At 33.8% G+C, this 144,179-nt stretch overlaps 6 protein-coding genes and 3 pseudogenes across 6 annotated transcripts; 5 read left to right on the top strand and 4 right to left on the bottom strand.

Annotated features, from left to right (window-relative positions):
- The first annotated feature begins 8,582 nt into the window (after window positions 1-8,582).
- On the top strand, window positions 8,583-11,773 carry LOC124848479 (uncharacterized). The gene is made up of 5 exons (XM_047326160.2): window positions 8,583-9,414; window positions 9,504-9,561; window positions 9,866-9,949; window positions 10,068-10,203; window positions 10,855-11,773. Exons 1-5 carry the CDS (start codon window positions 8,784-8,786, stop codon window positions 11,116-11,118), a joined length of 1,173 nt encoding a protein of 390 aa, XP_047182116.1. The 5' UTR covers window positions 8,583-8,783; the 3' UTR covers window positions 11,119-11,773.
- An 11,839-nt stretch (window positions 11,774-23,612) lies between these two features.
- On the top strand, window positions 23,613-26,021 carry LOC124848477 (serine/threonine-protein kinase AGC1-7-like). The gene is made up of 2 exons (XM_047326158.2): window positions 23,613-24,187; window positions 25,154-26,021. The coding sequence occupies exons 1-2, from the start codon at window positions 23,640-23,642 to the stop codon at window positions 26,019-26,021; spliced, it is 1,416 nt and encodes a 471-aa protein (XP_047182114.2). The 5' UTR covers window positions 23,613-23,639.
- Window positions 26,022-37,844: 11,823 nt separating this feature from the next.
- Window positions 37,845-41,660, top strand: LOC148192339 (uncharacterized). Its single transcript, XM_088099168.1, has 7 exons — window positions 37,845-38,871; window positions 39,013-39,128; window positions 39,507-39,575; window positions 39,660-39,734; window positions 39,840-40,036; window positions 40,250-40,394; window positions 40,491-41,660. The coding sequence occupies exons 1-7, from the start codon at window positions 37,845-37,847 to the stop codon at window positions 41,658-41,660; spliced, it is 2,799 nt and encodes a 932-aa protein (XP_087955294.1).
- Window positions 41,661-53,363: 11,703 nt separating this feature from the next.
- On the top strand, window positions 53,364-66,599 carry HUA1 (floral homeotic protein (HUA1)). The gene is made up of 11 exons (XM_047326157.2): window positions 53,364-53,770; window positions 54,906-55,144; window positions 60,363-60,422; window positions 60,504-60,629; window positions 60,708-60,914; window positions 63,552-63,589; window positions 63,764-63,810; window positions 63,886-64,016; window positions 64,728-64,787; window positions 65,693-65,824; window positions 66,205-66,599. The coding sequence occupies exons 1-11, from the start codon at window positions 53,512-53,514 to the stop codon at window positions 66,349-66,351; spliced, it is 1,446 nt and encodes a 481-aa protein (XP_047182113.1). The 5' UTR covers window positions 53,364-53,511; the 3' UTR covers window positions 66,352-66,599.
- An 810-nt stretch (window positions 66,600-67,409) lies between these two features.
- Window positions 67,410-69,171, bottom strand: LOC148192340 (uncharacterized; annotated as a pseudogene).
- Window positions 69,172-87,686: 18,515 nt separating this feature from the next.
- LOC124846835 (uncharacterized) lies at window positions 87,687-94,238 on the bottom strand. Its single transcript, XM_088098685.1, has 22 exons — window positions 94,221-94,238; window positions 93,856-94,012; window positions 93,181-93,260; window positions 92,929-93,015; window positions 92,767-92,817; window positions 92,560-92,677; window positions 92,261-92,317; window positions 92,085-92,149; window positions 91,866-91,949; window positions 91,735-91,785; window positions 91,590-91,652; window positions 91,359-91,405; window positions 91,170-91,239; window positions 91,015-91,077; window positions 90,096-90,185; window positions 89,967-90,005; window positions 89,622-89,849; window positions 89,430-89,515; window positions 89,188-89,236; window positions 89,022-89,102; window positions 88,814-88,907; window positions 87,687-88,298 (listed from the first exon to the last, which is right to left on the bottom strand). The coding sequence occupies exons 2-22, from the start codon at window positions 93,971-93,973 to the stop codon at window positions 88,096-88,098; spliced, it is 1,824 nt and encodes a 607-aa protein (XP_087954811.1). The 5' UTR covers window positions 93,974-94,012; window positions 94,221-94,238; the 3' UTR covers window positions 87,687-88,095.
- An 8,777-nt stretch (window positions 94,239-103,015) lies between these two features.
- On the bottom strand, window positions 103,016-105,399 carry LOC148192341 (C-terminal binding protein AN pseudogene; annotated as a pseudogene).
- Window positions 105,400-109,700: 4,301 nt separating this feature from the next.
- LOC148192342 (uncharacterized) lies at window positions 109,701-113,211 on the bottom strand (annotated as a pseudogene).
- Window positions 112,899-115,472, top strand: LOC148192343 (3-oxoacyl-[acyl-carrier-protein] reductase, chloroplastic-like). Its single transcript, XM_088099169.1, has 6 exons — window positions 112,899-112,919; window positions 114,301-114,399; window positions 114,549-114,683; window positions 114,768-114,861; window positions 114,968-115,050; window positions 115,300-115,472. The coding sequence occupies exons 1-6, from the start codon at window positions 112,899-112,901 to the stop codon at window positions 115,330-115,332; spliced, it is 465 nt and encodes a 154-aa protein (XP_087955295.1). The 3' UTR covers window positions 115,333-115,472.
- The last annotated feature ends 28,707 nt before the right edge of the window (window positions 115,473-144,179 follow it).

Here is a 144,179-nt window from a genome sequence, read left to right on the forward strand (position 1 = left end):
GATTTGGGATTTTTGTTAGGGTTTCAGCCATTCATCTCATTTCAGTTTTGTTATCTGAGTGTGTTATCTGAGTTTGTGAAACAATTTGTTATCTGAGTTTGTTTGTGAAACAATGTTATCTGAGTTTATGAAACAGCTTGGTTATGTCTTCGGATTGTAGAGGGGTCTTGTTCATCTTTTAAGGTTTTTCAGTTTTGGGTATTTGAAATTAGAATCTGGGATTGAAATCAAAATAAAAAAATAGATCTTACTGCCTCGGTTCAAGTTCTACCCGAGGCAGTAGAGACAGACAAAATAACTCGGTCCATAACCGAAACAAAAAGTCTACAATTTTTTGTCTCGTCTGAATACGCTCCGGTTCAAGAACCGGTGCAAATGATTAAAATTAACCGGTGCGAATGCCCTTCCTTGTATTAGTGTGATTAAGACAACATTAAAAACGATAGTTCATTATACACTATTTTAAAAAATATATTTCATTTAATACATTTATAGTAAAAAATAATAATTAATTAAATAAAGTAACATTTTGATTTCAAGCAATTTGTTTTTGTTTTAGAAAGTTGAGAATGATTGAAGAATTAAATTTAAAAGAAAAGTATAATGTTGGAAGTTTAGGTTTTGGAAGAGTGAAGGAAAGGAGCATGATGTGTTATTCAAACGGAAGCAGAGCGTGTTATTGAAATTCAAGCATTTGAATTTTAAATTTTGTCATATTTATATTCGTTAGTTATCCATAAACAATTATTGAATTAAAGGATGTCTCATCATCACATGCAATGTCTCCATCGTGCCCAAACCAATCAATTTAAGTCAACCTCTCATAATAACAAAAATAACTTAAAATGCCCTTTGGATTACACAATTTCACTAAATATCTTCTCAGTAGCAATACACTAAAACATCACTAAAATTATTACTATCATTGACAATCTAAAATTTTAAAATAATTAATATTATTTTATTTTCTCAGTTTTATTCAATACCAAACTTAGATTTTCTTTTTTCTTTTTATGAAACATAATTTAAAAATAACCTAGTCAAATTTATACAAAAAATCAATATCACTTTCAATTCAAAATTTTAACATCATAAATTTATGAATATTTTTATATATTATTTTATTTTCTTATTTTTACTTAACATAAAACTTAGATCTACATTTAAATTTTCAAAGATCATCTTATAAGATTAAATTTAAACTTAAATTTCAAAAATATTATTTGAGATTTGATCTTAATTAAATTTATTGTGTCTATTGTATTATCTGCAAAAAAGTTTATCATAGTTTTGTACTAAAAAAAACTTCAATGCATAACTTGAGAAATATATTATCTTACTAAGAAATTTTATAAAAGTGTATTATATTTAAATGTATTTTCTTAAAAGCGGATACAAAAATTGTATCCCATATCCGTTTTCGTTAACTTTAAATATACTCATGTCTACAATTTTATCCACCAAAATATTTATTAAATGTAATTTTATAAAAAGAAGTAAAAGCAAAAAAAAAATGATATCATAAAAAATTCAACCTAAGAATGATTATTTTTCTTTTATTCAAGACCAAATTACAATTATATAAATTTCAAAACAAAATATATAACCTAATTATATTTCGCGATTTAAAACAGGATAATATAACTCCGAATATATATATACATACCTCCACTCGTACACCCAATTTAAAACGATTAATATTATTTATATTTATATAAATAATTAATGAATATGAATATTTTTCATTAAATTTGGGACAGATTGAAATAGTAATTACTCAAAACTATGAGTTTATTTTTCATCACAGTTTAAATAACCTAATATATGTTCAAAATTTTAGAGTTTTTGTTTCAGGACTTTACTTTCTGTTTTTAAAATATTAACGGTCGAATCATCAATACGTATGTGTACATCTTATTTCAGTACACTTGAATTGTATAAGTAACACAAATACGATAAAAAAAAATAACATATTTAATTAATTGTAGAATTGTCACGCATAATTTTGAACTCGCGGAATTTTAATTGAAATGCATGTCTGATTGCCTTATTTAAATATTTGGAACAACTTTCCTAGTTGAAAACTCCTTTTTTTTTTCTTTTAAAGATAAAAACGGTTGCAATATATAAGAAAAGAATGTTACGAGGTATTAAAAAGCAAGGGAATAAAAATTACTAATGAAGCATAGTAATCAGGAATTTCGAATGTCAGTACAATTCAATTATTAATCACACCAAAAGAATCACAAAAATGATTGCCAAAAAGGTTACAAATAAAAAGGAGAGGCAACGGGAATCTTAGGGTACAAATGAAAATTATGATAATAAGACAAGGATAATTTTAGTATTTTTAGACCAAGTTTTTCTAAGAAAATTTAAAATATAAAATGAACATTTTAAATGCTTAAAACTAACTTATATATACAATAATTTATAAAAATGTTATTATATTTTTAAATTGTCTTTTAATTCATATATAATTGCTCTAAATCCTTTTTTTTATGATTGGCATTTATTTTGATTTTATCAGTTGACTAATGTGAACTTTTCACCTAGTTTAGTCATATAAAGATTTAGTTGTGTTTATTTATGTAATTTAGATCTTTATAATTTTGAAAATTTTACGATTTTATATGTTTTTATATAGTTTGAATAATTCTAGATAAGGAAACCATATGTGCATTTTGTAAGTTAGAAATTAACTTTAGGAATAGAGAACATGATTGAAATTAGTTTGAAAATATAGAATAATTAAGTGTGTATTGTTTGTTTGTGGAATTTGACATAAATGGCATATTGACTATGAACATGAATTTTGAAATAGTTGAATTTAAATATAAAAGTAAGTATTTGAAGTTGGTTTGAATTGTAAGTTTTGTATAACTCATGAACTTTTGAAAAATTAACTTTTGCACTAACTCATAAGTGAGTGAGGTATGATTATGACATTGTAAAGAATTCATGTATAGATCCTTACTATACGTAAGTATAAACGGATGAATATATATATATATATATATATATATATATATATATATGGCATAAAAATATAAAAAAATTCATTTTTTAAAAGATTATGCAAGCAAAATATAAAAATATTTTAGTGACACGTGTCATACATAAAATCCACAACCTATATATCGTCGGAAAAAAAAATATTGAGTACAAGGTACTGCGAAAGGTAAGTTGGCAGCACAATAAATAATTGATTACAGCATAAAATAGAAAAGGAGAGACTAAAGCAAGAAGCCTTTATTTATTTCAGCTATCTTTTCTGTCTATAAAATTCATTGGATTCAAAGACATCATAGGTTAAACATTTGAGTGCTAACTTGTGTTTTTTAAGCTCATACTATACTTTTCCTTTTCTTTGGAGTGTCAAAGGTTGAGTTGAAAAGAAATATCGATTAAATTTTATTGATTTAGAAAATTTCTAATTTGTTTTACTTATATATCATCAATATGTAGATTGAATAGACGGACTCATTTAAGTTTTTGTTTTGTTCTATATGTATTGATATATAATAATATTATAATGACTAACGAAGAGAGAAAATAAAAATTAAAGTGTCAATCTTTATATATAATAAGTTGAAATATAAATCATTTAAATATTATTGAATAAATTTTAATAAAAAATAATAAAGAGTTGTTGTTAATGAATTACGAATTAATTTATTTTTAATTTGTTGAACTTAATAATTTAATTTAGTTTAATCTAGTTGAATAAAATTATATTTTTTTACACAACCTAACTTAGCCATGTGATAAGTGAGATTGCATTAGAGATATACTTTTATCTTTGGAAAAATAATAAAGATATGTTTGGGACCATTTTCCCTTATATGCTACTTTAAGTACATTAGAATGATTAAAAAAATTGTTTTGAATAGGTGAATGATTGATTTTAGTATTTTAGGGTTACGTGTGAAAATATGGTTTGTTTAAATGTTGATTAGGAAGTATTCTTATTTGTTTCTCAAAATCCGGGACTAAGTCATTATAACTCGCCGAGGTTCTAAATCCTAAGCAGTCAAAGATTCCTCTAAGTTATTATATTTTAAGAATTTGTACATAAACTATATTCAATTTTTTAATATAAGTATATTATTTGGTAGGTTCTATGCATGTGGATCAACCTCATTAGACCATTTTTAGTAAAATATTGGTTTAATGTCTCCTTATTTTGGTCCGGAATCTTATTTAAGATTCCTTTCTTTTTGCCGTCTTAATTGGGTTCTTATTTTTGTAAAATTAGAGCAATTAAAGGTCTACCGTTAAATTGGACAAACAACTGTTTAATTGTGCGTTACGTGGCATGAACAGTGTTTTCACTAATCACACGTGGAATTAAAAAAGAGTTTTGTATTAAAAATTTGGATTGAATCAGATTTAGGGAAGGGTAAAGTGAAAAAACTCATTCGTTAAAGTTCTAGTTTTTATATTGTTAATTAATCTCTGGAACATTTATCTTCCTCATCCAAGCTTTTCTGATGTTCCATCATCATGCTGTGAGTGAAAGGTGTGTTACATTGAACTTAAACAAAACCTCGTTTCTGTCCACGAATATCAAGTAATAAGTCTTACCATCTCAGGACACTTGAAATCAAGTTATCGGATAAGAAATTTGCATGAAATCAAGTCTTACCATTTAAGTCTAAAGCCACAAATGTTGCAATGATGTGGAAGATCATCAAATAATCCACTAATTACAGATGAATGGAATTCTCGTAACACTGCTTCAAGACACCGGTACAAGAACATACAGACGATGGCATGGTTGACTCATCATAAGCCACTTGGTTCAATCCCAAGTCCTGACCTTTCCTAGATGAATCAAATCCCTAATTTCCAAATGAATCAATCTGCAGAGAAAACAGATGAATCAAATCCCTAATTTCAATTTAAAAAAAAAACCTTAATCTGAAACTCAACCAAGAACGTGATCCGCACCACCCACGAGAACGACCATTGAGATGCCGAAACGAACCCTCCCTCCTTGCACCACGAAGCGGACCGACCAACGTCCTCGTGCACGCCGCGACCTTACTGCTCCATCGATTTGTTATCGTCGCGCCTCCGCTACCCCTCCACAAGGTCTCTGCCTGTGCTCGAAAACGCAGAATATTCTCTCCCCCAACGTTGAGTCTGTTTGCGTCAAAGGAGAAAGGGAAGAAGCTTCAAGCTTCTGGAGTTTTGCTTTTAACTGGAACAGAGAAGAGATGGGAAAGAGTTTTCCCTTACGCGACCCTAGGGCTGCAATTAATTTTTTTTTACATTTTCTCCACTTTGCCCTTCCCTAAATCTGATTCAATCCAAATTTTTAATACAAAACTCTTTTTTAATTCCACATGTGATTAGTGAAAACACTGTCCATGCCACGTAACGCACAATTAAACGGCCGTTTGTCCAATTTGACGGCAGACCTTTAATTGTTCCAATTTTACAAAAATGAGGATCCAATTGAGACGACAAAAAAAAAAGAAACTTAAATGAGATTCCGAACAAAAATAAGGATCTACAGAGACATTAAACATAAAATATTTATTCTTATATATTATTTAAATTTGAGAACTTACTTAAAGAAAACAATTCTAGGGATAGAGATGACAATATTGGACAACATTAGCTTGCACAGTAAAAAAAAAAGTGGGATTGATTAGATGTATAATATACTTAAAATAAATTCTATAATTTTGAATATATATATTTCAATCAAAATAAGAAATGTTTACCTCATGTAAAAAAGTAAAAATTAAAAAGTCATGTCGAATTTGTGAATGAAGAGAATGCTTGTGTAAAATAAAGTAGAAAGCAAGTTTAATAAATATTTAAGAGGAAAAAGGAATAAATATAAAAAAGTTGGAAATTACTACTTTTAAGAAAGCTTGTTTAGGAAATGCTAATACAGGGTTGATAGTTGAAGTTAAGTTAATTTATTAAATTATAAGTGTTTGAAAAAAAAATCAGTTAAAGTAGTTTACAAGTTCAAATGACAGAATTAGATAGGTTTATGGGATATTTTAAATAAATTGTAATTTTTTATTTCCATAATATATTTTGAGAGTATTTTGATTAAAAATATTTATCAATAATAAAAATTGTAAAATCTAATGATAAAATTTATTTTACCAAAAAGTTTTTTCAGTAAAATTTAGTCAACAATTATGCAATTTCGTGTAATGTTGAGTCTTAAATTTTGTGTTCTTTCAATATAATAATTTTGAAATGAACGTGCAATAAATTGTCCGGTTGTTTTCAAAATATTACGATTGAAGATCAACAAGACACGATACGAACAGGCACTAAAATTCCTTTCATGATGAAGTGTTGTATGCAAAACTTTAACAGAATAATTTACAAGAGAAAAAGAAAGACCCTATATATGCCTAGGAAAGGTTGAAAGTGTAATAAAAAATAATAAGAGATTTTCTTGAAATCTGTGAGAAGATTACAGTGTTATGTGAGATCAATGATATTATTTCCTTCAACCATAAAATCACTTTGCATAAACCAGACAATTTTGAGGCATCTAGGAGCTACCTCATCACTAAACTTACATGTTTCTTGCATGTAGCAGACAGCTAGAATATGAAATGTTTTGAGAGATTAACTCTTCCATTAAATATAGTGGGTGTGTAGATGGTGCCATAGGATACTTCCCAAATAAAGGGTCATCTAATATATCTATTGGATGATGCAAAATTTGTCTTTTAAGGGGAATCAAATTTTTACCCTTTCTTTATTTTCCTTTTCATTTATTCACTTTACTTTTTCACATCCCTTTTCAATATGTCTCCAGGTTTTAATATCAAACCTTCCAATAAGGTGAGCTATAAAGGTAAGATGATATTGATACCATATGTTCGCGAGACAATGGTATTTATACTTGTTTATTCTTGATAAGAAATAAGTGAATTTATAGTTGTTTTGGGCATAGGGTCGATGGTTATCACAAAATATTCTTCACACTTTTTCTTGTTCATCTTAGATTATTTTAAATATTTTCTATAGTTATTTTTTTTTTACTTTTTTTGATGTTCTAACTTTTTCATGTTGTACGGGTACATATCTATCAAGAGCATTTCGACGCTTAAGTAAGTAATCTAACCAATCGGAAGTTACACTAAAATCTTAATTTTATAATAAATGTAATCACCTGCCCTCTTACCTTTGACCTGTATTTATGTGTTGAGTTGGACTTATGATTAGCAAGATCGTAATCACGATCCATTATCTTAATCAACAGAACTTATCGGTAAATTTGATTAGGAACTATCCTTAAAGTTGTTTAAGACTACAACCATTTGATTCCACTATTTTTTTGACCGACTATCCATTGATGTAGAGACCGTAGAATCCTATGGAACAATAGTAAATTAAATCTTGTTTTATAATTTAATTTCGTAAAATTAAGTTAAACTTAAAATTTAATATTTAAGATGATATTAACGTAATTTGAAATTTATTCTAAAATTTATTAATTATCATTTATCTTATTAATAAGTAATTTTATGTTCGATATATATATATATGGATAGTAAGAGATGTAAGTATCAATTTTAGGTGGAATAACAAAGAAAGAATAAAGTGGAAGAATTTGAGTAGGTTTACAGTTTTGGAGCATAACATGGTTTAAGTGAACAAGTCATTCCTCCAAGCTGTAAGGATATCAAGAGTACCGAAACTCTGCTCAGCTGAAGAGATATCTTCCATAATTATCAAGATTGGCAGTTAATACACAGTGAGGACCACTGATGATAACATATGCAACTCAGTTTACCTGTAAAGTCCCACAAACTGGAAGCTAGACAGAAATATAAGAACAAAAAAATAGAAAAGATCTCAGTGAATGTCACCAAAAGTCTCACATGATCTCAACTTCTCTTATTTTATTTGTTACAACTTACAACTTACAACACCATTCAAACCAATACCAGAACAAACTTACTTTATGTCGAGAGCAAACTTTGTGATGCACATAAAGTGTCTCATGTGCTTTTTCTTCCCCCAAACCCTTCACTCTTTCTCTCACACATACAGCTAGAAAGAGAAAGGGACTGAGATTCCATACAGCTAAAAAGACTAGACCAATCATTGGTTCTTTTCTTGCCTTTTTTTTTACCTTCCTTCTCCATCAGTTCATACCTAAAAAATCCTTCGGAAGAGAAACATATTATCACAACAAAGTGGAAATTCTTCATCACTCCAACACATAGCACAATATCTCACCCAACCAATCCCCTTCTAAGCTTCCTTGATTCCCTCCTAATACAACCCTTATAATTCTAACTCCAATACTCATCATATCAACAAGAATCTTGTTAACAGTTAGACTTATCCTGTCTTATAATATTATCATATGAAAACACAGTAGTATCTGTTACACATTCCAATACAAAAAGTATCCACTTGCTAGAATTGGTTAGCATTTACTTAAGAGCAATAACAAGCATTAGGTTCAAGACATTATCAAATGGTCACTTTAGAAGTCTATGTCGTATTCACCCCCTCGTGGTTTAGTTTGGCTAAAGTAACACCCTTCACAAGAGTTTGTATGGCAGATTCCCACCTCCCCATGTTACAACTTCCCCTTTAACTATCCCCACCATCCTCACATTTTATAAAACCCCACATCGCTCCCTTCACTCTCCTTCAATCTCACATCACATCCTTCCTTTTCTTCCCTTCTTCCTTTGCCATTGTTTCATTGCATCTCCTGATTCATTACGACCTCTTCCTTTTCAACACTCCCCTCACAAACTACACAAGCACACAACAAAATGTGCAGCTCCAAGACCAAAGTGACTGTAGGCATAGAAGCCACAGCCACATACCCTTTGGCCAGAATCAATGGCAGGCCAGTTCTTCAACCTACTTGTAACAGAGTTCCTAATCTTGAGAGGAGAAATTCAATCAAGAAAGTGTCACCAAAATCACCTTCTCCACCTTCTCCACCACTTCCAACCAAGACCTCACTCACACCTCCTGTTTCTCCAAAGTCTAAGTCCCCTAGGCCTCCAGCTATAAAGAGAGGCAGTGATAGTAATGGACTGAACTCAAGTTCTGAGAAGATTGTTACCCCAAGACACACCATCAAAACTCCAACTCTAGAGAGGAAAAAGTCTAAGAGTTTTAAGGAAGGATCCTGTGCCACTTCAGCTTCTTCTGCCTCCATAGAGGCATCGTTGAGCTACTCTTCCACTCTGATCACTGAATCCCCAGGAAGCATAGCTGCAGTGAGGAGGGAACAGATGGCACTGCAGCATGCACAGAGAAAAATGAAGATTGCCCATTATGGAAGATCAAAGTCTGCAAAGTTTGAAAGAGTTGTTCCTCTTGACCCTTCAACCAATCTTACTTCAAAGACAACTGAGGAGGAGAAGAGATGCAGCTTTATCACAGCTAATTCAGGTAACTGAATTCAAATTTCAATGCAAATTGATTCCTTACCTTTTATACTTCTGCAATGTGCTAATCTCAATGCCTCTTCTGCTACGTAGATCCCATCTATATTGCTTATCATGATGAAGAATGGGGAGTTCCGGTTCATGATGACAAGTAAGTTACCATCTTAGTTGGATAATTTTTTCAATGAATAAAAGAAGAAAATCATAAAGCAAAACGAATTAAGTTTTTCTGTAAACTAAAGTTCATACACAAATTCGAGTTAACTTTTGAAAACGTTAAATAAGAAAGCTTCTGTGAATTAAATTATGTATAAGAAACTTAACTCCTTCTACCTTCATATTTTGTTCTCCTGTAAACATTTATTTAGACATTTATACAAGGAGCAGAACCTTTGACCAAACCAAAGATATTTAGAGACAAGTGATGATTAACAAAAACATTATTGTGCCCACAGGATGTTGTTTGAACTTCTAGTTTTAAGTGGTGCTCAGGTTGGATCAGATTGGACCTCAATCTTGAAGAAACGCCAAGATTTCAGGTTGGATTCTGCAGAAAGAAACATATAAATGCTTCATTGCACAACACACCAACATGGAACTTTCTTTTGATGGGGTCCCCTTAAATGAACCAACTAAAGAATTTTAAACTTTGTGCAGGACTGCATTTTCAGAATTTGATGCAGCAACCTTGGCCAACATGACTGATAAGCAAATGGTATCTATTAGTTTGGAATATGGCATTGATATCAGCAGAGTTCGAGGTGTTGTTGACAATGCTAACAGAATTTTAGAGGTAAGAAAGAATCAAGCCTCAGAAAAGGCATCCTTTTACTCTCTCTTTGCTAACTGGTCTCTCTTCTTTACACACATTATGGCCCTCCAAGACCACTAGTCTCATGAATTGAGTGAATGTTCTCTTGACAAAAAAACAGATTAGTTAAGAGTATGAATGATGAGAAGTACAATAATGACTTTTTCATTCCACTGCATTTTGTTAACTTCTCTTCAGTTTCCAACCGTATCAACCTCTTGAGACATGTCTTTTAATGTAGTTATTATTTATGACAATGTGTAATTGGATAAAAATGAAAACAAAAGGGTATACCATAATGTATCTAATTAAATTCTGAAACAGATGTGTACTGTACCCACAAAAAATTCCTTTTGACAGGTAGTAAAGGAGTGTTGGGTTTGGACTTAAAATATTTGTCTCTTTTCCTGTCTGTCAAACATAAAAAAACAACTTGCAACTACAATTTCTCTCTCTCTCAGTTGCTAATTTCTTTTGCTCAAGTGTTATATTTTAATTGAGGAGACATAGAAAGAGACATGTAGAGAAAATGCACAACTCTATTGGACTATAATTTATGTGATAACACGTTCTGTGGTGAATATATGAAGATATAGATTTTTAACAATCTCTTTCTAAACTGGGTCATTGCAGATTAACAAGGAGTTTGGTTCATTTGACAAGTACATTTGGGGTTTTGTGAATCACAAGCCCATCTCCACACAATACAAGTTTGGCCACAAGATTCCAGTGAAGACATCAAAATCAGAGAGCATAAGCAAAGACATGATCAGGAGAGGCTTTAGGTTTGTAGGTCCAACAGTGCTTCACTCATTTATGCAAGTAGCTGGACTCACCAATGATCACTTAATCACTTGCCATAGACACTTGAAATGCACCACAGAGTCCTCCCTATAGTCCCAACTTCAACTCAGAAAAATGAATTGACCCAGAAGAGATCAAGACCAAGATTATGTGTGCTGAAGAGCATATATGTGTAATGTGCATGCTAACTATAGTTGTAATGTTACTTTGTGTATAATATTAGAGTAGATTAGATAGGGAGAAAGAGAGAGTTAAAAAGGGTTTTCTTATTTCATGAGGTGTGTGGAGTTGAATGAAAGTTTGGGTGTGATGAATTAATTTCCAATTGATTATTTAAGTTAAAGATTATGAGAGAAGAAGGTTTAGGATGGTGTTATTAAGGAGTGAGACTTAGGGGACAGTGACCATGTGCATGTGCAATTGTGAGGCAAGGCAAGGGCATGTGTGGTGTCAGTTTACTTTTTGGTTTTAGTCCATGTGAGCAATCAGGCTTTGCATTATTTATTATTCTCCCTTTAACAGCCTGTGTGGGATACTTGCATAGGGGAGTGTAGGACCACATTCCTCTTCTTTTTCCTCTTTGTATGGGGCTGTTATCTTTGCTGTATTCTCCAACTTTTTGGCTTTGGTGAATGTCATCCCACAATGTGTTTTGGAGTTGGTGAGGAGTTTAGATTGTCAGTTCAGCTTTTGGTATTGTTTATATGTATCTTCAAAATATATATTGATCATGCTGATTTGATTTTTATTTTAAAATTAAATATATTTTTATTCTTTAAATTTAAATTTAAATTTTAAACTGAAATTTTTTCTTTATTCAAATTTAATATATTTTGGTTTCCAAGTGAATTGATATAATTTTCTTAATCTAACTACGTTTAATTTAAGATAATGTTTGAATCGTTTACACTGTTTTGACACGATGAGTTTAAATGTCAATATACAACACCATTTAACATATCTAACAAAATTTACGTTTTTAGATTAAAAATATTATAATTCATTTTTTAAATATGAAAACCAAAATATATTAAATTTTAACAAAAAGATAAATTCAAATTTTTTATATAAGTTCAGAAACTAAAAATATACTTAATTTTTTGTTTTAATATACTAACATTAATGTATTTTAAAAGTTCACATAGGAAGAACACAAAAAGGGATTCATGAGAAAATTTAGACTTATTGGTATGGAGTTGGTTTGGAGTTCGTTTGAGTGGTTTTCAGTGCACTGAAATGTGCTGGTGTAATATTTGATTGTTAATATGAATATATTTCAATATGTTAATAAAGGTATCCCATGTGACACACTTTCTCAAACAAACTTTTTCCTCTCCTTGTTACTTTCATTATCTTCTGCTACTTTTTGTAAAGGAAATGTGACATGCAGCAAGACTTGTAATTGAATAAGAGATTAGTGTAGAACTCTGAAGAGAGTAGCTTCTAGACAAGGGTGTTTGAAGAATAAATGCAAATTAATTGAGAGGTAGTTGACAACACCTAGAATTGGTGAAAAATGAGAAATTGCCAAGGTTTTGATTGAAGAAGACTTTGTCTTTTGCAAGGTATACCCAATTTTGGGATACAAAGTCATTTAGTGTTTGAACCACTTTATCTGCAAAAGCTGGTTGAATTAATATCACTATCACATAAAAGATAAAAGATTAGGTTTTAATTATAGACATCCAAAACCCCAAAATTGAAAAACAAAAAAAATGAGAAAATTCTTAGATTACATCATTCATAGTTGATATGAGAGATATATATAAATGCCGATTTTTTTTAAGGAGTTTCTTGATTTTAAGAAACCAACTTTTTAAGAAATTTATTATGAAAATAGATTTCTTTAAGAAGTTTAGGTGAGGTATTTTGGGAGAGATAATGAGAGATTCAATACTAATGAGTTGTGAACAAGTCTATATAAGAGATTGAGACACACTTCCAATCCAAAACCTTAAAATAATGAGTTTGTGAGTTCCTTTTACTTATATATTATGTTGATGTTTATAAGAAAACAAAGTCTTTTAATAGGAAACAAAAATGAACAAAAACGAACGAGAAAATATATTGAAGGATAATATATATGAAAGGAGAACAATGAAAATTTCTTTTATTGAATTAGAAAACATTACAATTTATAAAATTTAAAAAATAACTACCCACTAACAATATGTTCCTAGAATTAAGTCATTAAATAAAATGCATGAATAAGAAATAAGAAACCTAAAATGATTCCTTAAAACTAGGAAAATAGTAAAAAAAATAAAACAGAATTAAAAGGTGGACATGTTTCAGTCCTGAAGCAATTTTCTAACACTCCTCCTTGTTTTAGGAGCTGCAAACACCAATTTTTTTCCTTAGAAGCTCGAACCTGATTATATTAATATTTTCAGCTTGTTGCTGGAAAATTTTATAGGCTTTATTGACAGAACTATAACTTATAAAGATGCTTGGTGAATCTCTCCTATCAAGCTTGTCACGCTTACTCTGTGGCACATGAGTGAAACATAAACAACCACATACTTTAAGAAATTTAAAGATGGTTTATAACCATACCATGCCTCAAATAGTGTCATTTCTCTCACAGCCTTTGTTAAAAGCCTGTTTTGAAGAAACACAACTGTATTTGCTGCCTCTGCCCAAAACGTTCTTGGCATATTCTTCTCATGCAACATGCATCTTGACATCTCCATGATGTATCTGTTTCTCCACTCACTAACTCCATTTTGTTGAGGTGTGTAAGGGGATGTAAGCTAATGCTCTATGCTTGAATCTTCACAAAACCTGTCCAGTTCTACTAAAGTATACTCCTTCCCATTATCAGATCTTACAATTTGAATTTTGCAGCTGCTTTCATTCTCAGCTCTTCTCTTAAACTTCCAAAAAACTTGTTCTACTTCTGATTTAAACTTCAAGAAAAAAATCCAGCACATTTTGGTGAAGTCATCAATAAAGGTAATAAAATAGAGACTACCTTTTAAGGAAGGTGTTCTATGAGGGCTTGTGACATCCGTGTGGATGAGCTGCAATTTGTGAGTGGCTCTCCATGTTGAATTTGGGAATGAATTTCTTTTTTGCTTTCCAAATTGACATGTCTTGCATGTTGGTATTTGATCATCAAGTTCTGGAAAATGAACTGCCATTTTCTTAGACTGCATTTTCAGCAGCCCTTGGTGATGATAATGCCCAAGCCTCTTACGCCAAACTTCTGTGATGTTCTCCTTGACAGGAAAGGCAACTTTCTCTTCCTCCAATGGATTTAGAGCAAAACTTTTTCCTTTTATTTTGATTTTGAAATTTTTTTGACTAGCTGTGATCAAACAAAAGTTGTCTTCAAAAGTGACTTTGAAGCCTCCTTCAATCAATTGGCCAACACTCAATGGGTTTTGTTGAATTTCTGGTACAAAAAGGACATTAGAAATTAACTTTGTACCTGACCAACTTGTTATTGCAACAATTCCCTTTCCTTTGGATGAAATATAATCACCATTGCCTATTTTGACTTTGGTGATGTTGGTTGGCTTTAAATCTTTGAAAATATCCTTGTCATAGGTCATATGGTTTGTGCAACCACTATCAATCAACCAAATTCCATTTTCTTCACTGCTTGCAAAACATGTGGCCACAAATAATTGATCTTCCTCCTCCTCTTGATCAACAACTTTAGCTTCTTCCTCTTGCGATTGATTTTTGCTCATGCATATGATTGCTTCATGTGCCACTTGATTGCACTTTATGGATTTGGCATCTAGTCTCCTCCAACATCTGAATGGAGGGTGACCCATTTTGCCATAGTGTTGACAAGGAGGGTAATTTTTCTTTTCACCCTTTCCTTTGTTGTAATTATTTGCACTACTTTGACTGTTGGCTGGATGATTCTTCTTGTAGTTTTTTGCTTGTTGACTCTTAGCTAGAAGAACACCTTTAGTAGAATAATCTTCCCTCATCAATCTTCGTTGCTCTTGGGCTTGGAAGGCATGTATCACTTCAACAAGAGTGATTTTAGAAATATCCTTTGTATTTTCCAAAGAAGCAATAGATGCTTCATACCTTTCTGGTACGGTCACCAAAATTTTCTCAACAATTCTAGAATATGCAAAATTACTTTCCAATAATTTTATCTTGTTGGCAATACCCAACAATTTGTTTGAATACTGCTTGATTGTGTCACACTCTTTCATCCTTTGAAGTTCAAATTCTCTCATCCAGTTAAGTACTTGCATGCTTCAAATTTTTTCATCTCCAATATATTCTCTCTTCAGATAATCCCAAATTGCTTTTGTTGATTTGAGAGTCATGATCCTAGTAAAGATGAGAGATGCCAACATAAAGACATGACTTTACTTTTGCTTTTCGGGTTTTCTTCTCCTTATGATTTTTTATCTGGGCCATAGTGGGATTGTCAGGCAGCGGAAGGATTTCATAATCTTATTCTATGGCTTCCCAAAGATCTAAAGCTTCTAGGCAAGCCTCCATTTTAACCGTCCAAAAATCGTTGTTTTCCTCATTGAAAATTGGAAGAGATGCTTGGGGAAAGCTTGTTTCAAAATCCATTCTAAGGTCCCGTAAGAAAAAAAAAGCTCTAAATACCAATTGTTGGTGTTTATAAGAAAGCAAAGTTTTTAATAGGGAACAAAAATGAACAGAAACGAACGAGAAAATATATTGAAAGAGAATATATGGAAGGAGAACAATGAAAATTTCTTTTATCCTATGTGAAACTATAGACTTACCTTGAATTCCTAACATTTTCTTCACTTTAAGAAACAAAATCTTCATAAAGAGCCTGTTCTTTCTTAATTCAACTTAAGAAAAGTCTTTTCCTTTTTCTATATAAAAGAAACTCCCTTGACATCTAAAACACATATTCTCATTAAAGTTAAACAAATTTTCAAATAGAATTTATTTAAAACGTAGATTGATCATCATTGTATGAATCTTAGCATAAAATACCCTTTAAACATACTAATATACAAATGTTTACAATACATATGAAATTTTTCCAAAAAGAACTTATCATGTTCAAGAAGTTCTACATCCTAATTTAAAATACACATTCTATTTACATTTTTTAAAAGATCATCTGCCTGGTCTTTTGCTCACATATAATATATATATATATAATCATCATAGATGAATATAAAACATCACAAAAAAAATAAAAAATAAAGAGTAAGCTAGCGAAGATTGACTATTCTCCATGTAATAATATCAACACTAGGTTACAATCATAAAAGCTGAAGTACAAACAATTCAAATTATCCATCACCTTACACAACTCCCATGGCACATGCATAAATTTAAATATTTGACTCTACTTCTAGAAGACATATGTATTAAGTGACTCAGAGACTATACACTTGTCATAACTTACTCTTTGCCTCTCATGAGCTATAATTATAGATTCACATTAGGACACCAATCCCTTTTGACACAATATCTTATTTCATACCTAAACTCCAAACGATAAGAATCTCCTTCAACTTCCACCACTAGATATCATCCTTTACATGAGTTTGATATTAGTAGAATTAGGATAGTATGTATGGAATCCCTCTTAATACACCATCCAAAAAATCACATCTCAACAGTGTAATACTCCCTCCCTAAGAGTCAATACATTCACAACACACGTACAAAACTCATATTTTTCTCCTAATGATTCTAACTAATTTAAAACACTCTAAAACCTCATTATTTTTCTCAAACTTTTACCTTACGAGACCCTAACTCGCATAGAAAAAGCAAAAAGAAAACAGGGACTACTTAGAACTAGAGTTCCAATTGGGCCTAGCACCACTAAGTTGCACCCAACACCACCTATGGCACCCTTGTTTGTCACCTAACTTCACAACCTCTAAATATCTTTATAATTAAAGATGACAAATGAACTCGTCGATATAGGTATGGTTCGAACCTATTTTCGTTTTAACGGGGAATCCCCAAATTCAGCAGGTACGAATAGTATAGGTAATAATAGATTTTTTTTAATTGGATATGGGGATGAGTATGTACATACCCACTCCGTCTTTGTTCTCATACTCATGCCAATATATATCCCATTCTTATCTCATTCCCATTTAAATTTCTAAACTATAACCTTATTTATTAAGTAACCCACTTTGGTCGTGTTCTCATACTCGTGCCAATATTTATCCCATTCTTATCTCATTCCCATTTTAATTTCTAAACTATAACCTTAATTTAGCATATATGTCTGTTCTTCCTCTCTTCTAACTTTGTTTAATTAATGTTTACAAAATTTATAGATGTTTTTGCTATAAAATTTTATTTATATTAATTGTAAAATATTTCATGTTATTCTTCTCTACTTTCATCCAATTCTTATTTGGTATTCTAATTTGAAATTTATACTATTATAATTTTTTTCTAGATATTTGACATTGAAAATATGAGAATATATCTTTTTTATGTTGAATATTGGATAATATTACGTTTCCTTTGAGTGAGATTTTTGCTTTTTATAAAAAAACAACTAAATTAATATTGAAACAATAATAAAGAAGGTATTGGGATATACGCGTTAATTGATGAGAATGAGGATGAGGTAAAAATCTTGTACTCGTTGGATATCAAGATGTGAACATGGAATTGAAGATGGATTTTCACCTTGGTGATGGGTTATGGGATAATAAAACTCATCTTTACCGCTGTCTCATTGTCATCCCTGTCTATAATCCATTTTTCGGATAGTGCTCAGCGGTATATAGCTGGCGCCTAACACTCCAAACCCATCAAGCTCTCTAGAATTCATTTTTCATGTGATGCTCGATAATTCTAGGGTTTCGCCCAACACTATTATAGAAATTTCAAAAGTTTAGTATGTATAAATATGGTCAATTGGGTTTATCTAAATTATTTTACAACTTTCTATTATCATATAGACCTATTTCATCTCAAAATGATCTCAAATACACCAATATACCAATTTGAACACACCATACACAATCCACATATTTTACCCAATTACATTTCTTCAAAAAAGTTGCATCTATAGGCTTAAATTAACACAAGAAATCACCTCAACAAAACAACACAAAATAGTCATACAAAAAAAAGTTCAATACCTCACCCATTTTTCACACTCTACTTGTTATCATCACAAATAGAACATATCAATTCGCTCGTACTAACATGGATAAGCAAAAAGACAAAGTTAAAAGCAAAAACCAAATAATTCAATGAGTCTCCATAAAACTAAATTATTCCACAACAACATTCAATATCACAAGTTATTTTCACAATAATTTCATTATTACTTAAATTTAAAACAACAGTATTTTAAAATCCTCGTTTTCCTTACCTTATATAACTTTCATCTAGGCTATAACTTTACAACAAGCCACCCCAACCAAATACCTATAGCAAAGTGTCCAAATAAGACAAAAATTCAGTGTAAGATAAAATGAGTTTATATGATCATTCTTTTCAACTATTCCTACTAAGATTGATTAACACACCATAAAAATCATATAAGAAGGAGTAAATAAAATAAATAGAAACTTAATTTTTCAATCGGTAGAAAATGATCTTTAGCCCCTAAGCTAAAGCGGGGTAAGATTAAAATCTAAAATGATTGAGAAAAGGAGATGAAATCAAAAGATAATGAAGGAGAATGAAATCTCATGAGTGAAAGAGGCGACGAACGTGTGTGACGAACCCCAGTGTGGGTGGTCTGATAATGAACAACCGCGACTAAGGGTGGTTCGACAATGAACAACCGATGGAAAAATGTGTGGGTGTAGTGGTTCTTTGATTGCAGGAATGGAGAAGAAGGAACTGTGTGTGCACATGGGGAAGTGAAAAGGTTTCACCTTTTTTAAGTTTGGACAACTTTTTTACAATGGTTCTTGCATGCAACTTTTGTCATTTTATCCTTCACAGATTTTTAATGATAGATCATATCATCGTCCTTTTCCTCTTTGCAACTCTATAATGACGAATCTTTGCTTAAGCATCATTCAAACTTTTCCTTTAATTACAAAACTGTCACTATGTTTTTTTAGTGCACTAGCTTGTAAAACATCATCAATGAATGACGTTGAAAAGTCTTTTTGTATTAGTGGATATAACGTACCTTAAAATAGAAAATTCTAAATAATATATTCCAATGTGAAAATTTATGGAACCATAAATGGCATTTTCACAACTAACAAGAGAAAAAAATTAAATGGAAAATAAAAATAAAATAAAAAAATAAACTAAAAATATTATTTTTAATTTTAAGAAGCATACTATTAAATTAATAACATAAGTTTTATAATTAAAATTACTATTAAAAACAACAATACAATATAAGAAGGAAGGAAAAATATATAGGTTTAAACCTTTATTTGGTCCTCGTATTTGTGTGTCAATCTCAAGTGGGTCATCTTTTTTTTTCGGTCTCAATCGGGTCCATAAACTTGTAAAAATGAACCAATTAAGCCCTCTCGGTTAAGTTTTCATTAACACCGTGTGCAGATGCCGAGGTGTAATTTTTTTTAGTTGACGTGACAATGTGTATTAAATTGAATGAGTGTTCTATTGTATAATTAACCATTCCACATGGAGAACTATATTTTTTATGTTGGTAGCCCTAACATTTAAAGGGACCTCTGACATCCAAAGATTGTTGCCAATCGCGGTCCAAGGCGTCGCTAGCACCACTGTTCACCGTCGAGGGCATCGTCGACATGGCGTCGGGTCCTCCCTTTTTCTTCTTCTCTTCACGCGTGAGAGAGGAGCTCTCTCATTCCTCCATTAATTGCCTCTTGAGCGGGGCCGACCGCTACGAGCCGTGAGCCACGAGCCAAAGCGCCACCGGTCGCCGCCAAGCTCGCCGTCGGTCACAACAGAACTGTATCGTTTTGAAGCAGTGGAAGAAGAGGTTCGAAAGGAAAGACGAAGCGAGATTTTGGGGATTTTCCCTTTCCTTTTTTTTGCTTGGTGTATTTGCTTGGTCTCCCAACAAGGAATCAACACTTGAGAATCCTGAACTGACCTCATCTTTGCTTCTTCCTAGTTGATCAATTCAATCATACATTCTAATCAAAATTGAGCTGATGGGTACAACCAGCCATTGATAGAAGCTGCAAAACAGAAATACTGCAAGTGCAAAAAGCATATGTACATGGAGATTTCAGAAGCCAAAACTAGTCAAAATTCCCAAAGACCAGCATTAAGTTGCACTCTAAAAAAATCTTGTATTTGTTGTGTTAATTGCAAGTACAATTAATTTGAATTCACAGTTTGTTGTGTTAATTGAAATTATGTTGGGCATATACTGGTTTCTCTAAGTTGTAATTTGAAGAGTTCTGATAATCGACCAATTAGAAACATGGTTTCCAAAACCGGTCTATAGCCTAAGGTTTTTGGATTCACCGGGAACACATTGCTTCTGCAATTTAAAACCTTGATAAGAAGAATATGAGATTAAAGAGGATAAGAAGCTTGCTGATTTCTTATATATAGCTGAGTGTGTTAATGGAACTGATTTGAGAGAGTACCTATTGTCTATAAGCATTTTTGTTGAGAGCAATGAGACCAGCTAAGACCCTTGTGTTCTTCTTGCTATTTCTGCCACTCTTTTCATCATACAAGGCTTCTCCCACTGCATAGACTTAAAAGAGTAATAATCATCACACACTAAAGCTGCAGAAACATAGCACAAACAAAAAAGGTTAAAACATTACTCCGCTGCCACAAGCTACACTGATGCAACAGTACTTACGAGAATTGCTTCCAAGCTGAGAATCGAGAAACGTCACCAGAAAAAAAGACTAATCATGATGCAAATTAAAGAAGGTGAAATAAACTAGAAAATTATCAAATTAGATAATTCACTTCAAACAATTCTAAAGTAGTCGGAACTGATCCTAAATTATACAAAACCATCAAATAATGAAAAAAAAAAACTAAACTTGAAGCATCAACTAAACTGCTACGATGATGATGATTTTACCATGCGTCTTCTCTCTATTGGAAAAAATGCAAAAACAATTGGATAATGTTTAGAACCGCTTGTACCTATAGAAGTTGGAATTTGGGCCAAGACAAGGCATGATTAACAAACCCTTTTTTGTCGTTGAAAGTTGAAATTGTGATGCTCTGTGCAAATTAAATTCCATCAACATGCTAACGCTCACTGCCTCAACCATGGCCGGTGTTGCAGGCATGACTACTGGTGAAGGGGCACCACTTTTGGCTCTTAAACTATCATCTGCTCTTTTGTTTTCTGCAGCCCCCGGGATGCTACTTGCTACCAACAAAATCCAACCCTCACAACTTGCCGAGGAACAAAGAAATGCTTCAAGGCTTTTTACACAGCTTCAAGCATAGATCCAAACCACAATCGCTGTTGGAAATCCTAATGAAAGTGACGTGAGGGGTGTTACAGAGAGGGTTTTGGCGTTGGACAAAGCTTATCGAATGCATGGATTGAGGAAAATTATATTTTACTTAATTGTTATATGCCTCATTTTTATTTCAGAAACTTATATTACAATTAAGTATTGACAGTAAGGTATGAACTAGGTTGATAAATTGATAATAAAATATTACAATCATGGATTGACAAAAGTTTAACTGTCAAATTAAACTTGTGGTTTAGATATTAGACTTGTGTTTATATACAAACAGGAAAAAAAATTGAAACTTGCCTCGTTTCTTGAAGTGGGGGTGGGAAATGTGCGAGCTTTGGTTGGTGGGAAGGATTTGAGGTTGCTTTCGAGGTGGGAAGGGAGGACGGAGTTGGTGATCCTGACACAGTTGATGGTAGAGAGTTGGTCAACACGCATGCATCTTGGGCCAGTGAAGGTGATCCCACCGACAATGCTGCTGAAGGTAGCCGTACCGAGAAGCCTCTCCCCGTGCAGGTGCTGATGACGCCGGAATCCACCGTCGGCGACCGAAATCTACCGTCGTGACCTCATAGAGACGACGATAGTACTTGAAGGAAAGATGAAGACGTTGTAGGATGATGAAGCGATGGACACTGGTCACCCCTCTAGGCTTTTGCAAAGAACGTTCAGAAGAACGCTCCAAATCTCTAATTCCCTTTTCAATTTTGCCATGTCATACTTCTTTAATTTAAATAAAAATTCTACATATTGCAACAATGCATATCAGCATAAACACGTCATCACAGTTAGACGTCGTTAGTGAAAACTTAACGGAGAAGACTTAATTGACTCATTTTTACAAGTTTATGGATCCGATTGAGACCGAAAAAAAAACGATGACCCATTTAAGATTGACACACAAATATGAAGACAAAACTAGGGTTTAAACCAAATATATATGAATAAATAAGTATATATGAAAAAATATATTTTCGCAAGGGAATTACATAAACCATTATTTCATAAGAGAATTAGACGCTACTCCATTTATCTTGATGGCAATTACATAATGCATAAACACATTTTAATTATTTATGTATATACACATATTATGGTTCTATTATTATCTTCCCTCTTTTGTTCCACAAATTCCTCTCATGAACTCCAAGTGTTTATGATGGTGGATGTTGATCCAATCAAGAACAAGCTATTTTCAATATCAATTTGTTAGTTCTTTCCTAAAACCAAAGAAAATTCTCGTTTCTTCTCTTTGTTTCTTTCTTTCTCAAAATTTGAAAATTCAAAGATTTCTCTTCATGGATATACATGGCCAGGGAAACATATTGTTTATCTTGTTCAATCTCAGAGAGCCTATGAAGTTATAAGGTGTTATTGATATTTTTTAACTTTTAGTTTCATATGCATTTCTAGCATCTCTTTTAAAGGACACCTTCTTTCTTTTTCTCACCATGTTTATCCACAGTCATATACCATTACTTGTGTCAATCCTTATACAAGATGAAATGGTTTTGATTTCTAATAATTGTAAAAAGGATCACACATGTATTTGACTTTTATATCTCACTTAATTCGTTTGTTTTTTATATTCCATTATGAAATGAGTATTGTTTCTTCACCAATTTGATGCTTATATACAACTACGTTTTATATAATTTCCTTTTGCTGTATGTGAACAAAAAATTATAACACATTTTTAATTAATTCATAATGTTTTTTTTATAATTATGTATTTTGTTCAATTTATTTTGAAAAAATAGCTACTTATTTCTAAAACTTTCTATTAGAACTTTTGGTTAAAAATATTAAAATAATTTTTCATTCAAAATAATTTGTCATGAAATATAGCCGATAATGAGAGAAAATAAACCTGAAATTATATTTAATATGACATGAAATAAACCTATCATAACTAATTTAATTTTTAGCATTTGTGTTTGTAGAAATTCCTCTTAAAGGGTGTCATTGCATTTGTTCCTCAATCGCCTACCCAAAGGCCTCATTTACCTAATTAATGTAAGAGTTATATATCTTGTTCTTTAATTTAGGCATTATTTTTTAACCAAAAAATTATTAATGGAAATTAAATTATATCTTGAATTCCAAATGCAGATTCTCGAGATGAATCAGGCTTATGCAAATTCATCAAATAATTTAGAAAGTCATGTCCACAAAGCAAATCAATATACTACTAATCATGCTTTCATGAGTGACTACAAAACCACTACTAAGCACACCACTCCAAGTGCAAGAATGTCTTCAAACGACAACCCTTCAACAAGATCACCAAGAGCAATAGCAGAAGCTGCAAGAAATTTTAATGTACCTACAAAAAAAAGCATTCTAGGTGACCATAGAAGTGGCAGTAGTTCTCGTAGTGATAGTTTGGAGAGCATTTGCAGTGCACATATTAAGCCTCATACTGGAGGTGATGTGAGGTGGGATGCAATTAACATGGTTTCTAAGGGTAATGGTCTTGATCTCAGTCATTTCAAGCTTCTAAAGCGTGTTGGATATGGTGATATTGGAAGTGTGTACCTTGTAGAACTTAAAGGAACCAAAGCATTCTTTGCCATGAAAGTAATGGATAAGGCAGCACTTGCTAGTAGAAACAAGCTTTTGAGGGCACAGACAGAAAGAGAGATTCTTGGACTTCTTGATCACCCTTTTCTGCCAACTTTATATTCTTATTTTGAGACTGATAAATACTATTGTCTGGTCATGGAGTTTTGTAGCAGTGGTAGTTTGCATTCTCTTCGAATGAAACAACCTAACAAGCATTTCACTGAAGAAGCTACACGGTTAGTTGCTTAAACACATATACATGGCACTTGGATTCCACCAAAGTGAATTCTACAATACCTACAAGACATGATTATATGTTAATATGTTTAATATAAGTTGTTAAACATGGTAGGTTAATAAATATGAAATAAAGTTAAATATGTTTGTAGCTTCTAAACTTTGAACGTGGAATTAAAATTCTTCTTTGTCCCAAACTTTGATAAAATTTAGTCTTCAAACTCTAAAACTGAATGGATATAATTATCTTAATCCAACTACATTAATTTTTTCTGTGTTAAATAGTGTTTCAGGCTAACAATTGAGTTGGAATGTATCGACCAGTATACACAACTCAAATACTAACTTGAAATACCGTTTGTCAATTGGGTTAGAAAAACTACATCTATTCATGTTTAAAGTTTGGATACCAAATTATATCAAGTTTTGAAATATAAATGAATTTCAATTTTATATAAATTTAAATTTCATGTCAAAGTTTAGGATTCAAAACACATTTAACCTTAATAACATGTCGGAGTTTGTGCAATTTACTTATTTCTACCTAATATCCTTTTAACTTAAGGATGAAATAGTGTAACACTAGTTAAAGCTTTTTTAGTCAACCTTTTTGGGCTGTGTTTTGTTTAATGAATTCTTTGTCATTTTGTATTTCTACACACACTTCTTATAACAATTAAAGAATATAGTAACTGCATAACAATTATGTTGCTTCAAAAGAAAGGAAAGTTATACACATGAGTGAATCTTGTCCTTATGTTATATGTTCTATTTCACAGCACAATATAATTACAATTGTTTATCCTTACATTTGTGCAACTGAATTGAACTTATTGATAATCTTTGTTTATCTACGCAAGAGAAAGAAACATGTCAAATCTCTTACCACCTAAATTGTGCACTAATAAAAAAATCTGACATAAACTTTGTAACAAATTTAAGAATTCAATGTCTTATTGCGACAGGTTTTATTGTTCAGAAATTTTGTTAGCCTTGGAATACTTGCACATGTTAGGCATTGTGTATAGAGACTTAAAACCAGAAAATGTTCTAGTTCGAGATAAAGGTCACATAATGTTATCAGATTTTGACTTATCTCTTCGGTGCTCTGTGAATCCTACACTAGTGAAGTCCTCATCTACACATGAAAGTAGTAATGGTCCTTCTGGAGGCATTCTAAGTCATGATCAAACAATACATGGTTGCATGCAGCACTCAAGTTTCTTTCCACGGATTTTGCCTTCAAAAAAGAATCGCAAGACAAAGTCTGATTTTGGCCTTGTGGTTGGAGGATGCCTCCCTGAACTAATGGCTGAGCCTACAAATGTGAGGTCAATGTCCTTTGTAGGGACACATGAGTATCTTGCACCAGAGATTATTCGTGGTGAAGGACATGGTAGTGCAGTGGATTGGTGGACCTTTGGAATCTTCTTGTATGAGCTTTTGCATGGGATAACACCCTTTAAAGGTGCTGGAAACAAAGCTACCCTTTTCAATGTTGTAGGACAGCCCTTAAGGTTTCCAGAAAAACCAGTTGTTAGCAAAGTTGCAAGAGACCTTATAGAAGGGTTGTTGGTGAAAGAGCCTAAAAAAAGATTTGCTTACTACAGAGGTGCCACAGAAATAAAGCAACATCCTTTCTTCCATGGAGTGAATTGGGCTCTTGTTAGAAGTGCTACACCTCCTATTATACCAGAATCTTTTGATTTTTCTAAGTACGATAGAAAAACAGATGTTCCACCAATGGATAAGAAGGTTACAGATATTATTGCAAGTGATAAAAGCAATCATACACAACCAGATTCATCTTATGAAAATTTTGAGTACTTTTAAAAGTATATATGTGATCCTTCGTTTGTACAAAAATGTACATTATATCTCCAAAACAAATTTTAGAAGATATCTATGAAAGTTAAATGTTGTACACAAACATGTAAATTTTAGTAAAAGATTTATTTTTCTCCTTTCCAACTTCTTTTATACACTTTCTTCTTTATACTATTTTAGCATTCCAATATAGCTCATTTGAGAAAATTACATATAGGTTATCCATTTCTAGGTGTAGAGTCAAGAACAACGTTTAAGGTCCAGAAGATTGTCTAAAGGGTCCAAAAGTTGTCTTTTAGTCCAAGTCTTCTTGACACTTCGATGTTAAAGTCAAATCAACGTTTTATAATTCAAATATTAATGGTGCAGTAAATACAATCACCTACTTCCTTACTTCAAATTTGTATTTATAGATTTTGGAGTGGGCTTTTGATTAACAACGATCTAATTACAATCCAATTATTAATAATCATAATTTACCATAAGTTGTTCAAGGTTAGAATTAATCGTCTTGACAGATGATTGATCGATCAGGCTCCACGACTGTCTGGTCCTAATGGTAATTTGTTCAAATATCTTACTAAGATTGATAGTCCAATCTATAGATAGTCATACAATTTGGCACTCCCCAATCTAAAATACAAGGAAGGCACGCAATACCTATGAATGATTTTGTGAAAGGCTCAAGGACTGTTTAAGAACCTTGTCAAACTAACTATGATTTATTCTCCAATAAGATATCAACGAAAGCTTTTTCAAATTGTTATTAAGTCCTTGTAATTATTAATAACTAAGATAAATAAATGATGTGTATATTACCTCTCTTTATGAAGCTAGTAAGATGGGCACTAAAACCTCTTTAGAATAGAAGGCACGAAAGCAACTCTAAATTCATATTCTAGATCCATGTATCCTAATTTAGTGGAGAATTATCAAAGAAAAAAAAGGGAATTTAAATATAAAATTCAAACATAGACCTATATCAAAGGTTAGGATTAACTTCATGTTTTTCATGTAATATGATGTTATAAAATAATAATAATTGCAAAAGAAACATTAATTTTAAACATTGACTAACAATTTTTATTTTTTCATTAACGTTCATAAGTATACAATTTTTTTCTCTTATTAAAGTTTATAAGTGTTAATGGCCAGTTTTTATTATTCATTATTATGACAACAATTTTTGACCAAGTTTATGCTCTATAAATAGAGCATTTCTTGCATTCCAAAAAACACACCAAATGAAGCATTATCTTCTCTTCTCAAAAGGAAACTTTATTCCTCAAGCTATCTTCTTAGTTTTTCTTCCTTTCTCTTCTTATCCTCTTTATATCTTGAGTTTATTCTTTTACTCTCTTTAGAGTTTCTTGCTAGTTTTGAGATCCTCAAAAATTTCTGAGAAGTTCCTATTGTATCTTGAGGGACTTCCACAATATAGCGTGGAAAAGTCCTTAAGGATAGTGATTTACACGCCTCGGAAAATTTTGTTCATGATTTTGTCAACTTTTGTACAACAATCTTAAGGACTTATGGTTGACATCAACAACCCGCTTCTAGACGTATCAAAAGTCAAGGTCTTCTCTAGACAAAACTTTTAGCGTTGGCAAGAACAAGTGTCTACCCTTTTAGGCATTTGCTCAAGAAAAACCTCCTCCTAAAAGGTACGAACAAAAACCTGATCACAAAAGGAAAAATAATTTTCAAAAATCTAGTCCCAATGGATCTAACTTCACCTTTAAAAAGAAAGGACATTACTTTGTATGTGAAAAGTTAGGCCATCATGCAACACAATGTAGGTATAGAGTAAGAAACGATAATCCTCCTAGGGCGAATATAGCCGAAGGATATGACACTATTGTTGCAGTCATTTCTCAAGTAAATCTGATGACCAATATGAGCAAGTGGGTGGTAGACTTTGGGACAACCAGACATATTTGTGCAAACAAAAGTCTTTTTACCTCTTACACTAGTGTAAGAGATGGAGAAGAACATGTGTACTTCGCTGATTCCAAACAACTCTTGTCCTAGGAAAATGAAAGGTTATTCTTAAAATCACATATGAGAAGACTCTGGCCTTGAGTGATGTTCTGCATGTGCTCTCTATTAGAGTTAATTTAATCTTTGTTGCACTTTTGGGAAAAGTGGGAGTTAAAGTGTCATTCAAATATGACAAGATTGTTATAACAAAACATAATGTTTTTGTGGGAAAAGGATATTGTGATCAAGGACTCTTGATACTAAATGTTTCTGAAATTATTAGTGAACCAAGTTCTTCTGCTTATATTGTTGACTTGTATGATATATGGCATGCTAGATTAGAACATGTGAATTCCTTATATGTTTTGAAATTAGAGTGAATATGATTAATTAATATGCATGATAAATAGAGTAGTAAATGAGATATGTGTAGAATTGACAAAGAAAACATGTTATCCTATAGAACATCAAATTGAATTGTTAGAGTTAATTCATACTGATCTAGCTGATTTAAAACAAACCATGTTTAGAGGAGGTAAAAATTATTTTGTAACTTTTATAGATAATTATTCTAAATACACCAATCAAACATAAAGATGAAGTCTTTGATGTGTTTCTAACCTATAAAGCAAAATAGAAAATCAATTAAATAAGAAAATTAAGAGGATTAAATCAGATAGAGGTGGTGAATATGTATTGCTTAATGACTTTTGTGGTAAAGAAGGTATTATCCAGGAAGTGACCCCATCATATTCACCTAAGTCTAATGGAGTAGCTGAGAGAAAGAATAGAACTCTTAAGGAGATGATAAATGTTACGCTTATTAGTTATGGTTCACCTAATAACCTTTGAGGAGAATCCTTGCTCACTACATGTTTTTTACAAAATAGAATACATCATAGGAAAACTGGTAAAACTCCCTATTAGTTGTAGAGAGGTTATCAACCTAAACTTAAATATATAAGAGTGTGGGGGTGCCTAGCTAAGGTAATGTTACCAAGTCCTAAGGAAAGGAAAATATGCTTTTAAAACCTCTTATTGCATATTCTTAGGCTAAGCAGAACATTGTGATGACTATAGGTTTCTATTTCTTAAAAGTGATGTGATTGAAAGTAACATTATAATGGAGACAAAAAAATGCTGAATTTTTTGAACATGTTTTTCCTTTAAAGGTTAGTGAGACATCTCAACCTGTAGATGATAATAATAATTTGTATGAGGATTTAAGAAGAAGTAAAAGACAAAGGAAGGAAACATCCTTTGGTAATGATTTTTATGCTTATCTAGTTGATAATGATTCAACTAGCTTTATAGAACCTATTAGTGCTCCTAATGTTAAACAGTGAGATAAAGCCATTAGAACTAAAATTGAATCTGTTAGAAATGGGAGACCTTATATCCCAAGGTATGGTCATTTGGCAATCACTAGTGACTTCATAGAGCAAGTGAAGGTTGAGCAGTCAATGGATCAAGAGTTGCAGCAAAAGATCAGGCTATTGGGCACCGATCAAGCCAGGGAGTTCGTTCTAACTAAAGATGGCATTCTTCGATTTAAGAACAGGTTGTGTATACCTGCAAAGACTGAGTTGAAACGTTTAATTTTGGAAGAAGGTCATAAAAGTCGTCTTAGAAGACATCCAGGTATGACTAAGATGTATAAGGACCTGAAGGAGTCATTTTGGTGGAATGGTATGAACAGAGATGTGGCAGAGTTTGTAGCAGCCTGCTTGGTGTGTCAAAACGCAAAAGTGGAGCATAAAAAACCAGGAGGGATGTTACGACAATTAGACATTCCTCAATGGAAGTGGGACAATATCTCGATGGACTTTGTAACACATTTACCAAAATCATCAAAAGGTCACGATTCTATCTAGGTTATCGTTGATAGACTAACCAAGAGTGCTCACTTTTTATCCATTAATCAACATATGTCACTAGAAAAGATGATGGAGTTATACATTGGGAAAGTAGTGAGGTTGCATGGTATACCTACAAGCATTGTGTCAGACAGAGATCCAAGGTTTACTTCAAGGTTTTGGCAGACGGTACAAAATGATCTGGGAACACAGTTGAGGATGAGTTCAACTTATCACCCTCAAACTGACGGTCAAACAGAAAGAACTATTCAGTCTTTGGAGGATTTGCTAAGATTTTGTGTATTGGATCATCTCGAAAGTTGGAATGAGATACTGCCATTAGTAGAATTTACTTACAACAACAGTTATCATTCCAGTATTGGTATGGTGCCATATGAAGCTTTATATGGAAGAAGATGTAGAAAACCGTTATGTTGGGTTAAAGATGGGGAATCACTAATAGTAGGACCAGAGTTATTACAATGCACCACAGAAAGGATAAAATTAATCCAAGATTGGATGAAAGCAACTCAAAGTAGACAAAAGTCATATGCCAATAAAAGGAGAAGACCGTTAGAATTTGAGGTAGGAGATCATGTATTCTTACGAGTAACACCAACTACAGGAGTCGGGAGAGCTATCAAGATGAGGAAGCTGACACCAAAATTTCTTGGCCCTTATCAGATTCTCAAAAAGATTAGGTCAGTGGCTTATGAAATAGCATTACCGCCTCGATTGGCAAATTTGCATAACGTTTTTCATGTATCCCAACTGAGGAAGTATATTCCAGATTCAAAGCATGTGTTGGAAGTTGATGAAATTTAGGTCAAGGAGAACTTAACAATGGAGGTTGGACTAGTACGAATACTAGATGTTCAAATGAAAAAGCTAACAGGAAAGGATATTCGCACGGTAAAGGTACTTTGGAATAAAGACACACAGGAAATGACTTGGGAATTAGAGGAATTTATGATAAAGGAATATCCATATATCTTTTGTTAAAATAGCTAATTTTCGAGGGCGAAAATTTTTGTTATTGGGGAGATTGTAAAATCCCTGAAAATAGTTGTAATTAAGATACTATATTTTTTGAAATAAATAAAAATAATTTTATGTATAATGCTACAGTAAAATACGTATAGTGCTACAGTGAAATATGTATAGTGCTACAGTAAGGATAACTCGTGAATCATTTGTTGCTACAGTACTGCTATAGGAAAAATGTAGTACAAGCTATAATAGTGCTATAGTGAATTATAGTACAACTACATTACTGCTACAATAAAATGTAGTACAACTACAATACTGCTAGAGTATTGCTACAGTAACCCTAACTTCAACTATAAATAGGGGTGAGAAATGAAGTTTTGGGGGAAGGAGAGTGAAATTGAGACAGACTTTTGTCAAAAATAAGGAGATATTAGTTGTGACTAGAATCTGAGTTGTAGAAAAGGTAGCAAGAGCTTCTAAAGAGGTGTTCTTCATCCAGGAAGGAGCGAGAATCAGGTAAGGGGAGCTAACCTTAAGTCTTGTTTTTTTTGTATGATCTGAAATCTTGAATCTTTTTAGAATTTTGATTCCCTTTATGGATTTAAAATGATATTATGCTTCTATTGCATGTTTCTAGAAGGATAAGAAGTTGTGTAACCGACTTTGCTAGATTCAACTTCTTGTTTCCCCATAACTTTCATTGTGTTTCTTTTTCTCTTACATTTTTTTGGAAGGATAAGAAGTTGTCTAACAGGCTTTGCCAGATTCAACTTCTTGTTTCCCTAGAACTTTAATTGCTTTCTTTTTCTCTTACATTTTCTGGAAGGATAAGAAGTTGTCTAACCGGCTTTGCCAGATTCAACTTCTTGCTTCCCCAGAACTTTTATTGTGTTTCTTTTTCTCTTGCATTTTCTAGAAGGATAAGAAGTTGTCTAACCGACTTTGCGAGATTCAACTTCTCGTTTCCCCAGAACTTTTATTGTGTTTCTTTTTCTCTTGAATTTTTCTAGAAGGATAAGAAGTTGTCTAATCGGCTTTGTCATATTCGACTTCTAGTTTCCCCAAAACTTTTATTGTGTTTCTTTTTCTCTTGCATTTTTCTGGAAGGATAAGAAGATGTCTAACCGGCTATGCTAGATTCAACTTCTTAGTTTCCTAGAACGTTTATATCGTGATATTTTATTATTGTTAATTTATTTTGTGATATATTCATTTTGTATGGAATATGTGATGAATACATTTTATTATGTTGAATAAGTAAACTATAAAATTGTTGGAGTAAATATTCAATCAAATTGTGAAGTTATAAATTTTGATCATGTTTTTCCATTTTTCGAAGCTATCTTGGTAAAACTCTAATTGCTAACTTAGTCTACCATTAGATCAATCTGGAAATTTAATATATAGTTTATAAGACATAGAAATTAACTTTGACTGTCAGGATCTTTAATTTGAGAATATTAGAGGAGATAATATTATAATTTTGGGTAGAATGACCATCACTTTATTACTATCTCTAACTTATATTAGAAAAATCTAAATTCCCCTTCTTTTGCCAATAGATTAAGTTGGAAATTTTAATAAATGATTCCAGAAATATATTACTATATTTTGACCACTCGGATTTGTAACTAGATGTTTGTACTTGGAGGAATTAATTCTGAAATTTTGATAAAGTCGACAACCCAATTGAATAATGTTTTCGAATTGTATAAATCTATTTCTCTACCTAGTTAACTGTTAGATTAACCTAAAATTTAGATATGTAGTTGCTAAGACATGTTGATGTATTTTGACTGTTCCATTTTTTTAAAAAACTAAGTGGTGTTTATTAAGATCTCAATTTTATGTTCCTGAATTATGGATGCAAAATTTCAAATTTCAACTTTATTAATGGTTAGATCAAACTGAAATTTTTATCCAAGATTATAGTAAACTATGATTCAATTTATTAGTTTAGATCCTGAATGTGAAACTTGTACTAAGAAAATTTTTTATGTAACGTCATAAAAATAAAAAAAAATAAAAAATTTGGTCGATCTATAACCTTTGATTGGTGAAATTATGTTGAGTTTGTACTAGTTACGGAAAAGATGAGATTATAAGAAGAGTATGATATATTGCAATATGTTAATTTTTTTTTTGGATATTGATACGAAAATGGGTTCTTATCAATTTATGATTAGAGAACGAACATGATTAAGTTAGGTGGATGAGAAGATATGATTTGTTGATGTTAGGAAATGTTGGGGTGAATATAATAAATTATTAATTATGAAATGATGTTTACTACTGGGAGTAGTATATTTGGTTGATACCATGACACCTTGATATGAGAAGAGTAACACATAAGTCTTATAGAAGCAGGCAGAGAGGTCTGACCATAAGGCTTCGGAAAGTAAAACATAGTATACGAGTAAAGCTTAAGGAAGCAGGCAGAGAGCGGTCTGATCATAAGGCTTCGTGATTAAGCATAGTATACTTGTAAGGTTTATGAAAATGAGAAGGATGATTTTGAAGAAGTTAAGGAAAAATGAATTAATGACATTGGGGTAATTGTTTTAATACATGATTAAATTATATATTATAAATAAGTTTAATGATTGTATGTTATGGTTAGGTTACTCTTATTTGTTTGTGCTATGCTCGTATAACTCATGTTATACGTGAGCAGATAATGTTGCAGATGCGGTTGAAAAAGCTTAGAGATGATGAGAGACATGTTGGGAAAAACTTTCAGGGATTTTTGTAAAAAGAATAATTTTGTATTGGAAAAATATGTTGTGTAAGATTTGTAAGTTTAATTTCGAATTTATGTTAAGTGGTGAAGACTATATTGTTTAAAGTTTGTAAGTTTGGAACCGTTGTCCTTTGGTTGAATTGAAATAAAGTTTGGTTGTTTATATAAGATATTAAATTAATTTAGTTTTTACTACTAGTAATACCCTTAAATCATTTGGGTGTTACAGATTACACAAATATCTTAATCGATTATAATGCATCAAGATTCATAAAATTCTATAAATACACGTCATGTGCTCTATTTCAAAACAATTTAATAGAAATCAATTTCATAACTAATTGTTTCATTGAGTTTTGATTACAGGAGCATCCAAGAAGTGTCTTAAAGAATCAAGGATCAAATTGGGGTTTCTTACACATCAAGATTCAATAAGGAAAGTGGGTTAAAACAGTTCTAACTTAATCTACACTGGTAGGGTGTGTTTTGAAGATCATATTCTTCTTATACAATATATGTATTGTGTTCCTATGCTGGTGTGCCAGGGGAGAGAGTTGTGAGTGTTCTTTGTGAGAGTTGTGATTGTTCTTTGTTTGGTAACAGTGAGGGTGTTCACCTCTTGTTTTGCTATAGTGATTTTGAGTGTAGGGAGAAGTACATTGAGAAGGGATATCTATGTATTCTTGTAAACTCTATCATTATAGTGGAATCCCTTCAACTAAGGTTGTTGAAAAAAGACTAGATGTAGGCTTGGCCGAACCAGTATAAATTTCTTGTGTTATTCTTTCTCTATCCTTTCTATTTTATTGTTGATTCATCATTATGATTTGAAGAAAACTAGAGATTTTGCAAAGCTTTTGAAAAGATCAAGTTTTAAAGCAAAATCCAATTCACCCCCTCTTGGTTGAGATATAAGACATCTTTGTTCTAACACAAGTAAACCTAACTCTACTATGGGAAAATGTTCTACATGTTCCTAAATTGTCCATAAATTTTATATTCATTCAAAAACTTAGCAATGACCTCTCTTGTAATGTCATTTTTTAGAATAATTCTTATATATTGTAAAAAAGGAAATCGAGAAGGATGATTGGAAAAGATAGAGAGTGGAATGACATTTACTATTTGAGAGTTTTGAACCAACATATTATAAGTCACTCTTTGATGGTTAAGCCCTCAATACACAACCAGGAAAAAAAATTAGTTTTATCATTGTCGTCTTGCACATCCCTCGTTTTGTGTTATAAAAATTTTGCTTCCTTCTTTGTTTAAGCATTTGAATTTGAATATGCATTATCTTCATTGTGAGGTCTATGAAGTGGAAAAACATAAAAATGTTTCATTTCCTTATGCTTGCAATAAAATAAGTTTTTGTTGTTAAATTATATTAATATTTAACATTGGTTCATGTAATTTAAAGTATAACTTTGATGTACAGATTCTAATGTGATGATTATTATAATATAAGGTATTAAAGTTATAGGGATTATTTTAGAGTTATTAAAATTAATACCTCTCTTCTCATTTCAAAAAAGGACATTTTGGTATTTTATTAAAGTTGATTAAATATCATAAAAGAGGGAAAAAAGTTTTTCTGTGGTTGACGTTAAGTTTCTGGAAAGAAGAGGAGAGAAGTAACGTTCTCAGGAAAAGAAAGGAAACTGTGACTTTGACAGAGAAAAACGTCCTTTGAAATTTCTATATCATCAAGAAAGCATTAAAGAGGAGTAAGAGAAGGGAGAACATTGACAGGAAGGAATTATACCATGGATCCAGGGAGAATAGTGAGTATCATGAAAATTCAAGATCCTATGTGTGTTTTTCATTCAATTAAAAATTAAAGAATTGCTTACAAGTGGTATCAGAGCCAGGTTTTGAGTTTTATGATTCTCCATGAATGGTAATTTTCTGAATTTTTAAAACCCTAATTTTTGAATTATGAAATTTACGGATTTTATTTTTCAGATGTTTAATTATTTTATTGGCATGAAAGAAAATTAGAATGTGAATCTCAAAGCTGCAAATTTTTTAAATTTTGATTGTTGCGTACGTCACAGTAAAGCAAATTTTTTTTCTGTTGCATGATTGCTTTTTGAATTCACTATAACGTGAATTTCATTCATCTGGAAGCAGCAAGTTATTTTTCTTTTATTATTTGATTATCACATTAATGTGACTTTGATCTCTGCATAACATTAAAGTTCATTAAAGTTGTTTTATGCCAAAATTGATATCTCGTGCGCAGTAACCAAATTAAATCCTGCATGAAAGAAAATTCAATCCCTTGAATTTAACCCTGAAGCCGCATATAAATCTTTTAATTTGGTTGTTACCATAAAGCAACTTTGTTGCGGTACTGTTCTCACACAGTAAAGTATTTTATTATTGTGCTTATGTTAAATTTTTAACATTGTTGTGCATTGAATTGAATGGAAATTAAATGTGAATTAAAAGTTTGAAGGTTTCAAATGCTTTTAACTTTTGACATGTATGGTATAATTTTTGTTTTATGAATTATATGTAATTGTTTATTAATCTTGGATGAAGGAAATTCAATTAAGTTGAATTTCAGATGAGTTATAATTCTAATCAAAATTAAAAGGTTTAGCAATTCCGCTGTTCTTTTAAATTGCTCATGTTATTGTGAAAATTATTCATAATATAAAGGATGTTAGATTATGAATATATATATATATATATATATATATATATATATATATATATATATATAGGGTTAAATATGTTTTTAGTCCCTAAACTATTAGCCATTTCTGGTTTTCGTCCCTCTTCCAAAGTAAGGTACACTTTAGTCCTCATACTTTTCGAAACTTTGGTTTTAGTCCTCCAAAACTAACACCGTGAAAAATATGCTGACGTGGCTAACGGGACTGACACAGTTCTTTTTTTTTTCAGAGTTTATCAGTTTTTCTTCCTTTCTCTCTCCCTCGTCTCTTCCTTCAATTTCAAAACACAAACTGTTGGGGTTTTATTTGTTGTGTTTGCCTTTACAGTTTCTTGTTCTGATTCCATTCTTCCCGAGTGTGGATTAGAAGGGCTAGAAGCCATGTTAACAACAGCACTGCTAGAGTTTTTGTATGTGCAGCTATTCAGTACAGCAGCAAAAAGAACCTGCTCAAATTAAAACAAGAAATTACCATAATTTCTTATCAGTTAACAGTGTACAAACTTTTTCATTGGTATTGTAAAGAAATTAAAATGATTAGAGATTGACGCTTACCTTTAAAATGGTTGTGAGTGGACTTCCAGAAGGGATCTTGTTCTTGTAAGTAGGGGAACCAGAAAGAAAAACTGGAATAGATACAAAAATGCTAATGTTAGAAATTGCAAAACCCCATTGCCAGCCTTTGTTGTCTTCAATCCACACAACAAAAGTAACTGCAATGAGGGCACCGCATGACAGGCAGAAGACAAAGTAGTTGAAGAAAGTTGATCTCTGCTTCCGACCAGACGGGGTGGTTTCATCAAATTGCTCACCACCATGTGCTGGCAGTGACCCTTTGATCCCTCCAACCCCCAAAGCCACCAGATACAGCCCAACAAACAACATTGCTGCTTTCCTTTTTTGTGTTTTGAAATTGAAGGAAGAGACGAGGGAGAGAGAAAGGAAGAAAAGCTGATAAACTCTGAAAAAAAAAAAAACTGTGTCAGTCCCGTTAGCCACGTCAGCATATTTTTCACGGTGTTAGTTTTGGAGGACTAAAACCAAAGTTTCGAAAAGTATGAGGACTAAAGTGTACCTTACTTTGGAAGAGGGACGAAAACCAGAAATGGCCAATAGTTTAGGGACTAAAAACATATTTAACCCATATATATATATATATATATATATAGTAATTAGTCATTGATATAAAGATGTTATGGATTACCCAAAGGTGAACCATTGTTTATAATTGATGATATTAAAGTGTGATATTTCATGTACTTAGTAAATATGTTTGTATATCCAAAGATAGCATACATATAGACTTAAATGAATCACCCAAAGGTGAACTTAAATGAATGACTTAAATGATTACCTATCAGTTTAAGTGTCACCCAAAGGTGAACTTGAATGTATGACTAGTGTAGTAATTTGTTTGAATCCATTAATTTTAGCAAAGCATTAATGTATGAGCTTGTGTATTATTTCCAGCTTACATGAATTTATCAGGTTTGAGCAACAATGTGGTCAAGTTTAATGGGCTCAATTATGCTGATTGGTCAGAACAAATCTAGTTCCAACTGGGTGTGTTAGACTTGGACATGACAATTATGATGGATGAAATGTCCGCAGCCATTACAGAGACTAGTACAAGTGATGAGAAGTCTCTTTATGAGGCTTGTCATAGGTCTAACAGGCAGTCACTAAACTTAATACGCATGTCTATGGCAGAGAATGTAAAGCCTTTTATGCCTAAAATAGAAAACGCAAAGGAATTCATGAAACTGATCAAGGAGTACTCACAATCAGACATAACTGACAAGTCTATTGTAGGAACTCTTATCAGTGAGCTGACTACCAAAAAGTTTGACTGGTCACAACCCATACATGAACATGTAACTGGAATGGCAAATATAGCAGCAAGATTGAAGTCAATGGGAATGGAGGTGAATGAGTCTTTTCTAGTACAGTTTATCATAAACTCTTTTCCTCCTGAATTTGGCCAATTCCAAGTGAACTATAACACTCTTAAGGATAAATGGAACTTTCAAGAAATCAAAGCCATGTTGATACAAGAGGAAAGGAGATTGAACAAAATGAAAGATCATTCTATCCATCTCACAACTCATGAAGGTGCCAACTTCAGTAAAGCCAAATCAGGAAAGAAGAACAAGAAGGACAAAGCCCCAATGAAAATGCATAAGGGCAATATCCAGAAGGACCAGAAATCTTTCTTTTGCAAGAAAGTAGGTCACTTCAAGAAAGATTGTTCGAAAAGAAAATCTTGGTTTGAAAAGAAAGGTACTTTTTATGTTTCTGTAAGTTTTGAAGCAAATATAATTGAAGTGCCTAATAATGCCTGGTGGTTGGATTCTGGAGCTACCACTCATGTTTCTAATATTATGCAGGGATTCCTTTCAATCCAGCCCATAAAAGGAACTGAAAAGTGTTTATATATGGGGAAGAGAATGAAGGTACAAATAGAAGGAATTAGGACTTACAAATTAATTCTAGACACTAGTTATTGTCTGAATCTTGAAAAGTGTCTCTATGTTCCTGGTTGTGCTAGGAATTTAATTTCTGTTGCAAAGTTGGATTATTTAGGTTTTAACTTTAAGATTGAAAATGGTATTTTTCATTTGTATAAACTTTTGTACTATTAAGGTTCTAGGACATTATTGGATGGTTTATATCGTTTAAATCTTGATGTTAATTTTTCTGAATCCCTATTTAATGTTGAACATATTGTTGATAGAAATTGTGGTGCAGGAAAAGAATGTTCTGCTTTCTTATGGAAAAAAAGATTGGGTCACATATCCAAAGAAACGATGTTGAGGTTAGTGAAAAATGAAATTTTACCTCAATTGGATTTTGATGACTCGGATGTATGTATTGATTGTATTAAGGGTAAACAAATAAAACACATATCAAAATATCCTGCCACAAGAAGCAGTCAACTTCTTGAGTTAATACACACTGCTATTTGTAGTCCTTTTGACATTAAATCCTAGAGTGGTGAAAAATATTTTATCTCCTTTATTGATGATTTCTCACGTTATTGTTATATATATCTATTACATGAAAAATCTCAATCAGTGAATGCCCTTGAGGTGTTCATAAATGAGGTGGAAAGGCAATTAGATATAAAAGTAAAAGGGGTGAGATCTGATAGAGGTGGTGAATATTGTGGTAAAACTGATGAGAGTGGACAATGTCCAGGTCCATTTGCAAAGTTTCTTGAAATTCGGGGTATATGAGCACAGTATACAATGTCCGGTATACCACAACAAAATGGTGTAGCAGAAAGGCGGAATCGTACTCTTATGGATATGGTTAGGAGTATGTTAAGTCATAGTAATATTCCTTTATCTTTGTGGATGTATTCATTAAGGACTGTTGTATATCTGGTTAACAAGGTTCCAAGCAAAGCAGTTTCTAAAACTCCTTATGAACTATGGACTGGAAGGAAACCCAATTTGAGACATCTTCATGTTTGAGGTTGTCCGACAGAGGTAAGGTTGTATAATCCACATGAAAAGAAGCTTGATGCAAGAACCATTAATGGTTACTTAATCAGTTATCCTGAAAAATCAAAGGGATATAGATTTTATTGCCCTAACCATAGTACAATAATAGTTGAGTCTGGAAATGCTCGATTCATTGAAAATGGTCAATTTAGTGGGAGTGAGGAATCACAAATAGTGGACATTCAAGAGCATACTGATAGTGTTTCTACATCTAATGTTTCTTCTGAAGTTGTTATCCCTCTTGTTGTATCACAGTCACACAACAAGTAGAGACAACAAGTTAATGTTCCAATCCCACAAAATGAACATATAAATGTTGAGCCAATTGACAATGAGCAAGTCACAAATAAGCAAGTCATAAATGAGCAATTGATAGAGGAACCACAAGAAGCAACATTAAGAAGGTCTATAAGGGAGAAAAGACCTGCTATTTTGAATGATTATGTGGTTTACTGTGGTTAACATGAATGTGACTTAAGCATTGATGAGGATCCAGTCTCTTTCACACAAGCCATGGAAAGTAATAATTCAGAGAATTGGTTGAATGCTATGAAAGAAGAATTGAAATCAATGGATGCCAATAAAGTATGGGATCTAGTTGAATTGCCTAAGGGTTCAAAAAGAGTTGGTTGTAAATGGGTCTTTAAGACTAAACATGAGTCAAAAAGCAATATTGAAAGGTATTAAGCTAGATTAGTCGCCAAAGGTTTCACTTAAAAGGATGGCTTTGACTACAAAGAGACCTTCTCTCCTGTTTCTAAGAAGGACTCTTTGAAAATTGTTTTGGCTTTGGTGGCTCATTATGATTTAGAGCTTCACCAAATGGATGTAAAGACCGCTTTTCTGAATGGTGACTTAGAAGAGGAAGTTTACATGGATCAACCAGAAGGTTTCACCATAACAGGAAAAGAAAATTTAGTGTGTAAATTGAAGAAATCAATATATGGACTGAAACAAGCTTCCCGACAATGGTATCTAAAATTTAATGATACCATAACTTCATATGGTTTTGTAGAGAACACCGTTGACCGGTGTATATATATAAAGATCAATGGGAGTAAGTTTGTTATATTGGTTCTATATGTTGACGACATTCTTCTTGTTGCTAATGATATTGGTATGTTACATGATGTAAAGAAGTTTCTCTCTAGCAAATTTGAAATGAAAGATATGAATGAGGCATCTTATGTGATAGGAATAGAAATATTTCATGATAGATCACAAGGATTGTTAAGTTTGTCTCAAAAAGGATATATTAACAAAGTGTTAGAGAGATTTAGAATGGAAAAATGCTCTCCTAGAGTAGTTCCAATTCAAAAAGGGGATAACTTTAGTCAAATGCAATGTCCCAAGAATGATTTGGAACAAAAGGCCATGGAGTTTATTCCTTATGCATCAGTGGTTGGGAGTTTGATGTATGCTGAAACTTGTACTCGGCCAGATATCAGTTTTGCTGTTGGAATGTTAGGCCGATATCAAAATAATCCCGGAATGGATAACTGGAAAGCTGCAAAGAAAGTTCTTAGGTACTTACAAGGTACCAAAAAATACATGCTCACCTATAGAAAGTCAAATCATCTCGAAGTGATTGGCTACTCGGATTCAGACTATGCTGGATGTGTGGATTCAAGAAAATCCACATTTGGGTATGTTTATCTATTAGCTGTAGGAGCAATTTCTTGGAAAAGTGAAAAACAATCAGTCATTGCTACTTCCACCATGGAGGCTGAATTTGTGGCATGCTTTGAGGCCACGGTTCATGCTTTGTGGTTGCGGAACTTTGTATCGAGGCTTGGCATGATTGACAGTATTGCTAGGCCGATAAAGATTTATTGTGATAATTCCGCAGTCGTCTTCTTCTCTAAAAATGAAGTACTCAAAAGGTGTTAATCACATGGATTTGAAATACTTACCGGTCAAAGAAGAAGTGTAGAAACGTAGAGTGTTAACTGAGCATATTGGTACGGATTTGATGATAGCAGATCCGTTAACTAAAGGACTACCGCCCAAAACTTTTATTGGCCATGTTGAAAGTATGGGCAGTATGGATAAGTCAATATTAACATGATGATGTTATATATCTATATAGATATGTATATTTATATGCTTGTACTGTCATGACACTTGTGAATTCAATTAAAGTTATGTTTCTCTTTATTCTATTGTTATCCACATTAAGTTATATACATGTATTATTGATTGTGGTAACATGTTATATCTATTTTAGAGACATGAAAGTTAAAAGATTGATTAAAGTTATGTTGAGTTGGTTTGATTATGTGATACATGGAAGGAATCTTGTCGTTCATGACTTTTGCCCGCCATGATCCGATCATTTCAATTCATATAAGGATGATGACTTGATAATTCTAATGAATGGTGTGCACTTAAAGTTTAGTTTTAGATCTTCAAGTCATCACATGAACCAAGTGGGAGAATATTAAATTATACTAATATTTAACATTGGTTCATGTAATTTAAAGTATAACTTTGATGTACAGATTCTAATGTGATGATTATTAGAATATAAGGTATTAAAGTTATAGGGATTATTTTAGAGTTATTAAAATTAATCTCTCTCTTCTCACTTCAAAAAAGGACATTTTGGTATTTTATTAAAGTTGATTAAATATCATAAAAGAGGAAAAAAGGTTTTACTGTGGTTGACGTTAAGTTTCTGGAAAGAAAAGGAGAGAAGTAACGTTCTCAGGAAAAGAAAGGAAACTGTGACTTTTGACAGAGAAAAACATCCTTCGAAATTTCTATATCATCAAGAAAGCATTAAAGAGGAGTAATATAAGGGAGAACATTGACAGGAAGGAATTATACAATGGATCCAGGTAAGTTATTTTCTACTGTGTATGAGAGAATAGTGAGTATCATGAAAATTCAAGATCCTGTGTGTGTTTTTCATTCAATTGAAAATTAAAGAATTGCTTACACTTGTATCTGGATCATACTGAATGTGGTACCCCTCTAATGTTTCAAATATTTTTATATTTAAATGGTTTATTACTTTTATTTATGATTATGCAAAGGTAACATAACTTTTTCTCCTTAAAATAATCTAAGGTTAGTTTTATTGTTATAAAAAATTTTGCACTCATTTGAAATTAATTTGGGATGGTTATTAAGAAATTTAGGTATGATAATGTTAAATATAATTTTAATCATACATCTTTTAGAACAAACAAGAGTATTCCTCTTTCAAAATAATGTTTCAAAAGGATTTTGGGGCGAAGCCATTCAAACTGTAGAAAGTCCAATGGAGATACTCCATTCTTTTTACTCGTATATAAATCATTTAGTTGTGTTTCTTTTATTCATATTCATAAACAAAAAAAAGGTAAACTTGATCCAGAGGCACTTAATTGTATTTTCTTAGGGTACTTTGTCACCTTGAAAGGGTATAAGTGTTTATATTTCCAAATCTATTTTTTGATAGAGAAAATAGTACTACTGAAATTGAACTTATTGAGAGATAAGAAATGGTAAATCAAAATCTTCCTAAAGTTGAATTGGGTCAAAATTCCATCCATATAGAAAAGGTTATTCTAGGATTTGCTCATGTTCAAGAGTGCAACCTACACTCTTACCATTACAAGAGATAACTATATTTGAAGTTATAAATTTTAATCTTACTAACCATGATGAATTTCCTTGTGATGAATTCATTAAAAAGAATGTAAATATTCTAATTACAAAGAAATTAGATCTTTCAATTGCCCTTAGGAAAGGAACTAGAGTCGTGACTAAGCCTTTTTATCCTTTATCAAATTATATATCCTTCGAAAAATTCCCACCTACAAATAAAACCTTTCTCACAAGCCTAAACACTACATTTGTACCTTCCTTTGTATCTAAGGCATTAATTGACAAAAAATGGAAACAAGCCAGGGATTTGGAAATGGAAGCTGTAATTGGCATTATCAAGTTTTTTATTTTGTTTATTTTTATCTTTTATTCGTATTTTTATTTATTACATTTTAGATTATTATTTTTCTTAATAATTTGGAATCACTGAAGATTAAAGAATATATCAACAAAATCAGTGGAAATCATTGATTTGGTTTATAAACCTTCCTTTCTATCTAAGGCATTAATTTTTTTTTAATAAAGTGTTTATTTTATAATTTGATAGATAAGTGGACATCATTGAAGATTAAAGAATACATCAACAAAATTAGTTATCAATAGATTTAGTTACTTAAAGTAAAAATTTTAGGCTCAACCAGTTTGATTCAGGTCGTCTAACAAGTCAACCAAATTCACCAAGTGAGTGGTGTTTAACTCGACCAACTACTTGATTCACCTAGTGAGTTGTGCGTCTTGGAAAATTTATAAATAGATGGTTTAACAAAGTTAAATGGTATACCTTTTGAGGTAGGGAAATTGATCTAAAACGGGTGAAAGTAGAGACTCATTCTAGATGTATTCATCATTATTCTTTTCTAGTGTCATAATGTACAAGAGTAACTAACTACCTTATTCATGAGAATGTAATGTATCTTAACACTTTATCATTTAATATATTTCTTTTCCATTACTCTTGTGTTTTATTCTTGTTCTCAACTGCATGATAATTGATTGATTGCATATTTGTAGGTATTGTTGGCTGCAAAACAAATGACAGGTGCATTGGTCATAGTGTAGCAAGTAATATTGTTTTCTAAGAATGGACTTATACAACACATTACAACTTTTTCTTTCACCACTCAATTAGACATTAAAGTTCACAAAACGTAAGAAACTCTTTTTGGTATTTTCATCAAACAGTTGTTGTGCAAGGAAATTTAACATATAATATTTATAATTTGTTAATACTAGAGTTCATCCATTTCATTCTCATGCATTAATAAACAAGCCATATTACCTAATGCATCAAGAACCCCAAATCAAGGCACAATAAGCATTAAGCATGGAAATTGAATGCTAACATGAATTAGAAAAATATATATTATTAACAAAATAAAATAGAAAAGAATTACATGTTTTACAACTAATCTCAACAAATAGGAATAACCCTCCATGGTGGAGAACTTAGAGTTCTACAAAATTAGAGAGATAGGGAAGAAATTGTAATCCAAAGAGAGATGCATGCCTTTTCTCACGATTCTTTTTAGTTGCTCCATGTTGCAATCATGCTTCTCCTTCGCATCACGACCTCTAATTCGTGACTCATCTTCCTCCTCAACTCAAAAAGGGGTAAAATCACCATTAAAGAAGATTAAAGTCTAAGGAGGAGAAGGGAAAGTTTTCCAATACCCCAAACAGCCTCCAAAGGCATCTTCTAGTCGCTCTAGGTGAAGAATAAAGTGTGAAAGGAAGAGAATTCTAAAAACTCTCTCAAAAACATGATTAAATACACTTTTTCAAGTTTATGGACTAATAAACTTGCTTAACGAGAATGATTTCTCATCCCGCGAGTTAGTCAACTCATCCAACTAGTGAATAGTGAATAATGAATAATGTTATATGAATGATGTCACCAAAATAGTTTCGTTTGATCATTGTGTTTGCAACATTGAACGCAACTTTTGTGGCACTTAATACTGGTATTCACCTAAAATTTATCTTTTTTTGTTCAATCATGCTTCTTTGAGTTCCAACTCGTTTTCCTCCACTAGAATTGCTTTCTATTACCTTATTTTACACACTTAAATAGATATTAGAGGTAAGCACACACTAACCAAAACACAAGAAAACATGAAAATACACTAAACTTAGGGACAAAATAAGGTAAAAGCTATGAAGGAGTTGATTTATTCACAAAAATATACATATAAAAACATGTAAAATCAACCATTATCAAGTATCTAAGACATGATAATAGAACCTAGACTAGGATAAAACAACTAATCAATTCAACTCTAGACATGGAGATTTAATCATTGGTTATTCTAAACATATAACTTTAATCCTTAATGTAGATCTTGGTAAAAATATCTAAGAGATTATAGTTTACAAGAAATTAGGGCTTCTTAAATAATGGTGTGAATGTTAGAGTAGGAATTATAGGTATATTGTTTAATGTTTTCATTTTGATTTGATAAATGAAATTTAACCCAAAGTGAAGTTTCTACAATATAGTTATTTTAGTAAATTTTATTGCTTTCTAGAGATTTAGAATTTTGTCATACCAATCAACACTTTTTAGTATTTTAAAGTTTTTATCATAAATCATTAAATAAGCATAGTTTTCTCTAAATAACACAAGTCTCTTAGGAAAAAGATATTTAGACTTATCCACTTTATTGTGTGTGATTTGGTACACTTGTCCAATATTAATAACAAGTTTTTTGTGTCGTTGTTGGGAATTAACGTTTTGTTTGGTTAATTGTGTTTTATTTACAAATTTTGGTTTAAATTGTTCAAAATTTCTTTTATATACTTTTCTTTGTAATTATTGTGTATAATTAATTTTTTTATATATAAATAAACAATTACTGTTGACTAATTCCTTTTAGTGTTTCCTTGTGTTGCATGAGAAGAAGGATTAAGAGGAATAACTATATAGGACTAAGACTTTTGAAGGAAGAACATGAAGCCTCATCAAGAGAAATAGAAAATGTGTGTGATTTCTCAAAATTTTCTCACTTTCAAGCGCTAGATCAAGAAGAAGAGATGGATATGCTTAGTGAAGGTCACAAACATTATACTTTGGGGGAGTATTCAACATTCACAAGGCTATTGAATTTTAATAGTATTGATAGGCCAGTGGTGAATGCAACCAACATGGAGATGAAGTATGCTCTTATTCATCTGTTGTGGAGTAATAAATTCCATGGGTTATCTCATGAGAACCCATACACTCACTTGGCCATATTCTTGAAGAGTTCCAACACGGTTAACACTAACCAGGTATCTAATGAAGTTATTTGTTTGAGTTTGTTTCCTTTTTCATTGACAGATAACATAAAGGTGTGGTTGCACTATTTCCCTAAGAATAACTTAATTATTTGGGATAATGTTCTCACAAAGTTTCACAAATTCTTCCCTTAGTCAATGGTTAATCAGGGGAAACAAAATATTGCTTCATTCCACAAAGATTATGATGAAACATTGAGTCAAGCATGAGACAAATTAAAGGATTACTTATGAAGACTCTTATTCATGGATTTGATGAAGCTACACAAATCAACATCTTCTTGGGAGTATTGAGAGCACAAAAATGTTGATGTTAGATGCCTCAATTGAAGGCATGATCAAGTCAAAGACATTAAGGAGGCTAAGGCCTTGATAAAGAAAATGGCATCCAATGACTTTAAAGTGTAGAACAAGAGAATTCAAATGTAGAAAAAGGTTGTGTTGGAGCTACAACATCAACATGTGTTGTTAGCTCAAAACAAGATAATAACTCAATAAATGGAAGCTCTTATGAAGAAGCTCTTAACATTACAACAAGAGCTCCAAAATGTCACTCAAGCCCAACACCAACAATCAATACAAAGTTGTGTGTTGTGTGGTGGAGATCATGCTAATGGACAATATGATATGCAAAGCTAGCCTTGGGAGGAGGTAAATTACATGTGAAATCAAGGTAGGCAAGGCAATGACGGGAATTATATTCAAGGATGGAAGTCTCAACCAAGCATGGGAAGGTTGAACCTTCAAATAGGCCACCTCAATAACACCAATAACAACAACCCTCCAGCGAAGTTGGGCCTTCAAAATGTCAGTGAAGATTTATTCCACAACCAAAGTCACATCAATTATCCTCTACTTCTCCCTATCTCACTAAAGAGAAGTTTTTAGAAACTTTTAAAGTAATTATGCCATTACAAGCTACAAGGGAGGATACCATGCACGACTTGCATCTATAACCTCCAAGGTAGCCTATCACTCGTGAGATGTTTGAGGCTAGTATTCCTTGGATAGTACCACATGATGATCTTGAGAATAGTTCTGAAGAAAGAGATGGTGGTAGTGCACCGAAAGATAAGCCATGACTGATTCAAGGTGTTTTTAGTGTTAGTAGTAGTAGTATCATAAACATTATGTTTTGTTTTAATCCATTTTAATTTATGTCTGGATTTGCTTAATTGTCAAATTGTTATGACCTTATTATAATCATGTCTTTAAAATATATGAATTGAATATTTTGATGGTCAGCTGTTTTAAGAATACGCTTGAGCATTTATTTTCTTGTCTTATAATTGTTCATACAGTTGGGGTAACTTCTGGATACATTGATTGTGAGATAAGTCTGTTGTGATTGCATTGAGTCAGTACTTGTTCAGTTTGAGAGTATGACCAGATTGTAGGATATTTGAGTGTTGTGAGTTTAAGTGTAGTGAGTTGTGAGGAAAGTAGTTATTGCCATGAAATTGATTTTTGCGTAATTCTTGTTAATATAGTAACATAAATGGTTAAATAGGATAGAGACAATTGTTTCATATTTTTGTGTTTAAGCTACTTGACCAAATAGTCAATCCTGATATATGTGCTAATAATTTATAAACCTTTTTTAGCCTAATTGTTTGATTCTTCGACTCTTATCCTTTTACGAACATATTGTCTCACACCCTAGTCAAAGAGAACAGGTAAATGTTGAGTAATGGTATGAGAGCAGATTAGTTTAGGATAGGGTAAAAACACGCTACTCAGGTACGAAAATGAATAAGTTTAGGGTAGGGTATCAATACCCTACCTAAGGGTTTGAAATATAATTGTTGGGAAATTCTTTAAGCCACTTGCTCATTATAAAGAAAAAAGAAGAAGAGAAAAGCCAATTATTTACATGTAACGAAAAAAAAAGGTTGATTTATGAGAAGTATATGAATTTTGTTGGGAGAATTATAGATAGAGAATACAAGGATACCTTAGAATTATTTACATTTAATTGTTCTTTTCTACTTTGTGGTGTCTTTGAATTCCTAAAAAACTGTATTTCTTCTAGCCAAACCTCATTACATCCTATGAAATGCCTTTTAATCTAACCAAATATTTTAATTGTGTAAATTAAATGATGGTAATTTTGATGAAGTGGTTTTATAAAATGCTAATTGTGAGTAAGAATTGATAAACACTTATGTGTAGAGTGAAACACTCAATATGTTTTAGTTATGTTTAATTCAATAGTCTGGTCATTATCTCTTACACTGTTTTGAGGATTCAAGTGATATAAAGAATCATGCCATTCTATTTTGAGTTTTGAAGCTATGAATGAAATTTTCTTTTGTTGCATGATTATGATCAATTAAGAAGTCATTTGCCTTTATGTTATTATGATAAGTTAACCTGAGTTTTTTGTTTTGTTTTTTGTTTATCTTTCATGATCATGTTTTTTATTTTGTTTATTTTTATCTTTTATTGGTATTTTTAGTTATTACTTTTCAAATAATTAAGGTTTTATTTAATAATTTGAAAAAAAATTAAGTATTTGGTTTATAATTTTGTAGATAAGCGGAAATCACTAAAGATTAAAAAATATATCAACAAAATCATTTATCAACCAGGTTAGTTACTTCAAGTACAAATTTTTGGCCTAGTCCAATTTGAGTCAATTCGCCCAACAAGGCAACTTAGTTCGCCTAACGAGTAGTGCTTAACTCGCCCAACAAGTAGTGTTTAACTCGCCTAAAAAGTTATGCGTTTTGGAAAATTTATAAATAGAAGGCTTTACACAATTAAATTATACACTTTTTTAGAGAGGGAACTTGATCTAAAAGGAGAGAAAGTATAGACTCATTTTAGAGCATTTGTGATTATTCTTTTCTAGTGTTCATAATGTATAAAAGTAACCAACTCTCTTATGCACGAGAGTTGGACGTAGTGTATCTTAATTCTTTGTGATTTTTTCTATTTAATATATTTATTTTTCATTACTATTGTATTTTATTCACATTCTTAACTGAATCATAATTGATTGATTACAAATTTGTGGGTATCTGATATTGGACACAATATTAGAACCTAAACTAGGATAGAACAACTAATAGATTCAAGTTTGGACACGTAGATTTAATCACTTGTCATTCTAAACATTTGACTTTAATGTTTAATGCAAATCTTTTGCAAAAATATCTAAGATATTAAGATTTTTATTATTAAGGTTTAAACTTGTTTTTAGGAAATTAGAGCTGGTTAAATAGTGGTGTGAATGCTAAAGTAAAAATAAAAGGTATATTTTTTTGTGTTTTTATATTGATTTGATACATAAAATCTGTGAAGTTTCTACCGTATAATTATTTTAGTAAATTTTATTGCTTTCCAAACATTTAGAATTTTTCATAACAAACACTTTTCATTATTATAAATTTTTTAACCTAAATCATTAAATAATCATAGTTTTTCTAAGTAATGCAAGTCTCTTGGAAAAACAATACATGAACTTATCTAGTTTATTACTTATGCAATTTGGTACATTTGTCAATATCAATAATAGAGCATTGAAGAAGAAGAATACTTGAAAGCTAGTCGCTCTACCACATGGAAAAGAAAAACCTCTTGGGTGAAAATTAGTTTATATAGTAAAATATAAGGCTAATGGAACCATTGAGAGGTACAAGGCTAGGTCGGTTGAAAAGGATTCACTCAAACATAAGGAGTAGATTGTTGGGAATCCAAGTGTTAGTCTGCGACCCAAATTGGATAGAAATGAGAAAGTAGAGCAGTATATAAAGGTGAAAGACTCATTAACCCATTGCCTTAAGGTTTTGGGTAGGGAGTGGTGTCAATCCCTTATATGGTTGGACTCATATCTCATTGGTGTTTGTGTTTCCCCGGTAAACCTCCTCTTTGATACACCCAACAATTGTATCAGAGTCGATGGTTTGTCTTGGTGACCTATACCGAAAGTCTTCCTTAACAAAAGTATTTATGTAAGCAAGTCCAGTTAAGATGAACGGTGGTACAAAGGGTCAATTGTGGTTGTGGTTGGTAATTTGATGTGAAAAATGTTTTTCTACATGGAGATCTTAAAGAAAAAATATACAGGGAGATACCACCTTTATATATGAAACAAATTGAGGAAAACACAATATACAAACTAAAAAAGAAATTGTATGGCCTAAATAATCACCTAAAGAATTTGTTGAGATTGTTCACCAAAGTCATGATGAATCTCCAATATAAACAAAGTCAAAGAGATCATACCTTGTTTATTAAGCATTTTGATTCAAAGGGAGTAACAATTTTGTTAGTCTATGTAGATTATATTATTATGATTGGTAATGACGAACATGAACAACAAAGATTGAGCACATGTCTGCCTAGAGAATTTGAAATTAAGACCTTAGGGAAATTGAAATTAGGAATTGAAGTTGTTAACTTAAAGAAAGGGATTTTTATATCTCAACAAAAGTATATTATTGATCTATTGTAAGAACAGGTAAAATGGCCTACAAACTAGTGAGCAAACTTGTTGATCCAAATGTAAAGTTGAGAAATGAAAATGATGGTATGGTTGTTAGTAAAGAAATGTATCAAAGACTTGTAGGAAGACTTATTTATTTATCTCACACTAAATTTGGTATTGCTTTCGTTGTGAGTTCACTAAGTCAATTTATGCATTAACCAAAGGAAACCCATTTACAAGTTGCTCTTAAAATTGTTCGGTATTTCAAAGGGACATGAAGAAGAAGAATTTTGTTCAGAAGAATCAAGAATGTCAGTCTTAAAGCATAAAATGATGCTGATTATGTAGGTTCAATTGTTGATAGAAGATCGACTACTGGTTATTGTACTTCTTTTGTTGGAACTTGGTAACTTAGAAGAGTAAAAAGCAAAGTGTGGTAGCTAGATCCAGTGCTAAAGTAGAATGTCAAGCAATAACATAAGGGAATGTGAGCTATTGTGACTAAAAATTATATTGGAAGACTTGAAGATAAAATGAGATGGACCTATAAAGTTATATTGCAATTACAAATCTACAATTAGCTTAGTCCATAATATAATACAATATAATAGAACCATAATATTGAAGTAAACAAACATGTTATTAAGGAAAAGCTTGACAACGACATAATTTGCCTACCATATATTTCTTCTCAAAGACAACTTAGAGTATACTTACCTAAGGGCTAAATAACATTAAGGGCTAAATAACAATAATTTTGAGAAATGAAAAACATGTATTTAGCAGGAAAAGTGTTGAGATATTTAAAATATTTTTTAACATTATTCTTATTTGTTATAATTATGCATTTATTACACTTTATTCTTTAGATTTTATTTTATTTCCAAAGTTATATATATATATATATATATATATATATATATATATATATAAATATATATATAAAACTTAGAATGATTTGTATTCTTGAGAATCTTTATCCATTATTTGGCCAAAGGTTAATTTGTGATATACAAATAACACATATTATGGATTATTACTTTTCATTTTTTTTTTCAAATCAAAACTTTGTCTATATCTTCGTTTGTACGTAACAATGTTATTATTAACAAACTTTACATTTATTTTGACTTAATGACAAAACTAACATACCATTCTTTATTTCTTATCATAATTATTCATTTCCAAATACTAATCATCAGTACAATTTGATGTTGTCACCATAATATGAACAAGATCAGAAGAAAAAAAATTATAAATATCAATTTATGACATTTGAACTTCATTCTCCTGATTTTCCAAATGTAGCATTCATCTAAAAAAACAACTTATTTTTTACATGCATAATACTACATGTTTTACTTATCAAATTTTTGTCCTTGGTTTCATTTTGACAATTCTTCCACAGCTTCCATTTATACATTGAAGCTTGCTAAATTCCAAAACCAAAAAAATTTACAAAATAGAAAAAAAAACCACGGATTAGGATTTCTCACACAACGCAACCCTCGCAAGCTAGTAATCATTACACATAGTTCCACTATCAACGTAACTCTCTATATACTTAGGTTAAAAGCACCTACATGAACAAACAAGAAAATTAAGGGAGAACAAGATGATTAATTATGATCATTATTGTTTTTAGATATCTTAAATAGCCCACTATCTACATCACTTTTTATTTTTTCTAACAAACAAAATATTTATTCTTCAAAAATGTCTATAATTTTTTATTAGAAAATATGTAAATGATAATTGTAATTAGATAATGAAGGGTGGTAATATGTGGTATTGAAAAATATGAATGACTTAAGAAATTAAAATAAAACTATAAAAAAATAATAACCATAATTACAAAAGAGAAAGGAGGACATGTAAGATATATCCTAATAAAAATTCTCCAGCTCTCAAATATTATATATATATATATATATATATATATATATATATATATATATATATATATATATATATATATATATAGATTATTTAACAGTTGTAGTAAACTACATTTTTGGTATAATCTACTTCATATATCAAAGGAGATAATCAAGGATTAATATATGTCCATTTTGAGTGAAGAACGATCATTTTAACAAGCATCAATCTAAGAACCACTAAACTAATATTTATATACCTTGCATAGAACTTCTTGACACTGGATCAAGAGGTTGTAACTGAAGAAAAAAAAAAAGGTAAAAAGACAAAAAAAGCTAAAAAGAGAATTAAAAAAAAAAAAAAAGAGTGTGTGTGAGCACTCACCAGGCTTGTAAAATCCCACTAAACACACTAATGCCAACCCATTCTGCAAAGTGCAATCTCACTCATTCACTCACTTACTAGTATCAAATTCTCAAGCCAAAGCAACCATAACACCAACAACACAAGCATTATTCCCGTGACTGACACTAACATCGTTTTCGCGTTTCAGTTTCCGTCAAAATGGAAAACCACATCTACTCCTCCTACAGCCCGTCCACCAACTACCGATTTCGCGACTCCGACTCCTCAACCATGTTCCTCTCCCACCACCACCGTGCCGCCGACTCCGCCGCCCTCCGCTTCTCCTCCTCCCTCGCCGACGACATTGCCCCGCCAGGTGTTACCTCCCGCATCGCCTCTTCCGCCGCCGCCAACTACCTCTCCCCCTGGGCCTCCTCCGCCGCCACCTCCTCCCTCGACTTCAAACGCTCCTCTGACGGTTAGTTTCTCCCATTTCCCCCTTTTAGTTTCCTTGTTTACTTTTTTTTTCTAGGTCAAAAGTGCTTGTTTCCGTAGATTGGTTTTTAGAACTAGCTGATTCGATATTTCTCCAAGTTGAACCTTACAGGACTAAGCTATTTAGTTTAGGTTAAACTAAAAATGAAGTAACCGAGATTTCACTAGTCCTCTTGTTATGTTGTAATCTACGAATTTAGGTTATAAGTGCATGTTTGGGTCGGTTGTTTTTAAGAAAAGCAAAAGAGTTTTGTTTTAGTATTAGAAAAGGGTTTATTTGTTTCTCTAAGTTGAACCCAAACAGGGTCTGAGTAAATGAGCTCAATGTTGTGTTTACTTTGAAATGAAGTAACCGAGATTTCACTCATTGTGTGTAGTTCTTGAAACACATGTTTTTTTGTTTCAGTTTTCTAGCAAGATAAGCTCAGTACCTGGAATTTATGTTTGAGATGAAATGATAGGTGGTCCTGAGGGTGAGGATGCGAAGCACATCATAGCATTGGTGTGTTGTGCAGAGTAGTGTAGTGTAGTGTAGTGTAGTTTGTATTGGCTGTTGTCTTGTTAGTATTTTACTCTTGTTTTAAAGCTTTAGTGATTAATTAGTGTTTTGGCCATCAGAACCCAGGTTAAATTTCATTGTCTCTGGTTATAAAGGATTCTGGCTGCCAGCACAGGGTTAGTTATGGATATGATTTTGGAATCTCAATTGATGATGCAGATTGGTGGCTGGTATCGCAAATAAGCGGAGATATGCTTAGGATAGATTCTGTTATTATTGAATGCATGCAACTTGTTATGAACAACATTGATTATTGTAGCTAAATAGAGAAAAAAGATTGTCAGGGTTTGCTTTTCTTGTGAGTGCGTTACTTGTTACATACAGACAAGGCGACACTGACCATTATGTATTTCAATTCGTCCGAATAGTTATTACTTTACATATTTTCAGGAATATGTCATGTTATGTGGTTCTTATATTTTATTTTTATATAAAGTATATCCGTTATATTTACTAACGAATGCTTTTTGTAGAAAATTATTTTCTTAGTCAAACTTATAACGTAACATTATACGTTTGCTTTGGTTTTTTGTATATACCCGTCTATTATGTACTATAGCTCTCTACCATCCAACCATTTTGGGTACTATTGGGCAAAGTGAAGCTTGGTATTCTACAAACTCACTGGCCAAGCGCCCTAGATATGAAAGTGCTTCCAATATGACTATATATCCACAGAGGCCAGGAGAAAAAGATTGTGCCCACTATATGCTCACAAGAACCTGTAAGTTTGGAGATAGCTGCAAGTTTGACCATCCTGTTTGGGTTCCTGAGGGTGGAATCCCGGATTGGAAAGAGGTGACTGTTTGCTATTATTATCACTATTATTATTTTTATGCCTATGAAAATTATATCGTATTCTATAGTACATTTACTATTGGTAACTGTAAAGTTAACATGTGTTCTTACGATTCTATATTTTATAGAAAGTTATAGAGTTAAACATATATGAATGTATGGTAGTGTATTATATACCAGTTTAACAAATTTGTTTTTCATTGTTTTAGCTAATTTGTAGCAAAAACCCTCATTTTCTATTTTTTTCACTGCAAAAACTGTATATTAGAAATATTTATTTCTTATAATAGGAGTAAAATTATAGATTATAATAGAATAAACACCAGCAAAATATTATAGTTCAATAGTTCTTGTATTACCGTATATATTCTAATAATTAAAGATTAATGGCTAATTGTAATATCCCAATGCTTTTGCCAGAGTCTGGAGCATGCAAATCATACGAATGAACCTTGTTATAAATTTAGCTTGAGGACTTATGAGTTACTCAGTGAAGATATGATTCTTAGTCATGTGAACTAACAAAAGTAGTGGAGACAAGAGATACATCTTGACATGTTTTACTTTTACTTGTAAGATAATTTGGACTTGTGTCTTCAAATTCCTGGGATTTGATTGTGTGGGCAACCTTATTTGGGATTTAGTGGAACTGTGGGAGTCTCCACAAATGTGAAATGGGCAACTAAGTACAAGCTAGTTTCTTGACTTTCCTCCAAAATCTCTACTTCATACTTTCTTCTTGGGCTCCCTTTGTATGATACATAAGGGGGAATATGAGATGGGTTGAGAAGTTGGTTTACCAACCCTAGTGTGTGTGGAAGGGTGATAGGATCCTAAGGGTCTATGTCAGGAAAAAAGGGACAAAAAACAAGACATAAGCGGATAAAGGGTAGAGAAAGGTTGTTGGTTTGACGGGAGGGTGTTAGTTTGTCTGGTTTGTTGTTAGTTGCTTTTGTATAGTATGTAAGGGAAAATAAGTTTCTTTCGGGGACACATTTTGTTTTATAAAGAATGTAGACAGGATCATTACATCCTAGGGAGGAAGGATTGCTTCCTTGGTTGTTTTCGTGTTTGTGCATTCTAGCAATAAAGAAACCTTTGTCATTTATGTGTGTTGTGTGTACGCATTCTGCGCGGACCAAAGTAGAGTATAGTTTGGGTTTCTTGTCACCAAGAACCCTAACATTTGGTCCGACCTGTCGGATCTTAAAAGGGGAAAAATAATGGAAGGAAGAATCAACACAGTTGAAAGGGTGATAGAGGAACTAAAAAGGGGTCATCAAGAACTTAAGGAGATGTTTAGAGATTTTATGAAAAATTCCAAGAATTCAGACAAAATTCGGAGGGCAGTCAAGGATCAGTGAATGGGGGAAGAAGGGGAAGAAAGGACGAGGCTGAGGAGGACATAGAAGAAGAGAAAGCGGAGATATAGAAAGTTTGGATGAAAAGGGTAGAGTTGCCTACGTTTGAGGGGATTGATCTAGAGGGATGGATATCTAGAGCCAAAAAAAATTTCAAGATTCAAAACGTGGCAGCAAGGGAAAAATTAAGATTGCAATTCTGGAGGGAGGGGCCAACCATTGGTTCCAATTCTGGAAAAAGAAAAGACCAAGAATGCATCTTGGGAAGAACTAACCGAATCTTAAATCAGAAGATTTGGAGGGAAAGGTGTACGGTGTTTGAAAAACTGGTTGTGTTAAGGCAAAAAGGGAGGACTGTGGAGGAATATATTCAAGATTTTGAAAGGTTAGTGGCGCAAGCTTCTAAGTTGACAGAGGAATAGTTGGGCTATTTCTTTGCTAGTTTGCACGGAGATATAATGAGCCAGATTAGGCCACACAATCTCATAGATTTGTTGAGGACGATGGAGATTGCTAGGGACATAAAGGAGGTCACCAAAGATTCAAGTATGAACAGGGGGTTGCCAGCAGGAACAGTCAATCGATTGGAAGGTATCAGGGAGGATACAGGGTTGTTTCAGGGCCAAAAATGTTCAAAGGGACCAAAAGTGGATAGAGTATGGGGAGTAACCTTAGTAAAACAAGAAAAGAAGGGGTTAGTACCACGGGAGGGTCCAAGATTGGTAGTAATGAGATGGGGAATGACAGAAATAAGGGGATAAGAAACCTTCCTTATCTAGAGTATATATAGAGAAGGGAAGAGGGGAGATGTTTTCATTGTGGAGGGCCATACCACCTTGGTCATAGGTGTCTCGAAAGGAGTATCATAGTTTTGATTATGGCAAAGGAATTAGGAGAAAGGGAATAGATGGAGGAAATGGAGCAGAAACAAATGGATTTGTTGGCATTCTTAGTTGGAGGACTGACACCAACCAACACAATGAAGTTATACGGTGTGCTAAAGGGAAGAAGTGTGTTGGTATTGATTGATAGTGGCGCCAACCACAACTTTATCTCAGCCAAACTGGTAAAAGAACTTTGCTTGGGTGTAGAAGAAACTTCTCTCTACAAAGCGTGCTAAGGAGATGGCCACAAGTGGATGTTGTAAGGGCTGGAAGTAAGGGAGAATTTTATTTGTTTGAATTAGGTGGAGTAGCCATGATATTGGGAATGACATGGCTAGCATCTCTCGGGGAAGTCCGAACAAATTGGAGGAGTCTAACAATGAGTTTTGGGAAAGGAGATAGTGAGGAATTACCACTCAAATCTAGCAAAACTGGTTGGCAAAGCTTTTGGGGTATGAATTCGAAATTGTATAGAAATCAGGAAGCACGAATAGGGTGGCTGACGCTCTTTCCTGAAGGGAGGAACAAAAGGAGGAAGGGAGAAAGGAACTTAGGGTGATTGCCATGCCTTATTGGCAGGAGTAACAATCTGTTATAGAGGAGACAAAGAGGAATCCAATTCTACAGAAAATAAGAAAAGACTTGGAAACTAACCCAGATTCGCACCTAGCCATTACCTTGGAACATGACCACCTCCACTACAAAGGAAGACTGGTCTTATTAGTGAAATCTGAGTGGATACCAAAGTTAATAGCTGAATTCCATATGACGTCTACAGGAAGACATTCAGGGGTCTATCGAATATATAGAAAGGTGGCTCATTTGTTATACTGGGTAGGAATGAAGAACTCCACAGCTGAATTTGTTGTTGCTTGCCTAATCTTCCAGCAACATAAGTATCTGGCACCTCACCACAAGGATTACTCCAACCATTACCCATACCATAGGACATATGGGAGGAGATAAGCATGGATTCCATGGTGAGCCTACCTAAATCCAATGGGTACGATGCGGTGTTAGTGGTGGTGGATAGGTTGAGTAAGTATGGCCACTTTATACCCATAAAACACCCCTATTCAGCAAAAAGTATAGCCGAAGTGTTTGTGAAAGATGTTGTAAGGTTACATGGAGTACCTTCCTCCATAATTAGTGACAGAGATCCTAGATTCCTCAGTTTGTTCTGGAAGGAGTCATTCAGACTTCAATGGACAATTTTTTATGAGTACAACCTATCACTCGGAAACAGATGGCCAAACCGAAGTGGTGGACAAAACCCTTGAAACATATTTGAGATGTTTCTGTTCAGAACAACCCAAAAGTTGGAGCTTGGTTCTTCCATGGGCAGAATATTGATATTGTTTGTACCGGGAGAAATGACAGTTGAAACGGTGGCACAGGAGCAACAGTAAAGGGATGAAGCTTTAAGGCAATTAAGGTATCATATGGAAAGAGCCCAAGGACAAACGATCAAATTTGCCATCTAGAAGCGTTGACCATCGGTGATTAAAGTAGGGAATTGGGTATATTTGAGGATTCGACCCCATAGGCAAGCATCCATGCCTACTAGACTACGCCTTAAATTATCAGCAAGATAGTACGACCCTTTCCAAGTAATCAAACAAGTGGGACCAGTAGCATTCAGGCTACAACTTCCAAAAACAGTGCGGATTCATCTAGTTTTTCATGTTTCCCAACTCAAGCTAGCAGTGGGAACACAGCAAGTACAAAAAGAACTACCAGAGGAACTCCAGGGGGAAGGGTTAGTTTGTTGGCCCCTTAGGGTGATGGAAAGAAGGACAATGCAGATACAAGGAGAAACTGTGCCTCAGTTGCTTATTGAGTGGCAGGAAGGAGGACCAGAGGCAGCTACATGGGGAGATGAAGCAACCGAGAAGGCCCAGACTTTGACCTTGAGGACTAGGTTGTTCAAGGACGGACGAGTAATGATAGGATCCTAAGGGTCTATGTCTAGAAAAAAGGGACAAAAAACAAGACATAAGCGGTTAGAGGGTAGAGAGAGGTTGTTGGTCAGGTAGGAGGGTGTTAGTTTGTCTGGTTTGTTGTTAGTTGCTTTTGTACCAAATATGTAAGGGAAAATAAGTGTCTTTGGGGGACACGTTTTATTTTGTAAAGAGTGTAGCAGGATCATTACATCCTGGGGAGGAAGGACTGCTTCCTTGGTTGTTTTCGTGTTTTGCATTCCAGCAATAAAGAAACCCTTGTCATTTACTTGTGTTGTGTGTGTGCTTTCTGTGGACCAAACCAGAGGATAGTTTGGGTTTCTTGTCACCAAGAACCCTAACAAAGGGGGAAAAGAATGGGATATACTGTTAGGCTATTAGTATAAGAAAGTCAGTGGGGAAGGTAAAGAAGCATAAATTGTGTTTAATTTTTGTGAAGGAGGTTATTGCCCCCAAATGCAGCATTATCTTTCTTAATTTTACTTTCTATATCCTTGTTCTGAGCTGATAATCCTGTAATATCAGTGGTGGGCACTTTCTGCATCTAAATTCAATGAAACATTTTTATTTCTGGGTACTAACTGACATGTGAGATTTTAACTTGGGATCTGTGGTAGCCCGCCCTGTTTCACTTTCTTGATTTGGCAACTTTATAGGCATATTTTTATGCATTAGTCTATGTACTTCCTGTGCAATTTTATCAGAATGATATTTTACTACAATGTTAATCAATTTTTCTCTAGAAGAATCTACTACCCTTTGAGTTCTAGGATGGGTGTGGCAAATCTTGTGGTTAAAACCTACATGGGTTGCCTGTTATGTATCCTACGATCATTCTTGTTCTAGTTATCTCGTGATGTGAATAAATATGGTGTTTCTTACCCTTCATATTATTTCTATTTCTTTCTCTGCTTGCATTGGGTTTTGATCTCACAAGATGAAATCTTATTGTCCAGAAAATTTGGTTTGTACTAATTTGATGACGCACATGGTTGATTCATACTTGTTTTAGGTTCCAAATGTTGTTACAAGTGAAACTCCTCCTGAGAGACCAGGGGAACCAGATTGTCCAGTGAGTAGATTTTGCAATTTTTTTTCTCTCTTCATATGTATTTGGTCATTTTCTGATTCATTTGAATCCAATACATTGCAGTACTTTCTGAAAACTCAGAGATGCAAGTTTGGTTCAAAGTGCAAATTTAATCATCCTAAAGTTTCCTCTGAAAATGATGATGTATCTTCTGGCTTACCTGAGAGGCCATCAGAGCCCCCTTGCTCGGTTAGTAATTTACAATTTTCCTTAACATGAGATTTTACTTATCTATTTGGCTTATGCGATGTTTTAATATTTATGCAGTTCTACATGAAAACTGGAAAATGTAAATTTGGTGCTTCTTGTAAATTCCATCACCCCAAGGATATCCAGATTCAGTCGTCTGATGAGTTGAGTCATACTCAGACAGAAATAAATTCTATGATAGGAGGTTCACTTGGAGATACACAACCAATTAAGTCTCTAATATCTCCATCATTGCAAAATAGCAAAGGACTTCCAGTTAGACTGGTAAATCTTTATCCTTTGGTGCCCATTCTTTGATCAAAGGAAAGAGACATCAATTCATCTAGTATCATGCTCTTTTCAAATTTATTGATTTTTCCAATTCATTCCATTATTTGCTAGATGTATGCTGCTTTGAACTGCTGACTCAAATTAATAATTGTAGTAGAATAATGATATTGAATTTGAGGTTTTGGATTGGTTTTGTTGGGCTTTGTAACTACGACTGTTTTACTTTGGTGGTATTTGAAGTTATAGCTTATAGAAATGCTAGGAACACAACTTCTATAGTTAGTTAATTTTAAACAGTAGAAGAGGGTGTGTTGAAAAGATTTTGTTCCTTGCATTCCTCTAATTTATATTGTAAGTTCTGTAATTATAGAAATGGGGAGCAAATCCTTTATAATAAGGAATATCTAGATTATATATGTATTACTTGGAACATTTTTATTCCTGGATCATATATTTGTTGTTGGAGGATATCAAATCTTCACTATCTATTGTATTAATTTTGTTATCTCAGTATAAACAAAGCATTTGTGTTGTCTCAGAAACATATAGTTTCAGCTCTGTTTCTCTCTTTCCTATAGTTTAACATGGTAATTAGAGGATTTTATAAAACTGTATTGGCTTAGTAGAGTCATCTTCTCTAGAGGATTTTTTCTTTTTGGTGAATCTTTCTCTCAAGTTGATGAGCATTGTTTTGGCGACCTCCATTTGCTTCCGCAAGCACAAGTTTGGGATTGGGTTGTACTAATCTATCAATTGTGTAAACACCAATATGATCCACCCATCCATGTGCCCTCACATGCGACTTCTCTCCACCCCGAATCTCCAATACACTTGTGGTGGCACCTGAAGGCCAACCAACTTGCACCTAGGTTGCTGCTCCATAAACTCCTACCCTTGTGGTGGTGGCTCCATCAGAGTTTATTCAATGGTTTGATCTACTTTTCTCTCAGGTTATTTTTTTTCTAGATTTTAAGAATAAAAAAACGTCTTCCAGCACCCAATCAACATGGAGAACATATTATCTTGCATTCTTAACCATATTTTTAATATTGAGAAGATGGGTGGGCCTAACTATTCAACTTGGGCTTCCAAATTGGGTTATGGTTAGTGGGTTGGGATACAAATATCTCACGACAACTGCATAATCCATTTCTTCAACACAATGTGGATAATGTATATAGATTGATGTTTAACTATGTAGTGTTATTGAATCCACTATCACGGCATGGTGGCAGCAACCTTAAAGACGATGGACAGAGGTGGGCAGGGCTCTTGATACCAACTTGAATAAAAGAAATGGAAGAGGCAAGGCACTTGTCTAAAAGCTGGTACACACACAAGAAAACTAATAAAACTAACATTTCATTTCAACACCATCCACAACGTATTGACAACCCATGTAACCCTCTCCACCATACTAACCTAAGTTATAATAAACTTCCCATCGTGCATTACATTTTTATCCTCGTTATCTTTTGTTCCTATTCTCAAGTCACGTTTATCTCACTCAAAGTAGAACAATGATGATTGATGAGATGTGTCTTCCAAAGTAGTGGTATTTAGGAGTTGGTTCCTCTTCCAACTGACACAACAATTGTTAGGTGTTGATGGCACAACAGTTTGGAATGACACAAAGTGGTGCTAATCATTCTGTTTTATCATCATTTTCCCTAAGAAATTGTTATTACATATAGTAATAAGGAGGGTATTATCTAACCTAAACAATATCATGCACAACAGTTCCAGAGAAAAGATCGTGAACACGTGAGATAGTAGGGATGTTAAATGCTAAAATTGTGAAACCCTAATGGACCCAAGTCTCAAACTTGTAATCGACCAAGGAGAATTGTATTGTGATCCTTGAGATATGGAGAGCTTATTAGTAAGCTAAATTATCTCATTGTAGCTCATCCTAACATTGCCATTGTTGTGAGCATAGTAAGTCAATTTTTAAACTCTCCTTGTTGAGACAGATGCAATCGTATGGATTTAGAGTATATTAAGAATGCTCGTAGCAAAGGTCTTATGAAAGTAAGGAAAGTACTCAAATTGTTGGGTATTATGACGCTGATTGGGCAGGGTCACTGAGCGGTAGATCATATTCTATTATTGTTGGAGGTAATGTAATATCATAGGAAAGTAAAAAACAATATCAAGGCTAGGTCAAGTGCAGAAGTGGAATACAGGATATCATCAGGAATTTATCAACTCTAGTAAAAAGTTGGCTAACAAATTGGCAAATTCTCAAGGAGGACCAATGATTGATCATAATTGCAGTAAGCTGATGGCCAATGTTATAATTGTTGAAATAATGAAAAATCCTTTAAATAAGGTATATATGTTTTATATATATTATTAAATACGTTTTACTTATTCGTATCTTTATATTAGGGTATATCACTTATCTTTTAAATATTCTATTGGTTTTGTTTTCTCAATATAAATAACATCTCCGTACTGTCTCTTGGAAGCACTTGCTTTATGCTCAATGTTTCTCTTTTTTTCTATAGTTCAACAATAAGATACCCATAGATTCCTTGGCTTCTAGCTTGTGACGACCTTTTCCTTACTAATTTGTTGCCTTCATTTTATTTAAAGCCTGTGTTTTACTGTGCAATTCTCTCCTTACAGGGGGAAGTGGATTGTCCATTCTACATGAAAACTGGCAGGTAAGTATTGGTTTATTTTCTATTGGTTTCATAATTTTAGAGAAAGTCATTTATTTTTCCATGGCTCTCATAGGAAACTGCAAAATGGTGATTATTTCTCCATAATAAGCTAGTCATAGCACATGTTCTTTGGATTAAATATTCTTAATTTTTTTTTTCATTCATATGAATCAGTTGCAAGTACGGTGCCACTTGCCGCTACAATCATCCGGACAGGAATGGTATGCATAACATATTGATTGTTCATTCATTTTCCTTTCTAATCAACTATTTCACATGATCATACTTTCATGCAGCAATTAATCCACCCATTGCTGGATTAGGCGCTTCTATTTTGCCATCCTCAGCTGCTAGTCTGAATATTGGACTTCTTAGTCCAGCTGTGTCTGTTTATCAAGCTTTTGACCCAAGGCTGTCAAATCCAATGGTAATGTGGAAATTGCTACTGATTGACTAATTCAAATTTTAAATAATGTTGTCCCTGATGCTCGTTATTGTGGGGTAGGGGCTGGAGCTGTAGATGCTTCCTGCTGAGTTTCTTAATGTGTAGTATATTTCTGGTTATTCACCAAATGAACACACAGTATCTTAGTATACAGTCAAACAGGGAACATTGAGTCTTTGCTTTATAGATTGAACGGATAAGTATTGGTGAAAAGTAAACATTGTAAAAGTAATATTTTGTTAGTTATATTCTCAAAGAAGAATAATATTTGTGTGGTGTAGTTTTGCTCATCTTCCATTCTAAATCAATATTAAGTAATTAGGTATGGTTAATTGTGGGTGTGTGCTATAGCCATTTATTTATTTTCATTGCTTTTGCCTCAAGTCTCGTTTTCTGTTTGTCTTCCATGGTTTCCTGGTTGCCTAAGATTGTTAAGCATAATGTTTTTTGAGATGCTGCGGCTCATCTAGTGCATTAAATGCATAGGATATGTTTCTCGTAGAAAAATACATGTTTGGGTTCTATAGTGGTGAGGCCTCTTTTGCTTTTTTGACTCAATAATGTAGGAGGACAAGTAGATTTGCTCTTAACAATTCAATATTAACAACAAATTGATTCTAAGCTGAATTTCCATGTGTCATAGATGACTTACTCAAAACAAAATGTGTCTTATGCATGTGGCATGTTTTCCAGTCTCAGGTGGGAATTGCAGAATCCATCTATCCTCAACGACCTGGCCAGATCGAATGTGATGTAAGCAAAGACTTGTCTTTTGTTCTAGTAATTAGATTTCCAGCCAATACGTATTTGGAGTTTTACATGTCAGCATTTATTTGTTGGGTCATTTAGTATTCAATTTAAAAAGTGCAGGTGGCTAAGGGTTCAATTTAGATCTTCTGTTTTTTTAAAAACTAAATAAGGTAGGGTAGCCTTAATAATAATACCATGAAGTAGATTAGATGAAGAATTATACAAAGTATCATTATGTGATTTTCTTGGCTAGAAATAAATAAACATTTGTTGAGATATTGTGTGGTTTGAATTGGATTAACTTAATGTTGGGGGCTTGAATATAAATTCATTGTCATGGCAATAGCAGACACATTATTGAGATTTCAAGGAAGTGATTAGGATAAGGTTTATTATTAAGTACGTTTTAATGTCATTTTCTTGTCATCGACAATATGATATTTCCCTTCAAGCGTCCAAAGCCAGTATGTGGAAAGTGGGTGTTGAAACAGGTGAATTGGTTACAAAGTGGAGACAATTTGATCAGTCGGATTAGTTCCCTTTTTTAAGAAATTACATAAAATTTGAATTTACATTCTATTAGTGTTCACCACTGCTGCATGGTTGCTTATTAGTAAGCTCACGTTGTGGTTGATAATTAAGGTTAAATATAACTGAGCAATAGCTGAAGATCCCAATTTTCTCTCCTCTATTTTACCCTTTATACATGTAATACTGATTCTATTTTACCTAACAATTGAGTGTCACTAATTGTTATCGAGTATCTGGTTTTTAATTATATTATTTCATATAGAGAAAGATAATTATTAAATCTTCATGGAAACTTATTGATTTGCTGAACTTTCGTGTCTCAACCTCTGTAAATTCTAATTTCGTTTTATATTTCTATTCAATGGCTTGCCGTGTAGTTTTACATGAAAACTGGCGACTGTAAATTCGGTGAAAGATGCAAGTATCATCACCCAATTGATCGCTCAGCACCATCACTGTCAAAGCAGGCTTCTGTCAAGCTCACTCCTGCAGGACTACCAAGAAGAGAGGTATATGTCAAATCCTTTTCAGGGGCATAGTTCAATTTGTGGCTTTGTTTGCATTTTTCTGTTAACTTTTTTCAATAAATAGTCTGCATTTTCAAAAAGTGTAAGATTGATATGACTAGTCTGGCTTTGGCTTTGGTGTCAACCTATTTTAATTTACTTGATATCTCTCACTGCATGTGAAGAGAGCTTACCAAAACAATCTTAGTAGATGCTGTTTATGACCGATCTTGTAAACAATGTGTTCAAGTAAATCGTCCATGTGCATTTGCCATTGTGGATATAAGCTCTAGCTTAAGTAGCATCCTCTTGACTAGCCTCAATTTCTACCAAAACAAGGTTATATTTAAACAATGTATGATGGATGTTTTGTTACTTGACAGGGTGCGGTTATTTGTCCATATTATTTGAAAACTGGAACATGCAAGTTTGGTGCGACCTGCAAGTTTGACCACCCACCACCTGGAGAAGTTGTGGAGATGGCAAAATCTCAAGGAACATCAGCCGATGGAGGGGAAGCAGAAGACTGATAGAATTCTTCTCTTGACCAAAACATTGAGATCTTCTCGCATGAAACTCAACTCTGTATTTGATGATTCCTTTACTTCTGCTTTGTATTCGTACCATGGTATGACACGCTGTGCCTCAACACCCGTTTTTGTTTCCTTTAGTGACTAATTTCTCTTTTGACCTACCAAGATCTGTTTAACTCATGGCACAATTCATTCTTAACACATTTATATCCGAAAAATCAAACATACATTGTGTTTAATCCTACTATGAATTTTGTGTATAACAGGCAAGGTTGTCAAACTCGTGTGAATCCAGAAAACTCGACTCGTAAACTCGTAAGAGTTTATCTTACATGAAAAAAAATATAAATAATATCTTAATTTAAGTAACATAACAAAATTATATAAATTCAAATACATAAATTCATAGAAATATTGTTCATAGAAATATAATGTAAAACATAAATTGAAATGTCAAAGTCTCTGTCTAATTCTTTAATTATCTAATAATGGCATCATCATCTCTATCATCATCCTTATCTAACTCTTTCTCTAATTAATATTATGAATTTTTATTGTTCTCAAATGTTATGTTATCAAGATCACGAGCATCTAGAGCAGGATCTGTTGTTTCATTTAAATGAACATTTCACCATCATTTTCAGCTTTAACTTGATTAATCTCAACAACATCATTTGTTTCAATTATCCATTCATCATTTAATTCAATGTCATCAAATGAAAGAGTTGCAATTTTTTGAATTTGTCTACTTTTCAACTTGGAGTTATACATCACATAAACTAAATCATTCATATTTTTTTTATGTAAACGATTCTTTCTTTTTGTATGATCCTAAAATAAAGTATAATATTTTTAGTGAAGATATAAACATAATAAAGAAATTTATAAATTAAAAATAATTTAAATTACCATTTCAAATGAGTTCCAATTACGGTCATATGCAGAAGAATTACAAGTCAAACTTATAATTCGAATAGCAAATTTTTTCAACTCTAGAGTTTCATCACCAAACATGTCTCAAGGATTTAACTCTTTCGTACACTCATTTGCATCTTTCATTCCAAAAAGTCCTCTAGCATAATGAAATTTAACAATTTGAAATTAATTTTTCTTCTTTATGCCATATCAGGTATCAATCTTCTCATGCAAATATACAATCCTTCTTTCACCTCTCCACCATCATCACATCTAAAGTTAGGTTCATAGTGGAAATGTGGGTTCAAAAAATAGGTAGCTGCATGCAAAGGCCTATGAAGTTCATTATCTCATTGAGCATCAATTATTCTCCAAACCTCTTCATAACTACATCAATTATGCTATATCAGAAATTATTTCACACATATGTAATTAAACATTGAATGAGTAAAGTTTGAAAATTTACCTCTTTTTGATATTGTTAAAGTTAGATCTAATATTCTCTTTTGCGCAATCCATCTCTTCATAAATGAAACCCATTGCGTGTTTTACATATGAGTCTACTAATCTTAAGACCACCATAAGAGGGGCAACAACTTTCAAGCATGTGGAGACATTCTTTCAAAACCGGTTATCTAATACCACATATTCTACTTTTCTGCCCTTTTGTGAAGTTCCAAACTTGCTTATCTTCCACTCTTTAGAGCTAAACATGGTCAACAATGATGTCTTCAATTCATGAAGACAAGCAAGAGTTACATAAGTTGTGGCAAATCTAGTCACACCCGGTCTTATCAAGTCTCTACCTTTAGTGAACTTTTTTAACAAGAAAATCAACATTGATCTTCCGTAAATGTAAGTGGTAATCTTTCTTCCCTTCTTAATTGTCAATTCATGGACCTTTAAATTTTTTTCAAAAAATCTTCAAATATCAAATCAATGTAATGTGTTGTGCATGGAGTCCAATACAATATTTCCCTCTTTTGCATCAACAACTCTCCAACTGCCTTGAAATTTACAGCATTATCAGTGACAACTTGAACAACATTTTCTTCTCCAACAAACTCAACAACATCATCTATCATTTTGAAAACATTATCAGCTGGTTTTTATATGTCTAAAGTATAAAGAAAAATCGTCCCTTTAGGACTATTCACCAAGAAGTTGAAATAGAACGTCTTTTTTTTTTCTGTCTAACCATCAGACATAATTGTACATCCAGTTCTCTTCCACTCCTCCTTATAATCCTCAAGGATTTCATCTTTTTTATTCATAGCTTGTTTCAACAACTTTTCTCTAATGTCATGATAAGATGGTGGTTTGTATCCAACTCTATACTTATCGAGCATTTCACACATCTTTGCAAATGTAGGATTTCTAAGTACATTAAAAGGAATGAAACTGGTGTAAAAGAACTCAGCCACTTAAGCATCAACTTTTTCTTTGTATCATTTTTTCATCATTTGATTTATAGTTGCTTGGACTCCCCCTTGCTAGTAGTAGCAACTTTTTGTTTTCCTTTAAAACCAAATACCTTGTGTTCTCCTTCAAGACTCTCACTTTCTTCCTCGTCTTCACCCATATTTATCTTTCTTTTCTTTAATGATGCATTCTTGGCTTTAACAATTATTTTTATCATCAAATTTTTTATTTCATTCGAAACAGAAACTCAAGGTTCAGAATCCTCCCTTGTTCCAGCAAGATGGTGTTTAAATCAAATATATCTCCATTCATAATCTTTGAGCAATAATTACATTTCACTTTTCTTCCATTACTGTTAACGTCAAACCCATGTTTCCATCCAATATCAGATCGATCTCTCGGAGCATTTTTACTTCTACTTTTAGTGGATGAAGACGTAGTTGCATTAATTTTCGTTGAATTTGATGCATTTCCAAACATGATGCTCTAAACTTTTTCACTAAAAAATCAATGACAAAAGGACTCATTTAATATTAAATATTTTCTTTTACATACTAAAATAATAATAAAAGTCGTGCCTACATATACGCACAATAATTTTTATTATAAAATCAGGACTTTATTTATATAATAAAAGTACATTATAATAAAAGCACACATGGTCACGATTTTCATTATAAAATCAGGATATCATTTATCTAATAAAAGTATATTATAATAAAAGTACACATAAAATCAGGACACCATTAATATAATAAAAGTAAACAGTGACATGGTCACTTCATGTCTCATCTCTTAAATTAAGATGTCATTTATATAATAAGCAAGCAGACAATAGTCACATTACATCACGTTCTTTAATGAAATTAAAGATAGATAATTGTATAGTAAAAAAATTTATCAGGTCAAGGACTTTTTGAATGATTACTCAAAACATTCAAAAGAAGATATATATATATATATATATATATATATATATATATATATATATATAAAATCTGATGGAGGTTCCAAAAACCTAACATAATCACATGTAAAAACATAGCTCTAGGAGGCTTTTGAAACAAATTTTTTTTACTCACCATCACCACACAATGACACCACACAAGAACTAAGAAAACAAGCACGTCGACGATTACGACGACAAACAAGGCGCGATCACGAGCAAGGCGAACGACGACTACGAAATGTGACGCCGACTGCGACGGTGAGTGCGAACCACACCGCCGGAGCGCGACCACGAGACCACAAACGCAGACAATGGTGGAGTGAAGCACAACGAAAAAAAGGAACTTAATCAAGTCATTAAATACTAATCTCAACAAAATCTTCTTTGTTCGTCAAATCGTCAAATCGCGACAAAATCGTCAAATCGCGATTTATACGATATTATTGAGTTTGCTAACGAGTCCAACGAATTTACTCAGAAACAGAGTTTACTACTAAGTTAACTCGGCGACCATGACTAAGAACGCAAACTCGTCTGAGTTAACGAGTTAACTCGAGAGTTTGATAACCGTGATAACATGTAAATTTACAATTGTGGCAATAGGATGACTGATCTCTTTTTGTTTAAATCTAATAAACTTATTTAATTTTAAAGGGATGATGTTTAGCATATTACAAAAACTTCATCAACGAAAGTAATTTTAACATGCATTAATATTGGCTTCTATTTATTTATTATTTCATAAAGTATAAGTATTATATATATATATATATATATATATATATTATATATATATATATATATTATAGATGATTAGATATCTTATTTTTATGTTTTATTTATAGTCATTTTGTTATTATTTTTTATTTGTATTTTGAGTTTAGACTATATTTTCTTTTTTATAAATAAAGTATTTTATATATTTTTTTTACACAAGAAAATGTAGTTATAAACCTAATTTTATTATCCTCAACATGATAATTAGATCTCAAGTTTATTTTAGGAAAAAATTTGTTGTCTTTGTCACGATAGTTGTCATCAACTTTGGAGTTCTAATTCAAACTTTCGATTACATGATTTTATCATCTTGTTTAGGTGACCATTTTGTCATCAACAACATCTTCATTAGAGCTTCCACGTATCTTTAAGAGTCTCTCAAAGTCATGCACTTGTGGTGTTTTTTGTTGTGTGTGGTGATGTGTTCTTGCTTCTCTTTGGTAGTGATCACTTGTGTTGAGATCTTCTCTTTTCTTTTCGAATCTAGTCTGGTTGTCTTGATTGAAAATTTATAAGGTTTCTCTCTTGTTCATCTTTCTTTTTTCACTGTTGTCTTTCTTTATCTCTCTTCTACCATTAATATGTCTGACTCGTTTATATATACTAATTATGTTAACGTGCATTTGTTTATTGATAAGTTAAATGGTCTTAACTCTGCGATTTAGACATCATATATTAAACTTTGGCTTAAAAGTTAAGAGTATGTTGATCATATTACTAAAACAATGATTGATATTGCTTTTATTAAAGTTATCCATTAGATGAAAATTAATGCTCATGCATCATTCTCAATGGTACCCTTCAATCTTTAAACAAAATTTTCTTCCTAAGACATATGTTCTAAAGTTTGGGAACATGCCAAATTTTCATACACCAATGATCTTTTCAATGTTGTTGCTCCTTAGCATGAGGACTTTAAAGCTAATTATATGGGTAAGATTCATGCTCTTTTTCATGAATTTAATAAGTTGTCTTTTTGTCTCTACTTTTGTCCAAGAAATAAGCAATGGTCAAAGTTCTTCATGGTATTGGCATTACACTAACTTACTGATAAATATTATTATGTTTGTGATCAACTTTTGGTTTCAAGTGTTGTACCCACTTTGACTTCTACTTGTTCCACTCTTATGTGTGTACCAAGTAAACATATCAATCATATATATGTTTTTGTTGATGATTCATTAACATCTCAACATGATGAACTCAATTGTTCTTGTAAGTATGGAAAAGGGTGTCGCAAGTGTGTCCACTGTGGTAAGCTAGGCCATAAGATTAACATATATTATGCATTACATGAACATGCTCTTCAATTTCGTGTTGGTGTTTACACTGAACCTCCTTCACAATCACCTCATGTGGATCCTATTTTATTTAATATCATCAAAAAATTATTTTATAGTAACTTTCTCAATGGTATGAGGATTAACAACCTTTTTGTTCCATTGCTTCTATAGTATGCACAGGTACATTTTTTGTTGGTTTGACTTAATCTTTTTCTTTTGGTCTCTTGACTCAGGACTCACAAATCACATTATTGGTAACAAATCTTTGTTTTCCTCTTTATCCTCTCTAGATAATTTACCTTCTTTACAACGGTTGATGGATATAGGATTTTAGCTCAAGGTATTGGGATGATTAACCTTTTTCCTTTTTCTATCCATTAATAATATTCTTTATGTTCTTAGGTCTCCTTTTAACTTATTATCCATTAGTCATTTAACATGTTCTCTTGGCCGTGTTATTTCTTTTACCAAACATGTTTGTTTACAAAATCAAAGTTTGAAAGAGGTGATTGACACCAGATGTGAGTCTCATGGTCTTTATCATCTTCGCCCTTCTACGCATGTTGGCACACTTATAGAGTCAGTCTCTTCTTCATGCTTAGTTAGGTCATCCTAGTCTTGCCTAATTGCAACAACTTGTTCCGAGCTTATCCAAGTTATCTAATTTGGTGTGTAAGTTGTTTCAATTAGGCAAGCATAGTTGTAGTTCTTTTTGTCCTAGTGTCTCCTAACATTCTTTGTCCCCTTTTGTCTCATTTCACTCTAACATTTGGGGGCCTAGTCATGTTAAGTCTAATAATATTTTTTTACTTTTATTGATGATTCCAGATGTACTTGGTTGCTTTTAATGAAAAATCGTTCTGAACTATTTCATATATTCTAATCTTTTTTAATGAAATTAAAACTCATTTTGTTGTTTCTATTCAAACTATAAAAAGTGATAATGGGTGCGAATATATTTCCCATTCTTTTAAACAATTTATGGCTCTTATCACATTATCCATCAAACTTCATGTGCTTATACACCTCAACAAAATGGGGTGATTGAGCGTAAAAATAGGCATCTTATTGAAACAACTCGCACTATTTTAATTCATGGCGAGGTTCCCAATATTTTTTGGGTGATGTTATTCTTATGGCATGTTATCTCATTAATTGCATGCCCTCTTCGGTTTTAGATAATAAAATACCTCATTCTATTTTATTTTCTCATGAACCTTTGCATCCCTTTCCTCTAAAAGTTTGAGTTTACATGGTTTGTTCATAATTTTAGTTCTCTAAAAGTTTTTGGGTTTACATGGTTTGTTCATAATTTTAGTATTGGTCTTGATAATTTATCTCTTCGATAACACAAATGTGTTTTTTATGATTTACTAGATCCCAAATAGGATACAAGTGTCTTTTTACTTTAAATGATGTCACATTCAATGAGTCTTGTTTTTACTTTAAAGGTCATTCTTCTTCTGGTATGTTTTCATCTAATATAGTCAATGATTTTAGAACAATCAATATTCCTTTTATTTTTGGTCCTCCAGTTGTGCCTTGTCCACTACCACTAGATTCTTCTTCATCACCACTTCAAGTTTATAGTTATAGACATCGTTCTCAACAACCACAAAGTGACTCAATTCAAGTGTCAACTACTTTGTCTCCTCTGACTCTAACAATTGAGTCTGATCTTCCAATTGCCTTGTGAAAAGGTATTCATTTTACCCGTAATTCTTCTCCGCATTATATTGCTTTGAGTTATCATAGATTATCTTTACCTTATTATTCTTGTCTTTCATCTATTTTTTGTGACCATTCCAAAATTTTTCAGTGATGCCTTAATCCATCGTGGTTAGCATCAAGTCATGCTAGATTTGTCCCATTATTGTCCAGGAAATATGTTGTTGGTTGCAAGTGGATTTTTGCTCTCAAAGTTTGTCCATATGGTATTATTGATCGCCTCAAAGCTCGTCTTATGGCCAAAGGTTACACATAATTTTTTGGATTCATTTTTATGATGATATTTTTTCTCCAATGACAAATATGGCTTCTGTTCGTTTATTTATAATATGTATGCCCTTCAACAATGACCTCTTTAACAACTAGATGTAAAAACTATGTTCCTATATTGATATTTGTAAGAAAACATTTATATGGAGTAACCTTTAGGATTTTTTGCTTAGGGAGAGTCTTTTAGGTTGATATGTATGGTCTTCGCAAATATTTATATAGCATAAAATAGTCTCCTAGGGACTGGTGTGGAAAATTTAGCAACGTTGTTCAACAATTGGGTATGACTCGGTGTGAGATAGATCATTTAGTCTTTCATCATCACTCGAGTGTTTTACAGATAGTGATAATCATGACATCTCTCAGATGAAACAACATCTTTGCCTTCATTTTCAAGACCAACACTAGTACAAAAAAGGGCTTCAATGTCTAGCGTTCAATGTCATAAATGAAAAAAACCAATGTTAAAATTAATTGGTGGCATTGTTTGTAAATAAATGCAATAACTTAGACATCTGAGTAGATAAGATTACAACGTCATATACTGACTGGCGTCGAAAAAAGGGAATTTTGGCATCAATTGATAACAGTTGAAAAACTGTTATTTTCATGCCTAAAATTGACACAAAAAGCAACCTTTACACTTAGAAAATAGCTTGAAATCATGCTTTTATCCATATTTTCAGAAATAAGAGAGCTCGATAGGTTTATGCTTGATTTCAGTGTTTTTGTGTAGGTTTTAAGGTGAATTTAGTGAAAGAAGTGAAGAAGGAGAGAGATGGAATCAGAAAAGTCAACCAGAAACCAGAAAAGTCAACCAGTCAACCAAAAAGTCAACCAGTCAACCAGAATACGAAAAAAGTCAACCAGACGAGTTTTGGGCCAGTTTTATGCGATTTTATGATCTGTTTGGGCCTGGACCCGTTTTCTATTATTTTTATGTCCTATTTAAAGACCTAGATGTCTTAGGGTTGGCATCTTTGGCAGAAACAAAGCAAACACTCTCTCTTCCACCCCTTTGAAGGAGGATCTTGGATGCTCAGGCTACCTCTTCACCTTTCTAGGGTTTTATCCTTCATTCTTTCATTATTGTTCATCTAGGTTCACCATGAATATGGTGAACTAAACCTTGTATGTTTGTTGGGGAATCAATGTAATCTTTTGAAGCTCTCATATATGGAATTTGTGCTTGCATCTTAATCTAAGATTTATGCTTTCTTTCATCATTAGTTAGGGTTTTTCCTCTTTGCTTAATGCTTGCTTTGTTTAACTCATTCAATGCATGATTATTGATTTTGTCGATACGGGAACGTACGGGGAAGTCTAGATCCGGGAAATTTCTCCCAATAGTATATTGGTTGCCTTAAGCTCCTGTGCTAAAAAAACTAATTATTAGGAATGCTAGGAATTGTATGAACTCGTAATTAGGGAGAAGCCTTCTTGAAAGGTAATTTAGAGAGTGGCATTAACAATGATGACTTGAATGTTGAATTCCTAAAATATATGAGAGTGGATAAGATGAAATTGACCCCCAACAACATATTCATCAATATATTTCATTGAAAGTGCTTGTCTTTTGTTTTAGCCATTGATCAACCTCATGCATACATGTTTATTTTCGTCTTTTGCATATTAAACTCCACTTATTTTGTTCTTAAGTCTTAGCTAATCAACAAATCACATAACTAAACTAGGCCGTGAGTCCTTTGGGAGAACGATACTTGGTCTTACCGAGTTTATTACTTGAAACGATTCGGTCATACTTGCCGATTGTTAAACAAGTTTGTGACATCATATTTTGGTGATCATAAATTTGTCCATCAAGTTTTTGGTGCCGTTGCCGGGGACTCTGGTTTAACTGGTTAATTTGTGTGATTATTGATTATCTTTGACTTTAATTTTGAATTTCTGTTTTTATTTTCTGTTTTTATTTTTTCGGTTTTTATTTGATTTGGTTTTATTTTATTTGATTTTATTTGATTTTATTTTATTTGATTTTATTTTATTTGATTTTATTTTATTTGATTTTATTTTATTTTATTTTATTTTATCTTATTTGATTTGATTTGATTTTATTTTATTTGATTAGATTATATTTTATTTGATTTGATTTGATTATATTTTATTTTATTTTATTTGATTTGATTTGATTAGATTAGATTTTATTTTATTTTATTTTATTTTATATTATTTTATCTTATCCTCTGAATCTTTTATCTTCTGAATCTATATCTTCTCCTATATCTTTTTGTGCTAACAAATCTTTTCTAGGGTTTTGTTTTCTTGTGCATGCAGGAAGCAATTAGAACAAGGAGCAAGAAAACAACAGAACCTCTGCTTGAAGGTCTAGACGAGAGTAGACGGAGGAGAAGAATCCGAACATCTAGAGAACTTTTCCCTTCTCCAGAAACTCTCTTACAATCATCACCACAAGGTTCTGTTCATAGCACAGAAAATATGGAGAACAACAATGTTAGAAGAACTCTTGCTGACTACACCAATATAGCTGGACCTCAGCACTTTAACAGTATAGCTAGACCTAGAGTCAATGCAGCTAATATGGAGGTCAAACCAGCACTGATTCAACTGGTGAAAAGCAACCAATTTAATGGGTTATCTCATGAAAGCCCATATGAGCACCTCACTACCTTCAATGAGATTTGCAACACAGTCAAGATTAATGGGGTGCCAGACGAAGCTATCAAACTTAGCTTGTTTCCTTTCTCATTGGGAGGCAATGCTAAGCTTTGGTTGAATTCTTTCCCAGAAGAAAGTTGCACAGAGTGGGAAGCAGTGGTCACAAAATTTTTAAACAAGTACTTCCCACAATCTAAGGTGACAAAAGGCAAGCAAGAGATTTCTTCATTTAAGCAGGGCATGGAAGAATCACTGGGGCATGCATGGGACAGATACAAAAGCTTGTTACGTAAAACTCCCACGCATGGTTTTGAAGATCAGGAAGTAGTCTTAACTTTCCTTGGAGGTCTTGGTTCACAAACCAAGATGATGCTGGACGCCTCAGCAGGAGGCAATATTAAATGGAAAACTCCAGAGGAAGCAATAGAGATTATAGAAAACATGGCTACTAGTGATAATGATCTACACAATGAGAGAGGAGCTCCTATGCAAAAAGGAGTCCTCCAATTACAGACACATGATGCCCTGCTAGCTCAAAACAAAATTCTAACTCAACAGCTGGAGACTCTGACCAAAACTCTTGCACAATTACCCAAAGAGTTGAAAACTACTGCACAGGTACAAACCCAGTTGTGCGAATTGTGTGGAGGCGACCATATCAATGGTCAATGTGCCTTTCCAGTTGAAGCCGTAGAGGCTGTAAACTACATGACCAATCAATATCGTCAAGGAAGCTACAATCAGGGGTGGAAACCTCACCCAAGTATTGGTCAAGGGCAAACTGGGCAAGCTGGTCAATATAATAAGCAGCAGCAGCAACCCACCTTATGGCAACAGTTATCTATGCTTAATGAAAGGTCCATGAGGATGGAGGAAACTCTCAACAATTTCATACAGAAAACTCAGTCTACACAGAAGAGCACTGAAGCTGCTATTAAAAATTTGGAGACTCAGATGGGGCAGATCACCAAACAGGTGGAAGAAAGACCAAATAGAAATTTTGGGGCTAATACTGAAGTTAACCCCAGAGAAGAGTGCAAGGTAGTAGAGAGTGTTGATGATGAGAAAGTTGAGTTAGATACAGAAGAGAGAAGAGAAATAGAGAGCAAAAGCACTTTTCCTTTTCCAATCCATCAAGGGAAACAACTGGACTTCACAGAATTATTCAAGATGGTGGATAATGATGCACCTTGGGAACAGATTTTACAACAGATCACAGTTTACTCAAAATCTGATGAAAACATCTCTACAAAGAAAAGACGTAGAGATGATGAGGCAAAGGTGTGTGTAACTGTTAAAAAAGAGTCATTCCATCCTAAAGCAACAGATCCAGGGAGTTTTTCTATCCCTTGTACCATAGGGAAGAAAAGGGTGAAGAAAGCTCTTCTTGATTTAGGTTCAAGTGTTAACTTGATACCTTACTCTTTACTGGAGCAAATTGGCAATGTTAATGTGAAACCTCTAAAGGTTAATCTAGTAATGGCCGATGGATCTTCAAAGGAGCCATGTGGGATTGCAGAGGACATTATAGTTTGTGTTGGCAAACTTCAGTTCTTGGCAGACTTTGTGGTGATGAAGATGGAGACAGAGAAGATACCTATCATACTTGGAAGACCATTTATGAAAACGGCCAGAGCTATCATTGATGTAAATGAAGGTATAGTAGTGCTCCAGGACAGAGAGGAGAGAGTGGTTGTAGACGTCTTCAAAGATGAGACGCAAGCACAGGAGGAGGAAGCTAGTTATAAAGCTGCATTTCAAGATGCACACATGACTAGCCATAAAGATGAAAATCCCAAGGTTGCAGGTAACCATTGTTTGTTGTTTCAGGTACACAAGGAAGAAAAGATTGGAAGAGGAGGAGAAATTCCTGATGACTGGGAGAAAAGAAGACCCCAACTTGGTACACCTGTGAGAATCAAAAACAAGTTGTGGGTTGTGAAGGGCTTTAAAGAGAAGGAGATGATAGAGATAGAGTCTCAACATTCTAGAAGGACCAAAACAGTTCACAGGAAACAACTGAGGAGTTGGTGGGATGACAACATCAACTATAAAGAAGGAACTTGAGCTTTACTGGGTCAAGCTAATGACGTTAAAAGAGCGCTTGCTGGGAGGCAACCCAGTGATTTTAGAACTTTTAAATTTTACTTTGGTTTGTAATCTTTAAATCTGTTGAACATTATATTGCTGAACATAGCATCTACTGAAGGATGCCAGTTGGATATAGCATCTACTAAAGGATGCTAAGTGTGTAACACCTACTAACGGGTGTTGGTAAGTTTTTAACACCTACTGATGGGTGTTGGTGAGATTTTAAACACCTACTGATGGGTGTTGGTGGACTTTGGGTCAGGCTCGTGACGTTAAACAAGCGCTACCTGGGAGGCAACCCAGTTGATTGATTGTTTTTGTTTGTTTCATTTTAGTTGCATAATAGGGTTTGCATAAGTATTCTAAACATTGAATTGCAGGGAACCAGTGAGGGGCATGTCTAGGAGGCACTTAGGTTAAGCAAAGAAGGAAAAGAGCACATCACGAAAGTTTCGCTGAGCGGTACTATCGCAGATTGGCTTTGGTTGCCCCTTAGCGGGACCCGAGCCCATTAGGGTATTTTTATACCCTAAGCTGCGTTTTGGTTTCTCTTTTCAGACTCTTCTCTGCACACACACTCCTACATACCTTTTCAATGGTTCTCTACAACTTTTCCCTCATCCCTTTTTAGAAAATCTCCCTTCCACTCACTTGCTCACTAGTTTTCCATCTAAGTTTGGGGTTGGGAGAAAGCATCATTGAAGGGGCTGATTTCTTCATTGTGGTTTACTAATGCTTAACAATGTATCTTTTGATTTTGTGAATTATGTTTGATGTAGGGATGGCCTCCTCATCGGGCAAAAAGAATCAAGACTAGAAGATCCAAGAAGAGGAAGATACAGAGGACAGCTCAGATTGATAAGGAGCTGAGATATCATTTACGGATGAATGCTATCATATGCTTATGTTTTTGTTGGTTTAAGTTTTCTAAACTTATTTATTTTTTTGTTTTAGATTAGGGTTTGATGTACTCTATTGGAAACATGGTTTCTTATGATGGTTTGCTATTAACTGTGATTGTTTGATAAGTAATGCTTGAATGATGCTTATTGATTGATTGATGTTGAGATGATGTGCACATTAAAATGCTTATACAGGTGATTTACAAGCTTTGTGAACAAATGCAGGATATCATGATTGTGATTGTGAAATTAAGCAGGATGTGTATGTCAAATGTGAATGAGCTTATATGTGAGGTTTTGAGCTCCAGAGTTTTTGGTATGATTGAATGCTATTACTTTGAAAGCATGAATGACTTTGCCTAGGTTTTCTATGATTGAATCAATTGCTTGTTTTGCATCATGTGATCAAGGTCGTTTGTTGGAACCCTTTTTATTGGCCAAATTCATAAAGTTAGCCCACTAAAAGAGAACACTTTGTGTTCTATCCTTTGAACCCTTAGCCTTGAACATACACTGAAAACCCTTGATTGAAAATCTTTACCTAGAGTTAAGTAGAAGATCTTGTGTGGTATTGTTAAATGTTCAAGTTTGGGGTTGTTGGGAAAACATGAAAAAGGAAAAGCATTGAGCTAAGAGCTAAAAAGTAAGAATATGCAAAGAAAAAAAGAAAAAGAAAAGAAAAGAAAAAGAAGCAAACCTCAATGCAAATGCAAAGGCAAGTTGGGAAGAATAAGAATATTTGTGTTGTTATGATTCTCTTAACTCAAGGATTTTGTGATCCAGAAAAACCAATTTTCTTGTTAGCCCAGCCACATTATAAGCCATTGAAAAGTCCTTGTGATGATGCATGCTTGTGAATGTTTTTGATTGTGGTAAAATGAAAGGCAAAGTTGATTCATGTAACATTGTGATAGTGGAGTGAATGAGTGAAACACTTTACCTCTTATACACTTGTGTGTTGAGTGAAACACTTTACCTAGTGAGGAAATATTCCATAAGCACATGAACATCCATGCTTAATTGATTGATCATTCATGAAAAATAGCATTTGTTGGAATTTAAATGACTTTGTGAACACTAAAGCATGTGCACATCTTGATTGAACTCTTGGTCATAAGTTTGAGTGAAGTTGTTACTTATCTTGAAAAAGAGGATTTTTGAATGAGTGAACCATCATATGAATTGGTTGAAGATTGAGTTACATCTTGTTTGCTTGAGGACAAGCAAAGTTCTAAGTTTGGGGTTGTGATAACAGTTAAAAAATTGTTATTTTCATGCCTAAAATTGACACAAAAAGCAACATTTACACTTAGAAACTAGCTTGAAATCATGCTTTTATCCATATTTTCAAAAATAAGAGAGCTGGACAGGTTTATGCTTGATTTCAGTGTTTTTGTGCAGGTTTTAAGGTGAATTTAGTGAAAGAAGTGAAGAAGGAGAGAGATGGAATCAGAAAAGTCAACCAGAAACCAGAAAAGTCAACCAGTCAACCAAAAAGTCAACCAGTCAACCAGAATACGAAAAAAGTCAACCAGACGAGTTTTGGGCCAGTTTTATGCGATTTTATGATCTGTTTGGGCCTGGACCCGTTTTCTATTATTTTTATGTCCTATTTAAAGACCTAGATGTCTTAGGGTTGGCATCTTTGGCAGAAACAAAGCAAACACTCTCTCTTCCACCCCTTTGAAGGAGGATCTTGGATGCTCAGGCTACCTCTTCACCTTTCTAGGGTTTTATCCTTCATTATTTCATTATTGTTCATCTAGGTTCACCATGAATATGGTGAACTAAACCTTGTATGTTTGTTGGGGAATCAATGTAATCTTTTGAAGCTCTCATATATGGAATTTGTGCTTGCATCTTAATCTAAGATTTATGCTTTCTTTCATCATTAGTTAGGGTTTTTCCTCTTTGCTTAATGCTTGCTTTGTTTAACTCATTCAATGCATGATTATTGATTTTGTCGATACGGGAACGTACGGGGAAGTCTAGATCCGGGAAATTTCTCCCAATAGTATATTGGTTGCCTTAAGCTCCTGTGCTAAAAAAACTAATTATTAGGAATGCTAGGAATTGTATGAACTCGTAATTAGGGAGAAGCCTTCTTGAAAGGTAATTTAGAGAGTGGCATTAACAATGATGACTTGAATGTTGAATTCCTAAAATATATGAGAGTGGATAAGATGAAATTGACCCCCAACAACATATTCATCAATATATTTCATTGAAAGTGCTTGTCTTTTGTTTTAGCCATTGATCAACCTCATGCATACATGTTTATTTTCGTCTTTTGCATATTAAACTCCACTTATTTTGTTCTTAAGTCTTAGCTAATCAACAAATCACATAACTAAACTAGGCCGTGAGTCCTTTGGGAGAACGATACTTGGTCTTACCGAGTTTATTACTTGAAACGATTCGGTCATACTTGCCGATTGTTAAACAAGTTTGTGACATCATATTTTGGTGATCATAAATTTGTCCATCACTGGTTTTCCCTATTTCAGATGTTATATTGTGGCATGGATCAGGTCTTTTGAGAATTTAGTAGAAATATAACGTTTGGATAAACACTTTCCGATGTCCAAAATAAGATAAAAATCTCTTAAACACAACTCATTCTCAATATTTCCCCTTTCCGCAAGAGTTTTCAAATCTCTTGTAACCCCTACATCCATTCACTAAAGTTTCCCTTCCCTAAAGAGGTTCCAAAACTTTTTCAACTTCCAAATAGTTAATTTTCTCTTTAAATTTCTATTAGCTCCTTCATGTTCACAAAAGCTATGCTTTTCTTACTCATTTATTCATCATTTTTATGCATATTTTTTTTGACAAAGGAGTAATAAAAATTCAAAGACCGAAAGTTACTAAGTTTGGATTTCAAACTGTTTTTTCATGTTTACACAATCTATGCTTGTCTTTCTTGTATGCTTTTCACATTTGTGCATAGATTTTGTAATAATATAGGTGCTTTTGAAATCCTCGAACAATTTTGAGGTCGAAAAATAATAAATTCTGACATCAATTTGTTTAAAAGTTTTCCTGCTGAACATATTGTGACTCATGGTTTAAGTTTTTTGCTATCTCCGAATTTCAAAATGCATCTTCATCTCCACAAAATCTATTCATTACTTACATTAATGCATATAATAGAAGAATTGTTTGTTATTCAAATGTTGATTAAGTAGGATCTCTTTCTAATAGAAGGTCTACATCCAGATATTGTGTCTCCATTGGTGGTAAACTTGATATCTTGGAAAGGCAAGAAACAAAGTGTTGTGACAAGATCTAGTGCATAAACACAATATAGAGCTATGGCCTCAACCACTTACAAGCCTGTTTGACTTAAACAATTAGGTAGAATTTGGATGTTACTCAAATGACAATTATATGTGACAATCATGTTGCTCTTCTTATTAAGTATTGTTAGATATATTATCTTTATTTTATATTTATTTTTTATCTTTAGTTAGTCACTAGTACAAAAATATCGTATAACATCGTTGTTTTTTGGCCTTTGACGTCGAATTCAAGGTCAATGTCATATTAGGATACGTTAAATTGACGTCGAATTTAAAAAATTCGACGTTAATCAAATTGACATCGAATTTTTTTAATATTAGACATTAAGCAATTTTTTTGTTTTTTTATTAACTGTAATTCTTTTTTACAACTCTATAAGTCCTGAAAAGTAGAAAAACAACAAATTTCAGTTTTTGGTATTTTATAAAGGATGAACTATGAACGTGTAGTATAATATCAACAACAAACAACAATAACAAACCACAAACAAGTTCAATCAAAAAACAACAACAACAAACAAGTTCAACCAAATAACAACAACAAACAAGTTCAACAAAAAACAACAACAAATAAGTTCTTTAGAACGAAAATGAAAACGAAAACTAACCTTCAAAAGGTGGGTTCGTCGGAATAAAGTGTTTCCACTAGTGAGAGAGAAAGCAGAATGCACCTATGAAGGACAAAGAACACGAAAATAATCGGTCAAAACAAACAAAAATTATACATAAAATAGTTAATTAACATGCATTTGTATCAAATGAAAGAAAGATTACATGTGATGATAGTCAAACTTCGTTTGAGAAAAGTTTGAGAAGAAAAGAGGGTCTCACACGCTAAGATAAAGTGAATGAATTTTCAATCTCTCACTTAAATTAAAAAGGGGAAACTTTTTGCTGACAAATAATACGTCGAAGCTCCTACAAAATTTGAAATATTATATGTGGTTTAAAAGAAAAAAAAATTAAAAGGGGTTACTTTTTGGCTTCTAGCTGACAAATAATACGTCGAATCCCTTACAGAATTCAACGTATTATTTGTTGTTTAAAAGAAAAAAGAAAAAAGAATTAAAAAGGGTGACTCTTTGGCTTCTGACTGAAAAATATTACGTCAAATCCCTACAGGATTCGACGTACTATTGTTGGTTTAAAAGAAAGAAGAAAGAGAATGACGCGCTGGTTTAAATAATTACCATCATAGAACGCCGAATTGAATATGGCTTCGATGTTTTACAATTGCATTTATTTATAAAAATGTCACTGGTCATTTTTAACTTTGGCTATTGAGTGATTATTGGACGTTGAAAGCGTGACGTTATACGCTGTTTTTGCACTAGTGAGTTTGTTATTATTTCTTATTTTTGTTTTGGGCTTAGCCCATATTTCTTCTATTATAAATAGAGGACCCTATGTGTATATTCAACATAAGAGAGATTAATCTCATATATAATGTTTGCTATATTCAACAGTTATAATCTTGTCTTCATTACAGGATCAAACATTAAGATTAACTATCATTTCATTTGAGAGAAAATTATATTTGGAGGCATCAAGATTACTGAGTTTTTTTAACTTAAGTGATCAGTTAACAAATATTTTCACTAAGTTTTTTTACAGAAACCAATTGACTATATTTGTATCAAGTTTGATACATACAATTTGCATGCACAAGCTTGAAAGATAGTGTTAGATATATTAGATATTTTATCTTTATCATTTATCTTTCATTACTTTATTATTATTCTTTGTATTTTGGATTTAGTCTATATTTTTTTATTATAAATATAATATTATTTACGAGGAAAATTAATCTTAAACTCAATTTTTGTTATGTTGAAATATATATATATATATATATATATATATATATATATATATATATATATATATATATATATATATATATTCAAAGCTGCAGAAGAGGAGAGAAATTTAAACTAAAGGTGACTAATTTTCAAATGCTTTACTTTCGGAATTTGTCTTGTACAAAAATTAACTAGAACTACAAATATCAAATTTGAATGGTAAGATTGTCTTTGGGAAGTGGGGAAATAAATCTTTAATTTTGCCACTTATAATTTTAGTCTAATTTGAAGTATTCTTTTTGGACCTTTCTATCGAAGTTGCTATTTGATGACACGATATATTTTGTTTAAGGTGCATATGTGAAAGATCTAGTTTATTTGCAATTTAGTCTAAGTTTAGTTCTAATTTTTTTAGTTCCTCATCTTATCCATATTCCTTTTTGCAGTCGTATCACTTTCTATAGTTTATTCGAATAAACACAAAAATTTAATATTTACCTTATATAAAAATTCTCCTATACTAACTTTTGAAAGATGATATACATTTTATGGTAAATTCATTGCAATAAAACATTATCGCAACAACTTCTCACCTCCCATGAGATCATAGACAGTTAAGAATCAAATTCTAAAAAAGGTTAAAAGGAAAGCACACTCTTAGAAACCACTTTATATATAAATCAATTTCAACTTACAAATAAAAGTATTATACTTTATAAAGAAATTTATTTCATTTTCTTTAACAAAGACAATTATAAACTAATTCATACGTATGGAATTTACTTTAGTTTTTTTTTCTATTAAAAATACTTATAAAGAATATCTGACATTTTCTTTAATTAGCAAGTATTTTAATTTAAATGAGAAAAAGTAACCAATTGTGACTCATCAATCCATGTGAATACATGCATCATAAAAGGAAATGTTTCAAATTCAGGCGTTTTCTTTATCATATTTTCTACCTTTATTTATGAAAATCCACTTCCCAAAACAACATCATACCATGAGTTCTGTCTTGTTTGATTCCTCTATGTAACATCCTCATAAGCTTTTTGAACCCAACAAATCACAACGACACATGAATTTGCAACTCCTAACACTAAACAATTGCACATGAAAAGTTAGGCACAACAATAGTATAAAAAGAAAACTTCAACTCAGTTGGTTTTTTAATAAACCTAAAAATTCATTAAAAAGAGAAAAATTAGGTAATGCAAGAAAAAGTGGGAAACTTAAATGAAAAGCAAATCTTTCTCTCCAAATATCATACAATTCCAAATAATCAGTTAAAAGTATAAATTATTTATTGCAAACGAGTCTGTATACAAGTCAATTGATGAAATGATTAAAATAATTGATTCTGTGTGATATAAAATTTGTTTTTTTACTAAAATAAAACATATAATGAATTAATTATTTAGCTTAGTTAACTTATTTAATTCAGATTAGATCATAAAGTGAAAGTGTTTAATAATATTAAAACAAAGTGATAATAGATAAAGTTAAAACTATACACTTGGATTGATAGGTAGAGTAAAAGAAGTTTAATTATAAAAAAATAAATTTTAAATGCTTAAATTAATTATTAATTTATTTTTGTAAATTGTTCTTTTAACTGTTTAAAGGAAATTAGAATTTTAGGATTTGAATTGATTATTGAGATGTATGTGGATTAGACTGATTCAATTGAGTGTGTGTTTTGGAGTTGCATTTAAGAAAATTATGATCTTCTTTAAGTTAAGTATTTATCAAAGTTGGCTTAGATGTCTAATTTGGAATTGTATTTTTATATATTAACTAATAAAGGGTTTTGGAATCACTCCAAATAATAGACAAAGTGTTTCTTTTTAGTGAGGCAAGGATGATTTGGTAGGACTACAAAAAAAAAGTATTATTCCTTATCTTAGGCATAGTGGATGGTAAACCTAGATATTGAAGTCAACATAAAAATTATAGATAAATATATTAACTTTTGAATAAGATCAAAACCCACTTGATAAGATTATTACAACTATCGATATTATTTTTATAACCAACAAAAGTTAATAAAAAAAATGAGTGAGAGAACATCTAAAACCTAGAGAACAAATTATTCTCAAGAGTAAAACTTATATACGTAAATACATGAAATATATAGCATACGATGAGTGATGGTGAATGTGTAAAATTCATGATATGTATGAATGGGATATAATGTTATGAGAAGTTCTCTTTTTATTTGTGTTGATAAAACTTACATGTGTTGCTAGTTAAGTCTACGTAATGTTTTGTTAGTTGAGAAGTTTAAAAACTAATCTAAAATTCAAGTTATATTTGATCAATTGAAAAATAAACTGAATCAAATATTTACATATACATGAGTTTATAAGGGAATCATGTGATCCCAAAAAGGAATTAAAAATATATTAATTTGTCTTGTTCTAGCTTTAGCTTGAATTGTTTGAAAAGGGAAATAAGCTAACTATCATCATTGTAGTCTATGCTTTATTTAGAACCACACTCTATATAAAAAGGGCTCATGCACTTATTTTTATGACTTTTATCATAATAAAAACTATTATAGTGAAAGTTTATGTGAAAATAGATCTATTCATACTAGAAATATCAATAAATCCTATGAGAATGAAATTGCTTAGTCTTGGTAATTCACGCCAAAGTAGGTAGTGTAATATCTTTTTTTCTTTACTTGGCAAGCCGTATCCATGATAATAATTATATAGAAAGTATTTTTAATGACTATTTTTACTATAAAACATTTAATATTATTAAAAATGTTTAAACATGTTATAATAACAAACTTTATCTTTGTAAACTAAAATTCTTTAATGTTGTTCTCAAGATTCTAAGAAGTTATTGATCTACGAATTTATTGCTCCCTATTTATTGACTTGACCTCTAATAATAGCCTAATTATTGTTGTTAATATACAAGTTAATTTTACTTCCAAATTTGATTATCTATAAACCATTAAAAATGAGTTGATAATAATATAAAAAATACAACTTTTGGTATAAAAGTTCCCTCAAGATTGGTGATAATCCTTGTACTTTAAATCTAAAAATTCAGTCTTCACATTTCTAAAATACAATACAATTAATCCCAAATGTCACGTGGCCAAATTAACCACATCAACATACAAGACTAAAAGAGATAAGGTGTAAAACAAAAACCAATTCCACCTTTATCTTAAAAATGTCAAAGACCAAATCATTGATTCTAAAATACAATAACTAAAACCAAATTTGACACAAATATGAAGTCTCTAAAAAACACATTTTGCTCTAATTTTATTCTTTCCCCAAGGAAATCCAAAGTGTGACATGATGAATCATGGAACATAGGATCACCCCTCTCGATTATTCATTCAAAAACTACAGAACAAAACCAGAATGGAAATTAAGGTGCCTTATGAAGATTGATAATCATAGGCAACAACCATGTTTTGATATTCATTGTGAACAAAAGTATGATCCACAAGGTTTGGCCTATATGGTTGGAAATTCGAAAAGCTGTTAAGACTCAAAATTTGCTTGATATGCTGGAGAAAGAAAATCCCTAATGAACTACTAAGTCCACTAAAAACTGTACAAGCTAACCGTGGACAAAATTCTCACTAGAGAAAATCAAACCCCACATATTTGTAAGCAAAAACAACCAAGTTGATTAACAGCTACCATCCACACACACCCCATTTGCAGTTGTACTTGTATATACACCATTTAAGGAACTATTGGGAGACTTGAACCCATTTCCATTGTGTGCTTTCAACATTGGTGAGTGTGAACCAAGTATCCCTTTTGTTATCTTTGTGGTATACCCTTTGCTTGCAGGCACAACTGGCTTATCACATGCTGCTGTTATTAACCCTGTCACAATCACAAATTCTTCATTTAGTTCATTCATTCCAACAATGTCAATTAATATAATCAAATTTACCAATTAAATGGACCACACCACAAGAAAGGTTTTCAAACAAATAATATTAGTACTTTCCATTACTAGTAGAACAACCATCCTAATCACAAATTCAGTTGAAGGTGATGAAACTATATGCTTCTTTAATTTTGTAAAATGTTTGATTTCCTTGAAACAGGTATGTAGCAATGTCATTGAAGCAAATTTGTAGGTTTCTCCAACAACCTAGTTTGGAACTTCCCAAGATGCAGATTCCCATCTTAATCAATGCAATAAATTTCAATATATGGTTCAGCACTAAAGATGATTGATATCAGCAATAACCATAGCAAGCTATGGAAGGAAAATAGCACAAAACACTAAACTTTGGATGGCAAAATTGCACTCCTTTCACCTAAGAAGTGAATCAATTAATTTATCTTCAAGTTTAAATGAAAAACAACAGGAAGTAACTCTGGAAAAATACCTAGGAACAAAGGAGAAGGTTTCCCTGGTCTTGACTTAAACTCGGGGTGAAATTGAGCACCAATGAAGAAAGGATGGCCAGGAAATTCAACTATCTGAATTTGTATAAATCGCAGTCACGTAATGATAAAAGGAATATATATGTTTAACAGTTAGTGGAAATTTCAAGATTTAATGCCATAAGGGTTTAATCAATCTCAAAGACACACCTCCATGCGCTTCCCTGTTTCATCTTTGCCAACAAAAGACAGACCAGCACTCTCAAGTTGTGATATCAAGTCAGGATTAACCTGTACAGCAAGACAATTATTGTATGCATGATTCGATCTCTTTCACATAAAGGAAGCTTCTAAAAGTAAACACAATTTAATTTACCTCGTATCGATGCCGATGTCTCTCATCAACAAAGTGTACATTGCCATACCTGATGAAAACAATAATATCATATGGCTGCTATATCAATTTTTGGTGGAGACCAATATGGTACCATGTGAACTAAACTCTTAGTATCGAAGTGATAATGAATATATTCTTGTTGGAACAAAGAGCATCAAAACTTATAATAAGTGTTATTCCCTCAGGAAATGACAACATATGAAATACTAATTTATCCTTACAACTTGGCCGATTTGCAGTCAGCAACATGAAAGTAAGTTCTCCTAGAACCGAGACGCATAGTTCCCCCCATATGAGTCTTTGAACCCTATTGATATATACAATATAAAGTTACAAACAATCTTAACTAAATTTACCAAGGAAGAAATTATCACAATATGAACAGAGTAAAATGGGTGTATAAAGATATATACTTCTGGCATAAATATGACACATGGATTTTTAGTTTTGGGATCAAATTCTGTGCTATTAGCATCATGAAGACCCAGAACAGATCTTGAAAACTCAATGACAGCAATTTGCATCCCCAAGCAAATGCCTAGAAATGGAACACTGTTTTCTCGAGCATACTTCGCAGCAAGAATTTTTCCTTGCACACCTCTATCACCAAATCCTCCTGGAACTAGAATTCCATTAGCACCCTGCAATAAGAGTTCATTAAGGGAACATCTCAAGATAATCTACATGTACATACAAATACATTCATTGTCAATAAGAGAATTGACAAACAATCCAAATGGTAGTAGCAAATAGAAAACCTTCAAAAGAGCCCAAGCAGCTTTATGTGCATCAGGATCCTGCAAGAAGTAAACATATCATCAGAGATTTGACATAAAGTAAAACAAAACAGTTAAATGACATGCAGAACAATAGAAAGATCTGTCCACCTCCTTAGAGGTATCATCTTCAAGATTTTCCGCAGGAACCCAGTCCACAACAAGCTTACGGTTGCAAGCAACAGAAGCATGCAAAAGTGCCTGCACAAAAGGACAAAGAACGTAAGCCTCGGCAACATTATAGTTCAAACACTGCTTTATAGTTCATATCAAATTCACTTGAATGAGGAAATTCAATACATACCCAAAGATTCAAAATCAATCTTACTTTACATACATGCATTTTGAGCAATAACAAGTCCTTGGCTTATTCTCACAAATACTACATCCTTTTTAGATTAAGAAAAACCAACGGAAAAGGCAAAGGAATTCATCCATAAAATGTAGTGGTAAAGAAAGATGCAATATTCCATGCAGGAAAATACAAATTTAACATGAAAAACTTTCTCAGGTGTTTTTACTCAAGTAAATCTGTAAATATGTTGACTCACTCACTTTGCCGCTGACATTAATGGGATTGCACAAGAAAAAATAACATGAAAAAGCAATTCAATATATTTTGCGTTTGTAAGTCATAATTTATCACTAGTGATGTCATAACTCCCTATAAATTCTGAAAAACCAATGCTTCGTTTTAGCCATTTTTCTTACTTTTCCTTATTTTCTTAAGGTTCTGTTGCTTTGCCTTAGTATACCAAATCCAGGTTTCCATGCATCAGAATCATAGGGTGATATAGACACCCATTGCTGATTACATTACTGCAGATTAGTCATCACAAGTGGTATGAGTGCATCTATGCTACAGATAACAGAATCAGGACCAAAATTGATAAAACAGTGATTGAACTCTAATAAAATCTAATGTACGGGTTGAAAAGGACAAAATTTATACTTTAATTTAAGAGTTAGTTGGCCTTTATATGAGCACATTTTGCAGATATTGCAAAGATCACTGGCAAATTTTTCGTACCTTCAGTACAGAAAGATATGCATCTGAAAGATTTGTATATTTTCCCACCATTGCAATTCTAACCTGTGAAGAAAAAAAAATAGTTGTGAAACTCACACTGATGGAATATATAAAAGGTTTTTTGGAGGATATACATCAGGAATATTGAAACTCACAGATTCATTAAATTTGTCATATACTTTTGTTGTTGCAATCCACTCCTTAAAATTGGGCTCTGTAGCAACACTGCAAATAATAGGACCATAAAGAGTAGCGGAATCACAGAACTGCTGGTGGTAACTGCCATCAGCATATAAATATGATGAAGATGTACAGCAAATTAAAGATGAGTTTGTCAAACAAACCCTCCAAGGTTTAACGTTTTCAAGATTGCCTCGTGTGCCTTCTGGTCCTATTAGTAAAAGAATATCAAAATGGAGAAATTTTGGTTATTATATGAATCACATTGCTTAACAAAAAAAAATGCAATTCAACTGCCTAGGAAAAAGAATACATAAACCACAAGCTAAACAACTTCAAACTTCACTAACACAACCACAAAAAGTAGTTTCGTAAAATATCACAGAACTACTTACTCTTAACAGCAAAGGAATGTGCCAAATATTTGGAACATCATAGAGAGTGAGTATGCTTGATGACTGCACAAGCAAAAGTTTCCTTTGAATATGCAAGGGTATATAAAGATAACAAGGTGAAAATTGTCAACATTAGTATCATTACCGGAACATGACAAAATTGAGAAAGTTTTTCCTTGACATTGTCATCAAGTTCCTGTAAAAGACAATGAAAAACTACAATCAAAATGTGGAACCAACAGAATGAAAAAAAAAGTTAAAAAGTAATAGACAGACCTTTGAACTACGACAAGCAAGAAGATTTGGAGTCAACCCTAACCCTCTGAGTTGACGGACACTGTGCTGAGTTGGCTTTGTTTTCTGCAATGCAATCCCAATCTATTTATTAACTATGAAAAATAGATCTAAACTATAATCTAAATACATTTTCTCTAGTTCATTTCTAAGAAAGATGAATAAAAATGCTTCAATGATAGCAAACAGCTTGCACTATACCTGTTCACCAACAACATTGAGAACAGGAACCAAGCTGACATGAACTAAACAGAAGTTTCCTGGGCCTAGGAAAAGGAAACAGTAACATAAGCAAGACTACATTGTTGAAGACACCCAACAGAAATTAGTCAATATAATTCAGTAGAATATGAGGTATCAGGCATGACAATTATTACCTACACGGTACGAAAATTGGCCAAGTGCTTCAATAAAAGGCATGGACTCAATATCCCCTACATTAAAGAAGATTCATCGGATTAACATCGAAAATATGAAGGTTCAGGCATTTTCATAATACTGTTACAGTCCTACTTAAAGTAAGAAATTATGGCTTCATCCCATCCATGATTTTTTAAATTAAAATATTGAATAATTAGAATAATGTATAAAAAAATATTTGGAAGAATAGTGTTATAATACTATTGGAAATCAAATTCTATTTTAATAAAAAAATATTTAAAAACTATCTATTTACCAATAGTTCCACCCAACTCAATGACACAAACATCAGCTGGGCCTTCTTTTCCATCAACTGGTATCTGTGCCACACGCTCTATCCATTCTTGGATGGCATCAGTAATGTGTGGAACAACCTACCAGTACAACAAAGATGAAATCAGAACCAAGATGCATCAACCCAAAACAAGTATATTTGGAGATAAACCCAGAAGACTAGATGTACCTGCACGGTCTTGCCAAGATAATCTCCTCTTCTCTCCTTTGCAATAACAGACTAAAAAGTATTCAAAATAAATACAAAAACATTAAGAAATCAAGCACAAATAGAAAGATTAACTGATTTCATAAGACATTTTTAAAGGGAAAAAAAGACAAATTTACCAACCTGGTAAATTTTTCCAGTTGTAATATTATTGTCACGAGTTAACTTGAGGTCCAGGAAACGTTCATAGTTTCCAAGATCGAGGTCAACCTTCAACCAAATTGAAAATAAGACATGAACGAAAAGGTATCCTTTTACTATAACTGAATTCAACCACAACATTGAATATTCACATGATAATGCGCAATGCCATGTTATTCAACAACTAAGTTCAAAAAATGAGTGCATATCATATAAAAAGGGTCAGGTAATTACCTCACCGCCATCATCTAAAACAAACACTTCCCCATGTTCAAAAGGAGACATTGTTCCTGCATCAGTGTTCAGATAGGGATCTGCAAGAGATAGATAAGTTTAATCACAACTCAAATTGCATAAAAACAAACATTATTTTGTAAACCAAAAATAGTTTCACAAACAAAGAAAGACCAGGCTTTTACAGCATTACCAACTTAAGAAACACAAGCCAGTCATTTCCTCTGTGCCAACACACATACATTAAAATGAAATCTTTCTCAGTTCCCCCTTGAACTTCACATTGCCATTCACTATTATTAATTAAGATATGTTCAACTTATTTCAAATAAATAATCACTTGTCTTGGTTACAACTGTAAAAAAAGATCATTTATAAAGACGATTATAATCAATTCAGAAACATGCATAAAAAATGTAACAAACGATCAGATGGAAAGAATTAAACTCACCATTCCATTGTTTGGATATTTTAAAATAAAACTAAACAAAAGAAATTAAAACAAAAAGGAAAAACTTATTATATCCCATATGTACAAAATGCATGTCATTCTGATCAATTCCATTCATTATTGTTTCAAGAAAAAAATGCAACTTGCAAAACCAGCCCATTCCATTCTATATTTTTCTATATTACAATAAATGAGTGACAATTAAATCCAAGAAAAAAAAATACCAATCTTGATAGAAGTGACTCGAAAGCCGCAGGCCTGAAGGAGCACACCAATACTGCTTGCAGTGACTCCTTTCCCAAGTCCACTCACAACACCACCTGTCACCAACACGTACTTCATCTTTTTTCTCTGAATCGAACCCCTCTTTTGCTGTTTCTCCTACACCACATGCAAACACTCACACATGTCAGTAACCATAACAGAAAAAACATCGTTAGACTCAAACACGACAGTGTTATTGAATTAATTAACCATTCCTAAGATCCACCACTTAGCCACAAAAGTACCGAAAACAATGAAACCACCACAACCACCAACAACAGAAACATTACACGAAAATGCAAATATGAGATGACAAAATACACACGCGGCAGTGACATTGCAGAGACATCACCCGCATGCAGAACCAAACAAACACGAGGAAAAAACTGACAAAGACGGAAACTTTACAGAAAAAGAGATGATGGGTGTGTGAGAAAACCTTAGGTGACAATGAGGGTGATAGCGAAAAGGGTTATTTTTATCCTTTGGTATAAGGAAAAAGAAGAAGAAAAAGGGGTATTGGTGGGAAAGCTTGAAGGGTTGGAATCTGAATCGGGAAATGGAATGAAGAAGTGTTGAGAAGGAATGAGAGAGAGAGGAAAGAGAAAGAGAAGGTTTGAGTTTTAGAGTGGGTTTGATGGGAAGGAATGCGTGATGTATGAATTGGTTGAACCCTTTTTCTTTCCCTCTCTGCAGGCACACTTCTCGTTTTTGTTCAGGCGGCGGGTGAACAACGAGCCTCCCTCCCCCTCTTTTTCAACTTATATAGCAAGCAAAACCCACAAATTAAATACAAATAATAAAAAATAAATATTTTATTAAAATTTAAAATTCATCCTTCTAGCTGCTATATTTAAAAATAAAAGTTTTGTTTTCTCTTACTTAAATACAGTTAAGAAGAGTTACAAGTGTTGCATGATAACTTGGTTTAGTTTTGAACTTTCTCTCATTTGACACATCATTGTAGTTATTTGTTAACCTTTTAATAGCTAAAATTAACTTTTTACCCTATTATTTGACTTTGGTTTGGTGTTGATTTTAAAAAACTCTATAACTTGTTTTAAATGTTAATTTTTAAATATTTTACATCTTATTTTATTTTTTATTGAAATAGTTATTGTATCATATGAAATATTGACCGAGTGGTTATAAACAACCAACCGGATTTTCAGATAATCTGTTTATATCTTATTCTGTTTATATTTTATTGGGCTTATATCAGTTTAGGATCCATGAGGTAAATTGTAAATACAAAGCCAGGGCCGAAAGTCAGGTACGTTGCACTTACGCATTATTCACTCTAGGCTACTCTCAAATACTCAATAGTGATAATCATTCACTAAATATTCAACCAAGAGCCGAGGCTCTTCAAATCACACGCCTAACTTAAGCGTCGGAGTATCTTTTGCAGGTACATCCACCCTCGTCAAGAAGGAGACCGATCGGTTTGCGCCAACACCGATCGGCCAACAATAGGAGTTTGGAAGCGAGCGAGCGGCCCACATACGTCAGCAGGTTAGTCTCTCGGTCCCAAAAATATCTACCGAAACAGTTATGTTTACCTCTTTTGCTGGCTTTATTTACTCATAGCCATGGTTTTATTATATTTTATTTTGCATGGACAAGGAACAAATTTCTTATCTTACATTTTAACTAAATAGATATGGTAATGATAATATATATTACATTTGTTATTATTATTTAAATGTTTTCTATATCATTCATTTTGACTATTATATTGTTTAAAATATTTTTTTTACAATATTAGAAGTATACTTCACATTCTTATTGATAGATGGTAAATTTTTTTTATTTCTAAACTTTTATTTTGTTATTCACTGTGTATTTTTACTCTATTTTTACTTATTTACATAATTTTCTAAATAAAAAATATTTTTATTTTATTTTAAATTTGAATAAAAATGTTTTAAGAAATAGTATGAGATTGATATAAAATACACAATATGAAAAATAAATAAAAATTTAAAATTTAATAATATAATTAAAATATTTTATCCGTGAATTTTTTTATAAAAGTTTAAAACTATAAATACGTTCAAAATATACTTTATTAATCAAAAACTAAATTTATACGAACATATCTACTTCAGTGATCAACATGCATAAATAAATCAATTTTTATAAAATAAATAAATATTTTTTAAATTATATAAATAAAAATTTACAAAGGTGTGTCTACAAAGTAAATTATATTTTAATGTTTTTTTAAAAAATCATGTCAAAATGTTGGTTCTACATTTTAATTTGCTTACACAATCAACATGTAATATATATTTTAAGTAATTATTACTATAAAATTCTAACTGGTCAATTGCTGGGATTAAATCACGATGTAAACATATTTTACATTAGAGCTAGAGTGTATTTTTAAAATGTGAAAACTTAAACTAATTTTTAATAATAAAAAATTTGTTTACTTATAAATAAAGGGTTATGTTTTTAATCTTTCAACTATCCAGCGTTTTTTAGTTTAGTTATTCTTTCAAATTTGTTTCATTTTGATCTTTTTTCTTAATGAAATTATAATATTTAGTCTTCCAAAAGCATTGACGTTAAATTTTGTCTAAGGTGGCTAACAATGTGTCTCATTTCATGTCACGTTTTAGATATTGGACATCTGCAAATCATGAATGGAAACTCATAATAGGGGTTGACCCTTTGACTTTGGCTTCTTTGATATGGAGCAGGTATATGGCTGATGGAAGAGGGAAATATATCAAAAAAATGCTACAGAGGGTACACGCATGATTCATCTCGGGGACATTCTCCCCTTTATCCTGACCAGAACCACCATTCTCCAAACTGACATTCTCCTTCACCATTTATTGCGTAAAATAGTCTTGCTCCATCATAACTCGTCATCTTTCCCCACCATCCTGTTCATTACCTGAAAAACAAAAAAAAAACAGAGAAAGAACCATTTCACCATAATCATCTTCATCTTCCCTCAACATCACAACACCAATGGCTCTTCGACCTGCACCCAAACAAATTAAACAAATTCCCCCGATCTAATTCCAAATCCCTTTCTGCTAAGAACATAGTTAAGAGAAGAAGGGAAATCATGGCGCCAACACCCACTCCATTTTGCAAGCTCGGTGATGGCCATGGGTGGCGACTAGGGGCACCAATGGTGGCAACACAATGGTGGTGGAGAGAACTCAACAAAGATCGAGCCATGGCGGTGATGCGACGTGCCACAACGTGATTTTGGGGTTGAAGCTGTGTCGACAGGTGCAGATTAGAGAAGGAGACGCTGACATTGGCGACACACCCGACAACTCCATACGCCACCCGCGGTGAACCTGGTTGGAGTGGACCATAACGGAGCCTCTATCGTTTCTGATGAGCGTTGCAGAGATTGAAAAATGAAGGAAGAAACCCTAACACTTGGAAGAAAAGGAAGGGGAACTCTTTGGTGGCTTCCCCGACAACAACAACCATTGTCGGAGACAATCACACCGACGATAGCCTAACTTAAATATAGGTGCAGTGGCGCTTGCGTGACTAGCGGAGGAAAAGATGTTGCGGACGCCGATGTAGGAGTGCTTCGCACGAAGCAAAGTGAAGGGGTGCGTCGTCACCGACAAGGCTCCTGGCGGTTTCAAGCGTCGCGGCCGGCGGTCCATGGTGGTTGTGAATGTGTGACCCAGAGTCAGAAGTTTGTTATGTTGGCATATGTGGAAGGGACGAGAAGAAACCCTAGTAGTTTGCTGATTTGAACAAAAGTAGAAAACGTGTCATGAAAACTGACACACCGTTAGCCACCTCAGATAAAATTTAACATTGTTGCTTTCGAAGGACTAAATATTACAGTTTCCTTAAGGAGAATGATTAAAATAAAGTAAAGTTTCATCCTGTTGGTTTCGTAATTGCTTAGTCAGCTACCCCACTTACACCTCCAAATTCTTAATAGAAGCATCAATGTTCTTTTGATTTTGAAGGGATTATTTCATCCATAGTTGAAGAGTTTCTTCTAGCTTCGTAGTGAGCTCATACATCGATGGGTATTGTTGAGATGGATTTCTACTATTAGAGGCTCCTTGCTCTTGTTTTCCCCCTTGGTTGGCATTATTTACACCCTTGATTGGAAAGATTAAGGAAAAAGATGTTGAAGAAATTTTGGCAGCCTTAATTCCCCTTATAATTTGCCTCTTCACCTTGAGAACCCCTAAGATCTTGATAATGTCCATTAGGATGGTCATCTTCATAAAAATCACATTTCATTAATTATTGAGGTGCATGAGCCTTAACTTTCATGGTTTGCAACTACTGAAACAATTTGGTCATGTATTCCTTAGCTATTTTCATGGACAGTCTACCAAGTATCAAGGGAACCTCCATGTCTTCCTCAATATTCATAACAACAAAGTCCTCAAGAAACATGAATTTATCCATCTTTACTAGAACGTCTTCGATCACACCTTTACTAGTAGGTCTAACCTTCAAGTCACCTATCCTCTTCATCATAGTTAGCGGCATTAGATAGATGCTAGTGCCCACATCCAACAAAGCCTTTCCCATAGGTAGTGTACCTATAGTAACTGGGATAGTGAAAATTCTTGGATCATTTGATTTAAGAGGTAAGGATTTTTTTAATTATGGCACTACAACCTACCTCCAATTTTATAGTTTATTCCTTAATAAACCTCTTCTTCTTTTATAGCAACTACTTCATAAACTTAGCATATGTTGGCATTTGCTCTAAGGCCTATGAAAAAGGTATATTAGTTTGTAGCCTCTTGAAAATGTCTTGAAACCTTGTGAATTGCCCCTTTTTTGTCTTTCTTTAAAGGTTGATTAGGATAAAGGAGGTGTTTCATCAGTGGCCTTGTCATCACTTTTTTCCTTTTCTCTTTGTCTTTTTTTTTTTTTACTTTTATTCGCTTTATTTTTATTTTATTCATCCTCTAGTAGTTTACTCATCAAACTCTTTTTTGTCTTGATCATCCAAATTTCATTTTTATTTTCTTCCCTCTCATAATTTCCTTTGGTGCCCAACCTAACTTCTTTACCACTTCTTATGACAACAACTTTGCAGTCATCTTTTGGATTAACTTGGCTATTTGTAGAAAATGATCCATCCTGTTGGTTTGGCAATTACTTAGTCAACTGCTCCACTTACAGCTCCAAATTCTTAATAGAGGCATCAATGTTCTTTTGATTTTGAAGGGATTATTTCATCCACAGTTGAAGAGTTTCTTCTAGCTTCGTAGTGTGCTCATACACGTTGAGGTGGATTTATACTATTAGAGGCTCCTTGCTCTTGTTTTCCCCCTTGGTTGGCATTATTTCCTCTCCACCCTTAATGGGAAGGATTAAGGAAAAGGATGTTGAAGAAATTTTGGTGGCCTTATATAATTTGCCTCTTTAGGGTGGTCATCTTAATAAAAATCACATTTCATTAATTATTAAGGTGCTTGAGCCTTAACTTTCATGGCTTGCAACTACTGAAACAACTTGGTCATGTGTTGGTTTAGGAGTTCCATTTATTAAGAGAGGAGTTGATTTTGAGTAATCATAATATGAGAAGTAAGCTCTAGGACTCTTCTCTTTTGTGCTAGTGTCCTCCTATGTTGGCTTCACAAGTCAGTGGAAGTCATGTTTTCAATGACATGAAGGCTTCTTCAAAAGACTTAAATTAAACACCAAAAGATGCATCTAGTATCAACTTATTATGTGGTTGCAACCTGTTGGAGAAGGTTTGCACTTACATTTCTAAATTATAATGTGACTAGGGCACTTTCTCAATAAAGCTTTGAACCTTTTCCAAGCTTTCCATAATGGTTCCTCAACTCCTTGAACAAAAGTAGCAATAGCAACATTGACCTCAATACTCTTGGATGGAAGGCATAAATGAGCTAGGATATTTTATTCTACATACTCCAAACTAGTCAAGCTTTGGTTAGGATGAGATTGAAGTCAAGTCTTAACCTTCCTAGTTAGAGAAAATGGAAACAATATATAAAGCTTCTTTATTCTCCCTTGTTATTCCCGCTAAGCCATATAACTCATAGAAAGTGACAAGGTGAGTGTGTGGGTCTTTATTGTGCATGCTAGAGAATTGATGAGTTGTAAGAGAGCAAACTTCATTTTTGCAAGATTCTCACTCATAGTGGGTCTCATAATACTTGAGAAATTTCTTGAGGTTGTGTAAGGGATTGAGTACCCTATGGTTCTCCTAGGAGGTTATCATGCTCTAGCCATCTCATATTTAGAAGAAATATCAAAATATTGAGTAGTGATGGGAGTAGTAGAAGAATAAAGAGAGTCAATGGTAACTTGTTGTGCTAGAGCTCGTGTATCCTCATGTCACTATTATTTCTTTTACTTGTTTTCTCAATATCAAGGTCTGAAAGGAGTGGTAAATGGTTTTGATGACATAGTCCTCCTTGTACGGATGTTACTCTACATACTCTAGAGAACAACAAAGACTAGAGCCACAAGTTATCCCAAATAATTTGTGTATCTAATTACAAGAAAAATAGTAAAGTATGAATAAAAGAATGTAGACTAAATAAGTTTAAAATCACAAAAATGGTATAGTATTATACATGGGTCCCCGACAACTATGGGAACTTAAAAAATAGAGTATTATTAACGAGTTTTATTATATAGAAGAACATTATCTCTCTAAAACTCCTTCTATAAGCATCCTCTACATTCTCTCTTATATTTCTAACCTCTAACCTATAGTTCATCTGTTTGAAGATCAGGGGCCTAAGTGATCACTAAGGCAAAATCTTCAAGTCTATCCGAGTAGTTTTTTCAAAAGAGTAAGTTAGTTTATGCTATTTTCTCTAGTTTTAGTGTTCTTCCATGCATGTGTGTACATTTTTTTCGCATGTGTCATTTGAATCTTCTATAAGACTCCCTATTAATTAGTGGTTCTAATGACATATCTTGATATAGTTCCTTGAGCTATTGGTGTATTTATAGGTTCGATAGAGTGGTTTGAACTTCTAGTAAGTAAGGGAAGCTAATTATTGTATTTTAGTGTCAATAGCACATGTCTAATCTTTGTTGCATGTTATATTGTAATTACTTTGTAGTTGGGTTGTAATCTTGATAGAGTTCCTTGAGTTATATGTGTGTGTTTGTGTATGTGTCTGTGTCTGTGTGTGTTTGTGTATGTGTCTGTGTCTGTGTGTGTTTGTATGTCTCTGTGTGTGTGTCTATATGTTTGTGTGTGTGTGTGTCTTTGTGTATCTTCATATACTTCATAGTTGTTTTGGTTAATACCACATTTTGAAATACTTTAAATTAGTAGGTGATTTTACTAATATGGAGTGTTATATTTTGATATCAGAACAATTTCTCTTTAGAAGGACCTGAAGATTATGAGTTTGTTGAGTTTTGTGTGTATAAGCGTTTAAGTTTAAATTGTATATATGATTATGGAACTGAAAGTAATAAGGGTGCACACTTATAATTATATCAAAGATATTTTTATCTTCTTAATTTTAAAAGTTTGAAGAAAAGAACAATAGACAATAAATAACCAATAAAAAGTATGTTATGTAAACAATAAATATTGAGAGTATATATGTATAGAAGAGTTAAGTTGTAAGAAGAAGAGTTGTAATTTAAATTTTGATTCCAACACCGACTTCTACATAAGTTTTTAACTTAGTGTGATTTGTATGTAGTGTATATTGGTAAAGGAAAATTAAATTTCTCCAAATCTTAACTAACTCGTTTTTATACGGTAATAAAATTATATATTGTCAAACTCTAGAAAATGGTATTTTAGAAATTATGGTAGCCTAAAAATAGTGAGACTCAACTATTTTAATAATAAATGGTTTTATTACAAATAGTTTTGTTAAACGAGTTTCATTATTTTAGAACGTACCATCTCTCTATAAATCACTTTTCTAGAGTTCTTTACCTTCTCTCTAAAAGATTATAGCTCCTCGATCATCTGTTTGACGAACAGGAAGCTCTTAGGAGATCGGTGGAGTAATCTCCACATCTATTCGATCAATTTTCATAATAAAGCAAGTAAGTTTCGAATCCTTTTACGCTTTCGTTCCTAATTTGGAACCACGTGAAGCGATTCTTCATCGCATGCATCTTAGTGTTTATCTTCCTAATTCTATTGTAATCTGAGGTCTTAAGGACTTATTATGGTTTTAATTTGACGTTTTGTAGGCATTTCTAGAGTTCCTTGAACTCTAAGCAAGGGGATGACGTTTTAGAACTCTATTGATCAGTATAAGGTAAGGGAAGCTAGACCTTGTTAGATTATGTTTGTAGTGGAAATCATTGTCTATTTGAATGATAAACTGATTTGAGTGAAAATCTCTAAGTTGATGTTAATAATATTTGTCTTTTTATGGTGATAAAGGATTATATGATGTTCAAATGCTTGGTATGAAGTGCTTAGAATGTTGTTGTTGTCTTGATTATGTGTGATGAATATCTATGATGGTTTGAAATGAGACGCAAAATGTTTGGATTGAGGAAGAGTCTTTTGTTTGAGTTTTTAAGTCTAAAAAGAGAGGTTTTGATGGGTAAGTTTGAGAATAGCGGTTAATGTGAGGAAACTACTATCATGGGACTGTTATGAAGTATTTTAAGACTTGTTAGAGGTATTAGTGGATTGAAATCTATTAGGGAACAAAATAGGTAGTAATCTGGGTTTGGAGTGGCCAATTCAAGTTAGAGGTCTGTTTTTAGATGTTTCTCAAGGCCTAGGAGTGTCTAAGAATCATTTAAACTTGTGTAAAGGGTCACTATATTCAAAATAGGAGAGTTTTAGAACCTGGTGTAGCTTTGGGCGACCCTCAACACTACAAAAAAGAAGGGCATTACCGAAGGCCAGAAGCCCTCGGAAACAGCCCAAAACCATCGGTAAAAGGTAATTATCGAAGGCTTATCGACGGCCAAAGAGCCCTCGGTAAATCCCTTGTCGCTAACATTTACCGAGGGCCAAAAGCCTTCGGTAATTTCCGAAGGGCGAATTTTCTGCTATCTAGTAACCAATTATGGTGCAGATCCTAAAACAACAAATCCTAATTTACATATGTTTTCACGAAAGAAAAAAACTCAACTATTCACGAAGAAAAGATACCTACAATATAAATCAATAATATAAATCAAGAACTACTCCTAAGCCTAATACTGGAAAGTACAGCAAAGTGGAAATTAAAGGAACAAAAACAAACTTATCCAGATGCATAACAAAAACTATCCTAACAAAAACAAACTTATCCAGATGCATAACAAAAACAAACTTATCTAGGGGCTGGTACAACAACCTTTTGGCGACTATAACCTCCACCCTGTACACGAGAGAAGAGATGCATCAACAATCTGCTCACTCTGTGGCTCTGTTTGGGTTACAAGTAAATTAAAGAGGAAATAAAATAGGAAAAATAGAAATAAATAAAATAGAAAACCTTTCATATGATCTACGGCAAAAGCAGATTTTATCTTCAAGATAGTACCCAAAGACCCATATACATGTAAAATCAACACTTAAACAAAGCACTTCATCCAAAATTAAGAAAAAAAAACAAGACCCAGTGGCGATTTGCAATGCAACTTGTTTCATTTTCTTGGCCATAATACAATTTTATACCGTAGTTTTCCCACTTGAAGAACCACTCCAATTAAAGCCAAAACAGAAATATACCTTTTACCTACTTCTCCTACCTAAAGTTTCCATATACACATACTAACATGCAGCACTATAGAACCATAAAAAATATCAACAAAAATAGTTGAGTAACGAACCTGGAGGAAGTGATTGCTTCAACTTATCAACCTTCTCAGAGTCAAACACACAGAGGGTGTACAGGTACTTGGAGCACCGAACCTTGAACTTTACCACATCTTTGCTCCTCTTGATTTTCACAGAGCGTGCATCCTTCCTCCTCGCAGTGAGGAGGAAGTCTTTAATCTCATGAATCTGCTTCGGCTGCACAAAACAAAGAAATTTATCACTAAATAATAGAAGAAAACAGAAATAATTACCTAAGTAGAGGCATGTGGAGAATGAATTGCCCGATCTAAAGCTGCAAGTGGACAAAGACCTAGCCAAGCCAGAGATTCCGACGATGCTGAGAACAAGGCCGCGACAGCGGCGCATCCCACGGCAGAGAGGCTGGACGGAGCCGAGCCAGTTGGAGGCGGAGAGTGCGTGGCGGGAGACGAGGTCCGTGCGGCGAGAGACGAGGTGCGTGCGGCGGAGGAGGCCGAGGAAGAGTGCCATGACGGTGTCTGCGATCTCCTCGGCGCGCGAGGTGTCGACGTGGACGAGGCGAAGGCCGAGGTCAGCGGAAAGGGCGGAGTCGACAGCGTGGTCGTCGGAGTCGACGACGTGGTCGCCAGAGCCGAGGCAGAGGATGAGGTGGTAGGAACGGAGGCGGCGCTGGGCGGCGCGCGGGAGGTAGGCGAGGGAGTGCAGGAGGACCGCGGCAACAGACTCGATCTTGCCTTCTGAGAGGATTAAAGGTCGACTGTTGCTTGCTGTTTGGGTGGAGAAGTTGTAACGAAGACAAAATTTGGGAGAATGGGATACCCAAATTCTAATTTCATAAAGTCGAACCTTGTACCGACGGCTATATTCCTTCGGTAAAATCACTACACCAGTACCGAAGGTTAAAGTCCTTCGGTAATCACTGCACCAATACCGACGGTCAAAAGCCTTCGGTAAATCAATTTTACCGAAGGCCTAAAGGCCTTCGAAAATACACCTTCGGTAATTAATCACTTTCTTGTAGTGCAAGCACCCCCTAGGCGCCCTTTTTCTAAAAAGGTCACGCCTAGGCGCTCTTGAGTGCCCTTTCGACGTCCTTTTTTCGAGAACAACTCGCCTGAGCGCCCCTTGGGCGCCCCTTGAGCACCACTGGACCAATTTTGGGTTTTTCAGGTTTTGGAAATCTCAAATTAAGGGTTCCGGATATTAGTTTTGGACGTTCTTTAAGTTGTTTTGGACGTTCTTTAGGCCCTTTTAGGAAGTTTTGGACCCTTTCGGAGATGTTAATGAGAGTTTCCAAGCCATTTTTCCTTGCCTAGTGTGGATATCAAGCTGTTAAGCTACTATGAAGAAAATTTATGTTATTGTGTGATTTCTGATGACTTGTAAAGGTGTTTCTAGTTCTTTAATGTATGATCAGTAGTTTCATGTATTGCTATAGTATATAAGAGTGAAAGGAAATGTGTATAAATTATCAAGTGGATTCAAAGTTATGAATTGAGTTCCAAGGTGAAACTTCTTGGTGTAGTTTCAAGTATCATTACTCTGAATGCAGGGAGCTCAATATTAAGGGTTATCTTGAGACTCTAATGGTTATACATTCTCAAATAGAGAGGTTTGACACGTGTGGTGAGAGTAGCAGGAGGTCTTAGTCTTGGGTGCTTCCAGTATGATCCAAGGCATGGAACAGACTAACCTTGCGAGTGTGGTAGGGTGAAGCCCATTGACAATGACTTTTCAAAGCACTAAAAGCCACCACAAGGGCACAACCTACCATAGCTCGACATCTATTCTAAGTCCGAACAGTCCAATCAAAGTATTGTCATGCATAAAGTGTTTGGTTGTTTTGTTGTGATATGTGTATCTTGTGTAAAATGTTCAAATGTTCTTATCTATTATTAATTGTTTGTATGCTAGCTTACCCTTTTTTCTATAATTGCTTGTATGTTTCTTTGAATCTTTTTTGACTATGATCATCTGGTGGGTGTGAACAGATGGTGATGAGATTCCTCTGGAGCAGGTGTTAGATGGAGGAGTTGTTGATGTATAGTAGCTTTAGTTAGTAGTTTTGTATATAATTTTGTCTAGTTATCTTGTAAATAAAGTTTTAATTTATAGTTATATTAGATGACTATAATTAACTTCACATTCATGTCTTGTCGACTATTTTTGTTTTTATTATTTATGTGATGGTTATTATATAGTTTAATATTATATTTTGAAATGTTATATTTATGTTCTATTCTATGTGTAATATTTTATTTTAATAATTTTATACTATTAAAATTTTTATTATTTATGTGATGGTTATTATATAGTTTAATATTATATTTTGAAATGTTATACTTATGTTCTATTCTATGTGTAATATTTTATTTTAATAATTTTATACTATTAAAATGAATGTTACCTATATGATGAAGGTAAATACTTTTCTAAAATTCTATTATTGTATATCATTATCCTTGCAAATTATTATTTTTTCTTTATTTTGGTCGAAGTTAAAGTCCTCCTACTTTAATAAGGAAATGAGAAATTAAAATAGTATAGTTGGAAACAGTTTTAACTCTTACAAAAGAAAGATACGAAGAAAATAAAAATAAATTCTTTATTAATGAAAAATAATTTACGAGGTAGTTAAAATTTCTTATATAAAAGGAATATATATTAATGAAGTTGTATCACCATAGTCTAAAATCAGAAAAGGAATCTAAACCTAATATTTTAAAATCTTACACTAAAAAATGTAGAAACTGTTGAAAGAGTGTGATTATCCTAATATGAATTCCTTGCATGTCGTCATTCTTATTCCCAATGCATGCATCACTGCAACCTGACACATTATTGATGCATCTCTGGTGTGGAATCAACATGCATTGGGTCAGTTACAATAAGGTTCCACGCCAGAGCAAGGACCATCGCACAATGTTCTAGAAATAGACACTTTCCTGCAATTTTTACCAAACTCCAATGCCATTTTCCCAACTTTATCACAATTTTATATAATAGATAAACCCTAACCCTAAATATGTCTTCATGGATATCAAGTGGGTTTCGAGGTTCAATAGTTCCAAATTTGTTTCAACATCACTGATATAACTTTCTTTGGCCATGGTTCTGCAATGGCAACAGTTGCAGAAATGCTAGTTACACACTTCAAAAGATGCTTATCAGTGCATAATGTTATGTTTCTCTTGTTTTTCCACACTAACTTACTTTAAGTGAGCACTTTCTAAGGAAAATAAATAAAAGGAAAAAAATAACAACTTATATTTAAACAAACTTAATCTTCATGATCTTCATGAAGACATAGAAGAAGGAAATAAGAAGAAAAAAAAGTTTAACGAGCTTATTTATAAATTAGGATTATCGATACTCTTTCCTATATTTTTTTAACTTTTATTTTTAATTTGCATATAAACTAATTTTAAATTATAAAAAATGTATTTTATTTTTTATTCTTATTTTTCTTTGTTGATTTTCTTATGGAGAAAATTGTTTAAACATATTATTCATAAATATATGGAGGTTTTGCGTAAATTAATTTTAACTTGTGAAAGAAATTATTTTTCCTTTTCCTTTTTTTCTATTTTAAAGGTGCTTCTTGATAAGTTTTTCATTATAACATAATACTTGAGTATTATTCACTATAAATACAGTGAGGACATTAAAATGTGATTATATATTTCATTAAAAGTTAATTTTATTTTGCAATAGATTTAGAGGACTAAAAAAATCAAAACTTATTTTTACATTTAGTTTCCTAAATATTTTTAAAAGGTTGCTTATTGAGTTAAACCTTAAATTTGAAAATACAAGAAAACACTAGAGGGATGAATAATGTTTTTGAAAACCTTTCACAAAAAAGTGTCTCATGATTTGTAAAGGAAATATATAATTTGTAAGTTGTATGGACGCTAGTTTTTATAAGATGAGTAAATGGAAAGCATTTTAAAATCAAAGCAGTACACCACATATTTTATAGTGGTTCACTTTATCTAAGCTATGTGTAATTCTCCTTTAAGAACTCTTAAAGGGTTTTCACTAATCTTTTACAAAGGTTACACAAGTTTTACCTCCCCCGGTTTACAACAAGTACTTTTACCACTTCTGATTCACCTAGTCAACACGACTACTCCATGTTTAACCACTCCTGGTTTATAAGTATTCTAACCACTTTTGGTCTCAAGTATTTAAACACTTTTGGTCTCAAGTATTTTAACTACTTCTAGTCTCAAACCTAGACAACTCGTCTAGACAAGTGTTTTAATTTTCTTCAGAATTTACAGCACAAACAATGTTAAGAGTAAAAATGTACAAATAATATGAGTATTGTGTGTTACATGTTCTGTGCTTACATGTTATATGCTTTTGCTTACTGTGATAAAATCTGTATAAGCATATATTTCAATATGTCATTTTATATGTGTATGTATGACATAAGTTTTTGGAAATGGAAAACCACAAGCACTTTGGTTGAACTTTAATGTGTAGCAAAACAACAATTTTAAGTCGATTACATTATGGGATGAATCGATTAAAACTCGTGTGTTTGCACAAACTTTTATAAAGTGTGCTGTGAGTTATTTTGAAGAGAAAAGTTTTCAAAAATGTGCTGAGTTATTTTTCTTAATCGACTGCATGCAATTTGTATTGACTAAGTTGGTTGTTATTTTGAAAACCGATTGAATGCTTGACATAACTATTTTAACGGTCATATTTTTAAATATGTTGACCAAACATTTATTGTGAGTCGACTGTATTAAATGTGCATTGAATTAATGAGCTTAACTGATGTTAGTCTGTTATAACTACAAGATACATTCGACTACATTAGTAGCAAAATCGATTAAAATGCGTCTGATGTGTGTATTACTATAAATTGACGCTGATTTGAATTTTGTAAGAACTTTTGTGCATTTAACACTTTCATATCTTTTACAGAACGTTGTGTGATCTTATAGAGAAAGGAAAAGCTCCAAGAATCAAGATTGACCGTGGTGATCAAAGACTTGAGGTTTCTTATGAAGCAAGGCTTGCTGATTTGAACGGCTGATCAATCTGCACAATTGGGTGTATTCTGCGCGATCAGGATTTGCAATCTTTGAAGATTGGCTTGGATTCCCTACGGTGTTTGCAGGAAGAAGAACAATGTTCTTGACTTTGAGGGTGCGTCAAAGGGATAACCAACAAAAAAGGGTGTTCTTGCTATTGGTCTTGTTTGTTTGTTGCCTATATTTAGATTAGAGGGTTAGAGAGGTGTTTTAAACTTTTGACGTGAGGTCTATGTAAAAACCTTATTGTAAAAACCTTGATCTTTATAGTGTATTTGCTTCCCATGGTTGGAAGGACACTAGACGTAGGCAGGTTGGCCGAACTAGTATAAAAATCAGCGTTTGAATTCTTAGATCCCTACACTTTTTTATTAAGTCAATTAAGCTATCAATATATTCGATTAAGTTTACTGTTGCATTGCATATCTTTAAACTTGCGATTCAAGAAAATTGTAAAAGCATCTTATTTTGGGAAATAGATTTTGACAGCTTATATTTTTACACTTCACCAATTCAGCCCCCCTCAAGGTGTGAGAAACTAAGTCATTCTATTTTAACAATTGACACCAGAGCTGGTTTTCATAAAATATTTGAAAAAAAAATCAATTACTATTTTCGTTTAATCAATTCGATCCTGAGAAATGACTTTCACTTCTCAAATCTTTGGTGAAGGTGCATCAACAAATAGACCACCTCTATTTGCTGGTGAGATCTATGCTTTTTGGAAAATCAGGATGCAGATTTTTCTTGTCCGTGGATAAAGGAGTATGGGATGCTACTCTTAACGGTCCATATGAGCCCACTCAAATTATCAATGGAAAAGCTGTTTTGAAAAACTTTTCAAAGTGGACTCAGGATAAGAACCGTAGAGCTCAATATGATGTTAAAGCCAGAAATGTTATTGCCTCTACATTGACCATGGATGAATTTTTCAAGATTTCCTAATGCAAGACTGCCAAAGAAATGTGGGAAGTTCTTGAGGTGACACATGAAGGCACAAACGAGGTAAAACGTGCCAGCACTACTACAAATGCTCCATCACAACATGACAGTCATGAGACTTTAACCCTATTAGTTTTAAATCTTTCATAGATACTAAGTTCCTAATGTTTGATGAATACCCTTCTGGAACTTTAACTCCTTGTAGAAACTTACAAAACACAATTTTTTCCTTTCTAGATAGAGTATGAGCTGCTGGAGGTAGATATTGACGTTTACCTTTCTTTATTGGTGCCAATTCTGTTCGAATTCCCATTTGAACTAAGTCTAGCCTTGCATTGATGCCATCCTTAGACTTTCCAGGAACATTCAACAACGTACCTATGACACTATCAAATACATTTTTTTCGATATGCATGACATCAAGGAAATGTCTAACGTACAAGGACTTCCAATATGGCAAATCAAAAAATATTGACTTTTTCTTCCACCCACTTGTGACTAGATCTCTTGCAAAAGGCTTACCAAATTTGTTGTTTATATCCTTTACTTTTTCAAAAACTTTATCACCATACAACAGTTCTGGAGCTCTACGTTCTTCTGTTGTCCCATTAAATGCTTTTCTCCATCCTCGATAACGGTGCTTTGAAGGTAAGAATCTACGATGCCCAAGAAAAACATTTTTCTTACCATGTTCCAATCGCACCCAATCTGTATTATCTTCACATATAGGGCATGCACACTTCCCTTTGATACTATATCCAGATAGATTACCATATGCTGGAAAATCATTAATTGTGCCAAACAGCATTGCCCTTAGTAGGAAACTTTCTTTTGTATACGCATCATACACCTCTACACCTTCGTTCCACATATCCTTCAAGTCTTCAATAAGAGGTGCCAAGTATATGTCTATGTCATTCCCTGGTTGTTTTGGACCTGGAATTAGCATGGATAACATCATGAACTTCCTTTTCATGCATAGCCATGGAGGTAGGTTATATATAATCATAACCACAGGCCACGTGCTATGCGAGTTGCTTTGCATACCATGCGGATTTATTCCATCAGTAGACAAAGCAAGACGTAGGTTTCGTGGTTCTTTCCCAAAATTAGGGTAATCATGGTCAACTTTTGTCCATTGAGGAGAATCTGCAGGGTGTCGAAGCTTTCCATCACGTATTCTTTCATCTACATGCCATCTTAAGTTCTTTGCATCTTGTTCATTACGATACATGCGCCTAAATCTTGGTATTATAGGAAAATACCATACCACTTTGCTCGACACTAAATTTTTCTTATAGCGCGATGTCATACATTTAGGACATTTATCCAATGGGGCATATTCATTTCGAAAAAGAATGCAATCATTTGGACAAGCATGAATCTTCTCGTAGCTCATCCCAATAGAGCTTAACATTTTTCTAGCGTCATACATTCGACTAGGAAGCACATTATCTTGTGGTAGCATATTTTTTATAAGTGATAATAATTCAGTAAAGCTAGTATCAGACCATCCATTTCGTGCTTTCAAATTGAATAATTTCAAGACTGCTGATAGTCTTGTGAAACTAGTACAACCATTATACAATGGTGTCTTTGCATCCATTGTCAACCTATCAAACATCTGAGGACAATCTCGCATATCCTCTTCAATAATATTTACAATATCTTCAACTTCATCTAACTCATAAGTTGTGTCAGTCTCTTTCGGTGTAGAACTTGTATTATGATGAAAATCATTATTTATATGATTTTTTCTATTTTCACCATGTTTGGTCCAGCATGAATAACTTTTATCAATTCCATTGCATATTAAATGCTCTTCTAACTCATCTGCGTTCACTACCTTTAAATGACAACACTGTAAGCAAGGACAAATGATTCTACTAGGGTTTTTTGCATGCTCAACTGCAAATCTACAAAACTCTTTCACCCCATCCTCATATTCTTTTGATAATCGACTAGCAAACATCCATTTTCGGTCCATATTTTATTAATCTATCAAGATTAGTGAATATAGTATTAGCAATATATACAAACTAACATTATTTGTAATATCATACAAATAAAATAATATTCATACTACCTCAACTTTGAACACACCATTAATCACTCCATTTATGACAATCTTACCATCTATATTATGCAACATGAAGTGGTTTTATGTTTATTTCATTATAATAAATACAAAGGCATAACACTTAAATTAGTGATGAATCAATATTTTCTTCACTTCATTTAGTTTATTGTGCTAGAATTAATCAGGGAATTGTGCTTAATTGTCCAATATTTTCCCATTTGTCTTAATTGTGCTTAATTCGATCAGAAATTCTTATTTTAATTAATTTGAATTATCTGAGTTAATTATTTGCATTAATAATTGCAGGGAAATTTTGGAAATGCAAATTGGAACATTTGGAAGAATATTCATTTGTACACTGTGTTATTTAATTGGAAGAAGCTATGCGGCATCGATTTATTTTGTGTGTTGAATTGAATAATAAAAAAAAATGATTTGGTTCATAAGCTTTAGGAGGTTTCGGTCATCACTACAAAGTCCAGGAACAGCTGAAGCAGCATGATTGTGTGTCACAACCTTAGAGCAGCCGAGAAGTGAGTTTGGCACCATAACAATTCAATTCTTTTATAAGAAAGGAGAAATCAATTAGAATTGAGAAAGAACTGCACGGTAGAAATCCAAAATGTAGCATCAACATATGGACAAAAGTGGGGCTGCCATTAAAAGAGGAGAATATTATTCTTCAATTGAAAAGCATGGCAAAAGAGATAATGGAGGGGACCACATTGAAGCAAGAAAACTCACGGTTTTTACATCCACCGTGGAATGGTTTTATTCTTTCTTTTAAATTGCTCATGCATGTACACAAGGCCCCATATGCATAAATCTTTTGGCAATCAACATGGAATAAAAATGAGGGCCACCTCCTAAGAAAGTTCACGGCTTATTAAGAAGCTTGGGATGCAGATTTTTTGCTCTTCCATTCCACAATGCACTCACGGTCCAGCAGCTTCAAGCCAAGCAAAATGGAAGAAAGCAAGCTAGTTCACGGTATTGGAGGTGCAGCAAAAAGCTAGGAAGAGTTTCAACATCCAAAACTTGGAAGCTGCAAAGAGAAGAGAAGGAGGCCGTGAGGTGAGATGGTCCAGCAGCCGTGAGCAAAGGAGCTGGAATGAGGACGTGTTGAAGCAGCCATGGAAGAGAAGAATTGATCCATTGTCTTGGTCTTGAAGAAGGAGAGCTTAGCTATCTTCACGGATGATGGCAGAGAATCTTGGGGTTGTAAGTATAGTTACCAAAAGATCTAGAATGTTAGTGTTGCTTTTCACTACACACCATGATTTAAGGGTCCTATAATGAAGATTGGACGTCATAACATCACATTTTCATTGCTCTACCATAGTTGTAAATCAGAGAACACCAAAGTGTTATTCTTCTCAGTAAAATAGGTTTGGATTTGTTGAAATTGATCTCAAATTCAAGTTTGACAAGTAGAAAAGCAAAACTAAGATAAATGTTATTAAATATGATTAAGCAATTTTTAATAAAAATTAATTATTAACAAAACTGATCAGTGTTTTTTCATGCTGGGTAACTGGTTTGTTTGTTTTAAAGTTTAAGAAATAAAGAACTTTACACACTTATCAAGGCAAAAAAACTTTCTCCATTCCAATTTGCAGGAAGGTGAAAATTCGTTCCTTTTTGTTTAACTAACATGAGGTTTACATTCTAAAAGCACACAACTCAACAAAACAATTCGTTAGAATTATTGCATGATCTCATATTCATGACTACTTTTCAAAGGGCTGTTTCTGTTGAATGAGAATATATCTCCCAAAAATGAAAATGCATGAATGATTATAAAAAAATAAAAATTGTTTTCTTACAAAAATGAAGATGTTCAGATTTTTGGCTATAAAATGAGACAAAATCCTTGAGGGAGGATGTTCAGATTTTTGGCTATAAAATGCAAGCAGCAGCAGAGAATGAAAGTCATTAGATTTGAGGAGTAGGAATTAGGAAGAGTTTTACGTTGGTTTTCATTTTTCCTCCTCCCCTTTGGGGAGGCTTTGGATTTGTTTTCTAGTTTTTAATTTCCAGTGTGTTTTTCAGTTGATTGTTGTTAAATTTTTATCTGTGAATTACCTTTGGTTTAAAATTCCATTTGCACGTTTAAATCTTTGATCAAATCTACTGGTGCACCCAAAAGAAAACAATCTAAAACAGGACTGACTATCACATGAATCAGTTTCAACATGCTTCCTAAATTAATCCACATGTGTATTAAAAGTAACCCCTTCAACCTTTATACTTTCAATATACCAGTAACAGAGAAAATTGCATACCAACAAATATAATTAAAAGGAACAAGTGATAATCATGTAGCAAGAATCCAATCATACACAAAATAGGATGGGTTATGCTTGTTGACCTGTTGGGTTTGGCATTGTTTTGCTAACCCTGTTACCTGTTGGGACTCAATGATTCAAAACACACATTCTAGAATTAAAGAAAATCTTGTCATATTGAAATGAAAGTGGAGTTTATTCTGATAACCTATGCTAACATCATCTTAGGCTTTTTGTAACTTATTTTATTTACATTTTCTCATCCAATTATTATGTTCAAAATTTTAAGTTCATGTTAAATCAAGTATAGCTAGTTTTCTTTTCTTTCATTACTGGAGCCAATCTTACATTACCGGAGCCAATGGTTTGCTTTTTTACAGGCAGCAGCAAAGATTATGACAATGAAAAAGAAGGTGACTGCTACCGTAATAGAACCCTTTGGCCATTAAATGGTTCTTTTTTCTCGATTCATCAGTTTGTGTTTTATTATGTTTATATGCTAACAACAATGTCTATGTAAATACTAGATAATATGATATCATAGTTTCTGTTACTTTTGCAGGGAAGGATAGTCAACATTACATCCGTTATTGGTCAGGTTGGCAATGTTGGACAAGCTAACTATAGTGCTGCAAAGGCAGGGGTAATTGGCCTCACAAAAAGTGCTGCCAGGGAATATGCTAGCAGAAACATCACTGTAAAATCTTTGAGCCTGATAGTCAAAAGGCAGGTTTTTATTATTGGTTGACAGGGTTAATTACAACTCAGCATTTCATAACAGGTTAATGCACTAGCCCCTGGATTTATTGCATCTGATATGACTGCCATGCTACGACCAGACATGGAGAAAAAAAGATTAGAGTTAATCCCCTTAGGTGAGTGACTGAAATACTTTTAACTCTGAAACTCTTTAACCATATCTTTAAATAATTGAAGATTTGCATGTTGCTAATAGCTATTGGTCTTTTACCTCGGATTCAGGAAGATTTGGTCAACCAGAAGAAGTTGCTGGACTTGTGGAATTTTTGGCCCTTAATCCTTCTGCTAATTACATCACTGGACAGGTCATTTATTAATTTCCCTATTAATATTGGTTTTCTAAATATAGAACTAACTATTGAGTTCTATCATATTAAACTATCCATATCTTATTTGTTATTAAAGAAAATCTTGTCATATTGAAATGAAAGTGGAGTTTATTCTGATAACCTATGCTAACATCATCTTAGGCTTTTTGTAACTTATTTTATTTACATTTTCTCATCCAATTATTATGTTTTGCGTTTATGTAAACCATAATTTCCACGTAACAGGTGTTCACCATTGATGGAGGTATGGCAATGTAAATCTCAGGAATCTGTTTCCGAATATAGCAATTTGAACTTCTTTACATCACAGTTCATCGCACTTGAATATGCAGATCCTGATGATCAGACTTGGTTCACTCACAGGTCTAACTATCGAATCTATTTTTTCTTGGATTGAACTCCTTCATAACTATTTTGAAGAGTTTTTGCAGCAACCCTTAACTATAATGCAACCCATATGCAGCAACCCTTAACTATAATGCAACATATATGCCAAAACAACCTTTACCTACCTTTGCTCCAAAATCATTGCAAGTAGAAATTTGAAACACAGACTAAACTCAATTTCAATCAAGGTTAAAATTTCTATTCAATCGGAATATACCAAAGAGCCAAACGACAACATTGGGCTCAATACATTGTTATCATTCTGCTATTTTTTTATGTCCATCCCCTTTAAAACGAAAATAGGGCAAAAAAGAACCGAAATAGAGAAGAGGAAGAGGGAACATGATACCTGAACCGTTAGCCTTGAACCGTTAGCCTTGAAACGAAGGAGCCCTACAGCTTGAGGCAACGCGCACTTATGAAAACAACAACTGAAACGAAGGAGCAAAGACGCCACACGCAGATGAAAAGGGCAGAGGATGTAAGCTGAAAAGTAACCAGAAACGAAACAAAGAAGAAAAGGACGAAGAAGGAACGTGATACCTAAAACGACAACCCTACAGCTTGGGAGACCTTGCACTGATGTAAAACGAAGGAAACACGCACTAATGAAAGCATACGCAGATGAAAACGTCTAAGCAGAGAGAAACGCGAATATCGTCTAAGCAGAAACGAATAAGGTCGAAGGAGAAGCGCGAACTGAAATTGTTTTAATAATCATAGATATCGCTTAATATAAAACGCATTATCTATTGTGTTCCATACAGAGCGCTAATTTAAAGGGCGTTATTTATTTGCTCTTTCATAGATAACGCTCCTTTAAATACGCGCTATTTATTGATATATTTTAAATTATAGAATTAAAAAATAATATTAAAAATTTATAGATAGCGTATTTTTAAAAAAGAGTTATCTATTTTCCCAGTTATAGACAGTGTTTTTTTAAATAAGCGCTATCTATTGGTTCTCCAAATTCATAGATAGCGCTTATTTCAAAAAGCGCTATCTATTTGGCGCTATCTATTTGCATTTTTGTAGTAGTGCAGGAAAAACTCCCTTGTGCAAGAATATGAACTATTCAAGATGAAGGATGGTGAGAGTATCTAAGAAGTGTAGAAAAGATTCACTCATATAGTAAATCACTTGATGACTCTCGGCAAAGTATTTGATAAAGAGGAGATCAACATCAAAATCCTGAAGAGTCTTAATAGGAGTTGGCAACCAAAGGTAACAGCCATATCAGAATCTAGAGATTTAACTAACATGAATATGGAAACTCTTTTTGGCAAGCCTAGGGAGCATGAACTAGAACTTGGAAGGCTAAGAGAGGAAGAAGAAATTGAGAAGAAGAAATCAATTGCCCTCAAAGCCACAAGCAAGAAGTCCTCCAAGAAGGATGAATCTGAAGCTGAATCAGATGCAGAAGTATCATTAAAGAATATCATGAATATGATGGTGAGAAAATTTAATTGATTCATGAAAAATAGAAATTCTGCTACTGACAATGCAGGTCCTTCAAGAGGAAGAAAGAGTTCAAGAAGCAACATTGTATAGTGCTATGAATGTGGAAAAGAAGGTCACATCAAGCTTGACTGTTCAGACTTGAAGAACAAGCAGAAAACAATCACAAAGTACCCCCACGACAAAAGCAGAAAGCAACCTTGATAAATATCTGTTGAATGTTTATACATCTTATGTCTCTATGTTTATCCGTTGTGAATATGTTTATGAGATATTAAGTGTTTAAACTGTGTTGGTGATTCAAATTGTATCATTTATCCTTTTAAATTACTACTTGAATATTATTTTATATGCTCTGAGATATACTCTGATTGTACTGCATTATGCATCTGTGATTTGAGATTGAAACATACATAATAATAGGGGGGAGCATTACATATTGCTGATAGTTCACATGTTTTTATTAAGAGGGAGAAAATATTAATGTCATGTGAATATGATTGATAGGGGGAGCATCATATTATTTCTGTTATCTTATCTGATGCATCTCTATATGCGTGATTATCAGTGTCTCAATTACTTTGAATATCTTTTTTGATAATGCCCAAATGGGGAGAATTTGATGTACTTGAATATTGAGATAATCTGTATGATTTATGCAACATGGTTGTTTATTAATCATGGTTGTGCATCATAAAAAAAAGGGGGAGATTGTTGATAGGGGGAGCACTGGTTTAGCTGAACCCACAATCTCAGTGATATTTGTGTTTTGGATGATGAAACCACATAATTAATAACACATGAGTATTGTGTGTTACATGTTATGTGCTTACATGTTATATGCTTTTGGTTACTGTGATAAATCTGTATAAGCATATTTGTGAACATGATTGTGTTGTTCATTGCATATCACTGTGTTTAATATGTGATTTTCTTTGTGCATGCATGACATAAGTTTTTGGAAATGGAAAACCACAAGCACTTTGGTTGAACTTTAATGTGTAGCAAAGCAACAATTTTAGTCGATTACATTATGGGATGAATCGATTAAAACTCGTGTATTTGCACAAACTTTTATCAAGTGTGCTGTGAGTTATTTTGAAGACAAGTTTTCAAAAATGTGCTAAGTGATTTTTCTTAATCGACTGCATGCAATTTGTATTCGATTAAGTTGGTTGTTATTTTGAAAACTGGTTGAATGCTTGACATAACTGTTTTAACGATCATATTTTTAAATATATTGACCAAGCATTTATTGTGAGTCGACTGTATTAAATGTGCATTGAATTAATGAGCTTGACTGATGTTAGTTTGTTATAATTGCAATATGTATTCGACTACATTAGTAGCAAAATCGATTAAAATGCGTCTGATGTGTGTATTACTATAAATTGACGCTGATTTGAATTCTGTAAGAACTTTTGTGACTTTGACAGTTTCATATCTTTTACAGAACGCTGTGAGATCTTACAGAGAAAGGAAAAGCTCCAAGAACCATGATTGACTGTGGTGATCAAAGACTTGAGGTTTCTTGTGAAGCAAGGCTTGCTGATTTGAACGTCTGATTAATCTGCACAACTAGGTGTATTCTACGTGATCAGGATTTGCAATCTTTGAAGGTTGGCTTTGATTCCCTGCGGTGTTTGTAGGAAGAAGAACGATGTTCTTGACTTTGAGGGTGCCTCAAAGGGATAGATAGCAGAAGAGGGTGTTCTTGCTGCTGGTCTTGTTTGTTTGTTGTCTATATTTAAAGTAGAGGGTTAAAGAGGTGTTTTACACTTTTGATGTGAAGTCTCTATAAAAACCTTGTTGTAAAAACCTTGATCATTATAGTGCATTTGCTTCCCGTGGTTGGAATGACACTAGATGTAGGCAGGTTGGCCGAACCAGCATAAAAATCAACATTTGAATTTTGTGATCTATACACTCTTTTATTAAGTCGATTAAGCTATCAGTATGTTCGATTAAGTTTAGTGCTACATTGCATATCTTTTAACTTGCGATTTAATATAAGAGTAAAAGCATCTTATTTTGTGAAATATATTATAAAGCTTATATTTTTACACTTCACCAATTCACCCCCTCTTGGTTTGAGAAACTAAGCCATTCTATTTTAACAAAATTGATTCCTATGCAAGTATCGATGTATAATAGATTAATAGTACTTTAGTGTATATGAAAACATTGAATTGATATTGTCTTTGAATTTAGACTGAATTAGATTGATACGAGTTACTTTTGGTATCTTGAAATTTAAAGCATTTAGACATGTTTTGATTTTGTTTTTTGCATGTACTATTAGGCATATAAACCTTTATGCCAGTGCAGTGCTGTTACAAAATTTCCTAAAAAACCAGCCTTTGATTTGCTAACACCTGGTGTGACTTAGATGTGCCAGGCACCATAGTTGTAGTGGTGTGGGCACGAGGCAATAAATATCAGGCATTGGGTGGTAAACAAATAAATATTTCAAATAGCTATAGCAGAAATTAGTGCCTAGCGAAGTATAGATGTTGTTGGGCGCATATTTCACAGTCAGCCACTATAATTAAACAATAAATGCACATATATTTTTATATTGGTTCACTCCAATTGAGCTACGTCTAGTCTCCTCTATTCACAGAGGGTTCCACTAAAATCTTGAACAAGATTACAATTGAGTATTCTCACCACTCCTGGTATCCCTAGGCACTCTTGTTAGTATAAAGATGAAGCTTAGAAGTTTTGATGTTGTCTCGAAATTAAGTCTCAAGTGCTCAAGTTGTAGAACAATCTTCATGAAGACTTGTTTTATGTTAAAGCTTTTCTAATTCAATAGTTTTATGTATAGGGTATTATTTATTCTTGATTACATGTATTGTGTGCTTAAAATTTTTCTAAAAACTCATTTGGCTTTGGAATAATTGATCACCAACTTATGATAATTGATTATTAATAATCGATTATCATGAGTAATTATGAGAGTTTTCAAGCATGTTTTTTACCGTTGTGCATACATTAAATGCATAATTGATTACCTCATGTAAATAATAGATTATCATGCGTTAAATTGCTGACAACATATTTTTGGAGGTATCCTTGAGTGAGATAGCTATATATTGGATTGAGATTCTCATTCTAAAATACGAAATATATGAAATTTCGAAAAGCTTATATGTTTTGTTGTATGCTGTGATAAGTGTGCTCTCGGATTTGTGTAACCCTTGTGCATGTGGCATTGAGAAGTTGGTGTTGGCATAGGGCGATAAATTTCACGGGAGTTGTGATTGAGTGTTGTTGTTGTTGCTGAGTTAAAAGCTTGTCATCCTTTGTGAAAATTCAAAGGAGGTGTTCATCCTTCGTGAAACATTTGAAGGTGTTCATCCCTTGTGGCTTATAAGGGAAGTGAGTTTCATCTTTTGGGGTAACAAGAGAAGTGTCCTAACCTTAAAATTGTTTATTTTCTTTGTGATTGTAATAGTTTGTTGATTTGTGATAGTAGATCATTAACTCTCACTTGAGATTAACAGCTAGAGTAGGATCTTTATGATCTAAACCAGTATAAAATCACTTGTGCAATTTTCTCTCTTCCTTAATCTCTTATTTGTTTTAATTTATCATTAAGGAATTTAATTTAATATAGAAAATATTTAAAGGCACAATTTGCGATTAGAAACTAATTCAACCCCCCTCTTAGTTTGTTGTTCACGATAACCATTCTGTTGCACCGCTTTGACAAAAAGCACAAAAAAACACTAGAGGGGGAGGGGTGAATAGTATTTTTAAAACATTTTTCAAATGACGTCTGATAGGCTTTAAAAAGAATAACAAACAATGATATATTCAGATGATGATGTTTCAAAAAGGGTTTATAAAATCTTTTGAAGAAGGAAGACAATAAAGCACAATTTTTATACTTGGTCACTTAATCTAAGCTACGTCGAATTATCCCTTAAGAACTCTTAAGGGATTCCACTAATATTTAACAAGATTACACGAGTTTTACCTCTTCAGGTTTACGACAAGTATTCTTACCACTTTTGGCTCACCTAGTCAACACGACTAGTTCAAGTTTAACCGCTTCTAGTTTACAAATATTCTAACCATTTCTAGTAACAAGTATTCTAACAACTTCTGATCTCAACCATAGACAACACGTCTATACAAGTGTTTTAATTCTCTTGAAAATTTACAACATAAACAGTGTTAAGAGCAAATGTACAAATGATAACTCTCAAAGCGAGCGTATAAGCAATACAAATAATTTTTTTATTTGCTAAGATTTTTCTCTCAAAGGAAATATATGTTCATACGATATATGAGCGCAACACACTTGAGTTCACTATTCTATTCTCTTTATATTATCCTTCTAGTGTTATCATTCTTATCTTCTCTTCAAGCTTTCGTCTATATATAGCTTTTCTTGAAATATGACCGTTAGACAAGGAAGTTGATTTCTAGAAAGTATGTAGCATTTAGGTGGGAAGTCAGGCTTTAGTCGTGTTTTTAAGGGTCAGAGCTTTATCATAGCCTTACGTAAAACTAAGCTTCTACGATTTGAAAGATTAAGAGGTTTCAAGGGAAACATTCCTAAAATGTTCTTTGTCTCTCACAACGTCCTTTTCTTGGGTTTAATGATTTTGATCATATCTTTTAAATTTAGTGATTTGCACAAATATTAAGAACAGAGTATACATGCATTGAAACACTTTATTGTACATGCATTAAGTGTTTTGAATGTTGATAAATGGTAACAGTTGAATTTACTGTTATCTGTGATGCAATTTTGATACTAAATTAACTCTTTTTGACTTTGAAGCTTGCTTAAACTCTTGTTTTTAGTTTATTTTTATGAATAAGAGAGTTGAGGTTATACTTGATGATTTTATCACTAAATACCCTTGATTTTGTAGGTTATTGGAATGAATTGGAAGAGGAGTTGAAGTATCAAGGAGTTGGAACCTAGGAAGAACAAAAAAAGCACCAGAAGAGAAAGTTACAGAAGGTCGCAGGACGCCTGGTTGCCCTTTTCTAGGCCCTTAGGCGCAGGAGCTCGCGCAACCATGCCTAGTTGCCGTTTTCTAGGGTCCTCAGCGCCAGGTAGCTCGAACCAGCACCTGCTTGCCTTCTGAGGGGCACTGAGCGCCAGACTCCACGTACCGCAGGACGCCTGGTTGCCCCTTCCAAGGCTCTGAGCGCCACTCCTCTTGCAAGCTCGCCTGGTTGCCCTAAGTAGGGGCGCTGCGCGCCAACATGTTGGGCCTTGGACTTTGTTTTTGATCTATTTAAGGACCTCTGCACATTAGGGTTGGTATCTTTTGACGGTAGAAGCACAAAAACATAATTTTCCATTCATTCATTCTTTCATTGTACACCAAGGTTCTCCATGACAATGGAGAATTAAACTTATTTGTTGTTGGGGATGATGTAACCTCTAAACTTTCATGTATTTGAACATGTTTTAAATATTGTATGCTTCTTTCATTGAATGTTAGTGACTTTCTCCTATTCTTAATGCTTATCTTGTTTTGGCCATTCATGACTTGATGTTTGATTTATTTGAGTATTGAGAAATATCTTATGAATCATGATCTGAGGGATTTCACCCAAAGGGAATATTGCCTAGGGATAGGGATGGGACGTTTGGCTGTCTTAAGCTTCATATCTTAATGCAGAATTGGTTATTAGGGATTCAAGAGATTGAGGTCTAAGAATTGAGACTAGGCCTTTTACACATAGGGATCGATGTTGATGGATTGACAAGTGTACCAAATCGCACAAGTAATATAAAATGGTAAGACAAAATATCGTATCCCAGAAGACTCTCGACACTAGACAATTGTGTGCTAACTCGATTAATTAAGACTTAAATAAAAAGAGATCATTGGTTTAAAATGCAAAGACTGAAAATTAAATATGAATGCAATTGATCAATAGAAAAGAACACAACAATGAAAGGAGGTTGTTCGGGTTTGATTTCACCAACTTTACTCTCATGTATATAAGAATTCTTCTTTTTACATTAATGTTAATGTCACTCACTAAATTACTTAGAACTCGATCCCTCGGTGCAATAAGCCTGGCTTAATTCCTAGTTCATGCAATTCCTAGCGTTCCTAGAAGATTAAGTCTGAAGATCAAGAGCTTAAGATGACCAAGTACTCATCACAAATAACGGTATTTTAAACCATTATCACAACCCCAAACTTAGAACTTTTCTTGTCCTCAAGCAAAACAGATTATAACTCAGCTTTTCAGAATGATCACTACGTTGATTCAACCTTTTTAAAAAAATTTTCTTTCAGATTAGCAATCACTTTTATCAACTCAACATACAAATATCAGTCAAAGTGTGCAGATGCCTTAATCAATTAAAATTAGTGTGATGCTCAGGTTCTTCAACAGATGTTATCGTTAAGAAGGATCAATCAACCAAGCAGAGATGCAATCAGAAATTCAGAGAACTATTCCTCACTGATGGACAAATTTGTAAGCACCAAAATATGATGTCACAAACTTGTTTCACAATCGGCAAGTATGACCAAATCGTTTCAAGTAATAAACTTGGTAAGACCAAGTATCGTTCTCCCAAAGGACTCACGGCCTAGTTTAGTTATGTGATTTGTTGATTAGCTAAGACTTAAGAACACAATAATTGAAGTTTAATATGCAAAGACGAAAATTAAATATGTATGCATGAATTGATCAATGACAAAGACAAAAGATAAACACTTTCAAGGAAATATATGAATGAATATGTTGTTGGGGGTCAATTTCATCTCATCCACTCTCATATATTTTAGGAATTCAACATTCAAATCATCATTGTTAATGCCACTCTCTAATGTACCATTCTAGATGGCTTCTCCCTAATCAAATAGTTCATACAATTCCTAGCATTCCTAATGATTAGTTCATGAGTGCAGGAGCTTAAAGGCAACCAATATAATATTGTCAGTATAATATTGGGAGAAATTCCCCGGATCTAGATTTCCCCGTACGTGTCCGTATCAACAAAACCAATAATCATGCATTAGAATGAGTTAAACAATGCAAGCATTGAGCAAAGAGGAAAAACCCTAACTAATGATGAAAGAAAGCATATGTCTTAATTCAAAGATGTACTCAACAAATCCATATATGAGAGCTTCAAGAGATTACTTTGATTCCCCAACAAACATACAAGGTTTAGTTCACCATATTCATGGTGAACCTAGATGAATTACAATGAAAGTATGAAAGAATAAACCCAATAAAGGTGAAGAGGTAGCCTGAGCATCCAAGATCCTCCTTCAAAGGGGTGAAAGAGAGAGTGTTTGCCTCGTTTCTGCCAAAGATGCCTAACTATAGGACGTGCAAGCCCTTATATACTAATCTAGAGTTACAAAAGATTACAAAAGTCCAAGCCCAAAAAGTGCCGCTCAGCGGTATTTACCGCTCAGCGGTGATTGCGCGTCTTCTTTCTTCCCCTCAGCGGCCATTTTGCCCCTCAGCGGTTCCAACGTCACCTCTTGAGTGCCGCTCAGCAGTAGTTTGCCGCTGAGCGGTGCCTTCGACTTCTCCTTTTTGCACTCTTTCTTGTCTTTTCTAATGTCCTCTCTCTTATTCTTCACTTCTTTCACCAAATTCACCTCAAAACCTGCACAAGAACACTTAAATCAAGCATAAACCTGTCCAGCTCTCTTATTTCTGAAAATATAAACAAAAGGCATGATTTCAAGCTAGTTTCTAAGTCTAAAGGTTGCTTTTAGTATCAACTTTAAGCATGAAAATAACAGTTTTTCAACTGTTATCACAACCCCAAACTTAGAACTTTGCTTGTCCTCAAGCAAATAAAATGTAACTCCATCTCCAACCAATTCATATGATGGTTCACTCATTCAAAATCCTCTTTTCAAGATAAGTAATAACTTCACTCAAACTTAAGACCAAGAGTTCAATCAAGATGTGCACATGCTTTAGTGTTCACAAAGTCATTTAAATTCCAACAAATGCTATTTTTCATGAATGATCAATCAATTAAGCATGGATGTTCATGTGCTTATGGAATATTTCCTCACTAGGTAAAGTGTTTCACTCAACACACAAGTGTATAAGAGGTAAAGTGTTTCACTCATTCACTCCACTATCACAATGTCACATGAATCAACTTTGCCTTTCATTTAACCACAATCAAATACATTCACAAGCATGCATCATCACAAGGACTTTTCAATGGCTTATAATGTGGCTGGGCTAACAAGAAAATTGGTTTTTCTGAATCACAAAATCCTTGAGTTAAGAGAATCATAACAACACAATCTTCTTATTCATTCCCAACTTTCTTTTGCCTTTGCTTTTGCATTTGCATTGAGCTTTGCTTCTTTTTCTTTTCTTTTCTTTACATATTCTTACTTTTTAGCTGTTAGCTCAATGCTTTTTCCTTTTTCATGTTTCCCCAATAACCCCAAACTTGAACATTTAACAATACCACACAAGATCTTCTACTTAACTCAAGGTAAAGATTTTCAATCAAGGGTGTTCAGTGTATATTTAAGGCTAAGGGTTCAAAGGATAGAACACAATGTGTTCTCTTTTAGAAGGCTAACTTTATGAATTTGGCCAATAAAAAGGGTTTCAAAAACACGGCCTTTGATCATATGATGCAAAACAAGCAATTGATTCAATCATAGAAAACCTGGGCAAAGTCATTCATGCTTTCAAAGTAATAGCATTCAACAATAACAACTCTGGAGCTCAAAACCTCACATATAAGCTCATTCACATTTGACATACACATCCTGCTTAATTTCACAATCACAATCATGATACCCTGCATTTGTTCACAAAGCTTGTGAATCACCTGTATAAGAATTTTATATGCACATCTATCTCAACATCAATCAATCAATAAGCATCATCAAGTATTACTTATCAAACAATCACAGTTAATAGCAAACCATCACAAAAACCAGGTTTCCAATAGAGTACATCAAACCCTAATCTAAAAACAAAAACAAATAAGTTCAGAAAACTTAAACCAACAAAAGCATAAGCATATGATAGCATTCATCAGCAAATGCTATCTGAGCTCCTCATCAGTCTGAGATGTCCTCTGTATCTTCCTTCTTCTTGGATCTTATAGTCTTGATTCTTTTTGCCCGATGAGGAGGCCATCCCTGCATCAAACATAATTCACAAAACCAACAGATACATTGTTAAGCATTAGTAAACCACAATGAAGAAATCATCCCCTTCAATGATGCTCTCTCCCAACCCCAAACTTAGATGGAAAACTAGTGAGAAAGTGAGTGAAAGGGAGATTTTCTTAAGAGGGAATAGGGAAAAGATGTGGAGAACCTTGGAAAAGGTATGTGGGAGTGTGTGTGCAGAGAAGAGCCTGAAAATAGAAGCTTATGCGCAGCTTAGGGTATAAAAATACCCTAATGGGCTCGGGTCCCGCTAAGGGGAACTAAAGCCCATTCTGCGAGAGTACCGCTCAGCAGTAAAATACCGCTCAGCGGCACTTGCGTGATGTGCTCTTCTCCTTCTTTTCTTTACCTACGTGCCTCCTAGACATACCCCTCACTGGTTCCCTGCAATTCAATGTTCAAAATGCTTATGCAAACCCTAACAAACAGAAAACAATCTATCAACTGGGTTGCCTCCCAGGTAGCGCTTGTTTAACGTCACGAGCCTGACCCAAAATCCACCAACACCCATCAGTAGGTGTTTCAAACTTACCAGCACCCATCAGTAGGTGCAAAATCTTCTCACCAACACCCATCAGTAGGTGTTACAAACTTAGTATCCTTCAGTAGATACTTAACCACCTAGCATCCTTCAGTAGATGCTAAATCCAACAAAATAATGTCCAGAATAATGTTCACAAATTACAAATTAAAAAACCAAATCAAAAGTTTGTAAATCCACTGGGTTGCCTCCCAGCAAGCGCTCTTTTAACGTCATTAGCTTGACCCAGTAAAGTTCAAGTTCCATCTTCTGTATAGTTAATGATGTCTTTCCACCAACTTCTCAACTGCTTCCTTTGGACTGTTTTGGTTCTTCTAGAATAAGGAGACTCTATCTCTATCATCTCCTTCTCTTTAAAGCCCTTCACAACCCACAACTTGTTCTTTAGTCTCACATGTGTGCCAAGTTGGGGTCCTCTTTTCTTCCAGTCTCTAGGACTTGCTTCTCCTCTTCCAATATCTTCTTCCTTGGGTACCTGAAACAACAAACAATGGTTACCTGAAACCTCAAGATTTTCTTCTTTACGGCTAGTCATGGGTGCATCTCGAAATGCAGCTTTATAACTAGCTTCTTCCTCCTTTGCTTGCGTCTCATCTTTGAAGACATCTACCACCACTCTCTCCTCTCTGTCCTGGAGCACCACTATACCTTCATTTACATCTATAATAGCCCTGGCCGTTTTCATAAACGGTCTTCCAAGTATGATAGGTATCTTCTCGGTCTCCATCTTCATCACCACAAAGTCTGCCAAGAACTGAAGTTTGCCAACACAAACTATAATGTCCTCTACAATTCCACTTGACTCCTTTGAAGATCCATCGGCCATTACTATTCTAACCTTTGCAGGTTTCATTTTAACCTTGCCAATTTGCTCCAGTAAAGAATAAGGCATCAAGTTAACACTTGAACCTAAATCAAGGAGAGCTTTCTTTACCTTTTTCTTCCCTATAGTACAAGGGATAGAAAAGCTGCCTGGATCAGATGCTTTAGGAGGGAATGGCTCTTTTTTAACGGCTATACACTTCTTTGCTTCCTCATCTCTACGTCTTTTCTTTGTAGAGATGTTCTCATCAGATTTTGTGTAAACTGTGATTTTCTGTAGAATCTGCTCCCAAGGTGCTTCATTATCCAACATATTAAATAATTCTGTGAAATCCATTTGTTTCTCTTGATTTATTGGAAAAGGAAAATTATTTTCACTCTCTATTTCTCTTCTTTCTTCTGTTTCTTCTTCTTCCAACTCAATGATCTCTTCATTTACACTCTTGACCACTTTGCACTCTTCTCTGGGGTTAACCTCAGTATTAGCCCCAAAATTTCTGTTGGGTCTTTCTTCCAATTGCTTGGTGATCTGACCCATCTGAATCTCAAAATTCTTTATAGCAGCTTCAGTGCTCTTTTGAGAAGATTCAGTTTTCTGGATGAATTGCTGAAGAGTTTCTTCCAACCTTGTTGATCTGTCATTAAGCATAGATAATTGTTGCCACAAGGTTGGTTGCTGCTGCTGCTTATTATACTGATTAGCCTGCCCAGTTTGTCCTTGGCCAATGCTTGGATGTGGTTTCCAACCCTGATTATAATTCCCTTGACGGTATGGAAACTAATTAGCCATGAAGTTAACATCCTCCACGGCCTCCACTGGAAAAGCACACTGGCCATTTATGTGATCACCTCCACATAGTTCGCACAACTGGGTTTGTATCTGGGCAGCAGACTTCAACTCTTTAGGTAATTGAGCCAAAGTTTTTGTCAGAGTCTCTAGCTGTTGAGTTAGAATTTTATTCTGTGCTAGCAGAGCATCATGCGTTTGTAATTGTAGAACCCCTTTCTGTGGCATAGGAGCTCCTCTTTCATTGTGCAGCTCATTATCACTTGTAGCCATATTTTCAATGATTTCAGTTGCTTCCTCTGGAGTCTTCCATTTGATATTGCCTCCAGCTGAGGCATCTAGCATCATCTTAGTTTGTGAACCAAGCCCTCCAAGGAAAGTTAGGACTACTTCTTGATCTTCAAAGCCATGCGTGGGAGTTTTACGTAACAAGCTTTTATACCTATCCCATGCATGTCCAAGTGATTCTTCCATGCCCTGCTTGAATGAAGATATCTCTTGCTTTCCCTTAGTCACTTTAGATTGTGGGAAGTATTTATTCAAAAACTTTGCAACCACTGCTTCCCACTCCGTGAAACTTTCTTCTGGAAAAGAGTTCAACCAAAGCTTAGCATTGCCTCCCAATGAGAAAGGAAACAAGCTAAGTTTGATAGCTTCGTCTGGCACCCCATTAATCTTGACCGTGTTACAGATCTCATTAAATGTTGTAAGATGCTCATATGGGCTTTCATGTGATAACCCATTAAATTGATTACTCTTTACCAGTTGAATTAATGCTGGTTTGACCTCCATGTTGGCTGCATTGACTCTTGGTCGAGCTATGCTATTGAAATGCTGAGGTCCAGCAAGATTAGTGTAATCTGCAAGAGTTCTTCTAGCATTATTATTGTTCTCCATACTCCCTGTGCTATGAACAGAACCTTGTGGTGATGATTGTAGGAGAGTTTCAGGAGAAGGGAAAAGTTCTCTGGACGTTCTGATTCTTCTCCTCCTTCTACTCTCGTCTAGCCCTTCAAGTAGTGGTTCTGTTGTTTTCTTACTTCTAGTTCGAATTGCCTCCTGCATGCACAAGAAAACAAAACCCTAGAAAAGATTTGTTAGCACAAAAAGATATAGAAGAAAATAAAGATTGAAAAGATATAAGAAGATAAAAGATTTAGAAGATAGAATCAAATAAAATAGAATAAAACCTAATCTAAAAGATAAAATAAAATAAAATCTAACCTAACCTAGAAGATAGAATAAGAATAAAATAAAATCTAACCTAAAAAGATAAAAAGATAAAATCTAATAAAATAAAATAAAATCTAATCTAAAAAGATAAAATAAAATCAAATAAAAACCAAAAAATAAAAAACAGAAAATAAAAATAGAAAACAGAAAAACAGAAAACAGAAAAATAAAATAAAATCAAATAAAATACAAACTGAAAAATATAAACAGAAAAATAAAATAAAATAAAAATTCGAAATTTAAAAAAAAATAAAAAAAATAAGTCAAAGATAATCAATAATCACACAAATTAACCAGTTAAACCACGAGTCCCCGGCAACGGCGCCAAAAACTTGATGGACAAATTTGTAAGCACCAAAATATGATGTCACAAACTTGTTTCACAATCGGCAAGTATGACCGAATCGTTTCAAGTAATAAACTTGGTAAGACCAAGTATCGTTCTCCCAAAGGACTCACGGCCTAGTTTAGTTATGTGATTTGTTGATTAGCTAAGACTTAAGAACACAATAATTGAAGTTTAATATGCAAAGACGAAAATTAAATATGTATGCATGAATTGATCAATGAAAAAGACAAAAGATAAACACTTTCAAGGAAATATATGAATGAATATGTTGTTGGGGGTCAATTTCATCTCATCCACTCTCATATATTTTAGGAATTCAACATTCAAATCATCATTGTTAATGCCACTCTCTAATGTACCATTCTAGATGGCTTCTCCCTAATCAAATAGTTCATACAATTCCTAGCATTCCTAATGATTAGTTCATGAGTGCAGGAGCTTAAAGGCAACCAATATAATATTGTCAGTATAATATTGGGAGAAATTCCCCGGATCTAGATTTCCCCGTACGTGTCCGTATCAACAAAACCAATAATCATGCATTAGAATGAGTTAAACAATGCAAGCATTGAGCAAAGAGGAAAAACCCTAACTAATGATGAAAGAAAGCATATGTCTTAATTCAAAGATGTACTCAACAAATCCATATATGAGAGCTTCAAGAGATTACTTTGATTCCCCAACAAACATACAAGGTTTAGTTCACCATATTCATGGTGAACCTAGATGAATTACAATGAAAGTATGAAAGAATAAACCCAATAAAGGTGAAGAGGTAGCCTGAGCATCCAAGATCCTCCTTCAAAGGGGTGAAAGAGAGAGTGTTTGCCTCGTTTCTGCCAAAGATGCCTAACTATAGGACGTGCAAGCCCTTATATACTAATCTAGAGTTACAAAAGATTACAAAAGTCCAAGCCCAAAAAGTGCCGCTCAGCGGTGATTGCGCGTCTTCTTTCTTCCCCTCAGCGGCCATTTTGCCCCTCAGCGGTTCCAACGTCACCTCTTGAGTGCCGCTCAGCGGTAGTTTGCCGCTGAGCGGTGCCTTCGACTTCTCCTTTTTGCACTCTTTCTTGTCTTTTCTAATGTCCTCTCTCTTATTCTTCACTTCTTTCACCAAATTCACCTCAAAACCTGCACAAGAACACTTAAATCAAGCATAAACCTGTCCAGCTCTCTTATTTCTGAAAATATAAACAAAAGGCATGATTTCAAGCTAGTTTCTAAGTCTAAAGGTTGCTTTTAGTATCAACTTTAAGCATGAAAATAACAGTTTTTCAACTGTTATCACTCACCAAAGGTAGTGTTTCACTCAAGCACTCAAAAGTATATCACTCAAGCACTCAAGAGAGTATCACTCAACTCACAGGTGTATAGTAAGGTGTTGGTGTCTTTTTCAATATGCTATAACAATGTCACACAAATTAACTTTGTCTTTCATATAGCCACAATCAATCATACTCACAAGCAAGTTGTCATCACAAGGGCTTTTCATGGCTTGTAACTTGGCTGGGCTAAGAAGGAAATTGGTTTTTCTGGTCAACAAAGTCCTTGAGTTAAGAGAGACATTTATGATTTCCTCATTCACGTACAAACTCTCTTTCTTTTTCCCAGCTTTCCCTTGCATTGAGCTTTTCTTTTCTTTTCATCTTTCTTTTTCTTTTGCTTTTTCCTTTTAATTTTCCCAGTAACCCCAAACTTGAACCTTTATCAATACCTCATCAAATGTTCTCAACTTAACTCAAGGTAAAGATTTTCAAAAAGGGTTTTCAAAACATGCATAAGGTTCAAGGTTCAAAGGTTAAAACAAATTGTTTTCTTTTCAGTGGACAAAATCATGGGAAGGTTAAAAGAATAAGGGGTAACAAAAGATGACCTTAATCATATGAAACCTGCAAGCAAGTAGTTTAATCATAGAAAATTTGGGCAAAATCATTCATGCTTCAAAAGTAATAGCAATTATTCACAAAAACTCTGAAGTCCAAATCTCACACAAGTAAACTCACAAGTCCTAGAATTCAGAAAAACACTCTGCTTAGTATCTCAATCAAACTTTACCTCAAACACTTGTTTTATACACTACGAGTCATCACCTGTAGATTAGCAAGTCATGCATCATCTCAACATCAATCAACACACTAGAGCATCAAAAAGCACTACTTATCACAAAACACAGCAGTTGAACCCAAAGCAGTGTAATTTATCCAAGCATAGTACAATAACAAAACAATTAATTCAAAACAAAGCTAATAAAACAGAAACAAAATATAGTCAATCAAAGCAATTAACATAAAAACAAAAAAATAAAATAAATTCTGGTCATAACAAAGATGGCACCCTTAAGTAGGTGCCAGATACAGATCATCACTCCTTATCAGAATCATCATCATCATCAGCATCCATGGCTGAAGCTTCAGCTGCTTCAGCTCTATCACCCTCTTGTGCTGGGTTAGTGGGCCATGCCACATAAGCTGCAAATTCATCCTGAGACATGAACTGTCTCTCAGGGAATGTGGACGTTAGTGTCCTAAGCAGCCTGCTCGCCCCTGTATATACGGCAGCCATAGCTTCCAGTAGAAAGTAGTACATGTCCCGCATCTAGAAAGGAGCGACCTCATGAACCGACTCCTAAGCTGGTGGTGGCGCCCTCCTGTGTTCCCTGGGCTGCTGTGGTGGTGGCTCTAGATGGCCTGGCTCTTCCACTGCACAATAATGAGTAAAGTAAGCTGCGCTTAGCTCCTTTCTTGGACGCTCCAGTGGTGGCCTAGAAACATCAACGCCTGCGGCCTCACAAAGGTAGGTGATTGATGGGTCTGTCGCGGCCCATACAAATTTAATGTGCAATAAGAATGCAGTATAGACTAGGAAGTGACTCCTAGGTCGTCTGTCAAGGACCAAATGTGGTTCGAGACTTAGGTCAAACACGCAGTGGGGGGTTTTTAAAGTGTTTTTGCAAGGAAAATTAAAACTGGAAATTGAAGACAACCAAATATAATTAAAAACGATGAAGTAAATGTAATAAATCATGAAGACCAAACGATCTTAAAGTGAGACTGAACGGTTCTAAAGCGGAGACTGAACGGCCTCTAGAGAAAGGAAATGGAAATACAGGAAATTTGGAAACCGAACGGTAAAAGCAACTTGAACAACATAGGAAAAGGGAAAACGGTCCTATAGGTGACCGAACGGTACTAACATTGAGACCGATCGGTATCTAAAGAAAGGAAATGGAAATGAGAACAAACATGAGAGCCGAACGGTCTCTAACAGTGAAGCCAATTAGAGACCAAACAGTGTAATTGTAAAAACAAACATAATAGCAAACGTAACAACTCAGAACGTAAATCGCACCACGACAAAACCAGAAAATGGGAATGATTCAAAACGTTAAGCAAAACGTAAACGAAAGTAGAAAATGAACATGAACGCAAATTCCAATGAAAGCATAAAATCAAACACGTGAAATTAGAAGCATGAAATGAAAAGGAAATTGGAAGCAAGAAATAGAGCCATTCGAAAAGTGCAAACGAGAATGGAAACAGTGCATGAAAATGAAATGAACAGTAACTCGCAGAATAGTAAAACACAACCATCATTGAAAGAGATGATGAATAGTAAAATGAAACAGTGAAGAAGACAATGAACAGTAAAATGAAACTGAGAAGAGGATGCTACAATAATTTCAACTCTTAAATTGCAATGTAAGCAAGATTCAATACATGAAATGAAAAAGGAAACAAATCCTAAACCTCCCCAAAGGGGGAGGAGGAAGAAAATGCTCCCCAAGAACAGAAAAACTAAGTAGCGGCGGGGAGACTTGTAGAGAAATCTGCTTTTAGGGTTTTATACAAACCAAAAGACCAAAAATGCGCTTCTAATGGGCTTGTCCTACAAAATGACCTACAATTGGGCCCAAAGTCCTAAGGTTTGACCTAATGACCTTTTAAAATGAAATTAAACTACACTATTGACGTGGTCACACTCTTTTAGTCCAGAATATTATTCCAAACACTGTTGCTGATCACTCCATCTGACCGTTCGGTCATTAAGGATCAGACCGTTTGGTTCAGTGGTACTCTGCAGGCTCAGGAACTGATTGATGCAAACTTCATCAGACCGTTCGGTCATCAAGCTCTACATGTTTCTCTGACCATTCGGTGCAACACTGCTCAAACCGTTCGGCCCAGCCTTCACCATTCGGTATGGGCTTTCAAAACCGTTCGGTATATGCGTCCACAGACCGATCAGTACTGTGATACTCAGCCATTCGGTGTAGACTCTAGCTGATCGTTCGGTCGAGGCTTCCACCAAGGCTTTCTGAGCTCGTTCGGTAATGACTTTTGCAAACCGTTCGGTTACGACATACCATTCAGACAAGCCTTTACAAGACCGTTTGGTTAAGGCTTTAGTAGACCGTTCGGTTGGGCGAATTCTCTACCGTTCTGTACACTGCTTCACAGACCGTTCAGTCATCTTCAGCAAATCCTTTCTCAACCTTTCAACAATGATTGTCCTGCACAAAATGATTGAAATAATTAAGCCCAAATAATTCAAATTAATTAAAATATGAATTAGTCTTGAAATTTAGCCCAAATAGTGAAAATGAGATAAAAATGGAGAATTAAACATAATTCACTAACACAATATAGTGCAAAAAGCTAAGTTAGTAGTAGAAAATAATGACTCATCAGTGATCAATGAAGGATATCCTAGGGGTGCCTTGCTGGTTGCACCACGGGCACAGCTCTGGATCTCATCAGCTATGACTTGACCTATGTCAATATTAAGGCTCTTGAGAATACAATAGAGGAGGATAGCCCTAGGAATAGTGATGTTAGAAACATGAGAGCAGGACTGGATGTTGGCATGAGAGAATGTCATCCAATACTTCGCCAGAGGCGTCAAATGAGGTCTAGTAAGGTGGATGGGTGCCCTAGACTTGTTCCTCTGAAAATGCCCTCTAGGCATACATAAGGTTCGCTCCACATCCTCATAATCCACCCCTTCCAGCATGGATGAGGCAAACTGACATTGCTCCCCATCCCACTCTATACCAAGGAAGCAATTAATAGCATTAGCATAAAAAATAACCCTATTTCCTCTCACGTAGCTGAAGTACGTCTCTTCTTCTCCCCCAAATGCTTTGGAATTTGTGTAAAACTCTTTAACTATTTCAACATTGGCGAGAGAGAGGTATACTGCCAGGTGGCCCCAGTCTCTATTTATCAGATCCCTTCCAAACTGGGGAGCTAAAGTTGGTATGGAAGTCACCTTCGTTTCCATTAGCAATTTTCTTCCCTCCACTTGTGGGAAGTATCTTTCATGAGCCGAGGTTCTGAAATTGTCTGAGTGAAACTGCTCCTTCTCCTTCCTTTTTGTTCCCTTTTCTTTGGAAGCAAGGGTTTTAATCCTTTTGCCTGAAGAAGATGTCATTCTTGCATAGAAAAATTCATAGACGAACCCATAAATCACCAAGAATTAGTTCCCTAAAATCAAAAACTCTAATTATTTAGAAAGAGGGTATAATAGAGAACCCTCAACACCAACTGCACAGAACAAAATAGCCAAAAACTGAACACAACAAAAAATTCAAAATCTGCCACTGCCTCTTGCCGCTTGGGCGCCCCTTAGGGGGCGCTTGAGCGGCGCGCGGTGCAGCCAAGAGTGACCTTGTTGTTCAATCCTTTTCCGAATCAGTTTTCACCCAATATAGATCGAAATTGGCACAATTTAATCAGTCCAAACAGTGAGAAATCAAGCATAAACATTATAGGGCATAAAAAATCAAACTTTCTCATCCAAACCTTACATAAATCAAACTTTAAAGTGCTCAATTCATAACCTAACAAGAACTTACTTGATTGAAGACAAGAAAACAGATATTGAAGCTCAAATTAAGTACACCAATCTGTCCCTTAGCAGCCACACAATCAAAAACCCCAAACTTTGATGGTTGGAAAGTGCAAATCAAGTGAGAAATAAGGTTTTTGGTGGAAAAGTGAAGGGGGAAAATGAAGAGAGGACTTTGGAGAAGTGTTTAGGGAGGCTAGAGTGAGGAGAATATGAGAAAGAGGGCTTGGGCGAACCCTAGGGTGTGAAAATAAGAAGTGGGTTGAAATCCCACTTAAGCCCCAAACTTAGAAACCAAGTCTGCAGTCGCGCCGCCCGGGCGCCCTTTAGAGGCCGCTCAAGCGGTGGGCGACACTTTTCCGCTTTGCTTTTTAGTGGGTTTTGGGTGATCCTGGCCCTGAGTTCGAAGATTCAACTAAGACTTTTTCAGTTTCTTTTCCCTAATCCTCACAACAACTCTTAAATGAATCAATTCATCTCTCTTCACCCCTCAAACATTCAAACTAAGCACACTGAAATCACACACAAACAAAAACTAACGCAATAAAAGTTTGTAAAACACTAGGTTGCCTCCCAGCAAGCGCTTATTTAACGTCACTAGCTTGACCCAATAAGCTCATGTCACATCTTTGATCTTGGTGTTAATTTTTCCTTCTCCACACCAAATGGTCTTCAGCGATTCCCTGTTCACCTTTTTTATTCTCCTGGAAATTGGAGATTCAATCTCTATCAGTCCATCAATTCTGAGTTCTTTCACAATCCATAACTTTTTGTTGAATCTCACTGGAATCCCTGGTCTAAATTCTTCATGTTTCTCCAAGGGATCCTGATGAACACTTTCTCCTTTGCTATCTTTTTCTTCCTCCTTTACCTGTGACAAAAAGAACTTTTTACCTTTCTTACCTAGCTTGGCAACTACAATACTAGTTTCTGGTGTACCTCCACTTGAAGTCCCGAGACTAGTCTTCTTCACCTGGATTGGCTACTCAGCATTGAAGACATTGAAAATCACCTCCTCTTCTTGGTCTTTAAGTGCTATAGTTCCATCATCAACATTAATGATTACCTTGGTCGTTTTCATGAATGGCCTTCCAAGAATAATAGGGATCTCCAAATTTTCCCCCATCTCCATTATCACAAAATCTACCAGGAATTTGAGATTTTCAATTTGAACCATTAAATCTTCCACCATACCATAGGGCTTTTTAGTGGATCCATCAGCCATAAACAGAGTCATCCTTGCAGGTTTGACTTTAAGATCACCAATCTTTTCCATAACAGATAAGGGCATCAAATTAATAATGGACCCTAAATCGATTAGGGCTTTCCCTATTTTATGATTCCCAACAGTACAGGGAATGGTGAGACTTCTTGGATCTTCAAACTTAGGAGGAAGTGTCTTTTGTAAGATCACGCTGCACTCTTCCTGTACCTCCATTGTCTCCTCTTTTAAATATTCTTTTCTTTTAAGGAGGTTCTTCAAAAACTCAGCATTTTCAGGAATATGTTGCAATGCTTCAGTGACAGGAATTCTAATCCCTAATTCTCTAGAAATTTTCTCAAAGCACCCTAGTTGTTTTTCTTTCTCTTTTCTGGGGTACTCTTAAGGGTGATTAAGCTTTTTCTCTAATTTTTCTTTTTCTCTCTCAACCTCTTCATTTTTCTTTCTCTCACTATCCTCTTTTTTTTTTCTTTTTCTATCAAATTTTCTTTTTCTTTTCTCTCACTCTCTTCTTTTTTTTCTCCCTCAACTTTTCTTTTTCTTTCTCTCTCATCTTTCATACTCACAATAGCGTTACATTCTTCTTTGGGGTTAACTTCAGTATTAGCCCCAAAACTTCTAATAGGCATCTCTTCCAACTTCTTAGCCATTTGACCAACCTGCATCTCTAGATTTCTTATAGCAGAAGGATTCAAGGGCTTAATTTGTTATTCAACAAGTAGTTGATGACACAATTTTTTCAAGGGCCACAAGTGCAAAACAAGCTTGGAACACAATACAAGAGGAGTTTCAAGGAAGTGACGAGGTACGCAATGTTAAACTTCATTCTCTAAGACGAGAGTTTGAATTATTAAGAATTAAAGAATCTGAGACCATTAAAGACTACTATTCTAGAATAAAAGAAATAGTTAGTCAGATGAGAACCTATGGGAAAGCATTCTTGACAAAAAGATTGTTGAGAAAATTTTAATTTCTATTCCCCAAAAATATGATGCAATCGTAACCGCGATTGAACAAACAAAAGATTTGGCTACATTGTCAGTCACACAACTAATGGGCTCTCTTGAAGCTTATGAACAAAGATTGAAAAGGCATGAAGAAGACTCGGTTGAAAATGCCTTTCAATCAAAACTAAAATTATTGTCTTAGAATAAAGAATATGAAGGAAATAAAATTAGGAAAGAAATTTCTAGAAATATAGAAAATTCTAGAAGCTTCTCTATGACTCGTCAAGGAAAATATCCTCCATGTGGCATTTGTAAAAAGACAAGTCACTTGGAAAAAGATTGTTGGCATCATGGAAAACCTCAATGCAAGTATTGCAAGAAGTTTGGTCACATAGAGAAGTATTGTCGTAATAAAAATAGACATCAAGCAAACTTTGCGGAAGAAGATAATCAGGAGAAACTCTTATTCTATGCCAATCAAAAATCTCCTCGTAGAGAAGGAAGTTGGTACTTGGATAGTGGATGCAGTAATCACATGGCGAAAGATCAAAGCATCTTCAAAGACATTGATAAATCTATCAATGTCAAAGTTCGACTAGGAAATGACACCACAGTGGAGTCTCGAGGCAAAGGAACTGTCATGGTGGAGACAAAGAAAGGTACAAAATTCATCATGGATGTTTTACTAGTTCCAAATCTTAAAGAGAATCTTTTAAGTATTGGCCAAATGATGGAGAATGGATATTCTCTTCATTTTGAGAAAGATACATGCAAAATTTATGATAGTAAAATGATAGAAATTGGCCAAGTAAAAATGGAGACGAGAAATAGAAGCTTTCCTATAAGCTTCAAACCTAGAACTAATATTGCCATGAAGGTAGAAGTTGATGACTCATGGCTTTGGCATAGGAGATTTGGCCACTTCAACACACATGCCTTAAAGCTTTTATATCAGAAAAACATGATGGAGGCAAAGGAACTGTTATTTTTAAACTTAATTTTGACATCAAAAACACCCTTTATGACTTAGAATCTAGATTGAAATCATGTTTTTGCTTAATTTGTGGAAATAAGAGAGTTAGATGGGTTTTATGCTTGGTTTTCCTTGTTTTGGCAGGAACTTAGAAGAATTAGATGAAAGAAGTTGAAGTAGCAAGGAATTGGACTCAAGAAAGGAAGGAAAAGTGCACAATTCAAGTATCGCAGTCACCGCTCAACGCCAATTCACTGCTGAGCGCTAAGCTTGCTTGTTGAGTACACTGTCTCGCGCTTAAGCGTCATCGCAGAAGGCTAATTCTGAGTGCCGCACTCACCGCTCAGTGCCATTTTACCGCTGAGCGCTGTTTAATTGGGCTTGGGCCAATTTTCTATATTTTTAATAAACTATATAAGGGTTTAGTCGACCTAGGATTTATATCTTTGGATAGAAAGAGGCGAAATTATACTCCTTTCACCCCTTGGAGGCAGATTTTGGATGCGAAAGCTCCGATCTTCAACTTTTAGGATTCTATCTTTCGTTACTTTCATCTAGTCTCACCATGTCTATGGTGAACTAAACCTCCATTGTTGTTTGGGAAACGATGTAATCCTTTGAAACTCTCATGTATTGAATTGATTCTTGATTATATATTCTTAATTAATTGTTAGGGTTTTTCGTCTATCCTCTATGAATGCTTTGTTTAACTCATTCAATTGCATGATCATTGATTTTGTCACTATGGACACATGTGAGGAAATCTAGAACAGGGGAAATTCTCCCGGAAGCAATATTACCTTGACATAGGAATAAGAGGATTGGTTGCCTTTAAGCTTCTATGCGAATGTAATTCATGAATAATTGCTAGGGAGACAAGACATTGTAAACTAGTGATTAGGAGTAGGCTTTCTTCATCGAGACATCGAGTTTAAGGTAAATTAGAAAGTGGCATTAACATTAATGAAGAAAGATGAATTCATGAACACATGAGAGTGGATAAGATAAGTCAGAAACCCTAAAAACATCATCATTCCATATTTTACATCAATCACTTTTGCATCTTTCAATCCAATTGATCAAAACTTGCATTCATATTTATTTTTCGCAATTCAACCACAATGATTTTGTTTACAAGTCTAATTTAATCAAGAAATCACATAATTGTCTAGGCCGTGAGTCCTTTAGGAAACGATACTTGGTCTTACCATTTATTATTACTTGATACAATTCGATACACTTGCCGAAGTTTTAACAAGTTTTTGGCGCCATTGCCGGGGACTCGTGGTTTAAGTATTCTATTTGTGTGATTATTGATTAGCTTTGACTTGATTTATTTTTTTTATCTTTTTATTTTATCTTTTTTTTTTATCTTTTTTTATCTTTTTGTGCTAACAATTGTTTCTAGGGTTTTGTTTTCTTGTATATGCAGGATACAATTCGAACTAGGAGCAAGAAAACAACAGATCCTCTTCTTGAAGGATTGGACGAGAGTAGACGGAGAAGGAGAATCCGAACGTCTAGAGAATTATTTCCTTCTCCGGAGACACTTCTACAACCCTCACCACAAAGATCTAACCAAAGTACTGAAGAGATGGTCGAAGAGAATAATGGTAGACGTACTCTGGCGGATTACACCATTGTTGTTGGCCCTCATCACTTTAATAGCATTGTTAGGCCGAGGGTCAATGCTGCAAACATGGAGGTGAAACCGGCGTTGATACAATTGGTGAAGAGCAACCAATTTAATTGACTGTCTCATGAAAGTCCATATGAACATCTAACCACATTCAACGAGATTTGCAACACTGTGAAGATCAATGGTGTACCGGATGATGCAATAAAGCTAAGTTTGTTTCCTTTCTCATTGGGAGGCAATGATGAGCTATGGTTGAATTCTTTCCTAGAGGATAGCTTTACTGAATGGGAAGTCGTGGTTTCAAAGTTTCTAAACAAGTACTTCCCACAATCCAAAATCAACAAAGGGAAGCAAGAAATTTCTTCTTTTAAACAAGGCATGGAGGAAATGCTAGGTCAAGCATGGGATAAATACAAGAGCTTGTTGAGAAAGACGCCCACTCATGGCTTTGATGAAGCAACAATAGTCATTCTTTTCCTTGGAGGTCTTGGTTCACAAACCAAATTGATGCTAGATGCCTAAACTGGAGGTAATATTAAATGCAAGACTCCAGAGGAAGCTTTTGAATTGATAGACAACATGGCTACTAATGACAACAAGATGCATAGTGAAAGAGAAGCTCCACCTCAACAGAAAGGAGTCTTACAATTGCAATCTCAAGATGCCTTGCTTGCTCAAAATAAAATCATAACTCAACAGTTTGAGAATTTGACAAAGACACTCGCTCAGTTGCCAAAGGAGCTAAAAAACGTTTCACAGGTTCATCAACAACTTTGTGAATTATGTGGTGGTGACCATATCAATGGTCAATGTTCTTTTCCAGTGGAGGCCCTAGAAGATTTCAATTTTATGGGCAATCAATTTCAAAATCAATTTCAATACCGCCAAGGGAACTTCAACCAAGGGTGGAAACCTCACCCAAGCATGGGTCAAGGTCAGAATGGACAAGCTGGACAAGCAAAACAAGTTAATAGACCACAACAACAACCATCATTATGGCAATAAGTATCTACATTAAATGAGAGATCAACAAAGCTAGAAGAAACTCTTCAACAATTTATTCAGGTGACTATCTCCAACCATAAAAGCATTAAAGCTGCAATTAGAAATTTGGAGATACAGGTTGGCCAAATGGCTAAGAAGTTTGAGGATATGCCTGACAGGAGTTTTGGGGCTAATACTGAGGTTTAACCTTAAGGAAGAGTGTAAAGCTATTGTGAGTATATGTGATGAGAGGGTGGATGAAAAGAGAAAGAGAGTTGAGTTAGAAAACAGAGACCAAAAAGAAGAGAGAAAAGGTGAGGATGAGAGAAAAGAGAAAGAAAAGAAAAGGGGAGAGAAAAATTGTGAGAAAAGTGAAAGAGTTCTTGCTTATCCTAAGGGGAGTGAAAAATTTGATAAAGAGAGACAACACAATCGTTTTAAAGAGATCTTCAAGCTATTGGAGATTAAAATACCTTTGATTGAAGCACTGCAACAAATTCCTGTTTATGCAAAGCACATGAAGCAAATCCTTGCAAAAAAGAGATATCTAGAGGAGGAAACTATGAATGAACAGGGAGATTGCAGAGCTATTTTGGAGAAACCACTTCCTCCAAAAGTGAAAGATCCAGGAAGTTTTACTATTCCTTGCATCATTGGGAAGGAGAATATATGGAAGGCCTTAATTGATTTATGGTCAAGAATTAATTTGATGCCCTTATATATGCTTGAAAGGATTGGTGATTTTGAAGTCAAGCTAACAAAGGTGACTTTGCTCATGGCAGATGGGTCTTCAAAGAAACCCTATGGTGTAGTGGAAGATGTTGTGGTTTTAATAGAGAAACTTAAATTCCTGGTGGACTTTGTGGTGATGGAGATGGAGGAAGATGAGAAGATCCCAATTATTCTTGGAAGGCCGTTTATGAAACGACAAAAGTAATCATCAATGTGGATGATGGGTTGATAGTGCTTCAAGACCAAGAGGAAAAGGTGATCTTTAATGTTTTCAAAGTTGAACAACAGATTCAAGAGAAGGAGACTAAGCATAAAGCTACATGTAAGGATGCAACAGTCACTAGCCCTAAAGTTGCAAAGCCGGTCACCAAAGGTAAAAATTCTTTCTTGTCACAAGTTAGGGAAGAAGAAAAAGATGGCAAAGGAAGGATGGTTCATGATGACTTGATGGATGCACAATTCAAACATGGCACACCAATAAGATTCAAGAACAAGTTGTGGGTTGTGAAAGATTTCAAAGAGAATGGAGTGATAGAAATTGAAGCTCCATATTCAAGAAGAATCAAGAAGGTGGACCGAAAGCAATTGATGAGTTGGTGTCATGAAAGCAAGAAGAACACCGACACTAAAGATGGAACTTGAGCTTTATTAGGTCAAGCTAATGACGTTAAAAGAGAGCTTGCTAGGAGGAATCCTAGTGATTTGAGAACATTTATTTCTTTGAATTTATTTATTTTGGTGATGTAATTTGAAACTTTGGAACATTGTTACATTTGGGTTTATCATCTACTGATGGATGCTAGGTTGGTGAGTATTTACTGAAGGATACTCAAAAGGTACACCTACTGAAGGGTGATGGTAAGATTTGCACCTATTGATGGTGTTGGAAGAATTTAGGTCAGGTTCGTGGCGTTAAACAAGTGCTACTTGGGAGACAACCTAGTTGATTGAATTGGTTTTTTTTTGTTGTTTTGGTTTTGTTCTAGTTGCATTGTAGGGTTTGATTGTTGAAGGTTTGAGTGCTGTGAGAGACTAAGTGCATTAATTAAGTGAGAGTTTATGGAGGGAGTGGAAAATATATGAGAGTTGAAGTTGAGAGGCATTGGTAAAGGATGCTTAGGGCAAGCTAGGAAGAAGGAGAATGAGTATCGCTCTTACCGCTCAGCAGTAGCTACCGCTGAGCACGAACTCGCTGCAGATTGTGCTGTTTGGGTTTTTAAAAGTTGGGCTCAACAGGGTTTTTCTAACCCTAGGGCGCGTCTAGGCCGCAGCTTTCAGATCTCATTCTTCCCAAACACTCTCAAGCACTCTCCAAAGAGTTCTCTCCACTTTTCCCTTCATCCCCCTTCACAAAACCTCTCTTTCAACCATTTTTGCATCAAGTTTCCATCCAAGTTTGGGGTTTTGTGAGAGCATTGTTGTTAGGGGTTGATTTCTTCACATTCATAGAGCATTCTTCACACATTTAGCATCTTCACCCAAGTAAGTACATGCATTTTATATTCTAGGGTTTTTGAAAGCATGAATTGGTATGAATATGGTTGTCTAAGCATGATTCTTGAGGTATTTTGATGTTTATGCATGATTGGATGAACTAACCACTGTTTGGACCAATTAACTTGTTTGGTTTGGGACTGAAACTAGGAAGAATGCATGTGGGTGGAGATTAGAAGCAATTTTGGGCTAATCTGCAAATCGCCGCTCAGCGAAAATTAGCCCTAAGTGCGATTTCTACAGAATTTTGATTCTTGTGTTCTGCTTGCTGTTCTCGGCACAAGTGGCGCTGAAGGGTTTTGTTTTTCTCTCAACGGTGATAAAGAGAGTTTTAGGGAGTTGTTTGTGGTTTACTAATGCTTAAGGTTTCTTGTGGTTTTGTGAATTGTGTTTGATGCAAGGATGGCCTCCTCATCGGGCAAAAGAATCAAGATTGTGGGAAATAAGAGGAAGGAACCGAAGTGCCCCTATTCCAACAAGTTCCTATCCCGTAGACATGAGCAACACTTTCTCACTA

The sequence above is a fragment of the Vigna umbellata genome, chromosome 9 (assembly GCF_029865625.1).
Source record: "Vigna umbellata cultivar VRB3 chromosome 9, Vumbellata_1.0, whole genome shotgun sequence".
NCBI classification, from domain to species: domain Eukaryota; kingdom Viridiplantae; phylum Streptophyta; class Magnoliopsida; order Fabales; family Fabaceae; genus Vigna; species Vigna umbellata.

Excerpts from the sequence above, each read along its gene's own strand:
- LOC124848479 (XM_047326160.2), top strand. The coding sequence starts at position 8,784 with ATGTGCAGCTCCAAGACCAAAGTGACTGTAGGCATAGAAGCCACAGCC. Across the intron at positions 9,415-9,503 it reads CTTTATCACAGCTAATTCAG|ATCCCATCTATATTGCTTAT; the intron begins GTAACTGAATTC and ends TCTGCTACGTAG. Across the intron at positions 9,562-9,865 it reads GTTCCGGTTCATGATGACAA|GATGTTGTTTGAACTTCTAG; the intron begins GTAAGTTACCAT and ends TTGTGCCCACAG.
- LOC124848477 (XM_047326158.2), top strand. The coding sequence starts at position 23,640 with ATGTCTTCAAACGACAACCCTTCAACAAGATCACCAAGAGCAATAGCA. Across the intron at positions 24,188-25,153 it reads TTCACTGAAGAAGCTACACG|GTTTTATTGTTCAGAAATTT; the intron begins GTTAGTTGCTTA and ends TTATTGCGACAG.
- LOC148192339 (XM_088099168.1), top strand. The coding sequence starts at position 37,845 with ATGACAATTATGATGGATGAAATGTCCGCAGCCATTACAGAGACTAGT. Across the intron at positions 38,872-39,012 it reads TAACTTTAAGATTGAAAATG|GAAAAGAATGTTCTGCTTTC; the intron begins GTATTTTTCATT and ends ATTGTGGTGCAG. Across the intron at positions 39,129-39,506 it reads TGGATTTTGATGACTCGGAT|TATACAATGTCCGGTATACC; the intron begins GTATGTATTGAT and ends ATATGAGCACAG.
- HUA1 (XM_047326157.2), top strand. The coding sequence starts at position 53,512 with ATGGAAAACCACATCTACTCCTCCTACAGCCCGTCCACCAACTACCGA. Across the intron at positions 55,145-60,362 it reads GAATCCCGGATTGGAAAGAG|GTTCCAAATGTTGTTACAAG; the intron begins GTGACTGTTTGC and ends TACTTGTTTTAG. Across the intron at positions 64,017-64,727 it reads CAAGGCTGTCAAATCCAATG|TCTCAGGTGGGAATTGCAGA; the intron begins GTAATGTGGAAA and ends CATGTTTTCCAG.
- LOC124846835 (XM_088098685.1), bottom strand. The coding sequence starts at position 93,973 with ATGAAGTACGTGTTGGTGACAGGTGGTGTTGTGAGTGGACTTGGGAAA. Across the intron at positions 92,678-92,766 it reads ATCTTGGCAAGACCGTGCAG|GTTGTTCCACACATTACTGA; the intron begins GTACATCTAGTC and ends TTGTACTGGTAG. Across the intron at positions 90,186-91,014 it reads CATATCTTTCTGTACTGAAG|GCACTTTTGCATGCTTCTGT; the intron begins GTACGAAAAATT and ends CCTTTTGTGCAG.
- LOC148192343 (XM_088099169.1), top strand. The coding sequence starts at position 112,899 with ATGGCAGAGAATCTTGGGGTT. Across the intron at positions 112,920-114,300 it reads TGGCAGAGAATCTTGGGGTT|TTTTCTTTTCTTTCATTACT; the intron begins GTAAGTATAGTT and ends AAGTATAGCTAG. Across the intron at positions 114,684-114,767 it reads ATGCTAGCAGAAACATCACT|GTTAATGCACTAGCCCCTGG; the intron begins GTAAAATCTTTG and ends ATTTCATAACAG.